General features: G+C 40.4%; 1 protein-coding gene across 4 annotated transcripts; it reads left to right on the forward strand.

The window, feature by feature from the left end:
- The first annotated feature begins 27970 nt into the window (after window positions 1-27970).
- On the forward strand, window positions 27971-111054 carry dab2.L (Dab, mitogen-responsive phosphoprotein, homolog 2 L homeolog). Of its 4 annotated transcripts, none has more exons than XM_041574273.1 (15): window positions 27971-28334; window positions 64588-64784; window positions 72311-72450; window positions 73180-73278; window positions 81131-81262; window positions 81799-81882; window positions 85819-85845; window positions 87826-87879; window positions 97690-97752; window positions 99336-100019; window positions 101688-101847; window positions 104563-105210; window positions 107194-107306; window positions 107505-107580; window positions 110064-110842. In XM_041574273.1, exons 2-14 carry the CDS (start codon window positions 64691-64693, stop codon window positions 107559-107561), a joined length of 2355 nt encoding a protein of 784 aa, XP_041430207.1. In that variant the 5' UTR covers window positions 27971-28334; window positions 64588-64690; the 3' UTR covers window positions 107562-107580; window positions 110064-110842.
- The last annotated feature ends 11722 nt before the right edge of the window (window positions 111055-122776 follow it).

Consider the following 122776-nt stretch of genomic DNA (forward strand, 5'->3'; position numbering starts at 1 on the left):
GCATCAACATGAGCACCTTGCACCTTCTTATATTTGCACTTGATACTGCTGCCTACCTTCTGTTTCTTGTTCTAAATCCTGTACAGCTGAATCTACTGAGGCAGGGGGACCCTGAAGCCAAATTGGAACCAGGCAGTAGCCCTGCATCAATCGCCATGGTGTTGTTGCACCTAATGAATAGGGTGCACATTGGCAGAAATGCATCCGATTCACATTAAAGTATAGGTGCAACTGCATCAGTCAACCTCCCACTGGCAGCCCCAATGACATCGGAATTATGAGCAAAAAGCATGTCAATTGCTCCTGAAATTGCAACTTGCGCCCAATTATCCTCTTTGCCCACTACACTTCTGCTCAGAAATAAGCCCTAAAGTGGTTCAAAAAGTTATCCATCAAAATGCACTGGAACTAGAAATGTTATATACATCGAAGCTAAAAACAATAAAGAATTTTGTACCTATTTTTTTTTTAAGTTTCAAATGTACAAATAGTGTCTTTATTCCTAATCACCAAAAAACGAATAAATAAGCTCTATTCCCACCTAGACATTTATTGCCATTTGTGTATAATACTTCTGAAGACAGGCTGCCGTACGCACATTTATTTTTATTACATTTCTTATAAACAGATTTATTGAAATGTTTCCCCAATCAGGCTTGTTCGACTTTGCACAGATGCACTCATTTATCCAGAGTTGCCTTGTGGCAAAATGAAAATGTTTAACCTTTACTGGTAGCAGATTAATCTCGGCTGAGCTGGATTTTGTTCTACCAGAGACACAACCTTCTGGGATGGCTATTTATCCTATAAATGAGTTACATTCAGTGCAAGTCTGGCTACACGGAGTCATTGGTGTATTAATGCTGTGGTCAGCTGACCCGTCATGGTACAAAATATTTGGAATCATCAACATCTTCTAATGATTAGCATGCTGTCATTCGTTAACAGTTTGCATGAATGTTGCAAGTTGGTTAGTTGGATTATTATTTAACGAATATTCAGAGATGGGGGGAAAGCTTAGCTGCAAGCACAAAAGATTAGAGCTGGGTCACTTCAAGGTGAATGTGTCTCTGGTAACTCATTTGTCACTGATGGGTCTGACCTATCAGCATAATAAAACAGAGAAGGCCTCTAAGGCTAGTGACACATGCTAAGATTTAGGGAGATTAGTCGACAAATCGTCTCATCTTCGGGCGACTAATCTCCCCGAAAAGGCAGCGTGAGGCAACTTCGGAAAACAAGCACTCTGAGTGCCATCCCGCCGTCTAGAATCTAAAAGGCAGTTCGGGGAGATTAGTCATCCGAAGAAGAGGAGCTTTGTCGCTGGGTGACTAATCTCCCCGAATCATCGCTTGTTTCTTGGTGTGTCAAGACCATGGACATATTCACCTACCCACCCTTCCATTAAAGTGGACCTGTCACCCAGATGTAAAAAGCTGTATAAGAAAAGTGTGCACCTTGCTCTTCCCTATAGTTTAACTTGACACTGTTGCCTTCCTTCTGCCTCCTGTTCCAATTTTCATCATAGAAAGATGTAGCTAGATATATTAAATCTATTATCTGGAAAGTTTAGGGCCTAAAAGTTTCTAGTAGAATTAAGAATGACAAGACAAGCAAGGAAAGGTTTATTTAATCACTCCTAGATAATAAAACTATTGCCTATGATTAAGTGCTTTTGGAGCAGGAAGCAAATACAGTTTCAGACATCTTGTCTTGAGAAAATCATTTTTTTCTTTATTACTTTTGTGCAGCCTTTGAGGATCCTTAGAGTGATCACCATCTTTTTGTGCTTTACGGATTTCCACTTCCCAGACTGAAGGTCTTGAGTTGACCACATGAACTGCCTCTTCCATTTGGTGAGTTTCTACCTCCGGTAAGTGTTTCTGTGGCCTATGTTTGGAATGATTTAATAAAATTATCGGGCTCATTTATGGACACAAGTGCATCCAAACTAAAAAGGATGCAAGGTTATTCATGTCTTGATATTATTAATTAAAAGTATGTGCGTTCAGACATGTTCCTTGCAACTCCGTGTAGTTGAGTACCCATTTGTTCATTCAGCCTGGGGTCTGGTCTAGGGTTGGTCCACCTTTGTTCCATTTGTTCATTCAACCTGGTGTCTGGTCTGGGGTTGGTCCACCTGGACTACCTCTTCTCTTTGGTGAGTTTCTACCTCTGGGAAATGTTTCTTCGACCTATTTTTGGCATGATTCATTTATGGACCCAAGTGCACCCAAGCTAAAATAGCTGCAAGGTTGTTGTGTCTTGACATTATTTATTAAAGGTACTTCCACCAAAACATTTTCCTTGCAACTCCTCATAGTTGAGCACCCATTTGTTCGTTCAACCTCTTACAAAGAATCATGCATATACAGTATTGGTGCTGGTGAACCCGGAAGGTACCACCACCATGGACATGGTGGTATCTACAGGGTCCCCTTAAAGGATTGTGTGAATAGGTGCAAAGATCCTGCAATGTGGGAAGAATTATGAGATTGGCACTTAAATGAATGGCATGACATCGCTGTTGATTGTCCTTTCAAGTCTCTTAGACTTTCCTCTCATCAAAAATAATTTATTTTGGTTATGTATTTTGAGTTTTGGTTGTAGAACTGTTTCCTGATGCACTTCAGAATTCATAAGGAAACTTTTATGAGGATGATGATGATGATGAGAGGTGAATCTACCATTTGCAACTAGATTCTTGGGCTTGGTTTCCACTGCTGATTGATAAAGTAGCCATGTTCAAGTCTGAAAGTTGACAATAAAGAACTACATTATAAACATGATAGATAGCTAAATTGGTCACATAAAGAGGTTGAATCCTGCTTGTCGTTATTTCATTGTTCAGGTACCAGAAATCAAGATTCCATTCATGGCATTGATAGGTCACTCGACCCTTTATAGCATAATAGCTATAACAATAGATGGTTTCCAAGCATCCACAGTCATTACATGCTGCACTATGAAGGCCATCGGACAGATCTTTTTTCTCCTTTAACGGTGCTGAAAGTAAAAGAGCTTGATAATGAAAACCCAAAACTAAAAGAGTTCAAATTTAATTTAGAAATTGAAAATCTCTTTATAAACCCATATTCTTGCTATGATTCAACTTGGCTGTAAGATGCTGCTAGTGAATCTCTCTTATGCTGTTTTCTTTTATCTGCCAGGCTCTGGCTAAGGTAAGGAGCTTAATAAGAAATAGAGACCTATAAATAAGAAGGAACCAAGAGCCTCTTTTGTCTTTTCCTCATTATCATTGAAAGCCACGCTTTACTCTCATCGGCATTTCTTTTATTCTGTTTTAGAGAAACACATGAATTATTTTGGCAGGTCTGTCAGAAATGATTAAGTACGGAGACTGCTTTCAACTTACTGTACCTGGGAATACAATTGAAACGTAAAGGGGGTCATGCAAAGGGGGATCTTTCTTAAAATGGGGGGTTGCTTGTTTGTATAGGTGCTGGTGAGTCTATAGTCCTTTCTGTGGTCTCTAGTATCCAGGTTTGAATGCAGATGCCTCTTATCTAGACCTTTTGTGACTTGAATATGATGAGAATGGATTAGGATTATGACATAAATATTAGGGATGCAGCAAATCCAGGATTCGGTTCGGGATTCGGCCTTTTTCAGCAGGAATCCTTCTGCCCGGCCGAATCCGAATCTTAATTTGCATATGCAAATTGGGGGCAGGGAGGGAAATTGAGTGACTTTTGTCACAAAACAACATTTTCCCTTTCCCACCGCTAATTTTCATATGCAAATTAGGATTCTGCGGTTAGGTATTCGGCAGAATTTCGGCCAAATCCAAAATAGTGGATTCAGTGCATTCCTAATAAATATTACCCAACTGTTTTCTTGACGACAAGGAGAAGGAAGATAAAACATTATTCTTGGTTGGGGCCCTCCAACCTTTTTTTACCCGTGAGCCACATTAAGATTTAAAAATAGTTGGGGAGCAACACAAGCATGAAAAATGTTCCTGGGTGGTGAAATATATGAGCTGTGATTGGCCCTCTGTGTGGGCTGTCAACCTAAACGAAACTCTGTTTGGCAGTAAACCTGGTTTTTATACAACCAAAACTTGCCTCCAAGCCTGGAATTGAAAAATAAGCCCCTGCTTTGAGGCCACTGGGAGCAACATCCAAGGGGTTGGTGAGTAACATGTTACTCCTGAGCCACTGGTTGGGGATCACTGCTCTTGGTGGTTCTATCACATGATATCAGTACTACATAGTCTTTCTTTTTGTTGTTTATTTTACTTTTTAGCCTGTGGCACTGATGACCTGAATGTATCATCCCTACTAAAGCAACCTGATTGGCCAGGTTGCTTGTTAATCAGTTACTTGACCAATCAAGTAGCTTTCAGGCTGACACAAGAATCCAACTGTTTTTTTGAGAGTTTGAGCACAGGAAAAAAGGAGAAAAAGGTGACAATGTCAATAATTTGCTGAATGTAAGAAGTGGCCCAGGTGCACCAGCCCCAGACCATCAGCTTCAGGGCACGGCAATCTGAAACAAAGCAAACAAAACAAGTAGGGCTATCCGGCACTCAAAGGAATCCACACAGCCAAAACAGTAAAACTATATTTATTTGTAGAAATTTAAATTTACACATCTCCATGGGCCCAGGCCCGTACTGGCAATCTGTGGGTTCTGGCAAATGCCAGAGGGGCTGCTGTATGGTTCCATAGAAAGTTAGCTGGTAGGAGGCTGTTTGGGCTGGTAGGGGGCTGCTTGGGCCTCTGTGTACTTGGAATGGCAGGGCCTATTTTGACTCCCAGTCCAGGCCTGCATGGGCCCTACGCGTTTCGGACCCTACAGACCCTTAGTCATGGGCTAAAACCACAACTCAGGAAATTTTAATTTAAATAAAATTACAGCCAATCGTGTTCAATGCATACCTATAAAGTTCACTATATACAAGAAATTAAAAACAATTAACAAAAAATCACACATGACAAATTATAATGAATAAATGCACAGAAAAATAAGGAATATACAAATTTACATTTTCATAATTAATCAATAATAACATGAGACATCAAAAGACGAGTTCATACCCAGGGGTATGAGCACAGTCCAGAAAGTGTCATAGTCATGCCAATTGTTTAACAAACTGAAAGATTTATTGATATATTTTGGCCAAGGGTCTCAAAGGAATAGGGTCTTTTTGCCCTGTCCTAAGACTTTCATATCATCACCAAATACGTTATGATATCATTATTCCACAAGCTCAGGCTATTCAACAAATCCAGTAATAAGTTGGAAATAGGCATATTTATTAAATGGAAGGCACACATCTGCATTTGCATGTAAACCCAAGTGCCTGCTAGTGCTTACATTTATACAGGTATGGGATCCGTTGTCCGGAAACCTGTTCTCCAGAAAGCTCAGAATTACAGAAAGCCCGTCTCCAATAGACTCCATTTTATGCAAATAATCAGAATTTTTAAAAAATATTTCCTTTTTCTCTCTAATAATAAAACAGCAGCTTGTACTTGATCCCAACTAAGATATAATTAATCCTTATTGGAAGCAAAAACAACCTATTGGGTTTATTTAATGTTTACAAAATTGTCTATGATTAAGGTATGGAGATCCTAATTACAGATACACCCATTATCCAGAACACCCCATGTCCCGAGCTACTGCTACATAGACATGCTTGTCTGGATTTGATTAGGTCCAAGAGAGTCAGCACCATCGCATTTAGACTCCACAGCACTAAAAAGGTTAACGCTGCATTCATCTGCATAAACAACCTCAATGAACCGTCAAATGAAAGAAAGAAAATTAGGAGTTTAAGGAAAGTAAATGTCACTGGTCCTATTCATGTTCCACTGAAACAAGATTTACATAATTCCCTTTATTTTATTCACCAAGGTGACTTGGAGGTTTAATACTAATCATATTTTGGATTTTCAAGTGAAAGGGTATCTCAACTTAGATTTTATTGTTTTGCCTCATATTTTTTACAGTTGCATTATGAATGTATCTTTGCATAGAGCACCCACATGCACACTACTTTCACATATGACAAGTAAACCTACTCAAAAACCAGGGGAGCTGCATCAAAGAGGAGTGTTTAGGAATAGTGATGGGCGAATTTGTCCCGTTTCGCAAATTTCTCATGAAATTTGCAAAACTGGGGGAAAATTTGTGGAACGTTGATTTATACGCCGGCGACAATTTGCCGGCATCAAAATGGGCTCTGGCGATAAAATTGACGCCAGCGCCCATTAAAGTCAATGGGCATCCATTTGTTGTTGTGGGAACCGTTGCCGGCATCAAAAAAAATTAGAATTTTCACCAGCGAATTTATTCGCCAACAGCGAAACGGCCAAATTTGCCGCAAATTCGTCCATCACTATTGAGGAACTCAGCATCCCCACTAGTTACCAGGGGCAGCAAAACACCACTTGAAGTACTTTTAAAAGCCAAATTTCAGCTGTGCTTGTGCAGAGAATACAACTGCGCTCTATGCACTAGCATTGCTGACCCATCCTGGACCCCCTTCAGTGCCAAAAAGGTGAGCGTGATGGAAGAGGGGGTGGCAGAAGGAAAGTCGACTCAGAATGGCAGAAGGGTCGGAATCGCCCCTTCCAAAAACAATTAACATAATCTACAGTAACATAACATTACCCTACTTTAACCAAAACCCATTCGCGAGACTTGCCCACCACCAACCTACATGGACACCTTGTGAGACTTTGACACTTTGTGCCATAAGCTGTGACATGCCATCTCACCAATTCCTTATCTAGGGCAGATGGGGGACAATGCCAGGTCCTTTACTTTCCCAAGGGTAAAAGGAATTTGTACAGTACTTTCTTTGCCTGTTATTTAAAGCCTTTCGCTTCCTATTCTTCCCCCATAACAACAGATCTCACTGGTAAACTTTATGTCCTTTTTTGTCCCTTAGTCATTCCCCTTCTGCTATGTCTGTCCCAGGTTTCTATAGTACAATTCTGATTACGTATCTGTCTGCATAGACCACAATCCACCAAAGCCACCACTGTTTTAGACAGGGCACCTCCTCTTCCATCAGTGGTACAAGAAACCCAATCCCTATTCTTTCACTTGTTGTGGGCCCTGTTGTGTATGGCACATAAATATTCCCCTGGCTTCATTTGATACCGTCCAGTGTTCATGTTGTGGAGTGTTGTTCAAGAAGATATCTGGATTCTCTCTTTGCATGGTAGAAGGTCTTCTGCTACAGTCAGATCTCAAGAATAACTGTCTGTCACAAAAAGGAATGTGATGTCATTAACAATCTAGTGAGGGCATAAGAAGGTTATCCGGTGGGGTAAAGTTTAACATGCCTCCTTGCGATGGTTTTGATTCACAGAAACTCAGTTCTTACATTTAATTGCATTCATGAGCCAGTAGGGACAGTTTGCTTCTATAAAATGCCCCCTGGTTTCACAATGTAAGGTCTGCACTCACCCCTAGTGGGGGGTAGAGCTACTGGTTTTCACAGATTCACCAGATTTAAAGGAGAAGGAAAGGCTAAAATTAAGTAAGCTTTATCAGAAAGGTCTATATAAATACACCAGGAAACCCTCAAAGTAATACTGCTCTGAGTCCTCTGTCAAAAGAAACACCACATTTCTTTCCTTCTATTGTGTACTCATGGGCTTCTGTATCAGACTTCCTGTTTTCAGCTTAAACCTCCTTGCCCCGGGCGTGAGCATGCTCAGTTTGCTCCTCTCTCTCTCTCTCTCTCTCTCTCTCTCTCTCTCTCTCTCTCTCTCTCTCTCTCTCTCTCCTCTCTCTCTCTCTCTCTCTCTCTCCCTTTTCCCCCTCCCTGCTGTAATCTAGCTATACGTGCGCAGGGAGAGACTCAGGAAGGAAGAGATGTCACACCAAGCTAATTGTAAGGGCCCGAAGGCTCCGTTAAGGCTTGCGGACCAAGGAGGAAACATCAGTCCAACACAGTTCAAGGTATCCAATAAGGGTGAAGAAGAAGAGTAGTCAAGTCCAGGCAAATGGGTTACTGCAGGCAGAAAGTTTCAAAGTCGAATAACAGGCCGAGGTCAAAACACAGGAATCAGTGATTTCAATAAAGTAGAACCTATTATTGGGCAAGGTCTGCAATGTTCTGCCGTCTTTTATAGGCCTAGTTGGTGCCAAACTGGCATGATGACGTTGTGATGCCAGTGTCATGACGCTGCGTCCGTTCCGAAGCACTGGAGTTGAAAAGTTGCGCACGTTTGACGCATTGGTTTCAATGCAAGTCTATGGCTGCAAAGAGGATCATCAATAATAATAAAAAGGGCAATGGGTCCTATGTTGTCGTGCCAGAGGATACAATTAGATTTCATAGCAGTGGGACCAGAAACTTTACCAAGAGAGAAAAAAAGAAGAAAACAAAGAATTTGTTTGAAGGAGTTGAAATAAATTTCTCATTTGCCCGAATGCTGAAACTTTAATTGAACCCAGAATGACAGTGAGGCAAAAGTTATTAGAGATGATTGGCATTTAATTGCCTGCGGAGACTGTTCGGCACTGAGTTGCTTGCTGGAGATATTGTTATATTTTTGCTTAATCACCAGAGCTTTATTATATTGTGCACAGCCTAACGAAGGCCGTTATCCAAATTCCTTTTCCTGTGTTCCTTTTAAGCCTTGGATTCTTCAACGAGACATGTTTTTTAAGGATCCCTGCCAACGAGCCACTTCTAGGAGGAATACAAATGAATTCTAGGGACACATTCACCAAGCGATGACATACTGTTTCCCTGCACTCAGTCAATTGATAAAAAAAAAAATGGATTGTGAGTAATTACAGGCCGCGCTGGTTTATTGCTTCCTGGAAGGCACCAGCAGTGTTTTTGCTTATGTCACCCCTGGCCTGGTCGGAAATCTGATTTGAATGAAAGGACCGAAACGTATCAATCAATGACCAGTTACATTTTTTTTATAAGAAATGTTCTTAAATTATTAAGCTGAGGTTAAATGAGAAATATTTTATTGAAGGCGCTGTACTTGTCAGTCTTGTATGGAAATGAGGGTCCCTGTCAGGGAAGCTGGGAATGGATGTGACTAAGGAAGGCAGGAAGGATAATTTATGACCACAAGTGCAAATTGCAATTTTAGAGGAATTTCACCATGTTTTTTATTCCCACGATGCAATTTTCCCCATAATGCCAGCATATTTGCCATTTTCAATGTCGGGACTAGGTGATAATGAAATTAGCACGTGATCATTTAGGTGCAAGTGCATTGCGCTTATTTAAGGCAGCCCACCATGGGAACCCTGGAGCACGTGCCACTAGTTCTCCTGCATCATCAGGGTTCCCCTGTATTAATAGGAGTCCAGGTGAAGTGCTTCACTTTCTTTGATACCATTGCTGGGGGGACTCCATCATGAATGCATGCTAGAACTTGTTGTCCACGAGTTTATTGGAGAACAACGGACTTTGAGGGACCTTGGGTTTTCTCGATAATGGATCTTTCTGTAATTTGTATACCTTAAGTCTACTAGAAAATCGTGTAAACATTAAATAAACCCAATAGCTAGTTTTGCTTCCAATAGGGATTAATTATATCTTAGTTGGGATCAAGTACAAGCTACTGTTTTATGAACATAGAGAAAAGGAAATACGTTTAACATTTTTGAATTATTTAATTAAAATCGAGTCTTTGGGCCTTTCTGTAATTCCGAGCATTCTGGATAACAGGTTTCCAGATAACAGATCCCATAACTTAACTATCAAGTGATTACCTTTTATGCATATAGGAAGAACTGTATCTGCCTTTTACCTTTTATTTACTTGTTTTCTAAAAACTATCCATCTACCATTAGTAATAGGTGATAACCTTATATCAAAAATATAAAACAGTTGGTAGCTTTTTCAACTGCACTTCACTGCTTCCTCAGGAGGCTAAGTTGGCCTCCATTAGAGCCTTCTCTTCTTTTTTTTTTTTGAAAAACTTTAAAATGTTTTGGTTGAAACATCAACCAGATTTTGTAAATCTTCTTTGAAAATGCCTGTTTTGTTTCATAAACCTTCAGTCGTGGTCAGGATAAGATGATAATCCTTGCTGTACTCAATAGATATTGTTTAATATTGTATAGTGGTTGTGACTCTTCATTAATTAGGTAGGTAAATTGAAAACAGAGTAACCCTGCTCATAAATAATCCCACCTCTCTGTTTTTTTTGCCTCCACCTTGACTCTTCTATTCCATCACTACAAACCATTGTATTCCACCAGCACCTTCTTCTTCTGTCTACTTTAACTTCTAATGTACAAGGGCAGTTCATTGATGACGAGCAATGAGGCAAAAGATTCTTTTTGTCAGTTTCCTAAACAATTTCATAGAATCCTGGTGAATATCTTTTTTTGTACGCATATTTGTAAAATGTTTCATGGTCAGCGAACCATCAAAACTGGTAATAGTTTAAAGCTTATCTATGTTAGGGTGAAGAGGAGCCATGCATGTTTGTTTGGAGGCATACAGGAGCAAATACAGGGTTTTCTAGGTCAGCTTTTTGCCATTCTTCAGAAGTCTCATCAGAAATGATCTTTACATCTTATATAAACCACACATACAGAACACATGTTCTATATACACCATTTTTGGCATATCATTGTGGATTGGAAGGCAAGGACAACTTGCTCCACCTGCACATGCGGAAGTTCAGTTTTAGACTGGCAAAAGGTATTTAATTATTAAATGCTTGTACCTGAAGGCTCTGGATCTGGGAAACCCAACTTAATGTAGATGACAATAGCTTCCCTAAACTAAGATCACTATAATGTTGAGGCAGTAGATGTTCTTGCCAACCTTCAAGGCTGCATAATCAATACCTCACTTACATTGCGACAGCAAACTACTTGCTCTTCATTGGCAGATATTTATTTGATCATGGATGACCACTGAAGGATTTAATGGTGACCCTGTGCCTATTTTTAACTTTTGTATGGCACATCGACGATGAATGTCATTTGGAGATTGATAATCATTCTGTGCAGCTTTCTAAATCTGCTGGAAGGTTAAGCATGGATTATCATAGATTTCCTTTTTTAGATGTCAAGGTTACATGGACTAGTGACGGGCTCATTACTACAATTTTTTCAGGGCTCTTTGACAGAAATCAGATTTTACACTATTATTTTTTGAGATGAGCCAAGTAGGTTTTGAATCTTTACAATCAATTAATTTGCTCATTTACTGCAGACACTGGGGAAGCGGGTGCCTCTTTATCTCTTATACGGCTAATGCTGAGACCTTAAGTTCATTAGGTTTTCCGAATGATTATTTTGCTCTTTGTTGAAATATTAAAAATTAGCAAATGCATTGAAGCCAATGGATGCCACAAAAATATTTTTTTTCGTCAAAGTCATGAAAGTCAATGGGCATTTTTTTTTTAAAGCAACTTTTTTGTCCAAATGCATTAAAGTCAATGCAAATTTCGCCACAAATCCATAGCTGGTCAAAAAATGTGCCCATCAATAATTATAAATGGTCCCACCATCTTTCATGCATTTATTATACAATCCTAACATATTGGGGCATTTGTTACATGTTATACTGTCCTTTGTGATATACAGGTATGGGACTTGTTATCCAAAATGCTCGAGACCTGGGGTTTTCTGTTTTTCATAATTTGGATCTTCATACCTTAAAGGGGAAGTAAAGTCTAAAATAGAATAAGGCTAGAAATGCTGTATAATGTATACTAAACATAAAAATAAACTTACTGCACCAGAAGCCCAATGAAACAAATGATTTATGCTTTTAAATTTGGCCACAGGGGGTCACCATCTTGTAACTTTGTTATACACCTTAGCAAGACCAAGACCATGCACATGCTCAGTGTGGTTTGGGCTTCAGTTGGGAGGTTAAGCTTAGGGATCGTCATAAATTATCAAAACAGCACAAGTTAAATAATATCTGCCATAGAAGCCGATACAACAAGACCGATTAATAATCAGAATAACAGACTCCACTGGGTCTGTGGATACAAATCTCTACACGGTCGCCGGCTGCTTTACAGGGAAACAAACAAAGCTGCTTGAGTTCTGGGAAGTAAGGTGAGGGCTCCCCCTGCCGTTTGACAGTATGATCATGTCCCTGCAGAGCAGTTAGGGACGGTCTGAATTTTCCTATCCTCAGCTGTCAGAGCAGGTAAAACAAAGTGGGAATTTCACTGCATACAGTCAGGTTTCTTATAAAAATGGTAGACATTTCTTATTTTTTTGCCTTTACATTCTCTTTAACTCTTCTAGAAAACCGTGTATACATTAAATATACCCAATAGGCTGGTTTTGCTTCCAATAAGAATTAATTATATCTTAGTACATGGTACTGTTTTATTACTATTACATAGTAAACGGAAATTGTTTTTAAAAATTTGGATTTTTTTTTGATTAAATAGAGTCTATGGGAGAAAGCCTTCCTGTAATTTTCCCGTAGTTTTCTGGACAACGGGTTTCAGGATAACACTTCAGTATACCTGTATATTGCTGTAATGTATGTGTGCTTTTTCCTACAGCATTAAAACCATCTAGAGAACATGTGACCAGATATCCCAGTATAGGATAACCAGGGAGGTTACAAGGGTAAACTAGATCCAGTTTATTGAGTGAGAAGGGAACCCACAAATTTTAAACTACATATTTTTCAACAAACTATATTTTCTTCCAGATATGCTGTTTTTCATTGAATTCATTGAGATGCTTCCCTAGTTTCTATCACAGTTATGTACACACATATAAATATATAAAACACAACTTTCCCCTTAGGCTAGTTAGAAGGTAGGATAACTAGGGAACCCTCTGTAGTCCCTTCTATCGTACAAAATGTTAAAGAAATATTCATAAACTTGTGTATACTGTGAGTACGAAGTTTATTCAATATCATCTGGAATCTACTTATTGATTTATGTGCCGTGATACAATAGGCACTGAAGAAATGTATATAAACATGAAATATTTACTAGAGAGAATGTATCTGACTCTGTGGTTAATACATTAAACTCTATATGGATATTAAACTCCCTCTGTATGATTTATAATGAAATATTTGTTCTTTGAATAACGTTTCGCTGGTCGGCAGGCGCATAACTCACGCATATAAGTGCTGAAATGGGAATATATTTCACTTGACAAGACAATAGTCCCGGAGAAAAACCATTAAACCGGTACTGTATGAATATTTATTGCTAACGATTATTATTATTTTTCGCCCAACGTTTAAGCTAAAAATAAACAGGGCATTATCATTGTAAAAACATTGTTGTGTAGATAAAAATTGGTCTTTTTTGAAATATGTTTGCTTTGCTATTGCAATAACTTGCCAGGACCTCATGGATATTTTGCGGCCTTGGAATAGCTAGGTAAAGCTCACTATAGACGCGACGATTCTTCTTGCTGAACTACCGATTTTAGGGAAGCCCGACCAATCCTTCGAAATTATCGTGCGGTTAGTGGGATTCGAACGATCGTACATCTTACAATTTTTCGGCCGACATCTGTCAGGAAATTGATCGGCCAGGTCAAAAAATCTTTGTCGGTCCCAGTGCAATCTATCTATGTTTGCAGAGCCAAGCAGGCAGCTCCCCTTTGTTTTCCTGGCAAATTGGTCTTTTTAGTTGATGGTCAATTCGTACGATCGTTCTGAGATGATCATGGTCTCACGATCAGGATCTGATCTTTTAAAAATCTCAACATCTATGGCCAGCTTTAGAGAGACAACTCCCATCCCAAGCCCATTGATATTCTAGTGCACGTCTTACAGAGTTCCCTAATGCACTTGCTAACCAAAATCCGTCCGAATGACAGCACTCCAATATCATAAAACACCTTTATAGCCTTTATCAGAGCACAAAGAAGTGATGTTTTGAGCATGCAAGGCTCATTATCAAGCTTGAGGAGCACCTTCTTAACTTATTAAAACACCTACCTTGGTGAAAGCTGGATGGAATCTTGTATAACCAAGCTGGCATTCTGTACTGTCCACATCATCGTTCCAACCCACTTTGGGGAGGTCAAACTTGACAACTTTCTAATTGCATATACATATTGAGTCATCTCATAAACTAAAGTCTAAAACTCATAACTTGACCTTCAACAAAGCACACGAGTTAGTTCCTGCTGCCGTTATTAAAAGATTTTTAAAATTTTATAGTTTAAAATAGTACAACACTTACTTGCCAGCAAATAAGTAGACTTACACTCCCCACAAGTCCTTGGTAGGAGAAGAAAGGGTTTGAAGGTTGCATTGAAAGATCCATTGGTTTATTGAGTCCTAACATTAATTTCCAACCAGAGTTAGTCACTCTCCCAGTGTATGACCTGGACCACTTTAGGGGGACTTCACATTATCCCTACTCCGAAGATCTGTATTGTGCTGATAACACAAGCTCAACACACATATCTTTTCATCTCAGGCTACTGTTGTACCTACAATATATCTGTAGCATTCTCTATGTGACCTTTCACTCAAGATCAACTCGCTTGGCAGTCTTTCTCTTCTCTACCATGCGACCAGTCCTAAACCCCTGGTGGAACTATAACAAACCTAAAATTTCTACCCAGTCTTTAAATAGCTTTCTTCCCCAAAATATATTAAGGAATTTACTAAAGGAGCGGTTACCTCTCATTGTAGGGATGCCCCAATCCATGTCTCCTGTGCCCTCAGCTGGGCTTTTGAGTCCTTTTGTTACGTCCCCGGCATTCATTAATTTCCTCTTCTCTATCTCCAGACATGAAAATGCTGTTACCCTTTCAAAATGGTACAATGTCAGCTAATTTTACCTAGATCCCGATTTAACAAGGAATGTATAGTCTGCCTCAGTTTCCCTTTCTTGCACTCCAAATAAGTGTAATATGCAGACACAAAGATGCTTATCTACTTGAGCATTAACTGAAGAGTATTTTATTAGAATTCAGATCTCATTGGTGCCACCATAGTTCATTTCGAGTGCACTGCGAGGGACTTATTCAAAGACCAAACCTTATTATTAGTGCAATTAGAGGGTTTAAATGCTAAAATAATGATTCTGACTACAGCAAATGCCAGCAGACAATTATAAGACTGCCAGCATATTAAATGTACCAATACCACTCAGAGAATATACTTCTACATTTAGCTTGAGGCTCTCGAAAATTAATTCTGTTGTGATGAAAAGTCCTTAAATGCAATGAAGCATTAATTATCATAAACAGCATTAAGATGAATTAAGTGTAGTGTGCTACAGAGTAGCCCGAACCATAATTCTCAGTGGGGGGAGTGGGACTGCACAGGGATATATTTTCGATGATAAATGAAGCAGTCCAGTTTATTAAATTCAAGTGCAGTCTAGACAGGATTTCTAATTCAGAGAATAAGCTAAAGAAAGCCCTAGACTTATGGATATTAATCAAAACTCCTGGAATCCCCTTTCTAAATCTGGGACTGCTTGAAGTCTTTCCAGGATAGCAATCCCTCCTGGACCTGCTTTTATTCACAAGGTCTTATTTACAAACTCAGAGCTCTGTGTGAAAAGGACAACGTTCAGACACAAATTGCCATTTTTTCACCCACAATCTAGCATTTTCCCCAGAATTATAGCCTCATCAAGGGCACAGTTGTTAGTGATTGTTTACTATTTGCAGATATGAAAGAACATTAGCTCCCACTTTAATAAATCTGTTTGTGAATGGTGTCAATTCCAGAGCATGCCACCAATAACAGCCTTAATAACGGCCAACATCAATGAATACAGCTCTGCCTATATTCAGCAGCTACTTATTCATAATGGGCAGCAAGTAGGTGCCCCATCTCCCACACCCTCCCGGTCCAATAACTTGTGTTTAATTCAGACATTCAGGTTAGGCAGCGACAGGGGGTGCAGGGTGCAAAGGAGAGATGGACTTACTGCTTGCCCTAAGAAGGGGGCTTCTTTGCACCTCATGCTGTATTTTTAATCTGACCTTAGATACACGATTTTGCACTCTTTAGTGCTCTTGCTCTTGTATCCAGGGCATTAGTAAATGGCCCCAATATTCTTGAGGTTGAATATCAATCCAGGTCAAGGATTTCATTACTCTGGTGCAGCACAATACATATTTCTCAGCCTGCCGTGAGGTTCTGTATCTTCTGTAAGCAATTTTATTAGGGTCAGAGTTGGGTGAATATATAACAGGTCCAACACAAATGAGAGCACCCAGACTGAAGTTACTGAATATGGGAAGCTGAGATTCCATTATTAGGAGCCCACCTAAATATGTAAGGCCAGGCTTGGAAACGATATCATGTAACTGTATGCTTGAGTATTGACATATATGTGTTTAAGTATATATGGGTCTGGTGTAGTGATGGACGAACTTGTCCCGTTCCGCTTCGCCACGAATTTTGCGCATTTCACACGAAATTCACGAAACGGGCGAAAAATGTACGAGCCTGCAGATTTTGACGCCCGCGACAATTCCCCGACGTAAAAATGGGCGTCAACAGGGAAGCCATCAGGGGGGGACAGGGGGGGAGAGTTGAGCTGCTGACTTCGGGAAGGCATGGACGTTTAAGGGGCCCTGGCCACCAATTTTCTCATAATGTGGGGGGGGCTGGCCACCAATTTTGGCTACCAATTTTTTTTTCTCATGTGGGGTCCTAACCACCAATATTTTTTAATGGAGGGGCCTGGCCACAAATGTTTTTTTATGGGGGGCCCTGACCACCAATATCTTTTTATTTTTTATTAACATGTGGGAACCCTGGCCACCAATATTTTTTTTGTTTTTTTACTGTGTGGTGGGGGGCGGACCTGTGGGGTGGGGAAGGCGGACCTGTAGTTGGGGCTTGCGGTGGGTGCAGCCCAGTTGGGCCAGGAAATTTTGTCGTATGTGGCCCTACGATTTCTGATGGTGGTCCTGGGCGTCAAAGTTTACACCGGCACCCATTAAAGTTAGTGGGCATCCATTAATCATCGCCGGCGAAACGCAGAAATTTGCCGCAAATTTGCTCCTGGCAAATAAATTCGTCCATCACTAGTCTGGTGCCTTTGATAAGGTGTGTACATGTAAAAGCATTGTGCTTCACTGAATGTCCCAGTGAGACAGTTTACCACTTGATTACAAGGTTACCATTGATTACAATGATAATCATTTCTGTGATAAGAGGACCATTGTATTTTTTGGACCATACCAATTATGAGCTGAAGGTGTGTGAAGCCCGTTATCTAGTCTGGTTGTGTCCCATAACCTTTCCGATCTGTATCTGGGCTGAACTGCCTCCCAGCATCCAAGTCAGAGTGTAGTAGTGTGACAAGCAGAGGTCAGAATTAACTGTATTTAGGTGAAGTTTAGCGATGGCAATGAATACAAAGCTTTCCTACAGACAAGCTCTTCTCTACACCTGTCTGCCTATTCTCAGCACCGCAGAATAAAGAGCCGGCCTCATAAATAAAACATAGTGATTTTCCAGGGACACAGGGGTGACCAAAGGCCAACCAGCAAGCTGAGCTTCTCTCCCGGTCACATATTCTTTAAAAGAAAATGAAATTCACTCATCGTTTAAAGTACCAGTCATAGGAAAAAATTCAAGTGATTAGTTTGGATGGATATACTTTTAATTTCTACCCTATGTATGTAAAGATATTTTCTTTGAAGTTGCTGGAGTGTTTACATATGCCTATATTGCTGGAATAATTATACAGGCATGTCTGGGGTTAATGTGCTCATTATCCATTTTCTGTCGTTATTATACTGTTACTCTGGGGTATGTTTTGGTAAAATGGGTGTGGTGTTTAGGGGTGTTACTACAAAATGGGTGTGGTCAGAACATTGCCACACTTTTCTAAGCACCCCAGCAAAAATATTTTTAGAGTCCATAAAACACTAGTGATGGTTGAATGTATTCACCAGGTGAAAATTCGCAGTGAATTTGCGCAATATCGCCGCCGGCGAATACATTTGCATAATTGCCACAAAAATTCTACAGCGTCAAATTCCAACGGCGCTGTCATTTAAATGGACACACATTGACTTTTATGTGCATCAAATGTTGCTGGTGTCAATTTTAACTCCCGCCAATTTACGCCAGCAGCAAAGTCGCATTTCACAAATGTTTCGTGCGTTTCACAAATTTCCTGGGAAATTCGCGACTTTCGTGGTGAAGCGAAGCGGGAAAAATTCACCCATCACTATACAACACCCATGATAACCAGAATCTTCAGCTTCCTCCACTGCTCCCCAACGCCCAGTGACTAATCTTCCCCAAATGCCTTTCCGTCGGGAAGAATGTGAATCGCCGGCAGGATGGCACTTGGATTGCTATGGTCTTCCGAAGTCAACTGAAGTTTCCTCAAGAGGCAACTTTGGGCAACTTCGGAAAACAAGTGATCCAAGTGCCATCCCGCCGGTGATTTACATTCGGAAGAGGAGATTTGTCAATGGACGACAAACCCTAAAACATTAGAGAAGATCTTGCCACCTGCTGTGGGCCCCCCTCCTTCAGGTCTCCTGTGTGTCGGTTCTGCTGTATGGTAGTGATGCCAATGCCTGTGCTCCTTCTTTTGCTGTTGAAGTACAACTCCCAGAAACCTCTGACAAATGCTGATCTCTTAATTGTGTGACAAACCAACAACTGCAACATTATTGTGGCTCATGTGGATGAGGCCACTGGCACCCGCATCTATTGGTTGTCCAGGAAGCCTAAGGGACCTGACTGATGCACAAGGGTTGTTGGAATCTGCCAAACCTAGATAGTTGGACATTTTTTGGGTTCTGGGCTACTAGCTGTAGAATAAATCATTGAAAGAAAATGCTAATCACAGGTGATGCCCTGGTTCCAACCCTATGTCATAATCAGTTACTTTCATGACCTTCACAATGAAATTGCCCAGTTTAGGGTTTTTTATGATGTTCCCACACACGTACAGTATTAATAGCTGAAGAAACATTGTTGGACCCACAGTGTCCCCAATCACGTTGTCCCAATATGTATGATCAGAAAGCCATCCCAAAACCAGTATCCCCCACAAGATTTTTTCATTTCATAATCATCAAGGTTTCAGGGTGGCATAAGAATATTATCTTTGGGCTGGTGGTCTTTTTGTAACAGCAAATAATAATGCAATGGATAGAGATGTCGCGAACTGTTCGCCGGCGAACTTGTTCGCGCGAACATCGGGTGTTCGCGCTCGCCGGAAGTTCGCGAACGTCGCGCGACGTTCGCCATTTTGGGTTCGCCATTGTTGGCGCTTTTTTTGCCCTCTCACCCCAGACCAGCAGGTACATGGCAGCCAATCAGGAAGCTCTCCCCTGGACCACTCCCCTTCCCTATAAAAACCGAAGCCCTGCAGCGTTTTTTCACTCTGCCTGTGTGTGCTGAAGAGATAGTGTAGGGAGAGAGCTGCTGCCTGTTAGTGATTTCAGGGACAGTTGAAAGTTTGCTGGCTAGTAATCGTTTTGATACTGCTCTGTTATTGGAGGGACAGAAGTCTGCAGGGGTTTGAGGGACATTTAAGCTTAGGTAGCTTTGCTGGCTAGTAATCTACCTTCTACTGCAGTGCTCTGTATGTAGCTGCAGTGGGCAGCTGTCCTGCTTCTGATCTCATCTGCTGACTGCTGCAATAACAGTAGTCCTTGTAAGGACTGCTTTTATTTATTTTTTTGTTGTTTTACTACTACTACTACTACTACTACTATAAGAGCCCAGTGCTATTAGTCTAGCAGTGTTGGGGAGTGGGACTGGTGTGCTAATCTGCTGCTCCTAGTAGTTCAGCAGCACCAACTTTAATTTTTTTTTTTAATATTCATTTTTTTTTTATTTTACTTTTTTTTATTTTACTACCGCTGTAGTAGTGTATAAGTTGACCTTTTAGGCATTATTTGCCCTGTAGGCATTATTTGCACACTGTTTTCTTCAACCCGCCATCGAGCTGTGTGACCTTGTTCCCATTCTGTCTAAATATCCATAATATTACCGTCTCCAGAAAAAACACCGGAGTCACTTTTTTCAAGCAGCATTCATATATTTTACGTAATCCGTATCCACCGCTGTAGTAGTGTATACGTTGGCCTTGTAGGCATTATTTGCACACTGTTTTCTTCAACCCGCCATCGAGCTGTGTGACCTTGTTCCCATTCTGTCTAAATATCCATAATATTACCGTCTCCAGAAAAAACACCGGAGTCACTTTTTTCAAGCAGCATTCATATATTTTACGTAATCCGTATCCACCGCTGTAGTAGTGTATACGTTGGCCTTGTAGGCATTATTTGCACACTGTTTTCTTCAACCCGCCATCGAGCTGTGTGACCTTGTTCCCATTCTGTCTAAATATCCATAATATTACCGTCTCCAGAAAAAACACCGGAGTCACTTTTTTCAAGCAGCATTCATATATTTTACGTAATCCGTATCCACCGCTGTAGTAGTGTATACGTTGGCCTTGTAGGCATTATTTGCACACTGTTTTCTTCAACCCGCCATCGAGCTGTGTGACCTTGTTCCCATTCTGTCTAAATATCCATAATATTACCGTCTCCAGAAAAAACACCGGAGTCACTTTTTTTCAAGCAGCATTCATATATTTTACGTAATCCGTATCCACCGCTGTAGTAGTGTATACGTTGGCCTTGTAGGCATTATTTGCACACTGTTTTCTTCAACCCGCCATCGAGCTGTGTGACCTTGTTCCCATTCTGTCTAAATATCCATAATATTACCGTCTCCAGAAAAAACACCGGAGTCACTTTTTTCAAGCAGCATTCATATATTTTACGTAATCCGTATCCACCGCTGTAGTAGTGTATACGTTGGCCTTGTAGGCATTATTTGCACACTGTTTTCTTCAACCCGCCATCGAGCTGTGTGAGCTTGTTCACATTTTGTCTAAATATTGATAATATTATCGTCTCTAGAAAAACCACTTGAGTTACTTTTTTTCAAGCAGCATTCATATATTTTACGTAATCCGTATCCACCGCTGTAGTAGTGTATACGTTGACCTTGTAGGCATTATTTGCACACTGTTTTCTTCAACCCGCCATCGAGCTGTGTGAGCTTGTTCACATTTTGTCTAAATATTGATAATATTATCGTCTCTAGAAAAACCACTTGAGTTACTTTTTTTCAAGCAGCATTCATATATTTTACGTAATCCGTATCCACCGCTGTAGTAGTGTATACGTTGACCTTGTAGGCATTATTTGCACACTGTTTTCTTCAACCCGCCATCGAGCTGTGTGAGCTTGTTCACATTTTGTCTAAATATTGATAATATTATCGTCTCTAGAAAAACCACTTGAGTTACTTTTTTTCAAGCAGCATTCATATATTTTACGTAATCCGTATCCACCGCTGTAGTAGTGTATACGTTGACCTTGTAGGCATTATTTGCACACTGTTTTCTTCAACCCGCCATCGAGCTGTGTGAGCTTGTTCACATTTTGTCTAAATATTGATAATATTATCGTCTCTAGAAAAACCACTTGAGTTACTTTTTTCAAGCAGCATTCATATATTTTACGTAATCCGTATCCACCGCTGTAGTAGTGTATACGTTGACCTTGTAGGCATTATTTGCACAGTGTTTTCTTCAACCCGCCATCGAGCTGTGTGAGCTTGTTCACATTTTGTCTAAATATTGATAATATTATCGTCTCTAGAAAAACCACTTGAGTTACTTTTTTTCAAGCAGCATTCATATATTTTACGTAATCCGTATCCACCGCTGTAGTAGTGTATACGTTGACTTTGTAGGCATTATTTGCACAGTGTTTTCTTCAACCCGCCATCTAGCTGTGTGTATTATCGTTTCCAGAAAAACCAACTGAGTTTTTGTTGTTGTTGTTGTTTTTTTAAAAATAATGCCAGGCAAAGGCAGGCCGCCACGCAGAGGCCGTGCTAGGGGCCGTGCTGCTATGCAATCCTGTGGCCCTAGCAAATTTCCCAGTTTTAAAAAGCCAATGACCCTGAACTCCCAAAATGCTGAAGAGGTAGTTGACTGGCTTACACAGCACACCCCATCCTCTACCGTTTCTAACTTTACCACAACATCCTCCTCATCCTCCACTGCTATGGCCACCCCACGTAACACTTCCTCCACCACCGGTGCCCCTTCTTCACTGGGGTCAGAGGAGTTATTTTCCAATGAGTTTCTTGAACTGAGTAATGCGCAACCATTATTGCCAGAAGAAGATGAAGGAGATGAGGACCTTACACCAGATTTAATTCTGGCAGAGAACACGATAGAGATGGACATAATGAGTGATGAGGAGGAGGTCCCCGCTGCTGCTTCCTTCTGTGATGTGTCAGAAGAAATTGATGCATCTGAGGAGAATGATGATGAGGAGATTGATGTTTTGTGGGTGCCTAGTAGAAGAGAGCAAGAGGAGGGTAGTTCAGATGGAGAGACGGAGAGTCAGAGAGGCAGTAGGAGAATAAGACTTAGAAGAAGCAGGGAGGACAGCCCGCAGGGATCAGCAGGGCAACAACATGTATCGGCACCTGTGTTCAGCCGGCCAACGCACCCGCCATTGCCGCCAATACCGCCAACTCCGCCAACTTCTACTGTTACCGCCAGATCGCACACTTCCAAAAAGTCAGCAGTGTGGGATTTTTTTAATGTGTGTGCCTCTGACAAAAGCATTGTAATTTGCAATGAGTGCAGTCAGAAACTGAGCCTTGGTAAGCCCAACAGCCACATAGGTACAACTTCTATGCGAAGGCACATGAGCGGCAAGCACAAAGCACTTTGGGAGCAACACCTCAAAGGCAACAGGCAAACTAAAAGCCACACTCCTTCTGGTCCAGCATCTTACTGCTCTACCTCTGCTCTCCTTGACCCGTCTGAACCACCCTCCACTCCGCCTTCCACCTTGACCACCTGTTCCCATTCCCAGTCATCTGCCACCAGCCAAGTTTCTGTGAAGGCCATGTTTGAGCGTAAGAAGCCAATGTCTGACTGTCACCCCCTTGCCCGGCGTCTGACAGCTGGCTTGTCTGCACTCTTAGCCCGCCAGCTTTTACCATACCAGCTGGTGGACTCTGAGGCCTTCCGCAAATTTGTAGCAATTGGGACACCGCAGTGGAAGGTACCCAGCCGCAATTTTTTTTCTAAAAAGGGAATACCACACCTGTACCAACATGTGCAGAGCCAAGTTACCGCATCTCTGTCACTTAGTGTTGGGCCAAAGGTCCATATGACTACTGACGCATGGTCCTCCAAGCATGGTCAGGGCAGGTATGTCACCTACACTGCCCACTGGGTGAACTTGGTAATGGCTGGGAAGCAGGGAATGGGTAGCTCAACAACAACAGTGGAGTTGGTGTCACCGCCACGGATTGCACGCGGTTCTGCCACCACCTCTACTCCTCCATCGCTCTCTACCTCGTCTTCTTCTTCTTCTTACTCTGCTGCTGGGTCCTCCTTCTCCTCCTCCACACCTGTGCACCCCCAGCTCCCCCTAGGCTATTCGACGTGCCAGGTACGCCGTTGTCACGCTGTCTTGGGGATGACGTGCCTGGAAAGCAAAAAACCATACCGGATCTGTACTCCTGTCATCTCTGCAGTCACAGGCCGATCGGTGGCTGACCCCACACCAACTGCAGATCGGAAAAGTGGTGTGTGACAATGGAAGCAATCTGTTGGCAGCGTTGAGACTAGGCAATTTAACACATGTGCCCTGCATGGCACATGTGTTAAATTTAATAGTCCAACGTTTTGTCTCCAAGTACCCAGGATTCCAGGACGTTCTCACCCAGTCCAGAAAGGTGTCGGCCCATTTCAGACGTTCCTACACAGCCATGGCACGCCTTGCTGACATTCAGCAGCGCTACAACATGCCAGTCAGGCGTTTGATTTCTGACAGCCAGACTCGCTGGAATTCAACGCTCCTTATGTTGGAACGTCTGCTGCAACAACAAAGGGCCGTCAACGAGTACCTTTTTGAACTGGGTGGTAGGACTGGATCTGCACAGCTGGGGATTTTTTTCCCCCGTTACTGGGTGCTTATGCGCGATGCCTGCAGGCTCATGCGACCTTTTGAAGAGGTGACAAATATGGTCAGTCGCACCGAAGGCACCATCAGCGACCTAATACCCTTCGCTTTCTTCCTGGAGCGTGCCGTGCGACGAGTGACAGATGAGGCTGTAGACCAGCGTGACGAGGAGCTGGAAGCGCACGATTTCTGGTCGGAATCACCAGAACGAACCCAGGCACCTGCTGCAACGCAGGGAGAGGTGCCAGAAGTGGAGTCAGAGGAGGAAGGTGGCTTTGTGGAGGAGGAGGAGGAGGACCAACAGGAGCAGGCTTCCCAGGGGGCTAGTGGTGACCTTTTGGGGACCCCTGGTCTTGTACGTGGCTGGGGGGAGGAGACCGTGGATGATGCAGTCCTTGATAATGAGGAAGCGGAGATGGATAGCTCTGCATCCAACCTTGTGAGAATGGGGTCTTTCATGCTGTCATGCCTGTTGAAGGACCCCCGTATCAAGAGGCTTAAGGAGAAGGACCTGTACTGGGTCGCAACGCTACTAGACCCTCGGTACAAGCATAAAGTGTCAGAAATGTTACCAACATACCACAAGTCCGAAAAGATGCGGCATTTACAAACCAGCCTGCAAAACATGTTGTACAATGCTTTTAAGGGTGATGTCACTTCAGGAACTCATCAACATTCCAGGGGCAGAGGTGCCAGTAATCCTGCCACGAGCACACCTGCAAGGACAAAGCCCTTTGGCCAGTCTGTAACGTCAGACATGCAAATGTTTTTCTGTCCAAGGCAGCGCCACAACCCTTCTGGATCCACCCTCAAAGAACGCCTCGACCGGCAGGTAGCGGACTACCTGGCATTAACTGCAGATATCGACACTCTGAGGAGCGATGAACCCCTGGACTACTGGGTGCGCAGGCTTGATCTGTGGCCAGAGCTGTCACAATTTGCCATGAACCTCTTGTCTTGCCCAGCCTCAAGTGTGCTCTCAGAAAGGACCTTCAGTGCAGCAGGAGGGATTGTAACTGAGAAGAGAACTCGCCTAGGTCACAAAGTGTCGATTACCTGACCTTTATTAAAATGAATGAGGGGTGGATCTCGGAGGGTTACTGCACGCCGGAAGACTTGTTCTGACTTCTATGCAGCTGTCCTTCTCTTCAAGCCTCATGACTCCACACACAGCTGTCCTTTAGCGTCCTCCTCCTCCCTCCGCCACCGTTACAAACTAGGGTGCAAACCCTACTGGTTTAATTTTTTCTGGCCTCTGTGCTTCAGTGGCTGCAACCAAAAAAACTGGGCAAACAATGTCTACAAGGTCAACGTATGGCAAAAAATGACTATTTTCAGCATTTATATGGCATATTTTTTCTGGCAACTGTGCTTCAGTGGCTGCGTCCAAAAAAATGCATATTTTCTGCATTTATATGGCATAATTTTTCTGGCCTCTGTGCTTCAGTGGCTGCAACCAAAAAAATTTATATTTTCAGCATTTATATGGCATAATTTTTCTGGCAACTGTGCTTCAGTGGCTGCGTCCAAAAAAACTGGGCAAACAATGTCTACAAGGTCAACGTATGGCGAAAAATTACTATTTTCAGCATTTATATGGCATATTTTTTCTGGCAACTGTGCTTCAGTGGCTGCGTCCAAAAAAACTGGGCAAACAATGCCTACAAGGTCAACGTATGGCAGTTGTTTAAAGAGAACAGTAGATTACTAGCCAGCAAAGCTACCTAAGCTAAAATGTCCCTCAAATCCCTGCAGACTTCTGTCCCTCCAATACAGAGCAGTATCAAGCAGATTACTAGCCAGCAAGCTTACTATCATCTGTCCCTGAAATCACTAACAGCTCTCCCCCTACACTATCTCTTCCAAGCACACACAGGCAGATTTTTCAGATACATTTTTGCCCTTGATCCCCCTCTGGCATGCCACTGTCCAGGTCGTTGCACCCTTTAAACAACTTTAAAATCATTTTTCTGGCCAGAAATGTCTTTTCTAGATGTTAAAGTTCGCCTTCCCATTGAAGTCTATGGGGTTCGCGAACCGTTCGCGAACCGCTCGCATTTTTGCGCAAGTTCGCGAATATGTTCGCGAACTTTTTTTCCGACGTTCGCTACATCCCTAGCAATGGATTTAATTCTAGTGGCAACTGCACTGCTGCACTATTCATCGGCCCTATTTCTGTACAGAGCTGCAGAATATGTCAACAATACAGGCATAGGATCTGTTATCTAGAAATCCTTCATACAGAAAGCTCAAATTACAGAAAGACTCCAAAAGTCCCAAAGACTCCACTTTTAATCAAATAATTCAATATTTTTACATGATTTCCTTTTTCTCTGTAATAATAAAACAGTAGCTTGTACTTGATCCAAACTAAGGTATAATTAATCCAAAGCAAAACAATCCAATGGGTTTATTTAGTGATTTTTTTTTTAGTAGATTTAAGGTATGGTGATCCAAATTAAGGAAAGATCTGTTATCCAGAAACCCCCAGGCCCTGAGCATTCTGGATAATAGCCAAGGGCGCAGCGCTGGCTTTAATCTGAGGGCGCCTGCATCTCGATGTCCTCCATTGCCCACTAGCCGGCCCGGAGAATCATACGCATGCTCATCCTTTATCTCTACCTGAATCAAGGAAATTACTTGTGTGGCTGGGCAGCATGTCACCCCTTAATTTATACCACCCTAGTGGCTAGGGTTGCCACCTTTTCTGGAAAAAAATACTGACCTTCCTATATATTTATCTTTTTTCCCTATTAATAACATTGGGATCAACCATCATTTTCACCAGCCAGGTGACAACCCTACTACTAATACTACTACTACTTGTGGCCTTGCTGCAAATTCGGGCCTGTAACTAGAGAGGAAGCAGAGGGTAGGGGCCTAGTAAGGCTCTATAAAAAAATAAGCAATTTCAATAAATCTTCTTAGAACAGGTTGACTTACCAATGTTTTGGGGACATAAATTGAATTTTCTGTGTGGCCCAGTAACATCTAGTAAGGCCACTGATAACAGCTCCTATCCTGTATATAGGGTTGCCACCGGCTTAGCCGGTAAAACACCTGCCAAGGCCGGGGCCAGTATTACAAATTTACCAGCAATGTAGCTGCTGGTAAATTTGTAATACTCCTAAAAAAGCCCTTGGCCCGCCCCCAATCTGCTCAAAATGTATCTTTTTTGCTGCTTTCTGGCCAATCGCGTGTTCAAGTCCGCTCCTTTGTTCCCCACCCCACTACCGGCCAGTAAAAATTTTATTAAAGGGTGGCAACCCTATTTGCCACCTGGCCTGTATTTTACCGGCCTGACCGGTAAAATGATGGTTGGTCCCAATGTTATTAATAGGGGAAAAAAGATAAATATATAGGAATGCTGGTATTTCTTTCCAGAAAAGGTGGCAATCAGCCAATCAGACTGGCAATCTGTGGGTTCAAGCAAATGCCAGAGGGGCTGATATAAGGTGCCATAGAAAGTCAGTATTTAGTGGGCTGGTGTGGGCTGATTGGGCCTCTGTGTACCTGAAAGGGCAGGGCCTATTTTAATTCTTAGTCCGGACTAGGGCTGCCACCTGGCTGGTAAAAATGATGAAAGGTGGCAACCCTAGTCTGGACCTGGGCTGGTGGCAACTAGGGTTGCCACCTTTTCTGGAAAAATATACCGGTCTTCCTATATATTTAACTTGTTTCCCTATTAATAAAATTGGGATCAACCATAATTTTTACCGGCCAGGTGGCAACCCTACCTGTATATAAATAAAATCCAATTCTACACTGTAACAAGAAAGGATAAACACACAGGGTTGTTACAATCACTGATTGAGAGCTGGACATGGGCTTTAATGTCCCTTTCATTCTTGGGAACAGGCCTGACAGTTGTACAAGTATCTCAGCAGCATCAGGGCAATGCCTCCCAGCCGCCTCCACCGGCCATTTCTCAATAGGTGCCACAAGGGGCAAGTAAAAATTTTATTTTTCCCCCTCCCCTTAAATAGCAGCCAGCAGCACCTTTTCCCTTCCAGGCAGAAGTAGAAGGATGGAGCAATGGGCTTCCTGGGGTGCAAACAGGCAGTGAGATCAGATGACAGTTGCTGCTGCTGCGACTGAATGGTTAAAAAGCGCAGGAGAGTTGACGTGGGGGAGAAGCCACTAGGCGAAGGCATCAGTAACATCCAAGCACATTCCTGGGCTCACTGTGCTGCTGCTGCTGCTGCCAACATCTGATTAGAAGCCTACACGATCCACGGGGCTGTGAGGGGCTGAGCTAAGCTAAGGCCAGAGGAGGAGGAGGAGGAGGGGTAGAGGCAACACAGCAGGGGGAGTAGGAGGCAGCGACAGCGAGAAACTGACAGTCGCACATCACAGCAGCGACGGGCGATTAGCAACATCCCAGCCGCAAACTCGTGAGTAATTATCTCTCTTCTTCCTCTACATTCGGCACTGCTGCAAGCCTGGGGACAGATCTGCTTTACTGCACTTGCACACAGGCACAGGGGCTTGGACTGGCAGACAGAAGGTTTCATTACAAGGAGACAGAAAATGAATTAAGGGGAGGTTTAGATAGAATGAGATTTCTTAGAGACAGAGATAAAGAGATGGGTATTAAGATGACAGACATAAATAGAGAGAGACTGAGACAGAGACAGACTAAGGTGGGGATTCCACCACTCCCAAGGGGGTGACACTGTTTCCATTGAATTAAAGGGACCCAGTATAGAATGTGTCATTTGTGCTGGTGATGGGGAGGAATTATATAGAAAAGGTGAGGGGAGTTGAAGCTTTTTGGGAACAGGGATGGGGGATCAGATTCATCTTCATAGAGAAATTGTAACTGGCATCCTGGCAAGTCATCAAAGTGGGGGGCCCATGGTCTCCTGGATCCCTGTAAAATAACATTTGACCCTGAGTGGGAGGGGTGCTTACAACTCCCAGCATCCAGCGGGCAGCCAAAAGCTGAGAGTTGTAGTCCAACCACAGCTGAAAGGCCACAGGTCAGACATCCCTGTACTTGTATGAGGAGCAACTAGAAGGTTCAAGTGTAGATCAACAAGAGTGGAAGCCCATTCCCCTTCATTCAATGAGACTTCTCCTTATCCAGACACCTCTCTCTCTCTTTCTGTCCCTCTCTTTCTCTTTGTCTCTGCCTCTCTGTCTCTTTCTCACTCGGTGCCGCAGTTGTTTGGTTACCATGACTCACTGGCAGGTTTAACATTGCTTCCAAAATAATCCCTTCTCCCATGATTTCACACAAAGCTCCCTTTCCCTTCTCTCCTATACTAATCCGATCCCCTCCTGCATTCTTCTATAGCTCCGATCTAAAAATATATGGGCAGAGTGGAAGCTGTTATATAAGCGGAGGAGAGTCCGACCTCAGCCCATACCATGCAGAATGGGGGGCACCGGGCACAGATCTCTGCCCTGTCTGGCCTGCGCAACTCATTTCCCTTTGTTTCAATAGAGCAGGGAAAGGAAATCCCTTAGTCTCACTCTGCAGTCAGAGAAGGGTCATTTACTGGGAGGGGGAATATACTTTTTGAAAACCTTATGAGCAGTGCATTCCTATTAAAGAGTCTCTAATGATTTTATTATTAAAAAGACATTGTAGCCATCCACTGGTTGGGATATGCTTGCCTTACGATTGCCCAATTTATATGGATAAACCCTTAATTAAAGGGGAACTGTACTCTGTTTTTACAACACTGATCCATTCTTGTTATATACTTTATTTATTGTGCCCATGGAATGTCCAGTCTTGGCATGTTTGCTGTTGTACCTATCAGAGCAGCTGCTTTCCTAATGGTAAGGCATGACCTACGTGCAGCCACTAGGGGTGCTGTTGCTATTGATGCCAATAGAGCTCTTAGAAAGGCCATATAACTTATTTAAAAAGCCATGTATTTTTAGAAGGAATGATCTGTACACTTAGGAAGCTGCCAAGCTTTATTTAGGGGGTGAAATAGAGGTGATTTCCCAGGGCCCCACACATAATGGGATCATTCAGAGAGATGGACAAAGTTGAGTAACAGCATGAAACTTTATATCAATGGCAAGCTGTGCCTTCATACTTTTCTATGAATAGCAGTAGTAAAAAGTTATATAGAGTAAGTGGATACAATGTATTTCCCTTCCTAAAACAAATTCTCATAAATTGAAAGGGCAAATGGAAAGAGCTGGGGGATGGATATATATATATATATATATATATATATATATATATATATATATATATATATATATATATAAATATATATATATATATATATATATATCCATCCGACATATATATATATATATATATATAATTCATATATATTAATTCATATATACTAATTCATATATATATAAATATATATATATATATATATATATATATATATATATATATATATATATATATATATATATATATATATAAATAGAATGCTGTCTCCTGTGCATATTATGGGCTCAACTTTGCTGCGTGGAATCCAAATGTAAATAGTCATTATCTCCCCTTACAAATGGGAAACAGACCCGGCTGCTTTGTTATTGCAGCTGAATACTCAGGGCAGTGTGTGCCTGTGTGTAAATTGTGAGCTTCTGTGGCAGGGGATTTCTAATGGGACTTTCTGGGGTTTGTGGCATTTGTTCTGATGGCAAATTGGCTTGTACTGGGTACTGTCCATACATGTGATTTTGTGCCTGGTGCATAAAGGATGGGGAGAGACGATACTCAGCTCCAGACCAGCACAAAGAATCCTTCTTAATCCACCTTCTTTTGTGCTTCTTTATTTTGTCACCTGCTGGTAAAATCTCTCCCCAGTGGGTTCCTGGACCTTCAGCTCTTGTTGGCACTGCCCAGTCGTCTTTGGCAGGAAGGTTGTAAAGTCTATAGAGTGGAAGCCAGATGGTGGCTGTGATCTTGCATTTTGAGTGAAAGCTCTTCTGCCCTAGTGTTTTGGGAGAGAAAGGTCATCTCGAATGTGTTTGAAACCATGACTTCTCCTTTCAAGGCGATACTTTGAATACTTTCCCTTTAATGTACAAAAGGGCTCATCTCTAATGTTCCTGGACCCTCGTATATACTTTAAATCCTGTCCACCCTGCCGTGCGACTGTGATATTCGAATCTCAGACACTTCAAGGTGAAGCTGTAGCTATTCATTTATCCACCCCAACATGATAGTACAGGTATAGGATTTGTTATCCGTAAATACGTTATCCATAAAGCTCCGAATTGAGGGACGGCCATCCTCCCATAGATTCAATTTTAACTAAATAATTCAAAAATGTTGAACTTGTTTCCTTTTTCACTGTAATAATAAAACAGTATCTTGTACTTGATCCCGACTAAGATATAATTAATCCTTATTGGAAGCAATCCTATTGGGTTTATTTAATGTTTAAATGATTTTTAGCAGATTTAAAGCCAAATAACAGAAAGATCCCTAATCCAGAAAACCACAGGTCCAGAGCATTGTGAATAACAGGTCCCATCTGTATTCGCCAGATCATAGTCAAAATGGACACGGCCTCCCCACTTTTCATATAAAATCAATCAAATCTTGAGTTCCTCCGCTATTGCCTAGCTTTCTTTTCTACGTTACCCCTCAACTAATTCTACAGACTTCAGTGGTATAAACAATAGAAAGCCTGAAGCAGCACTTCACTTTCATGTACATATGAAAAGTATGTACTTATGTACAGGTATGGGACCTGATATCCAGAATACTCGGGACCTGGGGTTTTCTGAATAAGGGGTCTTTCCAAAATTTGGATCTTCATACCTTACGTTTACTAAAACATCACTTAAATATTAAATAAACCCAATAGGCTGGTTTTGCTTCCAATAAGAATTAATTATATCTTAGTTGGGATCAAGTACAAGGTACTGTTTTATTATTACAGAGAAAAAGGAAACCATTGTAATCATTTCATTAAAATGGAGTTTATGGGCGATCACATTCCTGTAACTCGTAGCTTTCTGGATAACTGGTTTCCGGATAACGGATCCCATACCTGTACAAAGATGGACATTTTATTCTGATGATTAAGACCTCTGTTCTAATAAAACCCAGAATACGGCTGTTGTGCTTAAGTTCATGCTAAAAATAGTTGCCTGTTATATAAATGATGCTCCGTAGGAGAGAAGGCATGCAAGAAATTACATGAAAATAACATAATCGCCGGCTCATGTGAATGAAAAGCCTTTTTTAAGTTAGTAACATAAAGCTGCACATTGTGCCCTCCTGGAATCTCAGGGCTTTCGGCTTAATGTGGAAGCCTTCAATCTGGGTTTTATATCAGGATAACCTTTAAAAGGCCTGAAATAAATGGCTTTCTGTTTCATAGCCAAGCCAAATGGCGTAAAACGCTAGTAAAATATCACTGTAAATAAAGGTTGTAAGTCAAGTTGCTGCTCGCACCCTGCTAAGCAAATACTCACTTTAATAAGAATCAGATTCAGGGCAGCGCAGAATTCTGTTATGTTTAGCCCCGTGATACAGTTACCTGGCTGCAGTTGCTATAGGGAAGGCAACCCAAAGGGACACTGACTGTTAGTTTTGTTTTAAATTTAGGGAAAATGGCTTATTATTGGGACCAGCCAATGGTAGTAGTTGTCCCAATAAATAAATGCACTAACCCCCATATGCACACCTCCCAACATTTTGGAAATAAAAAGAGGGACAAAAAAGTTGATTTATTTGACCACGCCCATTTTTCTGACCACACCCCCTAATTACCATGTTCATTTTACAAGATTTGGCAGGTTATGAAAGTTTGAACATATTTCTGTTTTTTTTTTCAGTCATTACAGTTTTGCTAATGAAGGTGAATTGCCCTTTAAGCTGTGAGTCTAACTTCTCCCAAGGGACCTGTTATCTTATGTTGTTAAAATTAACAATATTGTCCTGATTTTGACAGCTTAGCCTGCAGTCCCGGAATTGTTAGTGAAATGTCTTGAGTTTCTCTTTGATCTCCTGCACTGAACAGCCAGAAAAAGATACAAAGTTTCTGAGCTTTTGGCAGAGAGCTCAGAATACTCAGCACATGCATTTAGATACTTTTGTAACTATTTAAGATAAGCAGGTCTCTTGGGAGAACTAAGATACACAGCTTAAAGGGCAATTCGAAATCTCGAAATTGTTACAAAAGTATCTTATCTGCAGCTGTGGCTGTTCTGGGTTCTATGCCAAAAGCCAATTAAGTTAGAAACTTTGTTTCTTTTTCTGGCTGTTCAATGCAGAGAAAAACGGGACTTTTCAGTACAAACGAGGGACTGCGGGTTGAGCTGTCAAAATCGGGACTGTCCCTCTGAAAACGGGACAGTTGGGAGGTATGCCATATGTAATAAAAGGCACCCCATTAGGGCTCAGGAACAATAACCAACAACAACCAATAAGATATTTGCTTTTAAACAGGTAACCAGTAAATTCTTCCTGCTAATTGGTTGCTAGGGGTTATTGCTCCTGAGCAAACTTATCTAAAAAAAATTACATATAAAGCAGGGGTGAAAAACTGGACGTATCATTTAGTACTATAGGGGAGGCATTAAGTCAGGGCTCCATTGTGACCTGCCGGTGTTTCCTAACTGAATACTGCGCTAGTAAAGGGAATAAATCGGCTCAAATATGTGCCTAAACCACTCCCACCCATGAATACAGGGCTGACACTCTGTTTTGGGCACTGCCACCTGTGTAAGATGTATATAGTATAGTGTAACTATCTATGCGTACGGTATATCTATAACATACCTCCCAACCGTCCTCCCAACCAACCTCCCGCTTTTCATGGGTCAGTCCTGATTTTGACAGCTTAGCCTGCAGTCCCGGAATTGTTCATGAAATGTCTTGAGTTTCTCTTTGATCTCCTGCACTGAACAGCCAGAAAAAGATACAAAGTTTCTGAGGCTTTTGGCAGAGAGCTCAGAATACTCAGCACATGCATTTAGATACATTTGTAACTATTTAAGATAAGGAGGTCTCTTGGGAGAACTAAGATACACAGCTTAAAGGGCAATTCACCTTCATTTGCAAAACTGTAAATCACATGAAAAATTGTCCTAAAACTCTCAGAAATGTGTTCAAACTTTCCATAACCTGCCAAATTATGTAAAATGGATGCGGTATTTAGGGGACGTGGCCACAAAATGGCAGATCTTTTTGTCGCTCTTTCTATTTTTCAAATGGTGAGAGGTATGATATAACTGCAAATATGAGGAAAGAGTCTGTATCTCTGCAAGCTTTTTGTCTGATTTAGAGTGTTTCATATTCTTGTTTTTGCAATGTTTTTCTTCATTTTATGTGTTTTATTACAAAACCACCCTCAGATCCAGGGGTGCTCGGCCAATGAGGCGAGTTGAGGCTGTCGCCTCAGGCGGCAGTGCCCCACTAGGTACCAGGGGCAGCAAAAATGCTGCTCCTGGTACTTTAAGAGCAAATTTTCGGGGGAGGGGGGGCAGCAGCAACTGCTGCTGCCTCAGGCACTGGAGGGACCAGGATCGCCCCTGCTCAGATCTGGCTGGTGCCATGCAATCAATCTGCTCTGTAGCCTATACAAGAGAAGGAAAGCTACCAAAGACGTTTATTGCCAACAGATTAACCACAATAGTGCAAGATATACCACTATATTTATTATGCAGAATGCTTTACCATACCTGAGTAAACAGCTCTAGAAGCTCTCTGTTTGTTTAGGATAGGAGCTGCCATATTAGCTTAGTGTGACATCACTTCCTGCCTGAGTCTCTCCCTGCTCACTCATAGCTCTGGGCTCAGATTACAGCAGGGAGGGGAGGAAGGAGGGGGGAAAAGGGAGAGAGGAGCAAACTGAGCATGCTCAAGCCCTAGCCCTGGAGGTTTATGCTGAAAACAGTAAGTCTGATACAGAAGCTTTTTGTATAAGAAATCTTTTTATGCGCTGTGTATTACAGGGAAGAAGTGGCACCTAGGGAAGACTATTAGGCTAATGGCCTTGACGGGTGTTTTAACAGGAAGTCATGCACTAGATCTGTCCAATCACTGGATCACATGGGGAGTAGAAGCAAACCTGTAAACTGCAGACCGTATCTATGCACTGTTGTGATCCTTGGCCGTCCAATTTCATCATATACTGTAAGAGTTAACACATCAGCTGCTTTTTCTTAGGTTTTATCAAATAACAATGCTACAGAAGTCAGAATGTAGAATATTTAATTCAGTAGCACAGTGAATATCCCAAATTTATTTGTGACCCCTGTTAAATTTCACCTTGACTCTCCTGGGGGTTTTCAAGCCACAGGCTGACAGATGAACGCTGATGTGACAGTTTCTGTTCTCGTTAGCAGTCGGCTAATGTTTGACTCATCAATGAAGGACATCAACTGTTCTGAACAGACCTCGGCCCATCTGTGCGTGTTTCTTTCAGCTTTTACTACTTCGTACAACGTTGGCTCTTCCTCCCTTGTTGGCTAATTCCGTAAAATTCAGAGAGAAAAAAAATGTAAGGTTTAGATGTACGTGAATCTGATGTCATGTTACATAGATCAACAGAAAAATGTGTATTCAGCTGCTCTGGAACAGCACAAGACTGAGCCGGGGAACATTTATGTCTGTTCTGCATTAAATTTGGGGGGTCTGACCACTTCACCTCCATCCACCGAAGTGTGCCAGGTCTTTGGTTTTCTGAGACCTGACTCACTCCTGGCTGTCATATTACAGTGAGAAGTGCTCAATGGCTGGAATGTGCATGTGATCTAGTGATTCTTCCATGAATCTGCATTTTATTTAGGGAAAGTAAAGTACTGACTGATACCGATATATTTTATGAAAGATAGGAAGTGTTCTGATGTTTTTTTTTATACATAAACCCTCCATTCTCTTCCTTATATCCTTGCAATATGTTTGTGTTCCAGCCCTTAGCATGACGGGCCAGAAATGGTTGCCAAGCCCAAGCCCTGTATTGGATGCATTTATGCTCCAGCTTATTATGCCCATTGCCCACAGCAACTGCAACTAGACAGAAGCCTAAAGAAAAAGCTACCGGCTTATCAGAGAATCTCCTTAAAGGAGAAGGAAAGTCGTTCACACTTACCTGAAACCCCGGGCTTGTGCTCCTATCAGCAGAAAACTGTACCAGCCTGGGGTTATTCCAAAAGCACCACGGAGCGAACCTTTTCCAGTTCTTCTTTCTTCAAATTTCCCAGGGCAGACGCAAGCACAGTAGAATGAAATAGGCAACTTTTTAGTTAAAAAGTTTAGTATGCGCAGGTGCAAGAAGAAGACGGAAGAGGATTGCTCCGTGGTGCTCGTTGGAATAACCCCGGGCCGGTGCAGTTTTCTGCTGATAGGAGCACCAGCCTGGGGTTTCAGGTAAGTCAATACAATCACTTGGGTGTGCCTAAAATTTGCCACCCCTAAGTGCACCAAGCCTTCCTTCTCCTTTAAGAAACCAGGCCCAAATGGGCCTCAGATCAATTACCATGAGCCCTTTTATTTACATCATAACCTTTACTGGCCGGGGAAGTTTTACTCCGCCATACATCCCCAGCAGTGTCGGACTGGGATGCCAGGGGCCCACCAGAAAACCTTAGGCTGAGGGCCACCTTTCCAATCAACTATACCTCCTTTCCTCACTCAACCTCTTTATTCTCCTAGTTTCTTTTCTCTACATACTATACTCTATTCTTTCATTATTATTCTCATAAAGAAATAGGGAATGACCATGTAACAGGCCAAATGGTTAGAAGCAAGAGACCCCTGGGCCCACCGGGAGCCAGTCCAACACTGATCCCCAGCACCACCCTGGGCAAATGCATGCACAGTACAGGTATGCACCCATTTCTGCACTGTACATGCGTCCAGCTTTAAAGGAACAGTAACATCAAAAAGTAAAAATTGTTTTTAAGTAATGAATTAATAATGTAGTGTTGCCCTGCACAGGTAAAACTGGTGTGTTTGCTTCAGAAACATTATTATATTTTATATAAACAAGCGGCTGTGTAGCCATGGGGGGCAGCCATACAAGCACAAGACAAATATTAGTTAACAGATAAATTATGTAGAATTGCTTGTATACTTCAGAGCTTATCTGTTATTGGCTGTGTAACCTGTGCCTTTTCTCCTTTTACAGCTTTGAATGGCTGCCCCATGGCTACACAACAGCTGGTTTATATAAACTATAGTAGTGATTCTGAAGCAAACACACCCGTTTTACCAGTTCAGCACAACAGTACATTATATTTGCATTACTTTAAAACACTTCCTCTGGATCAACTGGCAGTTAGTTTAAAGGTTGAACTTGATGGACGTGTGTCTTTTTTCAACCTAACTATGTTACTTTGATTTGTTGGTGTTACTGTTCCTTTAATAGGGGCAGGGGATGCGGGCTACACTGCATAAATTCACGGCAAGGTTCTCACATGTAAGTCCCCTGAGCCAATGAATTTGTTGAAAAAGAGGAACCTGGCCCAGGTAGGAGGTAAGCTACTAGACTCACTGGAGGAGGGGGATACCTAACAACTTGGACCTGTGGATTTTGGGCCGACCCACACATCCCTAATGCATACACATAAACATATCTAGCAGTAGCCTCCTGTTTCTAGTTTTTTTATTACGTGTCTCATCTTTATCTCATCTTTCAGGCTCCCAAATTAAGGTGGCCATAGACGTAACAGTTACGATCTTTCTTGGTAGAGCTGAAGCACCAGATATACAGATAGAAACAATAGATTTCTACCTGTATCTGACGAGTCCAGCCCGATCGACGAGCCGACCGATATCCAAGTCTTCTGCCGGCTCTTTTCCCACCATACATGCACTGAATATCGTATGAAAATTTGTTTCGTACGATATGATCTGTGCGTCTATGGCCACCTTTACCCATCCGTTTGGGTGTTGCTAAGGGACCTGGCCGGGGTCAACGGAGAAACCAGCACCACCAACGCAGTGAGAGGAAAGGCGAGTGTGCGGTAGGAACATATATTACAGCACCTTTACCCATCTACCAGACTCCCATTGCCATGATCAACCTCTAGACATTTTAGGGGCCTGAAAAACAATTTGATGTTAGGCCCAGTAATGTCTATTTATGCCACTGGCCAATTCCATGTATAATATCTTTGGCCTGTGTGCGGTAGGAAATTCATTGGTGTTTCTGTTCCTTTAAGCGTGAATGAATATTCTCCTTGCAGTGCATTTTTCAGTATGCTCATGGAAAAAAGGGCAAACCAGGTTGTTTTTTGTTTTTAGATGAAGGTTTATAAATCTTTTTGCCACTTGACGTTGTGGGTGACAGCACTTCCTGTAACTGCTTACACAGCTGCAAACTGTCTGCACAGCTCAGTACTAAATGCCAGTTACAGGAGGGCCCGTGGTCTAACTGCCAAACCATCACGAGCCTGGCACCTAATTACCTATTTACTGCTCTGAACCATTTGTAACATACATATATTTCTTACAGTAAGAGGAACCATTGATCTCGGTGTCATAGGCGTTGAATGTAGTAAATATATGCCTTGTGGTTAACAAAAGCGTGAAAGGGCCATTGCATCAGCACTAGTGAAGGGTGAATCTGTCCCGTTTCCCTGAAAAAATTGCGAAACGGAGTAAAAATTAGCGAAATGGCGAAAAATTTGCTAAATGCATGAGTGTGAGGGATTTTTATACACGCGTCTATTATGTCCAAATGAATTAAAGTCAATGGGCGTCCGAATAATTTTGATGTGCGTCAATTTTTTTGCGTGCAACAATTTTGTGGGCGGCGAAACTCGGAAATTCGACGCGAAACCGGGCCTGCCGAATAAATTCGCCCATCACTAATCAGTAGAATTAGTTCAGATGCAAATAGCGTCTCCGTGGTTCCCTCAGTGGAATTGGAAAAAGCTTATTTCTATGAGCTGACAACCATGGCAGTGGGTCGCTGTCTACAGATAACACTTTAAAGCCGAAACATTCTATTGTTTTAGTTCAGTTGTAGAGTCTTAAAGGAGAACTAAACCCCACAAAGAAATATGGCTACAAATGTCATATTTTATATACTGAACTTATTGCACGAGGCTAAAGTTTCAGCTTGTCAATAGCAGCAATGATCCAGGACTTCAAACTTGTCACAGGGGGTCACCATCTTGGAAAGTGTCTGTGACACTCACATGCTCAGTGGGCTCTGAGCAGCTGTTGAGAAGCTAAGCTTAGGGCTCGTCACTAATTATCCAGCAGAAAATGAGGTTGGTCTGTAATATAAGCTGATGCTACAGGGCTGATTATTAAATTCTGATGCTAATTGCACTGGTTTCTGTGCTGCCATGTAGTAATTATCTGTATTAATTACTAATCAGCCTTATATTGTGACATTTCTATTCTATGTGTACTGTATATTGTGAGTGGGTCCCTAAGCTCAGTAAGTGACAGCAGCACAGAGCATGTGCAGTGAATCAGCAGAAAAGAAGATGGGGAGCTACTGGGGCATCTTTGGAGACACAGATCTTTACTACTAAAGGGCTGTGGTTGCCTTGGGCTGGTACAGAAGCACAAAACATAATGTAAAACATTTCTAGCTACTTCTTTAGTTAAGCTTTAAGATCAGCTCATTCATGCTTTGACTCCTATCCTTCCCAAATAGCTAGTAAATTGGTTTATTGAATTTATGTGTTGATTTCCTGTTGTGGGGCTCTTGAATTTAAGGGGAAGTTCATCTTTCAATTACACTTATAGTATAATGTTAACAGGGATATTCTCTGATGTTTTTCAATGTCTTTATGATGTTTTTTGAATTATTTAGCTTTTTGCTGAGCAGCTATGTAATTTGGCATTTTATCTGCTATCTGGTGGTTTACGATAGCAACCAGGTATTGGTTTAAGAGAGAATTTAAGATGAATTGGAGAGGGCCTGAATAGAAAGATAAGTACAGGTATGGGATTTATTATGCGGAAACCAGAAAACTCAGAATTATGGAACTATTGTCTCCCATAGACTCCATTTTATCCAAATAATCCAAATTTTGAAAAATGATTTCCTTTTTTCCCTGTAATAAACAAACAGTAGCTTGTACTTGACCCAACTAAGATATAATTAATCCTTATTGGAAGCAAAACCAGCCGATTGGGTTTATTTAATATTTACATGTTTTTCTAGTAGACTTAAGGTACGAAGATCCAAATTACAGAAAGATACATTTTCTGAAAAAAACCCAGGTCCCGAGTATTCTGGATAACAGGTCCCATACCGGTAATAGAAAGTAATAATAAGAATACAATTGTGGTCTCAAAGGGGAACAGGTGTTTGGTTTTGGGAGGGTCAATGACCCCCTAACAACCATAAAGCATTTTAAATTGCAGGCTGGAAAAAGGCAAAAATAATTCAGAAACAATAAAAAAAAAAAAAGTATTAATAACTAAGATACCATATTATTCCTGGGACTGGTTTCTCGATACAATTTAGCATTTTATAGTACAATTTCAATAGCATGCTTTTTGCCTTTTTAACTGATAATGCCAGATGGAAATGTGTTAAATGTTCTCCACGTTCTTTCTCACAAGTTTGCAGCAAAGAGAGAGTTCTTACAGCCTCCAGATATGTGACTGCGCCTGGAGCCTGGTGGGCAGGGTTGGTGTTCCATCTTTAAAGGACAAGTAAACCTTAAAAATAAGTGAATGTAAAATTGCTGAAAATTGATGATTTTGCAATGTACATTCATTATTTTTTTTTTCTTTTAATTCCAAGATATTAAAGGATACATGTACTGTTAACATGAATGAATTTTGTTACAACAGCGCCACCTGCTGGTCATTTTCCCACCAGTCTGACCACCAAGTAGTCAAGGAAGTTGTCAGGAGAAAGAAAGAGGCTGCTCTGATGTTCTTCTGCTTAGGAAAGATTTGAGAGGTTTTTTTTTAATAAGCAGAAGAACATCAGAGCAGCGTTTTGATTTCTCCTAAAAACTTTCTTGACTGGTGGTCAGACTGGTGGGAAAATGACCAGCAGGTGGCGCTGTTGAAACAAAATCCATTCATATCAACAGTACATGTATCCTTTAATATCTTGGAATTAAAAAAATAAATAAAGAATGTACATTGCAAAAGTGCTTAGAATAGCGCCCTCATTCATTTTGAATTCATTTATTTTTAAGGTTTACTTATCCTTTAAGGAAATCACATGGGCATTGCTGCTGGCTGTTTAGTTCATGCACAATGCACCACCCTCACCAAAAGGGCCAGAATTGACTTCACTGCATCGTTTCTCTCAAGAGTCATAAAAGCAAAGAAGGCCTGGACTGCCAGAGGCAAGTCAACCACCCTTGTCATCACTGTTGAGCGCAAATCCCACTGTTCTCTCATCCAGGTGCTTCAGCTGCAGCTACAGAAAGCTGAATTAGGGGAAGTCAGGCAGAAGGGATATGTGATTAACTCCCCTCAACCGTTGCCATAGGCATGTGACTCATCTACCTACCCCTAGTTCTAGACCTGTTCCCCCCCAATTTAACCTCCCATAATCTGGTCACCTGTAGTTACAATGCCCTCACCCAATGTGAGAATCCTGTGTCCTGTGCTTAGAAGCAGCCGAAAGACGGAGCACAATCTGGGTGATTCAGTGACGTGGCCAGATGGATCCAGGTTGGGGTCTCTATATGCAAATAGTGTTGGATGTGTGAAGTATGAATCATATAGTGAGGCTGTTCCTGCTGAAGTTGGCTTGTTTAAAACAGCAGATTTGACTATTCTGGTGCTCTGATTGGTTGTTGTTGTTGTGGAATAACTAGAGGAAGCAGACTCTGCAGTAATGGGGGGGGCGTCTGGGAACAGAGGGGCTGCGGGGTCTGCTTGTTCTAATAATTCCCCTCTACCCAAACCATGCTCTTACCAAATCTTGTGACAATGGCCTGTGAGTCGGCAGTTGCGAGTTAGTGGGCAAGTGGCAGGAGGACTGGCGGAGTGGCTGCCAGTGTCAGACTCAGAAGCCCATACAGAAGTAGGTATTGACCATGAAACAGGCCAAATAGTTAGAAGCAGGAGAGCCCCACTGACACTTGGGCCCACTGGGAGTTTTCGTGGTATGCCGGTGGGCCAGTCTGACACTGGTGGCTGCTGTGTGTCCGAGCCCCTTTAAAGATTGTTTTACAGGGGCCCGTTGTACAGTTGTTTTGCCGCTGGCTGTTGCTTTAACCCTTCGGACATTGTTGTCCACTGACAATTTTGGAATTGAATTTGCACACACACACACAAATTTAGCTATTGTTGGCAGGTAAGTGATACGTTCTCAAAAGGAATCTGACAGTTCTTTAGTTCATTAAAACAGGTTTGGTTTTACAAAGAGTACAACATGGTTTTATTTTTTATCACTTTATCCCACTTCCCCTCACTCTCCTGAGTTCCAAAAATAATACATTTACTTCTAGCTGGATGGTATTTGCTCTGCCTACAGCTATTGGCTTTAAGTAGTTTTCTTAACCTTGTTCTTAGCTAAATAGTGAGGAAACCATACTTTACAAGAAGTTATCTCCCAGCTGAACCCTTTTCCATAAGTGACTCATGTTTCTAACCCCAAAAAAAAGACTAACCATAAAGAGGATGGGCTAAAGGGGCATTGTCTTGTGTACTGAGCATATACTGAGCACATGGCCAAAAATATCGACAACAGTGGGATATTGAGCCATCAAAGGGAAGTGTGGCCAGTTAGTTTCAATCAAACGGTCCAATACAGTGGTGTAACCTTAGAGTTATGGACTCTGGTGCACAATTAGCACCAGGGCTCCATCTTTGCACCAGGTTTACCCATGAAAGAAACGTAGAGTTGAATGTCATTCCATCAGTGATTTGGGCTTTTCCACAAGCCCCAAAAGGCTCTCCTGGTTGTTACTCCACTGGTCTCATGAGATGTGACCCATATATTTTAAGCTATAGAGAAAATATATAGGGCCCATTATAATGAAGCCACAAGCTTGTTCTGTGGCTTGTTCTGTGGAGGCCCTTGAGGTGGTATCCTCAGTGGGACTTATACACCCCAGTCCAATGCTGAGGGTAAGCAGGAGCGATCCTGGCCCCTCTGCTGTCCCTCCTCTGAACGCTCACCTTTTTGAACAGGAATGGGTCGAGGGGGTCCATTATGTCGACAGAGGGTCCCAGGAGGGTCCAGGATGCTAACATCTGAAAAACAAAAATGCTGCTCTTAAAGTTACCAGGATCAGCCTGAGGCTCAGGATACGGTGGTAATTCCTCCCACTACAAGTTGCATCAATAGTCACCACGGACTTACAAACAAACTGCACTCTGCATTTGTGGATGTAAATGACCCTTTATATCTGGAAATGAAAGAGTCTCTCCTAGATAGGTTTTAGTTTACCTTTTAAAATATAAACATCAACAGCATTTATAAAATAAACAGCATTTCCGAGAGTGTCGAATTTGATTAAGCGCCGCACGGCGAGATTATTATGCCCTCCCTTTCCAGAACCTTCCAAATGCAACATCAGGTTTGTTTCCAAGTATCAAGCCTGCCAAGAACAAAGACTGATTTAATGGTCAGTGCAGTTAACACACCCAAGGAAGGTTATAAACACAATCTTGTATGTTGGAAGCAACTCAAAATAGAAAAATTTGGGCAAAGAATTTCCTCTGGAATTTAATGCAAAGAGAACTTTTATCTGAAAAATTGCACTATTTATTCAGACCAAGCTTGGGGGAAAAGTTTGTTATAATTAAATGAGGCCTCTGTTGTTCCAGGTATTAATTATTGCAGTTTTCTGGCCTTGCATGACCTTATGGACTACCTTTATTTAAGCGCAATGAAAACCCAAGACAAACGTCTTGGAAAAAGTAATCGTTTCTAAGACAAGATGGCTACATGTCAGTAATTTAGTCTGCTTTCATCCAAGCATTCTACTTATTTTAGGGAAACCAGCTTTTTTATGATGTTGGAAGTAACATTTAGGAAAAGGGGCGGGGAATGGTCCAGAAGATATCTTTTTTGGTGCCTTGCTTTAAAACTAGTTGGAGGAAGAGTTGGGGAACATCTGTTAGGAGATCCATAAAATGAGAAGATAATAGAAGAACCTGCTTTTTTCAACAAATGAAAAGAATTCCAGTCTGCCCCTTGCAGATAAAAAGTTGATGTTTTTGTCTTTGCCTTTGATCTCCCATGACCTTAAGACCATTTTCAGTGTCAAAAACAACTTATGATAATTGTGCTTTCTATGGAAAATGATAGAGGATATTAAGATTCTTGTGTAAGGTCCATGACCATGCCAACAACACAATTGCCTCCTTGGTGACGTCTAATATTCTTACTAAGGTTTGCAGCATTTCTTAGCTTTACTAATTAAACATAAAGCTGGATCTAGGATATTTTAGGCATGAGTCTGTGGTGAGGCAATGTTACAGTGTAGGTTGAGGTTGAGATTAGTGAATTACAAAGGTCTAGTTGACATGGGAATCAAAATTGAGTTTCAACAAAAATAGAAGAACGTGTCACAATTCGGCTGTCTTCCCAATACTCCTTGCTTTGAGCACAGATAAATCTAGTACCAGTTGTGATTTACAGGGCTGCCATGCTCTGATACAGGGGTCCCCAACCTTTTTTACCCATGAGCCACATTCAAAAATAAAAAGAGTTTGGGAGCAACACAGGCTAGCAAAAGGTTCCTGGGGTGCAAAATAAGGGCTGTGATTGGCTATTTGGTGGCCCCTATGTGGACTGGCAGCCTACAAGAGACTCTATATAGCAGTATACCTGGTTTTTATGCAACCAAAACTTGCCTCCAAGCCAGGAATTCCAAACTAGGCACCTGGTTTGTGGCCAAAATAGACTTGTAGACTTGTAGAATAAGGGTGGTGTTTGTGATCAACCCCAGTTAGATGTTCTGAATATTTCTGGATCTGTAGACAATCTATAACAGCGGGACAATTACTTCAAATGTTCTTTTTTTTGTAGTCTTGTGATGAGCAAAGAGGGTCCCCAAATATCTAGTGGACTCCAAAGAGGAACATTAAAAAAAAAGTCTGTTGAGTTTGTGTGATCTTGTAGTTTCAGAACTATGTAAAGAATGTTTAAAGCTCAGACTATTTAATTTTTTTCATTGTCGCTGCATCCCTGTAAGTTTGTCAGAAAAATATCAGCACGACTACCGGTATAATGTTCCCTGAAATATTCTAAAAATGTAAACATGCCTTTCAGAAAGGGGATAAATCAATGGCGTCATTACTTCTCCCAGTAAGGGTTTACGTTATGAAATGCGTTCCACGGATTCTGTGCATGATGTATAGGGCAGGAGCCACATGTGTAAGAATGTCTCCTTTGTACAAGTGAATCCAACATCCAAGAACTCCAGTGTCCGGCTCTGTGCATTGGTTGACCTATAGCGGAAAAGGCAGAATATGTTACCACTTTGGGGTTATTTGCTCAATTCTTTATTATGACTTTAGAAATTAGATTCTGCACTGTTTGGAGTGAAAAGGCCAGTGTTTTGTCTCTGCTAGCCAACACTGGCTCTCTTTTTTAAAATATAAGAGCAAGGGAAGGTTGTTAGTTCTATAGGTCTTTATATCTGATTGTAATAAAGGTTGTGTCCCTTTATACTTCCTGAAAGAGATGATGTGTTGGGGGGGGGGGATATCTGCTTTGGATGAAGGTACCATAGAAAGACATTCATGTTCATCTGTGGTTTTTATTAACATTTGCCTGTCGACGTTGGATAAATGGGAAGCAAAGGCTTCTCATGAAGTTTTGGACTCCATAAAGTAAGCCACTTGGCAATAGATATGTATTGCAGGAATGGGATCCGTTATCCGGAAAACCGTTATCCAGAAATTTCCGAATTACAGGGTGGCTATCTCCCATAAACTGCATTTTATCCATATAATCGAGATTTTTTAAATCAATTTCCTTTTTCTTTGTTATAATAAAACAGTAGCTTGTACTTGATCCCAACTAAGATATAATTAATCCTTATTGGAAGCAAAACCAGCCTATTGGGTTTATTTAATGTTTACATGATTTTCTAGTAGACTTAAAGGAGAAACAAAGCACTTACTCCCCTACCCCCACATAGAACCCCCTCCCTCCTCCCCCTTGCCTAGATGCCCCCCTGGACAAACGCCCCTAACTTTACTTACTCCTCGTGCAGATTCAGGGATCGGAGTTCTCGGCAGCCATTTTCTGGGCCTTCGGTAATCTGAGAATGAGACCGGCGGAGCAGCGCATGCAAAGTTGGAGCAATTTCCCAGTTCGCGACAACTGCGCATGCGCCGAAATTGATGGAAATTGCCGAAAGAAGACATGAAGAACCGGAAGATGGCTGCCGTGAACTCTGATCCCTGAATCTGCATCGAGGGGTAAGTAAAAAGTTAGGGGCATTTGCCTGGGGTAGCAGCTAGGCTGGGGGGAGGGGGGTCTATGTGGGGTAGGGTTTTTTTAATAAGGGGTTTGTTTCTCCTTTAAGGCGTGAAGATCCAAATAACAGAAACATCCATTATCCGGGAAACCCCACCTCCTGAGCATTCTGGATAACAGGTCCCATACCTGTATTTCTTTTCCACTGTATATTATCCTATTCACCAATCCTCATGAAATCAGTATGGTCAGCGGCCCCACTTTCTAGTGTTTACAGTGGGAACCAATCAGAAATGAGTACACTTGGCACCTAAGGGTGATATCACTGCTAGGTGCCATGTTCATTTTTCAGATTGGCTCCTACTGGAAAGAGTAAAGAACACAACCTTCAACTGTGCTAATTTCAAGAGAATTGGAGCCGAGGGAACAAGCTTTTATCTACTAAACAGTAAAGAAATAACAAGGTATGGGATGTGTGACCCTTTATCCAGAGATCTCCAAATTAGGGGAAGCCCATCTCCCATGGACTCAATTGTAATCAAATAATTCAGTTTTTTAAAAACATATCTCTCTTTTCTCTGTGATAATAAAACAATTCCATGTACTTGATCCCAACTAAGATGTAATTAATTCTTATTGGAGGCAAAACAATCCTATTGGGTTTTTTTTAATGTTTAAATTATTTAGTAGACTTAAAGGGATACTGTCATGGGGAAAAAAACATTTTTTCAAAATGAATCAGTTAATAGTGCTGCTCCAGCAGAATTCTGCAGGGAAATCCATTTCTCAAAAGAGCAAACAGATTTTTTTATATTCCATTTTGAAATCTGACATGGGGCTAGACATTTTGTCAGTTTCCCAGCTGCCCCTGGTCATGTGACTTGTGCCTGCACTTTAGGAGAGAAATACTTTCTGGCAGGCTGCTGTTTTTCCTTCTCAATGTAACTGAATGTGTCTCAGTGAGACATGGGTTTTTACTATTGAGTGTTGTTCTTAGATCTACCAGGCAGCTGTTATCTTGTGTTAGGGAGCTGTTATCTGGTTACCTTCACATTGTTCTTTTGTTTGGCTGCTGGGGGGGGGAAGGGAGGGGGTGATATCACTCCAACTTGCAGTACAGTAAAGAGTGATTGAAGTTTATCAGAGCACAAGTCACATGACTTGGGGCAGCTGGGAAACTGACAATATGTCTAGCCCCATGTCAGAATTCAAAATTGAATATAAAAAAATCTGTTTGCTCTTTTGAGAAATGGATTTCCGTGCAGAATTCTGCTGGAGCAGCACTATTAACTGATTCATTTTGAAAAAAAAAATTTTCCCCATGACAGTATCCCTTTAAGGTATGGGGACTCAAATTAGAGAAAGATCCATTATCCAAAAAACCACAGGCCCCGGGCATTTGGAATGTACAAGTACAGTGTTCTGCATCCACAAGATATAAGAAATGTAAACCCTAGTGTAGATTTTTTAACTGTGGGCTTTTAGAAGACCCAAGGACCACTGGATTATCTAAATACAATGCAGCTGAGCTTGCTGTCTATATTGGCCACCACACACCCCCTATGTCTCATGAGCATCCTAGGCCACTTCAATGGTTCTCCCTGGTCATACCAAATTCCTGTCACATCTCAGTCCGTGGTTAGTTAAGCTTCATCTGCTTCATGGTCCACAACTTCCAATTCCCCCACCTTGGAAGAGTCGGAGAGAAGGTAAAACTTTCATGAAACAGTAATAAATGTCTTGTCTTGTAATGAGTAATACATTTTTTAGGAGGCCAAGCAAGTCTGGACAGGGCAATCTGGACCCAAGCCATGTAATGATTCTGTAGTGTAGGCATATAGTCATGGAAAAACTTGTGGCAAATGAAAGAATATATACAAAATCCAAAAATGACTCTATGGTCATGCTGTATAAAAGGTATATTTATTGAAACATCTTTAAAAAAAACAATTAAATTACCCCACAAATGCGAGAATATGTCAAATAAATACATACTTTATACAAAGCCTAAATTCGTACATATATAGGGTAAAAAAATGCATTATATGTAAGAAGTGGACATAGATTTCCTATACCAGCAGTGTAAGATCTTTTCATTTTAGTCGATGATCAGGTATTTTTCTGCCATGGTAAAAACTCAATGGGGTCGATTTACTAACATTCAAATTTCTGTCTAGTTTTTTTCACAAATTGAATTTTTTTCTCTAAAGCTTTGTGGGGTTTTTTTTATCTCTAAAAATGGGAAATTTATAAAGTATAAAATCCATGAAAAACTCAAATATAAAACTTTGGCAAGTAAAAGCAGCCGTGGTCCTATAGAAGTCAATGGGAGCTGCACCAGTCCTATTGGACCTTTTTGTAGCCATTCAAACTTTTAGAGGTTTTCTTATTTTTTTTCTCTAGTAATTGTCCAAAAACCTTGAATTTTTAGAGGTTTTTCAAGGTTTTCATATTTTTTTAATATTTGGCTTTTTTTAATAAATGACATGGCATTTGTGGTTTTGGAGAACATGAGTTTATTCGTGGTTTCAAAAACCTTTTAAACCACTAAAATGAGGCTGTTAATAAATGGGCCTCTATGTGTGCCATAAGCCTAAGCGGGAAACTGGTTCCTGATCAGCCTCAGAACTCAGTGGGTGAGCTTAGCTTACATAGTGCTCTATGAGAATGGAAGATGGAAAAAATTCTTCTCTCCCTTCCCTGAATTCCTACTATTCCTGCTGCTGCTATGATCCAGGGCTCACTTATGGGGTCTGCCTAACATTTAGGGGATTATTTATTAAAGTCTAAATTCTAAAAAATGTGAGGGTTTTTTTTACTATAAAATCCAAATTTTTTGTGAAAAAATAAAATAAAATCATACCTCCCAACTGTCCCGTTTTTAGAGGGACAGTCCCTCTTTTGACAGCTCAACCTGCAGTCCCTCATTTGTACTGGAAAGTCCTGCTTTTCTCTGCACTGAACAGGCAGAAAAAGAAAGAACGTTTCTAACTTAATCGGCTTTTGGCAGAGAGCCCAGAACAGCCACAACAGAAGATAAGATACATTTGTAACAATTCAAATGTATCTAGATAAGCAAGTAATTGTAACAATATAAGATAACAGGTCCCTTGGGAAAAGTTAGACTCACAGCTTAAAGGGCAATTCACCTTCATTAGCAAAACTGTAATAATGGAAAAAAAAACACAGAAACATCTTCAAACTTTCATAACCTGCCAAATTTTGTAAAATGAACATGGTAATTAGGGGGTGTGGCCACAAAAATGGGCATGGTCAAAAAAAAATTGCCATGCTACGCGGCAACTTTTTTGTCCCTCTTATTATACCCTGTGGATGCAAAAAGTCTGAATTCGAAAATCCGCCATCTCAGACCTGCCGAGGTTGTATATAATCAATGGCAGAGGTCCCTATCCTATTTTAAAGTATCTTTTCGGGAAAAACCTTTAGAAAAAAATGGTACTATTTGGGTTTTCGCTCGATTTTATTGAGTTTTCCTCCAATCTGATTAAATAGTGCTTTTTTTAATAATAATTAAGGTCAAATACTGGATTCTAGTTTGGACTGACTTTTTTTATTTTAAAAAATCGAAAAAAATCGTATTTTGTTAAATAACCCCCTAATTCTCTTCATATGTTCTTATATAATTCAGGAGGCATGCTCATGTTGTACACCACATGTCATTAAAGCACCAATAGGTAATAGAAATGCATAAAAACTAAACTTAATTAAATGTAAATATCAATTTCTAAAAATACATGTATGGGATCCGTTATCCAGAAACCTGTTATCCAGAAAGATCCAATTTACAGAAAGGCTCCCATAGACTCCATTTTACCAAAATAATCAAAATTTTTAAAAAGTATTTCCTTTTTGTCTGTAATAATAAAACAGTCGCTTGTACTTGATCCCAACTAAGATATAATTAATCCTTATTGGAAGCAAAACCAGCCTATTGGGTTTATTTAATGTTAAAAAGATTTTCTAGTAGTATGAAGATCCAAATTATGGAAAGATCCATTATTCTGAAAACCCCAGGTCCAGGGCATTCTGGATAACAGGTCCCATACTTACAGGTAGAGGCCTATTTATCAACATTCTCATTTTAGCGGCTTTGGAGGTTTTTGAAACCACAAATAAACTCACTTTCTCTAAAACCACCAATGTCATGAAATGTACTCAAAGATCTGAAATTAAAAAGTACAAACTAAAAAAAAAAAAAAAAACACTGAACGATGCACTAAAAAATCGAAAATCCTCAAAAACATCTAAAAAGTTAAGTTTTTCTGAAAATTCCTAGAGACAAAAAAAAATCAGAAAACTCGACAACTTTTACCTGGTGAATTTCTAGATTATCATTTCTCGTGGTTTTTACACTTGCGTTTTTAGCGTTTTTAGTAAATATAGAAAAACCATATATTTTTTAGAGATTTGTGAAAAAAAAAATAGAAAATTGACTGTTAGTAAATAGGCCCCATTGTCAGCACATGAGAGATGAGCAAGATTTAAGGTTTCTGTATGTATGTTTCTGCCCATTTAGGCACTGCAGTGTGAATGACAGAATTTGCTTGTGTGACTGACATATTTCAGCATTGTGTTTTTAAAACAGGATCTGTTGTGTCCCGTTTATATGGCCATCTTTCCTCGCTGTCTGCCAGCTTTATTATCTTTATTTGGAGCACTTAGTGGAATAAATAAATAAATACCGCAGTGGCTTAAAGAACTAAATATCCCGTGGGCGACTGCAGTGGGTGCCATTGTTTTACTGTTTGCTTAAAAGGAAAATATTTGTACAGCATTCCTTTTTATTACCCTATAAATAGCCAGTAAAATATATTTACACAGGGGGTTCTATAGACAGAGCTTTATTTATGCGGGAAGTGTTGCAAGGATATTAGAATCCACAGAGGACTTTCATACCTATAAAAAAGGCTTAAGGCCACATTCCGTTATACATTTCAGGGAATGCTGAGTGACTACCACTCACCGGCTACAGAGCAAGGGATAATGTACCCCCTACTATAAATTATTAGGATATTAGAAGTAAATGATAAGGATATTAGAAGTCACTGAGGGGTTGTTCTGTGACCATATAAAGGCACAAGGCTGCAGGCTGAGTTATACAGGGAACTCTGAGTATCACTCATGTATTATAAGGGATAATATACCCCCTACTGTAAATAATAAGGATATTAGAGTCACTGAGGGGTTGTTCTGTGACCATATAAAGGCACAAGGCTGCAGGCTGAGTTATACAGGGAACTCTGAGTATCACTCATGTATTATAAGGGATAATAAACCCCAGACTGTAAATGATAAGGATATTAGAAGTCACTGAGGGGTTCTGTGACCATATAAAGGCACAAGGCTGCAGGCTGTTATACAGGGAACTCTGAGTATCACTCATGTATTATAAGGGATAATGTACCCCCTACTGTAAATGATAAGGATATTAGAAGTCACTGAGGGGTTCTGTGACCATATAAAGGCACAAGGCTGCAGGCTGAGTTATACAGGGAACTCTGAGTATCACTCATGTATTATAAGTGATAATGTACCCCCTACTGTAAATGATAAGGATATTAGAAGTCACTGAGGGGTTCTGTGACCATATAAAGGCACAAGGCTGCAGGCTGAGTTATACAGGGAACTCTGAGTATCACTCATGTATTATAAGTGATAATGTATCCCCTACTGTAAATGATAAGGATATTAGAAGTCACTGAGGAGTTCTGTGACCATATAAAGGCACAAGGCTGCAGGTTGAGTTATACAGGGGACTCTGAGTATCACTCATTTATTATAAGGGATAATGTACCCCCTACTGTAAATGATAAGGATATTAGAAGTCACTGAGGGGTTCTGTGACCATATAAAGGCACAAGGCTGCAGGCTGAGTTATACAGGGAACTCTAAGTATCACTCATGTATTATAAGTGATAATGTACCCCCTACTGTAAATGATAAGGATATTAGAAGTCACTGAGGGGTTCTGTGACCATATAAAGGCACAAGGCTGCAGGTTGAGTTGTACAGGGAACTGTGAGTATCACTCATGTATTAAAAGGGATTTTGGTGATGTCAGGAAACGAGCGGATCTCTCCCTGAAATGCCCTCATTGAGGTGGACTATATCGGGCTGTTCCGATCGTGGGCCCTAGGGCCCAATAATCGGATCAGAATGGAGCCTATACTGGCGGTCGGATCGCAGGACCGCATCAACGAACAGTTGTGATCGGGAACGCCCGTCGGATGGCCCCACACACGGGCCAATAAGTGGCAGCTGCTATAATAATCAATGCTGTTATAGATGACACAATTTTGGGGAAATTGCCGTGTTGTAGAGAAAAAAAAATGTTGATATATGTCAGATTTTTGCAATGTGCACATTGTACTGAGTTCACCCATGAACTGTTTCTGCTATCCGACACCTTTCTGGGAATGGAATCTATTCATTCATCTGCAATGGTTTTTCATTAAACAGCTGTTATTTCTGTACAAACTAACATATTAACTAACTTGCCTGTAACCTTTACCCACGTAAATACCTTTGCTCAGTCAGAGATGCGTCTGTTGCTGAGGGTCGGCATATACTGCGAGGCTTCCACTAAGGTAAAGCATCTGAAATCAGAGGAAATGTTATATTAATATATTAGACCTTATGGCACTTTGCACTGTTTGTATATTAGAGATGTTGCTGCAGCTCACCGTTGTATTGGATTTAAAGGGGTTGTTCACCTTTGAGTTAACTTTCAGTATGATGTAGAGAGGGATATTCTGAGACAATTTGCAACTGGTTTTCATTTTTTATTATTTGTGTATTTTGAGTTATTTCGCTTTTTATTCCGCGGCTCTCCAAAGGTGGCCAAAGACGTAGAGATCTGCTTGTTTGGCGATGCCGTCCAATGAGCAGATCTCTCTCTGATATGCCTACTTTGAAGTGGGTGATATCGAGTTGATCCGATCGTGGTCCCTAGGGCCCAACGATCGGATCATAATGGATACAATACGGGCTGTCGGATCACAGGACCACATAGACACAGAGATGCGGCCGCAATCTATTTTTTAACCTGCCCGATCCTGATCTGCCCGACTTTTGACCAGATATCGATCGGGGAAGCCCGTCGGATGGCCCCACATATGGACCAATATCGGACCGTGTATGGGGGCCTTATGTTAGCAATTTTTTGCTAGGATCCAAATTTCCATAGCAACCATGCATTGGTTTGAATAAAAGACTGCAATGTGAATAGGAGAGGCCTGAATAGAAAGATGAGTAATAAAAAGTAGCAATAACAATAGATTTGTAGCCTTACAGAGCGTTTGTTTTTAGATGGGGTCAGTGACCCCCATTTGAAAGTTGGAAATAGTCTAATGAAGAAGGAAAATAATTCAAAAACTATAAAAAAAGAAAAAAATGAAGGTCAGTTGAAAAGTTGCTTATAATTAGCCATTCTGTGACATACAGTTGTGATGGCTGATTCAGTTAATGACTATAAGAGGGGCTTGGATGATTTCTTGGACAGACATAATATCAAAGGCTATTGTGATACTAAGCTCTATAGTAAGTATAGATATGGGTATATAGAATTTAATTAAAAGTAGGGAGGGGTGTGTGTATGGATGCTGGGTTTTCATTTGGAGGGGTTGAACTTGATGGACTTTGTCTTTTTTCAACCCGATTAAACTATGTAACTATGTAACTATACTAAAAGTTAATTGAAAGGTGAACCATCCTTTAAAAAATGAAGACCAACTGAAAAGTTGCTTAGAATTGTCCATTCTAGAACATTGATTTTGATTCCTGCTACAACACTCCCTTAGCTCTACAGGCCTTTTAGTACTAACATTCCCATTACACAGCAGGGGGAGGATCAAATTTAAAGTCCAAATCAAGGCTGAGCAACATTTTACAGGTAGCAGGAGGACAATTTGTCATGCCATGTGCTAGAGGGCTGATATATATTAAAATTATTATGTCACACATAGAGTATGTCCACAAAAATATAATATAGAATGTGTAATTACTAGATTTTATTTCTTCCTTTGTATCCCCCCCTTTCATTCGTAGCCCACTAAACTGTTACTAAAACACATACAGTAAATAGAGAATACATATAAAACAAATCTATGGAGTCCTTGAGCAGACTGAGAGCCATAAAAGGAGGTCTCCGTTGGGCAGCCCTTGTCTAGCACAATGTTAGTATTTCAATGATGTTCCTACTAACAAGAAGTTTGATGGTCACATTATGTCATTGATGAAGACAATGTTGTACAGACAAGTTGTAGTGTTGGCAGGCTGATGTTATGTTGGCTGATTGAACATATTTCTGTGTTTTTTTCAGTTATTACAGTTATGCTAATGAAGGTGAATTGCCCTTTAAGATGTGAGTCTAACTTCTCCCAAGAGACCTGTTATCTTATATTGTTACAATTATTTATTTGCTTATCTCAAAATTGTTACAAAAGTATCTTATCTGCAGCTGTGGCTGTTCTGGGCTCTCTGCCAAAAGCCAATTAAGTTAGAAACGTTGTTTCTTTTTCTGGCTGTTCAGTGCAGAGAAAATCGGGACTTTCCAGTACAAACAAGGGACTGAGGGTTGAGCTGTCAAAAGAGGGACTGTCCCTCTAAAAACGGGACAGTTGGGAGGTATGTTAAAGGGCCACTTTATTAAACTGCAACTTTTTCAGGTTTGATAGCAAAAATCCATATAAAAGACAATGGCAGATGTCACTTTTACAACTGGAAGATCTTTCTTTTTAGAGGTTTTAGAGGTTTTCAGGTGTTTTTTCCTCTGGCTTTTGTCCGACAATACAAAAACGTCACAGTTGAGTTTTTGTGATTTTTCTGAGACTCTCCCCGTTTCCTGCTTTTTCTGTTCGGATCTTTTAATACATTTCATGACATTCATGGTTTGAGAGAAAGTGAGTTTAGTCGTTGTTTCAAAAACCTCTGTTAAATTGGCCTCTTAGTTTTCTGTGTGTGTGTGTGTGTGTGTGTGTGTGTGTGTACACAAGAACCATGAATATCCTGTAAATTATATCCTTATAAATGGTGCTTAGTGATGTTATTGGTTTTCAACTCAAAGTAACTATGTATTAACTGACAACATAAAAATGACTTGGGGTGCTAAATAATGTCCTCTACAGCCTGACTTTATTATATAAAGTATTTGTGTTTTTTATGGATCAGTTGTAAAAAGAAAACTATATATATAATGTACTGTAACTGTATAACTGTAACCTATTATATATCAAACTGTTTGGCCAGTCTAATATGCAGGACTTGCTAGTAGATCTGCTGAGGCATAATAATAATAATAATAATAATAATAATAATAATAATTCTGTGTAGTTCTGCATGAGACAAATGCCAAAAAGCTGTGCAGCCCAATTGTTTTTGCTATGACCTCTATGAAGAAAGCTATGTTGTAGTGTAGCCAGCAGTAGGGATAATTGTTATATTAGTGCTGATGTTTCACTTGTGGGAGGCCTGGTTGTTAAAAATGATATGCATGCGAGGCCTTGGTGAAATACGATTGGGAGGGTGATGGAACTGTGCAGCGTTGACTGGGGGTCTGGGCCCACTGGGCCACACCAGGGCTCCCCCCAAGAGCCCCCCGTCCCAGCTGAAAATCCCCTACGGATTTTGCAACCACTGCAAATCCCCAAGAGCCGTCCTAAACACAATTCTCCCTCTATTCCCACTACCTGCACAGGAGATGCTGGCAGTGGGGATCGGGGCTGGGCTAGTGGTCCACAAGGGCTGGGGCCCAACAGGTTTTCCCCCGGTGTCCCGCTGGCCCAGTCCAACCCTGGAACTGTGTGTTAATTAACAGAAATGCTTTATTATCTGTGTTTTTAAAGTAAGTACAATGAAATCACCATTTCCTCTCTTTCTTAGCTATTCTTTCATCAAATTCTAGACAGATGGCACATGAAGTGATTTACACTTTGCCACATTGATATCGTATGACTTGTACACAAAATGTAAACAGTACTATAGACTTAAGTATTTTGAATATAGCTTTAACCTGCTGTACTGGGGCTCTTGAAACCATATACTCCGGCAGTTGGGCTCCTAATAGCTGGTGCTTTTGCTTTTATAAACTACATTAGTAGTACAGGTATGGTACCTGTTATCCAGAATGCTTGGGACCTGGGGTTTTCCGGATAACGGATCTTTCTGTAATTTGGGTCTTCATGCCTTAAGTCTACTAGAAATTCATTTAAACATTAAATAAACCCAATAGGCTGGTTTTGCTTCCAATAAGGATTAATTATATCTTAGCTGGGATCAAGTACAAGCTACTGTTTAATTATTACAGAGAAAAGGAAATCATTTTTAAAAATTTGGATTGTTTGGATAAAATGGAGTCTATGGGCCATTCCTTAATTCGGAGCTTTCTGGATATTGGGTTTCCGGATAAGGGATCCTATACCTGTAGTAGTATAACACATCCAGGAAAAGGATATTCATTGGTTGTGTAATGTGACACGACACCGTTTTATGGCTTGTCATTGTTATTGATTTTCAGGTATTTAGAGGTAACAATTCACACGAAGAAACCCAATTTCATGGCACTGCTTGAACAGGGAGAAGGTTTTCTGTGTACTGTAATTTAATAGTATGTAGGAAAGCGGTTCTGTTTTCAGGCTTTGCTAGTGCTGTGTGGCTCCTGGGCACAGCCCAACGGATGGATCAGTCAGCAGCCGAACTTGGGAAGGTCTTAGCAGATCTATGGGCCTCAGGTAGCAAAACTAAAGCCGCCCATACGTGGACAGATTTAAGCTGCCAAGGCCAAATGGCTAGATTGGCAAGATATCTTTCAGGAAGTTTTTAAAAATCCCACCAGGCAAGAACCATATCAATGCAATGTGGCCATATATGGGTGGCCAAATATATGGGTGAACCAGCATTTGAAGATACTTTGTACAATGTACGTCACTCTGGTGGAGCCTGTGAAGCTTTGCATTAACTGGCTGAGCTATTAGAATGTATGAAAGGCACCATCAGGTGATCGTTTTGGAGAAATGAGAATGTTTGGGTGCATTATGGTCATGTCTGAAAGTGATGGGTGATGACAAGGCCTTGGCAATACAAGGCACCACAATAATGACTATAAACATGGACACCAAACATACTGGAAGTAAACACACTGAGATACCACAGTTGTGCCTGTGTATCCAGCACAATTTAAACTGACAGAATAACAGTCTCTAGACTGAATCTGGCTTTTATTATTCTTCATTTACCTGTGCATCCAAGCTCACTGCCCAAACACGCTCCAATAACTCACATCACAAATTGTATCCATTGTTTTTACTTTGCAAACTGCAGGGTGTTTGCATCTGTGGGCAGCAAAACCTTGGTTTGGCTTTATGTGTGGCATGCTTATGTGTGGTTTTGTTGACCACTGAATTCCAAATCCAATGTCTAAAGTGACAGCCATGTTGCCCCATAATCTTCTAGTGGTTGTAAGGTCCTTCTGTATCTCCTTCTTGAGCTCAGTGGTTGGCCGATCGGATCTGGCTTTGCTACTCAGCAACCTCAAGAAGGAGTATAAAAATGAAGTGATGGGGGAAAGTACAGGCTAACTGAAGAGATGATCTTTTTCAAGGTATTGGCCAATCACAACTCGTTTTTGGGGTTTTACCGCTTTCATGCACTGAGGCATCCGATGCAAACAGTAGCCATTCATCCCAATATAGAGTATAGGTCTGAATGTGTGGGAGTTAAGTGTGGATGTGCATCTATATACAGTAAAGACTAACTAAAATATCAATATTGAAAGGGTTTTTATTTGACCAGTTCGGGTCAAGATGAGATGGAACCATTTATAGAATTGAAATATTGCCAGTTCTGTAGAATGCAAGTAAGTATGTAGGTGAAGTATTTTGGGGGGTCAAGGTTGGTGTTGTAGTGCTGTGACATTAAAGAGATAGTTCACCTTCAAGTTAACTTTTAGTAGAAAAATGTGCAGCTTATCAACTGCCCTTCAATGTATGTCTTTTTAAATTAATTCATCTGCCTCTTTCCAGCTTTCAAATGGTGGTCACTGACCCCGGCATCCAAAAACTATTGCTATGCTAGGCTCTATTTTTATTCTTATCGTTACATTGGGGAAAAATTGCTAAAGGGCGAATTTTCGTCTGCGAAGGCTTCCCCACAATTCGTGCCACTTCCTCAGGCGCAAATTCGCTACCACTACGCTAATTCGCTTAAATACAAAGTTGTGTCTCTGCTGCCGAATGCTGGCGAAGTTTCACTGGCGTTAGTTCGTGAGGGCATGCATTTCCTAGTGAACTTTCTCTATCATTCATTTCTGCCTATCGAAACTTCGTTAGTACACTTACTCTTAGGTCAATTTGAATAGGGCGGGTGCATATAGGTCGTATGGACGTCTTTATTAGAGATGTTGGTGCAAATGCTTGAAGTGGCCACTTGTTATTAAAAATATCCAATAAAGCAAAATAATGACAAACGAGATGCTCTTATGCCCTAGACATGAGCCCACCCTAAAATAAATGTGGCATGCCCCTCAAATGGTTAAAAAAAATGTTCACACACACATTTTTAATAGTTACAACTTTTAAAGACAATCCCACCTTAAAATATGAAAAATGGAAAATTCGCACTTGGCGATAAGGCGTGAAACTTCATTAGCAATGTACTCTTTCGCTAGCAAATTTTCGCTAGAGACGGCCATAAATCTGTCCTATTGTATAACTAATGTGCTAACTGACTGGGAATGACTGCACACGTGGTTATAAGCAAAGCATACAATCAGCGCTGATTCTGGGGCTGCTGCCGCCTGAGGCAGCAGCCCAGATGCCGCCCCCCTCCTCTCCCGCTCTGCGCTTAAAAATTAGCGTCGGAGCGGGTTTCAGGGGGCAGTATCGCTAGTGCATTGAGCGCAATAGCGCTCTTTGCACTAGCGGAGCCGAATTTCCGGATTAAAACCCGGAAGTTCGGCTCTTAAAGTTACAAGAGGCGGCTTTTTGCCGCCCCTTGTAACTGGCTGCTCGCTGCCGCCTGAGGCAAGGGTTTCACCTTGCCTCATGGCAGAAGCGGCCCTGCATACAATGCGCCCAAGCAGATTTGCACAGGGTGGTCTCAGTATAGTGTTGTCGGTGGATGTTTGCCTTCACTATGTTAAAGGGATCCTGTCATCGGAAAACATGTTTTTTTCCAAAACGCATCAGTTAATAGTGCTACTCCATCAGAATTCTGCACTGAAATCCATTTCTCAAAAGAGCAAACAGATTTTTTTATATTCAATTTTGAAATCTGACATGGGGCTAGACATTTTGTCAATTTCCCAGCTGCCCCTGGTCATGTGACTTGTGCCTGCACTTTAAGAGAGACATGCTTTCTGGCAGGCTGCTGTTTTTCCTTCTCAATGTAACTGAATGTGTCTCAGTGGGACATGGGTTTTTACTATTGAGTGTTGTTCTTAGATCTACCAGGCAGCTGTTATCTTGTGTTAGGGAGCTGCTATCTGGTTACCTTCCCATTGTTCTTTTGTTTGGCTGCTGGGGGGAAAAAGGGAGGGGGGTGATATCACTCCAACTTGCAGTACAGCAATAAATAGTAATTGAAGTTTATCAGAGCACAAGTCACATGACTTGGGGCAGCTGGGAAATTGACAATATTTCTAGCCCCATGTCAGATTTCAAAATTGAATATAAAAAAATCTGTTTGCTCCTTTGAGAAATGGATTTCAGTGCAGAATTCCTTTAAGGTTTAGGGTTGTCCCTGTAACTTGCTCTGGAGTCTTCCCAATATGAGAATATAACATAAAGCACAATATTTATCTAATTTTTTAAATAATTGTCTTGACGGAGCTGGTGATGCTTCTCATTCACCAAATCGCCTGTGCCACCGAGCCTTGTGACTTGTTACAAGTGTTAGTTGTTATTTAACCATTCCCCAGCTTGTCTCATACGTGGCAGTAAACTCCTAGAAGAGATCAGCAATTGCCAAACTAATTTCTAGGGAATCTGAAGCCACAATGAAGTGTGTGTGTGTGTGTCTCTGTGTCTGTGTGTGTGTCTGTGTGTGTGTGTGTGTGTGTGTGTGTGTGTGCTTCTGAATGTTGCAAAATGTTTCTTGCATCATATTGGCAGCTGAGATCCACTTTCAGCCCTCGGTTCCTGTAAGCGCAATTACAGGGTAAGGAACATGTGGTTTTCCAGACGCACTGGATAATAATTACTGGAATGTATTAAACCTATTTTTATGATGTGGCAATAAAAGCAATAATCGAGAATGCTGCATAATATTGTCCCAAAATAATAAATGCTAAAAAGATGTTTTGGTGCTTCTCTGCTTCTTAGCAGTAACACCAAAGTATTTTAATTTGCTGTTGGGGATGTAGAAAATTGACAACAAATGTCATTAGCCCTGCACAGAGCAACATAAAAGTCTCTTCACAAGGCAGGATCCATATTTAGTAGAATGCAGTGAGCAATTTGCTGTCTGATTATCAGTAGAGTAGGACTTGCTTACAATATTGAAAAATGTGTCTCCTGCTAAGAATCAGTGGTGGACACTTGGGGGCAGATTCACTAACGGCGAATTTTCGCCATCGTCAGCTTATCACCAGCCATGCGCTACGAATACACTAATTCACTAAGATGCAAAGTTTCGTCCCTGGCGTCAAACGCTGGCGATTTTTCGCTAGCGTTACTTCGGCTGTGCGATTGAGGAAGATCTAGCGGCTTTATAGCGCTTAGCCTGGTCTGAGGCAACTCTGGCGAAAGAGGTAACGCCAGGGGCACATTTACTAAGGGTCGAATTTCGAAGTGGTAAAACTTCGAAATCCGATCATCGAATTGTAGAAATTCGATAGTCAAAGTTTTTTTTTTGAGTGATTTTAGCCTTTTTCGATCAAATTCAAATCGAATTCAAACCGATTCGCACGATTTAAGCGATCGATCGAACGATTTTCAAAAAAAAAGCTTTGACTTCTAAAAGCTTAGCCAAATACTGGCTATAGGTTCTAGGAGGTCCCCATAGGCTCACATAGCAATTCGGCCATTTTAAGGTGGCGAAGTGTCGAAGTCGAAGTTCGATTTTCGAATGGTCGAATATTCTACGTTTTTTCCATTCGAATCGAATTTTGGCCTATTCGATGGTCGAAGTACCCAAAAATTACTTCGAAATTCAAAGTTTTTGAATTCGAAAATTCACTTCGAATTCACTTCGACCCTTAGTAAATGGGCCCCAAATTAAAATCCGCATTTTAGTGAATTTGCGGAGTAACAAAAAGTTGCCTGGTGGTAGAGTAGGAATGACCACTAGCGACGGTCTGTTTCGCTAGAGAATTGGCGATATCCCTGCGGGTGCTCACGCTAGCGAATTGTCGCTAGCGTTAGCCACTTTGCTCCTCAGTAAATCTGCCCCTCGGCCTCTTGGGCCTGAAGCTAAGAAATAATGATGGGCCTATTAGTTGTCTTCTAAACAAAATGTTAGGCCTATTATGAATGTTAATAATATATTTTTTACAGTGTATTATAAGTATATGGAGAAAAACCATACCTGCCCTCTTCATTTATTCATCTGCATGTGAAAAAAGAAAGAGAAAAATGGTTCCTCGTTATGGGCTGTAAAGCTGCCAGTATAACAGTGATACAAAATCCAAATGACAGGGAAAAGATAGAAAGGGCTGCAGAGGTAGCAGAGACTTCAGCCTTAGGGAGAAGAGATCTCCGGTCTACCAAGGTGAATGTGAGTGAAGGGCTTTGAAGGACAGAAAAAGAATGATGAACTGAATGCAGAATAGAATAAAAAGCTAGCAGAGAGCCGGGAAGCAGAGTGAGGGGACACCGCAGTGAATTTAGCAAGACTATTTTTAAAGAAAAATAGATATTTGAGAGTTAGGAAATGTGAGGTGGGGCATACTGAGATAAATGGCATGTAAAGTAAGCAACGACTGAATTGCTTAGCTCTTGTACATCACTTCTTGGATTTATAGAGTACAGTTCCCCTGTCACAGTAAGGGGCCGATGCATCAAGGGTCGAATATCGAGGGTTAATTAACCCTCGATATTCGACTGCCGAATTAAAATCCTTCGACTTCCAATATCGAAGTCAAAGGATTTTGCACAAAAAGTTCGATTGAAGGAATAATCGATCGAACGATTAAATCCTTCGAATCGAATGATTTTAATCCAACGATCGAAGGATTATCCTTCGACCAAAAAAACTTAGCCAAGCCTATGGGGACCTTCCCCATAGGCTAACATTGGGTTCGGTAGCTTTTAGGTGGCGAACTAGAGGGTCGAAGTTTTTTCTTAAAGAGACAGTACTTCGACTATCGAATGGTCGAATAGTTGAACGATTTTAAGTTCGAATCCTTCGTTTCGAAGTCGTAGTCGAAGGTCGAAGTAGCCCATTCGATGGTCGAAGTAGCCCAAAAAACACTTCGAAATTCGAAGTTTACTTCGAATCCTTCACTTGAGCTTGGTGAATTGGCCCCTAAATGTATTAACAAATAAAAACAAAAATGAATCTCAAACCCAGTTTGCCCCCAGTTCAACGATCTGAAAGGCTCTCTCCTACCTCCAACAAACAATTTCCAATGAGGATCACTGTACATGTCAAAAACAAACAGTTGTTATGGGGGGGGGGGGAACAGAAAATAATATAATGTAGTATTTCAGATTATACTGGCACCCATAGTGTTCAAAAGTGCTTAGGTCAGTGTTCACCAACTGATATAGTTACTATAAAAGAGTGAATGTTGAAATGGGGTATTACATCAAACCGGTGCAGTGATTAGGTGTAAAATGTGAGGGACTTGGGTACGGCAGATTCACTTCGCAGCACTTCGCTCGGAGAAAATTGAGCCCACCCTAAAATGAATGCTCCATGCCCCTCAAATGTCTGGGGAAAAATGTTAACCCAAAAAAGTTTAATAGTTAGGACTTTTGCAGACAATCGCGCTTGAGAAAAGGAAAAGTCGCCATTGTTTTTTTAACTCTAATGCATTTCCGGCAGACAGGACATGATGTAAGTGACAGAAGATTAAGGAAGATCTAGTTTCATTTTAGAAGTTTGCCTGGTCTGAGATGGCGAAGTCAACTCTGGTGAAAGTGGTAACGTTCAGTAAAATTCGCAGTTTACTGTATTTGCGGAGTAATAACCGTTTGCAAGAGCGAAAAGTCGCCTGACGATAGAGTGCGAATGAACGCGGATTGTCGCCTACACCTGTTAGTATGGGATGGGATTTCTGCGTTAGCCACTTCGCACTTTAGTAAATCTGCCCCTAGGAATCACGGTGGTTCTGGTAGTCAATTATACTCACAAAACACAAGTGGGAAAAGGCATTGATTAAACTACAAGCATTCAGTCGCTACTTGCGATCTTCTAATATCCTTTTCTGGGTAATAAAAGTGACAGGTGCAGAAGCGTTTTCCAAACTTTAATAAATAATTAAAATTGCACTCATCATCATTTATTTATATAGCGCTGTCAAGATACGCAGTGCACTCACAAAACGTTTTCCATAAAACCGCGTTTAAAATCAAAAGGCAGTCCCCGTAGTATTTCTATAAGTCTCTTAGCGTCTTTTAGGGTCCACTGCGCTTGTCTCCGCTTCTTAGTCCTCTACCTCCTTAGTCACTGCTGACACGTTTCGCCGCTAGGCTTCTTCCAAGAGCTCAAAAAGGATATTAGAAGATCGCAAGCGGCGACTGAATGCTTGTAGTTTAATCAATGCCTTTTCCCACTTCTGTTTTGTGAGTATAATTGACTACCAGAACCACCGGGATTCCTAGTGTGGGTGTTAACTTTACCCAAATCCCTCTCATTTTACACCTAATCATTGCACGTTTGATGTAATACTTTCACTCTTTTATAGTTACTATATCTGTTGGTGTGCACTGACCTAAGCACTTTTGAACACTATGGGAGTCAGTATTATTTGAAATACTACATGATTACATTACATTATAACTGTTTGTTTTTGATGCGTACAGCGATCCTCATTGGAAACAGTAAATGTATTGCCAATACGATCCTGTCCTTGAAGATTCCTAGGAGAGAAAGACTGACCCCTAGTGTAACCTAAGTTACTTGTACCAAACAGGTTGGATGCTCCCTGTAGAACAGTGTTTTGCTTTCCAAAGTGTTAGCCCTGTTGCCCACTATGCAACTTGTTTTTCATGCTAAATGAAGTGCATGTGAGAAGAATGTGTATAGATATTGTAAATTATAATATACTCATTTTTCTCATATGCTAATCATTATAATTTATCATGACTAAGGGGAAACAAATGTCAGTGAGTAAGAGATGAGATACATTTATCCTCCTCCTGTTTCCTGTTCTTGGATACAAAGTGCCTGTTCAGAGTGTTATCCTTCCTTTCTTGTTTTGTAGGTATGAACATGAACTTCTGCTGAGCGTTGGGGTGTTCCTCTGTCATCTCTTATTATCTGACTCTTATTTAATGATTGTGACGTTGTGAGGCAGGCCTCCAGTCATGTCTACTGATGTAGAAACCAGCAGCAACACTGCCACCGAAGTACCACCACCACCACCAGCAAAGCCGCCTTCCAAGAAGGAAAAGAAAAAAGGTACCAAAAAAAGGCACCCAAATATATTATTCCTACTTTTAGAAGGTAAAGAGAGCCATGCTTAGAGTTTGCAGTCTTAAAGGAAACGTTGATATGAAATAACAAGGTAAGGAATAGGCAAGATCAGGAGTCGGAAGTTGGCATTGTGCATTGTCCTTAGCGGGTGGCAGTGATATATAGTGTATGATGTATAGCAATATGACTATGAGGATTTTCATTCATCCAGGTCATGGTATATCTAGTATAGATAAATCTAACAATGCTAGGCTAAATAGGGATATAACTCTCTAAAGAAGTGTGATTTAAGATACTGTTTAAAGGCAAAAGAATTGGAACATTGAATGGAACCTTGGGCAGCAGGGTCAGACTGGGCCAGTGGGACAACGGCTAAAAGCCCAGTGTGCCCCAAGTGCCCTAAGCTTCATGGGCCTTGCAGACCCAAACCCACACCCATCAACAGCCTGCCCCATGACCTGATTGTGGCTGTGACTACAGGACAGGTACCCGGGGGGCCCAGAGGGAAGGGGGTTTGAGGCTGAGGGGGGATGCGACAGGGGCCCCTGAGGTGGGAGCCTCGGTAGGCCTTCAACCCTCCAGTCCAACGGTGTTAGAGGGAATTGCAGAGAGAAGAGGTAATAATGAAAACATGATGAGAAAAGTGAAACAGATTTTTGGTGGCAACTTGAATGACAGATGGTTTTAATTTGGAAATTTTCCTTAGAAGAAAGAGAAATAGTTTCAGGCAATCATTGATATTCCCATCACAATATGAAATTGCAGATGGGAATGGGTTGGAAAAGGAAGAAAAAACTCAGGGTAATATTTAGATATAGGCACTTGAGGGCAGCTTTTGGGCGGTGAACCATGGTGATCAGAGTTGTTAATCCCTCCCCCATATTTTCTTTGTAGTTATCACATTTTGGGCTCCATCCCCCTGGCTCTCGTCACTCTTAAGCATTTACCCGATTTCTGATGATTTTACACAATTTCGGCTATTTTGCGGTGAAAATCTGATTTGTGCATGAGCAGCACATTTCAGTGACGTCAGCGATGTGTGCTTGCGCAACACAGAGGGGGTTATTTATTACATTTCGAATTTATCTGGACAGACGTTTTGGGGCAAAACTAAATTTTTTCGGGTTTCTTTAGAAAATATTTTTTTTTTGAGATTTATTAAAGGAGAAGGAAACCCTGTAGAAAAAAACCCCATACCCCCCATCCCACGTAGACCCCCTCCCTCATTTCCACAGGCTAACTGCCCCCCCCGGGAAATGCCCCATACTTTATACTTACCCACTCGTTGCAGATTCTGGCAGCAGACTTCCATCTTCTGGGTCCTCAGTAAACTGACTGGGAGATTGGCAATCTCAGTCAATTTCAGCACATGCTCAGTTGTCGAAAACCGACAAATTGCTCCAACTGCGCATGCACCGACATACCAATCTCCCGGTCATCTTACAGAGGACTCAGAAGATGGATGCCGTGAAGTCCACTGCCAGAATCTGCGACGAGGGGTAAGTATAAAGTATGGGGCATTTCACTGGGGGGGGCAATTAGCCTGGGGGGAGGAGGGAGGGGGGTCTACGTGGGGTGGGGGTACAGGGTTTTTTTCTACAGGGTTTCCTTCTCTTTAAAGCCCGATGCTGCAAAAACCATAATCCATCTAAGACCTGCTGAGGTTGTGTATAAGTCAATGGCAGAGGTTCTTATCCTAATTGGAAACTATCATGGTCTGCGCTGGGTTTAGCCCAAAAATCTGATCATTTCAGGCTTTTCGGGCAAAAACCCCAAAAAAACGTATGATTCGGGGGAAAAGCCCCAAAAAATGATACGGTAAGATTTTACATATGGTTTTTTCGGGTTATTTCCCCAAACTGATTAATTTGAGCTGTTTGAATAATAAATAAGGTCAAATCGGGTATGGGAGTTTGATCAAGGTTTTTTATATAAATAATGAGATCAATTTAATTTTAGTAAATAACCCTCCGTATCTTTGGCTTCAGGAAAGGTCCGCGTATGCGCGTGATGTCACTTCTGTCTACGACACTGCCGGGTAGGGAAGTGGCGCCGTGTTGCCCATACGAGCACTGAAGGTTGACAGCTCTGCTATGTAATTAAATAAATTTAAAGATGGGTACAGGGCCAATTAAGGTGGAAACCTGAAGTTACATTTTGTGGCTGTGACGTCACATCTAGTGATGGGTGAATTCCCGCCGGCGAATAAATTCGTGAAACCGCCGTGAAAATTCGCCATTTCGTGGGAAATTCTGCGAAACGGCCCAAATCCGCCCATCACTAGTCACGTCATGTCAAGTCCGAATTTATCTCAATATTTTCCGCTACAAACTCAGCTTGGGTTTTTTTTATGCTTATTTATTATTCCATTTTCCCGAAAATTTACTTTGCGGGAAAAAAATCAGTTTTTCACCATTTTTTCAGATTTTTCACCCGAAAACTCAGATTTTTGCCTGAAAACCCAGCGCACATCAAAAAATCATTGAGACTTCTCACATTGAATTATATGCAACCTCGACAGGTCTGAGTTGCCGGATTTTCTGATTCAAACTTTTCCGTCCTTGAGGTTTAATAAATTCCGAAAAATTCGTGATTTTTTTAAAAGTCTGATTTTATAAAAAAAAAATCACACATTTTTCGTGATTTTTGCATTCGGAGTTTAGTAAATAACCTCCACTTTTGATTTTTGCCTTGATGTTACTTCTGTTCGTTGGGGGTGTTGTTAGGTCCAATGCATAAAATGGCACAGGACATAAATACCCAATACAAACCTTCTTGTATCTCCTGGAAAGGTCTCTAATGAATAGACAGCACTGAAATCAATTTAAACATAACCAGCCTTTGTTTTTAACTGAGATCTTCCAAACACCTACTATTTCAGAGTGGGGGAATGACTTTTATATAAAGCTATTTCTGTTATAGATTTTGTGTTCTTCAGAAATATTTCTAGCCAGCCGGCAACCTTTCTGTTTATGTTATTCAGAGGAGCTTGTGTATTAAATTGTCTCAGCGTCAAAACAGTATGGAAATTTGAATATCCAGCCTTTGTGCGTTCATCATCGGTTGTCTGGTATGAAAATGAGTTATTGGAATACGTGCACAATATCAAAGCTGTAAATTCAGCAAAGTGTAATCATTTCACATTTCGTGCTTGATAAGGGCTTATTTGCCTGAAACACGGATTTCCAAGGGATTATCATTCACAGAGAGACGGATATAGTGCGCATATCTCTATGTCTTGTCATGTTATTCTTATGCCTACCTGTTCTTGCATACTTCTGAGTTTGTTATTCTGTAATGAGTTCTGAGCACGGGGCTTATTTGTATTTGGGGTACGTTCTGGTGAGCCGTAATCAGATTTAGTTTGTCAGAAAAGGAATCACAATAAGTTGTTTTGTCTTTTTGTCATAACAAAGACAAACATTGTTCTAATCCCAGCTGTGTGCATTTAGAAAGAGATATTGTTTTGTAATTCCAAACAGCTGCTGCTGATGTTATTTTCATTCTTAAAAGCATATCATCTGCATTCATTCTATAGTTACCCCAGTTAATAAAAGAATGGATAATAACCTTAACATATTGGGCAGATTTACTAAAGTGGCCGTCGCTAATGAAAATTTGCCAAAAAGACAACCCGCAGGGACATTGGCAATTTAATAAAAGGCTTAGAGGACAATTCGCTAGCGTTAGAGTTCAGTTTTGCAAATTCATCAAAGTGCGAATTACTCTTTTTCGCCAGAGTCTGATTCGTCAGGTTATACCTGGGGAATTGATAAGATGAAGCTACATCCTTATCAATCTTATGTCAGTGACATCATATCCTGTATGCCGAAAAGTCATAAAAAAAAGTCATATTTCAAAGTGGGACTATGTTTACACATTGCAACAGTTAAATATATTTTTTTAATTTTTTTTAACCATTTGAAGATCAGGCCACATTTATTTTAGGGTGGGTTCATGTCTAGGAAACATCAAAAAAGGCTGGCACAAGCCAAACCACACCTGGTAGAAAAGCATTTTATTTTCCATAATTAAAAACAAAGGCCTGCCGCGTTTCGTGTCTGCTAGGGACACTTAGGGGCAGATTTATCAAGGGCCGAATTTCGAGGGGTTAATAGAATCGAATAGGGAATTCGGGCGAATTTACGCTAGGTAACAGCTTACAGCACACAGACACAGGCTCGGTGCTTGATCTCTGCTTACAGGGATAAGTGCAAGGGTTTTGCACTAATTCCCTACAGTAACATGGCAGTAGCTTCATTATATTGCCCTATATATGCACAGAAACATGCCATTGCTCAATCTGTTTGTCTTTTTAAAATCACATACTGTACCTCTGCCTTATTTGCTGAATGACTGTAAGTACCCAGGGAGGCCACGGAAATGTGAGAGTAAAACATACTTTAGAAAGATTTACTGTCTCTTGTCATGGTTAATAGCCTAGGCATTAGAATATCCCATTGCATGTAATGCAGACAGTCCTTATTTATTTTAAGCTCTGCAACATATCCATTTTTTACAAACAAATGAAATAAATGATTGAACTTTAAATTTTGTATTTACAAATATAATACAAGACTGATATATTCTTTTTTTTAACAACTCAAAATTTTTAGGTTTTTGGTAAAAAAAAACCCCCTCAAACTTTTCAAGATTTATTATACCCTTAAGCTGTAAATAGCTCAAATCCAAAAATTCTCCAACTAAAACCTGTTGAGGTCATGTAGGAGTCGGTGGCAGAGGTCCTTTGAACCTTTTGAAGATGTTAATAGCCTTCATGGGATTTGCTGGGATTCGCTCAAAAACTCAATTAATTCAAGCAATTCGATTTTTTTCCCATGGAAAACTCTATTAATTAGAATTTTTGAGTAAGGTTGATTCAAAGTTTTACTTAAATCTGAAAATATTCAAGTGGTGAGTGAGGTATAAAAAAATCTCACAAAGCTTTAAAAGTTGACCATTGAAAAACTCTATTGTAGCTAAACCCGATCACAGGCAGATTCAATTAATTGAGAAAAAGGTTTATCAGGTGAAAACTCATAGACAAGATTCAATTTGAGATGTAATTCAATTTTGGAAAATTATCTCGCAGTTTATCACGTGAAAACTCTATTGAAGTCTATGGGGAAAAAACTGTTACTGTATTAAAGAAGTTTTTTTTATCCTTGAGTTGAATCTTGTCCATGAGTTTTCATGTGATAAATCATGAGATAACCTTTTCTCACTAAATCGAATCTGGCCCCAAGTTTATCCCATTATCACCAGGATTTTTTTTAAAGATCACTAATGTATTAATGAAAACCTCTGAAACAAAACTTGATCACATTCCATCGTACTGTTTATTTGTAAAACTCCTGACTGTTTAAAAAAACTCAAAAAAAAAATAGCTTTAATGCTGAAAATATATTTTCCCATTGACTTACATAGAAGCTCGCCTCCTTTTAGTTGCCAGATTGGTAAATCTAGGAAATTTGATTTTGGAAACTGAAATTTGAATATATTCACTAATGTAGTTTTTATTTGCCGGGCTTTTCTTCAAGCATGGAATGATTTTTTTAATTTATTTTAAAAAAAGATGCTTTCAATTTGCTCAGTATCAATATTTATCAAATATAATTGACAAAAAAATGAACATTGCCCATTACCTTTTATGAGATTCCACATACCAGACATGATGCTATTTTAGCTGGTTTGGGATAGTGATTCCGGAATGCTTTGTTAGTGATAAATGCAGATATTGATTTTTATCAATGGATAAGCCATTAAAAGTGATTTCTCTCTTATGGAATACAGTAACTGAATCTAATTTGTTAAATCAGCCACTTAATATTGGTTTCATAAAGGCACATTGCTCCAAAAAAAATCCATTACAATTTTTTAGCTTACTATACTGTATCTCATCCTAATCATCCATTATTTCTTGTTTCACAACAAGAAATAATGATGTACACTAGGGGGCAGATTTATCAAGGGTCGAAGTGAATTCGAGGGAATTTTCGAAGTAAAAAAATTCGAAATTCAAAGTAATTTTTTGGATACTTCGACCATTGAATAGGATACTACGACTTCAAATTTACTTCGACTTCGATTCGAAGTAAAAATCGTTCGAATATTTGTCCATTTGATAATCGACAAATGAAACCTGCCGAAGTGCTATGTTAGCCTATGGGGACCTTCTACAACCATTTTCTAAGTCTTTACACATCGAAGTAAAATCATTCAATCGTACGCTAAAATCGTTCGAACGATTTTACTTGGATCGTTCGATGGCTAAATTCGGTGAAAAATACTTTGACATTCGAAGTCGAAGTATTTTAATTCAATGGTCGAATTTCGAAGTATTTTTTATTTCGAAATTCGACCCTTGAAAAATCTGCCCCTAACAATGAGCTCTTATTGGATTGTTTTAGGGGCACATTTACTTAGCTCGAGTGAAGGAATAGAATAAAAAATACTTGAATTTCGAAGTATTTTTTGGCTACTTCGACCATCGAATTGGCTACTTCGACCTTCGACTTCGATTCGAACTAAAAATCGTTCGACTATTCGACCATTCAATAGTCAAAGTACTGTCTCTTTAAAAAAAACTTCGACCATCTACTTCGCCACCTAAAACCTAACGAGCATCAATGTTAGCCTATGGGGAAGGTCCCCATAGGCTTTCTAGCCAATTTCTGATCGAAGGAAAATAGATCGATCAATGGATTAAAATCCTTCGAATCGTTCGATTCGAAGGATTTAATCGTTCGTGCGAACTAAGGAAATGCGGTAAATCCTTCGACTTCGATATTCGAAATCGAAGGATTTTACTTCGACGGTCGAATAACGAGGGTTAATTAACCCTCTATATTCAACCCTAAGTAAATGTGCCCCTTAATGTCAGGTAATGCATTGTAATTCCAGATTTGGAAAATTTCTTACAATTTTGGACATTTTAGAATTTCAGTACAGGTAATCCATTATCCAGAAAACTCTGAGTTACGGAAAGGCTGTCTCCCATAGACTCCATTTTATCCAAATAATCCAAATTTTTAAAACTGATTTCCTTTTTCTCTGTAATAATAAAACTAATACCTGTATATAATTAATCCTTATTGGAAACAAAACCAGCACCATTGGGTTTATTTAATATTTACATGAGTTTCTAGTAGAGTTAAGGTATGGAGATCCAAATTACAGCAAGAGCCATTATCCGGAAAACCCAAGGTCCCGAGCATTCTGCATAACCGGTCCCATACCTGTATAACCAAGAAATACAAAAGTATTTTCTATTTATGACTCAAATGGCCGATGCTTCTCTTTTAGTCTATGGCTGAGTCTGAGCTTTGTTTAGGCAGGGAATCTGGCATCTTTCACTCTTTCATCCAAGTTCACAGAAAATAATTGTTCCCTTGAATGTAAGACTTTTGATTTATAAAAAAAAAAGCAAAATGAATAGAAGGCGAAAGAGATACAATTTTCCCTTTCAAGTGTTCTGTTTTGAACTTTTTCTTCCTTACAATTTTTTTCAGGACCAGAAAAAACAGATGAATTCCTTTTGGCCAGATTCAAGGGAGATGGGGTGAGATATAAAGCCAAATTAATTGGCATTGATGATGTCCCTGAAGCCAGAGGAGATAAAATGAGCCAAGACTCCATGATGAAGCTTAAGGTAAACTCTCTAGTAAACAAAGTGCCGCTCACTGAGCATTTTCCATTCGTTGCCAAGTAAAATTCTCCTTTGTAATCAACTTTCATAAAGACTTTTCTAGTCTGCGTGTGGTCTCTTTGATTAAATGTCTTCTTCAAAGTGTCTAATCCTTGAGGTTGAGCTCTTTTCCCTGTATCTCTCGGAGTAATTAACATACTTTGAAAATAATTTAGTATACACCTCCAGCCCCAATTGCACATTTACCAGCTGGATCTTTGTGAGTAGGTGATAATGATGAGCTAAGAAGTACGTGTTCCTGCAGTTTCACCAGTAAAAACTTTAACTACAGTTTCACTTCAGTCTTTTTTATTGGTCTACGGAGAGCAAAATGTAGCGATGCGTCATACATGTTCATACGCATCTAATTGCAAGTTTGACTCCTGTTCCATTGTGCTTGAAACTTTTCTTTATCTTATTCAAAATGTTTGCATGTTTTTTCTGCTGACGGGAAATATTCAGCTTCAGTTTGTTTTTTTTCTTAAACATCGTCAGAAGATTATATAAAAATATTCAATATATATATATATATATATATATATATATATATATATATATATATATACACACAAAATGTATCTTTCTTAGGCAGATTTGTTACATTAAAAGCATTATTTTTAGAGTTTGTGATACGGCATGTTTCATTCCAAATGCGATTTGAATTTTATCTTTTATTTTTTTTTTCCCTGCTAGGGGATGGCTGTGGCGGCTCGTTCTCAGGGACAACATAAACAGAGAATTTGGGTCAACATTTCGCTTTCTGGAATAAAAATCATAGATGAGAAAACTGGAGTAAGTATTCCAATGTAATGTAAGTGTTTTGCATAATCTATCAGTTTTATGCAGAGCCTGGGTAGCGAAAAGAGAAAATGTTTTATGCTTTTCTTGTCCTTAGGTAAAATAGCTTCCTAAATAGTCCTAATAAGATGCTTTAGTGATCTGCTGTACTAATTGCATATGTATGCGGAGGGTGTTCAGCAGTGCTGGCTTCAGCACATTTATTTTTGGGCTCAGAGGAAGCAGGAGAATTTCTTTGCAGAACTCTGGCTTAAAGGAGATGGAAAGGTTAAAGGAACAGTAACACCAAAAAATTGTTTTAAAGTAATGAAAATATCATGTAGTGTTGCCCTGCACTGGTAAAACTGATCTGTTTGCTTTAGAAACACTACTATAGTTCATATAAACAAGCTGCTGTGGAGCAATGGCGGAAATTGAAAAACGGCACAGGTTAACTAATGGATAACAGATACCACCATTAGACAGACAGAGCTTATTTGCTATCTGCTGTATAACCTGAGCCTTTTCTCCTTTGAATGGCTGCCCCCATGGCTACACAGCAGCTTATTTATATAAACAATAGTAGTGTTTCTTAAGCAAACACATCAGTTTTACCAGTGCAGGGCAACACTGCATTATATTTTGATTACTTTAAAGGGATTCTGTCATCGGAAAGCATGTTTTTTTCAAAACACATCAGTTAATAGTGCTGCTCCAGCAGAATTTTGCACTGAAATCCATTTCTCAAAAGAGCAAACAGATTTTTTTATATTCAATTTTGAAATCTGACATGGGGCTACACATTTTGTCAATTTCCCAGCAGCCCCTGGTCATGTGACTTTAGGAGAGAAATGCTTTCTGGCAGGCTGCTGTTTTTCCTTCTCAATGTAACTGAATGTGTCTCAGTGGGACATGGGTTTTTACTATTGAGTGTTGTTCTTAGATCTACCAGGCAGCTGTTATCTTGTGTTAAGGTCCCCATAGACGCGACGATTCTTCTTGCCAAACGACCGATTTTAGGGAAGTCCGACCAATCCTTCGAAATTATCGTGCGGTTAGTGGTATTTGAACGATCGTACATCTTACGATTTTTCGGCCGACATCTGTCGGGAAATTGATCGGCCAGGTCAAAAAATCTTTGTCGGCCCCAGTGCAATCTCTCTATGTTTGCAGGGCCAAGCAGGCAGCTCCCCTTTGTTTTCCTGCCAAATTGGTCTTTTTAGTTGATGGTAAATTCGTACAATCGTACGATCGTTCTGAGAAGATATTGGTCTCACGATCAGGATCTGATCTTTTAAAAATCTCAACATCTATGGCCAGCTTTAGGGAGCTGCTATCTGGTTACCTTCCCATTGTTCTTTTGTTTGGCTGCTGGGGGGGAAAAGGGAGGGGGGTGATATCACTCCAATTTGCAGTACAGCAGTAAAGAGTGATTGAAGTTTATCAGAGCACAAGTCACATGACTTGGGGCAGCTGGGAAATTGACAATATGTCTAGCCCCATGTCAGATTTCAAAACTGAATATAAAAAATCTGTTTGCTCTTTTGAGAAATGGATTTCAGTGTAGAATTCTGCTGGAGCAGCACTATTAACTGATGTGTTTTGAAAAAAAATAATTTTCCCATGACAGTATCCCTTTAAAACACTTTTATTTTTTGACGTTACTGTTCCTTTAAAACTAAGTAAGCATTATCAGAAATGTCTATAGAAATACACCAGTAAACCCTCAAAGTAAAGCTGTTCTGACAAACAAAACAGCATTTCTTTACTTCTATTGTGTACTCATGGGCTTCTGTATCAGACTTCCTGTTTTCAGCATAAAACTCCAGGGCTAGGGCTTGAGCATGCTCAGTTTGCTCCTCTCCCCTCTCCCTTTCCCCCCTCCCTGCTGTAATCTGAGCCCAGAGCTATGAGTGAGCAGAGAGAGACTCAGGCAGGAAATGATGTCACAGCAAGCTAATATGGCAGCTGATATTCTAAACAAACTGAGACAGTGTCTAGAGCTGTTTATTCAGTTATAGAAAAAAATTCTAAAGAATAAAAATGGCGTTCTAGCTTGCACTGTTGTGGCTATTGGCAATATACTGCCTTTCCTTCTCCTTTAACTATAAAGAAAACATTAATTATTCAGTTGACTTCATCTTCCATTTATTTAGCATGTAAGGCATAAATGTATTTATATATAAATTGTATTAATGTATGCATATATTATCTTGATGCACAGGACAATTCCTTTCTGCAGTTGCATTTACACTAGAGGTTAATAGAATGTGCTGTTTCCCTTGGCAGCAGTAAGCATGAGATCTCCTAGGCTTCAATAGCACTGCCGTTAGTACTCTGAAATAGATGGTATCATTGTGGGCAGGGTTTTAGATTTGGCTTTACACAGTCAGTTCACTTGTTTGGCTCAAGGATGGTTTCAATGTGTGGATCTTGCATTTGGCCACCTAGATAAGTTAGACAAAATCTTAAGTTACTGCTGGTATTTTAATTTTAAATGATGTGGTTCAGTGGCATAACTAGATGCTACCGGGCCCCATAGCAAATTTAACTTAGGCCCCCAAAACTTTGGTAAATTGACATATTCTACCGAGAAATAGTGCAATTGTTAATTAATTAAGACCTTAATGGCCGGATAGAACTTTGGGTCACCCTTCAACCACAGGGGCTGCTTCCTCCACACCAGATGTGGTCTATTTATTTTCGGAATCACATTTTTGCAGAGATCCCTGTAAATTGCGGGGGGGGGATTGCAATTGCAGAATTTTTTGGCTGTTGTGGGTATTTTTTGTTGTGCAAAAAATACAAATCTGTGCAGGTTTTGGGTGATGATTTACAGCAAAATGCTATCTCAAAAATGAAAAAATCAGCCTCTAATGGCCATAGATAATATCATACAAAACGAATTTTCGTACGATATTTGGTGCCTTTATGGTGGGAAACGAGCCAACCGATATCAGGTGCGTTTGAAGGCACCCAAACATCGCCAATTGTCTGGGGCGATCCTAGGCATTTTGCTGCCTAAGGCGGCCTTCCTTTTGCCGCCCCCCATCCCTCTCCACGGCACTCACCTTTTCAGCGCTGGAGGGGGTCGGGGCAGGTCCACGTCGTGCCGGGGGGGGGGTTGGGGAAGGTCCACGCCACTTGCGGCAATTGCGCTCTCTGCACTAGAAGAGCCGAATTTCTGGGTTGAAAAACAGAAATTCGGCTCTTAGTTACCTGGAGCAACATTTTTGCCACCCCTGGCAACCAAGGGGGTGTCTCAACTCGCCTCATTGGTGGAGCGCCCCTGGCCATTGTTAGTGCTGAATCGTTAGATACAGTTAGAATGTTATTGTTTCTACCTGTATATCTGATGATTCAGCTCTACACATGTGTATTGAAACAAACGATCTTTCTTGGAAACATCTTTTCCAGTAAAGATCGTAATTGTTGCGTCTATGGCCACCTAAAGTGTTATTCCATAACTTTTTTCTTAAAGTTGTGAAAGTTTCCCTAGTTTTAATGAATTCATTGGTTTCAGTGGGTGAGATTTTTGTTTGACAATTGTTGTTCCCAAGACAAAATCCAAAATTTGTTCTTAGTAGGGTCAATGCAGTACATGAAGTTTGCGCCACAGAAAAACTCAATGACATAGAAATAGAGAGAGAGTGAATTCATCAGTTCACAAAACAGCTGGAAACAAATAACGTAACATTTGGCAAGTTCTCTGGCCACCTGGAACGTGGTGTTCCAGAAAGGGAAACATAGTTCTCTATTATGACTGGACACTTTTGCCGTGAAATGTTTACAATTTTTTTGGAAGATTCACATCTGTTTAAATATTGTGTTGAGCAACAGAGAGAATTCGTGGGAGATTCTCATTTACAGGCATGCAAAACAAGTTTTATGTTTCTTCAGCTTTGTCTTAAGGGTAACAAGAAAAGAGAAACATATTCCTCATTACAAGAAAGTGTGCGGGTTCTTTTGTTTAGGTAATGTAAAATTGTTAGATCTGTTTCTGTACAATGTGTTCTATTGTAATTTATATAATTTAAAATGATGGCACTGAGCACTTTTAGACTGCCACCCATAACATTTAACCACTTTAGGCCCAGTCCTTTGTGGCCTTCCCAAAATTCCAGGCCTGGTACTAGCTGTGTTAGGTGTTCACAGTCAATCAGAAGTGGAAAAGTTTCAGGTACATGTTGAGTCATTAAGCTCTGTCGGGCCTGAACATGTGACTCACTGCCATCTCACAATGGCTTCAGCCAGGCAACACATGGTTAAATTTACTAAACTGGCTATGTTTACCTATTAAAATACTGGATAATTTTTGTTTCAGCAGTTTTATGCCAAACTGTCATTGCCAAATCGACTGATAGGAATGATCGGATTATCCACTGGGGCCTAGAGAGACCTGTAAGACCACATTAACATGCTGATGTGATCCTGCTGTCAACCCTGATTATCAGCCAGATACATAGGCCAATAAGTTGCCAACTAAGTCTGGAGGGACAGAGTCAACAGATTTGTTAGCCATGCAAGGCCAGAACTAAGGATATATAGAAGAGGTGCATGCCTAGGTGTAGCAGTGGTAGGGTGCGCTAGGTTCATACTTCTTCTGCTTGTCTGTTTACTTCTAGTTTGGACAATGGTTGACTTACAGAACTGACTGGTACTGGAGAGAGCACTTGCTCACACTGACAATTATGAGCATGAAATGTTCGTGCGACATTCCCCCACCACCCTTGTAGGCCATTCTAACTTGGCTCATCACTGGGGCCATGTATTCTCATCACTGGGGCCATGTATTCTCACCTTTATGCTACATGGGTCTGTTCAATTGCTCTCTTCAGAAGAAACAACTTAACCTTTTTATGTGCAGAGTGTCAACAGTCAATGTATGTCCCATGATAGTTTACTGATATTTAAAGGGGAATGCAATTAAAAGTTGCAAGCATTATTTAAAATGGCATATTTGCGAATTATTAGCACTGCTCTCAATGTAAAATCATTCGCTGGAGAATATTACTTTGCGCATTATCGTTAAGCAATGGTTTAGCATTAATACCTGCTCTGGAGTTTCATTAAATATTTTGTTGCGAAAAACTCTTTGCTTTTGAGAAATTTTATTACATATACTGCAAATGTTTGAAAAAGCCATTTGCTCGCAAACTTTCCAATGAAGTTGTTAAGGTCTATAATCCGTCAAAAAGGACGCAAACATGGTCGCTAACATTCGCAAGCGTAATTGCACAGGTCTTTTCCTCAAGCGAAACATATATTCCCCCATCAGTGCACTAAATCAGTTGTTCTGCTGAAGGCAGGCTGACATGAGTCTAAGCTGAGTTATAGAGCCTGCCTAAATGTGGAACTACTTTGCATCCCTTATGTAGGAAGCCTCCCAACTACACATAAATGCCATGGAGGCACTCCTTTGTAATATACAGGTTCTATATAAATAACAATTACATTTTTTCTTTATCTATGTATGCAGATTAGGGATGCACCGAATCCAGGATTCGGTTTGGGATTCGGCCAGGATTCAGCCTTTTTCAGCAGGATTCGGCCGAATCCTTCTGCCCGCCCGAACCGAATCTGAATTCTAATTTGCATATGCAAATTAGGGGTGGGGAGGGAAATTGTGTAACTCTTTGTCACAAAACCTAATGCAGATTAATATTTGAACAACAGGAACATGGAATAATTATTTATTTAAAAAACAGATGTCTATCAAGGCATTTGAATTGTATCTGTTTCTATTACTCAAGAACAGCCCAAATCCTTATGGGCGTCTTTTTTTGCAGTTGACTTTGGCCCTAGATTACCATTCTTGCATCAAATAAATATTCTTTCATGATGTGCCTTGCTAAACTGACACCCAAACGTTTTCGGAATCTAACCAACACGCTGATTCTGCAGAGACCTCCTCCACTAGTGAAGAATTCCACATATGTTCCTCTGACTGTGGCAAAGCCTTTACAGAGTTAGGGATGACAGTGCCCTCCTTCTATTGCACATGATTTTCTTGTGTCCTGTGTTGGTGATGAAAGGATCTGTAGAGAGGTTATTGTACTGACCCTCCCTGGAGCCTGTAAGGAAGTTTCTTTTCTCAGCAGAGGCAACCTAGTGATTTTAATGAGAATTTTGTTTTGCTTTCTGATGGAGAGGGAATTTGGGAATGTGTTGGACTTGATGAACTGGTAACTTTATTTTATCATCATGAGAAGATACTTCTTTGCCCCAGAAGTTAAGGATACTCAGAAGTAAAACACATTTTGCTACGGGCAGTTGTTTATTCTCCAAGGCTACTGTTACAGAAACAATATATAAATAGTGGAAACAGACTTGAATTCCATGTCTATATCTTCTATTTAAAAATAATCCTAACTGTCTATATTGATATCAAAAATTATAGACAGCATCATTTTGGTAAAAGTAGATTTTGAATTTTGAGGACTTTGACATAGCTGTAAATTTTCAATTAGATCTGTGTTTTTTTATTGTGTATTATTTATTTCCACACAACATAAGAATAAATATGAAGAAGAATCGTCAAATAGGCTAATATGAATTTCTCCTTTAAAAGACTTGTAGATGCCCAAGCAGTGACTTCATTGAGAGGATAGAGTGCTACCAACAGGGCAGCACCATCAAAAATAGATGACTTATTCCATCAAAGCATAAGCGGGGCTGTAAAATAAAGACAATGAATACAAAAGGTTCTTTGAGCACCAATATCAGACAGGTCAACAAGAATCTGAAGGCCATTAGACCAGTCATAGCAGTCATTGTTCCTTAATGGCACCCACACAAGAATTGCAGTGTTCAAAATATCTCCAAAAAATCGAGGTATTTATTGTGCCATTCACATGTCAGAATTTATGAAATTGAATCTTTTTTTGAAACAGGTGAAATATAAATTGGAATTGGGTCCCTCAAACATTTACTTGTGCTTCAAAACAATGAATTTAGCATCAATATATCTAACTTTAGGCAGAGGGTAATTTTTGTGTTGGGGAGGCAAGTTATAGACATTCTCTAATAGTGTCCCAGGGCCAATTCATGTATAACACCACATAACACAATATAAAACATATAAAATACCCCAGAACACATAGCAGGATAAATACAGTGCCAATTTTATATAAAATACCCCAGAACACATTGCAGGATAAATACAGTGCCAATTCTATATAAAATACCCCAGAACACATGGCAGGATAAATACAGTGCCAGTTCTATATAAAATACCCCAGAACACATAGCAGGATAAATACAGTGCCAATTCTATATAAAATACCCCAGAACACATAGCAGGATAAATACAGTGCCAGTTCTATATAAAATACCCCAGAACACATGGCAGGATAAACACAGTGCCAGTTCTATATAAAATACCCCAGAACACATGGCAGGATAAACACAGTGCCAGTTCTATATAAAATACCCCAGAACACATGGCAGGATCAATACAGTGCCAATTCTATATAAAATACCCCAGAACACATGGCAGGATAAACACAGTGTATAATCATCTGCCTACCCCAAGTTTGGTTGGGGGAGCAACTGCTTCAATTTCTCATGCTCCACCTGTCCAGCTCCTTTCATCCTCCTTTAATGGGGCACCATAAAATGGGTGGGGGCCTTGGGCGTTCCAGATACTGTAGAGCAGTGCCGTTGTACTAGTTATACAACAAGTGCATTTACAGGCATAAGGCATTTACAAATAAGTGTTGCTTGCTATTGTTTTTTTTTTTAAGTTACAAAAATGCTGATTACTTTCCAATGGAAACAATTACATATGCACTGTTAAGCATGATTATATTAAAAAAAAGAAATGAATTGTGTTTGCACTTTTATTTAATTAAATTTCTTGTCCTAGGTAATAGAGCATGAACATCCCGTTAATAAAATTTCATTCATTGCTCGGGACGTGACGGATAACCGCGCATTCGGATATGTTTGTGGAGCAGAAGGGCAGCACCAGTTTTTTGCAATAAAGACGGCCCAGCAGGTATGTTGTGAGAGACCCTGGCTGACTCTAGTGCTTATCCGTTTATTCTTACTGACCAATCAACTCATCCTCTCTAGTGAATTCTAGGTGGCTGCAGGGTACTACAGGTATGGGAGCCATTATTCGGACAGCAGAAAGCTCCGAACTATGGGAGGGCCATCTCATAATTCTTATTTTTAAAAACGATTTACTTTGTACCTGATCCAAAATAAGATATAATTCATCCTTATTGGTGGCAAACCAATCCTATTGGGTTTAATTTATTTAAGTGATTTTTAATCCAAATTACAGAAAACCCTCAGGTCCTACGCATTCTGGATAACAGGTTCCACACCTGTTTTACACATGTAATGCCACAAGGGGGCACCACAGTACCTACTCCGGATTCTGCCTTACAAGGGAGGTGCTGGTACATTAAATAAGCTCAAGAGATGTCACCACTGACAGTTTAGAAGCCTCATGCAACAGGCCACCATAGATAGTTGGATATATTGAATAAAATAAGCAAATAAATGACAGAGTCTCCTTTCCCTCAGGCTGAACCTTTGGTTGTCGACCTAAAAGATCTTTTCCAAGTCATCTATAACATAAAGAAAAGAGAGGATGAAGACAAAAAGAGGGTGAGTGTTGCACAGAGACAGGAAGTTTGGATTCACCTATTTGTCATGATCTAGTTTACTGGAGCCTCCAGGGCCGGATTTACATAGTGGGCGCCCCTGGGCCCACTACCGTTCGTCATCCCTGTCCCCTCCAGGGGATTCGCGCATGTGAAATTTTAAAAATTGAATGTATCTCCAGCGCATTCCCAGTGTTTTTGAACCAATGTGGGTGTGGTTAGGCAGCATGCCGCCCCCCTAAAATCCTGCCGCCCTAGGCCCGGGCCTTTGTGGCCTTTCCACAAATCCAGGCCTGGGAGCTTCCCGTTAGCTACCTTTTATACAAAGAAGCTTCCGGCACAGGTAACCTGCAGAAGAAGAATGTGTTTCCTAGCAGGGATTGTGCTGTATTTTTTCAAGTGGACCATTTGTTTCTAAAATTATTATTTAGCTCTGATATGATGTGAGCTGGAACCTGTCTTTAAGGGTACAAATAAACCAAGCAACAAACTACAACGCTATGGAGCGATGGTGTGGAACAGCGTGCATAATATATTCTATTGCACAATATTAATTCCTCCCAATCACGCTGGTATATAATTGCCCTTTAATTCAGAGGAACATATAATAATATAAAAGAGTGTTGCCTCTATCAGCGTCTCCCAGAGAGAGCTATGGGTAAATTTGCTAGACAATCTGTCATGTTTTTTGCACTTTGCCCCCTGCACTAGGAGAGAAATTGTTGCTGGTGTCTGGGCTCAAAACCAGTGTAAAGAGACTTGCGGTCACTGTGAATACAGCACTGCCTGCATTTGGTAATGCTGTATTCAGGCAGAGGCATATAGACACCCCCTCCCACCCCTAACTTGCATGTCATTAAAGGAGAACTAAACCATAAAAATGAATATGGCTAAAAATGCCATATTTTATATACTGAGCTTATTGCACCAGCCTAAAGTTTCAGCTTGTCAATAGCAGCAATGATCCAGGACTTCAAACTTGTCACAGGGGGTCACCATCTTGGAAAGTGTCTGTGACACTCACATGCTCAGTGGGCTCTGAGCAGCTGTTGAGAAGCTAAGCTTAGGGCTCGTCACTAATTATCCAGCAGAAAATGAGGTTGGTCTGTAATATAAGCTGATGCTACAGGGCTGATTATTAAATTCTGATGCTAATTGCACTCGTTTCTGTGCTGCCATGTAGTAATTATCTGTATTAATTACTAATCAGCCTTTTATTGTGACATTTCTATTCTATGTGTACTGTATATTATGAGTGGGTCCCTAAGCTCAGTAAGTGACAGCAGCACAGAGCATGTGCAGTGAATCAGCAGAAAAGAAGATGGGGAGCTACTGGGGCATCTTTGGAGACACAGATCTTTACTGCTAAAGGGCTGTGGTTGCCTTGGACTGGTACAGAAGCCCAAAACATAATGTACAACATTTCTAGCTACTTCTTTAGTTAAGCTTTAGTTCTCCTTTAAGAAGGGCAAGTTAAGGATCACATGTGAGACACAGCTGCCTTGCAACTGCTGGAGCTTCATTCATAAGACCCTAGAGCACATTCTGTATAAAATTAGCATTTAGGGGTGCAGTTTTTAGGGATGCAATTTTGGGCCCCAGTAGTAACCAGCTGCCATCTGTCAATTTGTGAACAAGACAGTCTGATTTTCACATGGGATCTCCAGTTGCCAATTATTATGTCTCAGTTCTTCATTATGAAAAATCCAAGGTGTTTGTTATTTCTTGAGCTGGACAGGTCACCAGGAGTCCATTATGCAGGAGGAATATCCGTGCTCTGGAAATGAATGACTTAGCTTGCAAGGACCAAATGTAGAAGCTTCAATTTCCCTGAATTAGTTAAAAAAAAATAACAGATCAGAATTTTCACGATTAAAACAAGAGACAAAGTATGTTTAGCGCGAGTCTGTTCACTGCACTCACATTGAACTAGGGAGTGTCCTGCCCCTTTATTATACTGCACATTGGATTGTTTTATAGCACGATTTGTTTTTAATAACACGTTTATTTTATACCCAGCAGCTACGGATAAAGGCAGTACCAGTTAAATTCTGCAGGATTATGGAGGAAATGATGATGGCTTATCATAAATGACAGAGCAAACATGCAAATCCTCCAGCGCTGCAATGGGAATAGCAAGAAGTTTGAGTGTTCCCAGTGGTCTAGATTTTCTCCCTTATGCCTGACATTCTTGTATCAGATATGGGGAAGAATAGTTAAGCAAAATACAATATAATATTCCTTTGTCTAAATTTTTCTTTTAGCAGTAACCCTTTAAGCAAATGTTCTGAGTGCCCCCTAGTGGACACATTAATATTAACCAGAAGGAATTTGTAGGGATGTGTAGTGTAAGGTCTACATGTCTACGTGGGTAATATATTAAATGGTCTTACGTTTTTAACTTGTCTAATAACCCATAGCAACCAATCAATTTAATAGTCAGCTGTTTGAAAACAAACATGTAATTGGTTGTTATGGGTGAGTGAATGTGGGCAAACATAAGACTTTTTATACATCACCCCCAAATTACCGTAAAATACTTGGCAACCTATAGAACATACAATGTGTCGGTGAGAGCCAATTAATTTTATGCAGATAAATAGTACTTGTTTTTGTAAATGCATATTTAGCTCTGTTAACCTTTTGATGGCTACCACAAAGTCTGCACTAGGTCTAGTAACCCATAGCAACCAAACAGCAAGCAGTATTTACTGGTCACCTGTTTAATAGCAAACTGTTTGCAAGGGGCCACTAAGCCTGGTTTAAATTTAGCAGCTTTTATTTCATCAACTTTTTATATCTATGAGAAAATATGAATTAATGAGATAGGCCCTGGGATAGAGTTCTACAGCGGGTCGGTTACCCGCAAAAACCTGCGGTACCCTGCGGGTTGGGGTTAGAAGTTCCAGATGAGGGTATAGACGCGGATCGGCAGTTCTGCGGGTCGCGGGTCTTCTCAATAGCGATTTTTACTCCTTTTTCCGCATCATGTCTACTTCCGATGATGTCACTTCCAGTTTACAATGACAGCACTTCCTGATTCTTGATGGTCAGTGGGTCGCGGGTCCGGATTGTGGATAAGGTCATTGCGGGTCGGGTCAGGCAGCGGGTCCAAGCGGGTGAGAATGCAGGTTGCTAGTCCGGTTTGCGGATTGCCAGTTGCGGGTATGGGTCGGGTACAGGTTCCAAAAAAATGGACCTGCGCAGGAGCTCTTCTACGCATCTTTATCATAAAAACGGTATGGAATATATTTCATAAACTCACAGTAACATATAAGCATCGTTTGTAAAGCTTTCTACTTGCTGTGGACACCACCCCTATATCTATGGAACAACCCCGGTGCCAACACCTTACAGTCCTATAGTCCCTTTGTTAGGCTACACCTATACCATAAATATATGTGTTGAACCATCTATCCAGTGTTCATGTTGGGATCAATATCCAGTTCACTGATTAAACAGGCTTACACATCTTAATATATAGTGGATAATGTACCCCCTACTGTAATTTATAAACATATTATATCACCGAGGAGTTATGTGACCATATAAAGGCCGAAGGCAGAGTGCTTTTATACAGGTCAGATAACCCCGAGGTGACTTCTAATATTTTTAAAAATTTCAGTAGGGGGTACATTATGCATTATAATCTACATTTTGTGTGAAATGTCGGGAGGGGAGGGGAGGGGGTTGGCGTCCAATTCTGGTCGCCGGCGTCCAATTTGGGCCGCCAGCGTCCAATTTGGGGGCACCAGCATTCAATTTGTTATAAACAACGCGTTCTGATGTCAGAACTCACCGTTTATAAGGATACATTTACAGTCTGGTCCCATAGGGAAATGAACAGACTGTAGATTATATATATATATTTATATTCTAAATGTATTCATCTATACTTGTTTTATCAGCAATTGTAATATGTATTTTCTTTTTTATGTAGAGCGATGAAAGCAGTCAGCCTTTAGAGGTAAGATTATTATCCATTATTAAGGCCTGAACTACACAAGCACTTTTGTAGGATAGTGTTGGATAGACAAAACGCATCCTACAAGTCTGATGTTGTCGTGTGGGTTAAAATACAATGGGACTGATACAAAAATCGGATGTGTAAACTACATGTAAAATTTTCCATCCAACATGACACGACTGTCGCATGTGAATGCTGCATGCTGCGTCTTCATCCGACAAGATAAAAACGGATGGTGTCGGAAAAGACTGTTTTTTCCTCATTGAAATCTATTGACTGTCGGATGTAAACGCATGAACTAAAGACTCCATCCGACTTATCTGATCCAACTTTACATTCTAGTCTAAGAGCATCAGATTTTGTAGCATCCTACAAAAAGCTTGTGCTGTTGCATGTTGTTGCGCGGCATAGTGTGGTGTTGCATCGAGGATCAGATAATATCGCACCCACAAAATCTGATAGTTCTTCCATTTTACATTGCTTTGTGGGAGATGTTAACTACTCTGACATATTCAAACCAGGGTCATTGTGACCTGGATCCAATAAATCAGCATATTTTGAATAAAATTTGGCCTACGTCTCTGCCAGCTTTAAAGATCTGGCTTCAAACTTCTAATTTAGCAGTGCCCTCCTGCCGGGGGTTCCCAATTATCAGTAAATGGTCACCTGGCCCCCCTAGGTGGTGGGTGCTCCCAACAAGTAAAATGGGGTCCCACAATTTTATTTATTTGATTAGACCTGTAGCTATATCATTAAAAAACCCAGTAATGGTATCAGTTGGAAGGCAAACGTTTTTCCTTGGTCTATTATGTAATGGAATGAATTTATAATTCGATTACTCAGACCATTCATTCTTTTGGGGTCTGAGATGTGTTTGAGTGTGGTTAAAGGGCATGTAAAGGCAAAAAAATAAAATTCCATTTTTACTTTCTTTAGTGAAAAAGAAACCTATCTCCAATACACTTTAATTAAAGTACTGTTTTTATAAGAAACCTGACTGTATGCAATGAAATTCCCCCTTCATTTACTGCTGTGGATAGGAATTGTCAGACGGTCCCTAACTGCTCTGCAGGGAAACAATCATACTTATGAACAGCAGGGGGAGCCCCCACCTTACTTCCCAGCCAGAACTCAAGCAGCTTTGTTTGTAGAGCAGTCGTGGACTGTATAGAGATTTGTATTGGATATTATTTTTGCCTTTACATCCCCTTTACTGTTTCCAACTCCAGCTGCAGGGACAAAGATCATGGAGCCAGATTTAAACAGATAAACTGGGAATCTATTTGAGGGATTGTTTTGCTGCAGCCACTGGTTCTGCAGAGTTGCAGAAAGTTTATATTAAACAATACAAAAACTATAAAATCCACATTAGATTACATGACAACACAGGACCCAGTGCAGTCTGTATATGCTGATTATTAATCAGTCTTGCTGTATCGGCTTCTGGCAGATATTATTTGACTTGTGCTGTTTTGATAATTTATGACGATCCCTAAGCAGCCCAGACCACACTGAGCATGTGCACAGTCTTGGTCTTGCAAAGATGTTTAACAAAGTTACAAAATGGTGACCCCCTGTGGCCAACTTTGAATGCATAAATCATTTGTTTTATTAGGTGTGTGGTACAGTAACTTAATGTTTATGTTTAGTATACAAAATACAGCATTTCTAGCCTTATTCTAACTTAGACTTTACTTCCCCTTTAATGATCCTTATCAAGGTGTGCCATTTCAATCAGTAGCTCCTGTTTGATACAGTGCTGTGTTGCACTTCATTGATTGGCACTACCCACGGGCAAATGGCCTACAGATTCTTTTCCATTACCTTTCCTAATCTGTATATAAATGAGCTTCACTTTCCCTTCGGTCTTCTTATTTATAGTAGGAACCTTTAGCTCAGAGGTTTTCCGCATTGTAAAGCTCAATATACAAAGTAAAGTTTACCCAAATGAGCAGTTAACGAATATTTTCTGCTTTTTAGAACGGCAGCGATGCCCTGCTCAACATTAATGAGGAAGCTGACAAACTAAGACTGGTAAGTGAATTCATTGTTTCTTGCTGATGAGCCTCCGTGTTTGCACCTCCAGCCGATAAGAGCCGCAGACTGAGCCATGAATGATCACGGCATGATCACCGAAGCGGCACAAGGACTAGAAATTAGAGCAAGAGCCGAGAAACGTGTAGCAATTATTTACACCGCACTGAACGAGATGGGAGTGTAATTGTAACATCTATCCTGACAAATGCATCGGGATCAGTGCAGTCTCTGTCTGATTGAAGGACAATTTGCTCTGCAGGTTTAAAGAGAAATAGTTATTTGATTCAATGGATTGGGGGAGCCAAGCTTTAAACCCCCCCCCCTCCCCTGGGGTCTGATTTCGAAAAATGCCTTGTGGTGATTGCCAAACAACTGGCTTAATTTGCATCCATAAACATTTAGCATTAAACTTATTGCACTATCATTCCTAAGCCATAAGAGCAAACATTAAAAGGGTGGTTCACCTTTAAGTTAACTTTTAATTTTTTTATAGAATGGCCGATTCTAAGCAACTTTCCAATTGGTCTTCATTATTTATTATTTTTTATAATTTTTTAATTATTTGCATTGTTCTTCTGACTCTTGACTCTTTCAACTGACAGTCACTGACCCCATCTAAAAAACAAATGCTCTATAAGGTTTTGAATGTGTTATCATTGCTACTATTTATTACTCATTTCTTTCTATACTCATACTTTCTATTTAGTCCTTTCCCCTATTCATATTCCAGTCTCTTATTAGTGCATGGTTGCTAGGGGAATTTGAACCCTAGCAATCAGGTTGCTGAAACTGCAAACTGGAGAGCTGCTGAATAAAAAGCTAAATAACTCACCACAAATAATAAAACATGAAAACCAATTACAAATTGTCTCAGAATGTCACTCTCTACATCGTAGTAAAAGTGAACTCAAAGGTGAACAGTTCATATTAAAGGAAATATAAACCCTAAAAAGCATATTGGCACCACCCAGTGCATGGAGGCTTCCGTGTCATTTAAGGAAAAAGCTCACTAAGTAGATACAGGTGCAAAATGTGAGCTCAATCACTCATTTTTAGCCCAATCATTAAAATCAGTTGGGTACAGAACACCTCGTGTGCATCCACGACTGCGTTGGTAAGATACATGCACGTTACATTTGCATTTTGATTGCATCAGTGTAGGTGCCAGAAATGGCATCAGAATGTGATTCATTAGGTGCAAGTTGGTTGCATCACACAAAGGAACACCTGGTAGTAATAAATCCTCAAGGTACAGTAGCTGTTAATTCCAGGGCACCCAAATAGTGCCCAAATGGAAGTCATAAATGCCTGTGGCAAACACACAGTATTTTTATCATTGATGGTTATGTCATTTGTTCACAGTTTACAGCAGTATGCAAATTTGCACAAATATAATTATTTTCTTTCCCATCTTCATCTTGTTGCTCGTTTATTTTCCCTCTACCTGTTATGGACTCTGTCATGCTAGGGAGCCAGGCCCTCTCTATGCCCTACCATAAAGCTGGCTCTGTAGACAGCATCAGACAGGGCAAACCTGGGCTGTGGCATTGGAACCCACACGCACACTACTGGCCCTCCAGTAGGGTTGCCACCTCACCCCTTTAAAACCAAACATATATAGAATACACAGCCTGCATGGCTAATTAGCAATTCATTTAGATGCATGCTGCAGACTGAATTGATTTATGGGCAGCCATAAGTGATGTGCGGGTTGGGCTTTTCCCGACCCGCACCCATCCACCCTCCCACCACCTGTGCCCGCCCGAGCCCGACTTCCTGGTTCCATTTATATACCTGCCTCGCCCCACCAATGATGTCATATAAAACCTCAACCCTAAAGTCAGAAGCCGGCATTTGGAAGGTCGCGGCGTGGGGAGAGCAGTCAGAAGAGCTCACACCGAAACCTGGAAATAAGTGTGCGAGGTCGGCCCACTGGGTTTAAACCTGGTGTGCCGCCGGCCAAGTCCAACCCTGTCTGTATATTGAACTGTGGCCCTTGTCCATGAACGTTCCAGATTTTTTTTACTCCTATTAGGGACAGGGACTATTTTCTTTGTACATGTATATCATCCATTTTCCAGAAACCCATTATCAAGTAAGCTCTGAATTATGGAAGGGTGATCTCCCATAGACCGATTATGATCAAATATTTGAATCCTATTTTTTTGACAGATTTCCTTTTATTCTGTAATAATAAAACAGTATATGTATGGGATCCATATCTGGAAGCCCCTTATCCAGAAAGCTCCAAATTACAACAAGGACATCTCCCATAGACTCATCCAAATAATTTACATTTTTAAAAATGATTTCCTTTTTCTCTGTAACAATAATGGTACCTTGTACTTGATCCCAACTTAGATATAATAAACCCTTATTGGAAGCAAAACCAGCTTATTGGGTTTATTTAATGTTTAAATTATTTTTTAGTTCATTTACTTTGCCTTTAGCTTTACATGCACCAATTGTGAACAAAGGTAGCACAAAGGTTTAGAAATGGCCTGTATTTTGTACATGGAGCTGGTACAGGTATGGGACCTGTTATCCAGAATGCTCGGGACCTGGGGTTTTCCGGATAACGGATCTTTCCGTAATTTGGGTCTTCATGCCTTATGTCTACTAGAAATGCATTTAAACATTAAATAAACCCAATAGGCTGGTTTTGCTTCCAATAAGGATTAATTATATCTTAGTTGGGATCAAGTACAAGCTACTGTTTTATTATTACAGAGAAAGAGAAAAAATCATTTTTAAAAATTTGGAATATTTGGATAAAATGGGGTCTATGGGAGACAGCCATTCCGTAATTTGGAGCTTTCTGGATATCGGGTTTCCGGATAAGGGATCCTATACCTGTACATTGATAAACAGGCAGAGAAGCATTGCTAGCATGATGTGGTAGAGTAGAGGAAGCTGATATACTACATTTTCTTGTGCATCACATAGGTAAGGTTTTTCTGCCACACCACAGAGATATCACAAGTTTAGGATTATTTATGACTTGTTGTATCTGCAATGAACTAATATTAACATCCCCTTCTTCTGTTCTTGGTCATGTTTTCCTTTAACTCTCCTCTCCCTTAATCTTTACTAAATCCAAATCTTTCCTTCCCTTGCTAGACCCAAAACAAAGCTTGTTAAGGCTGCAAATATGTGTCGGTAAGTCTAATAGTAGTGTAGTGCAATGGTGACTTAATTCTGAACCTGACTCATATCATCTGATGTTGTACTTACGGGATGTGCAAGCTTCATAGTAACACGTGTCCAGATTGATATTTCATTCATAAACCCTCTGCAAACACAATTTTCCATTGTAAATGCGGAGTAGTGCTGTGACATCAGACATGGTCCTTAAAGATTATATTATTATTAGTTACAAGGGTGGGTGGAACAGGACCAGTAGGGGCCTCTGCTCCTAAATCAGGGTGCACATAAGAAGTAGGGTTGCTGCAGGGACGTCCAGCTTATATTATTTCTGTTCGGCTAAGCCCAGGCAGAGGTTTATTAGCACTATATTATATGTGCAATCCATTATATAGTTATTGTTTTATTATGGCACTCCAGAGCTTACTGTACTACAGCTATCAGGAGGATCATTTAAAGGGTATAGCTTGATTTCATAAATATCTAAAGCAAAGTACACTGCCATATTTAGGCAATAATCATATAAATACATGATAGTACTGTGTAGGCCCCCATTGATTGTCCAAGACCCACCTCCCTCTACAGCTGTTACACTCTCGCAGTATCTTCAAAGTCTTGACTGCCCTCCACCAGCAAGTGCAGGTTCACAGTTACTGCTTCGTATGGTTCATGTCACTATTGCACTAAGCACCCTAATGATACAAGGCTCAGGATGCCTTGTATTTTGTTCCATCATTTTTAGTAATGCGCTTTATGCTGGGTAATGCCCAAATCATTGTGGTGGCTGCTCCCTGAAACCTGCAAGTAGACTGCTTGCTGTCAGAAAATTTCTCATACAGATGTATTTTGCTGGCAGTAGCAAAACCTGCTTGCACTAAAGTGTCTTTTTTTACTGTGACTCATCCTCCTCAAAGGCATCTCATCACCAAGACATTCTTTGGCTTTTTAACTTGCAAAGCATTTATCCATCATCCCCTTACCTTCTTTTTCTGACCTAGCTCAGAACTTATTATCTTTTTTTTTTTCAGGGGACCCAAATTTAATTTGAAAGTGAGCTTCACAAACCCAAAAGAATTCCTTTAAAATTAATTATGAAACTTAATGAATTATTATAGCAGAGGGGATCATGGACACCCAACTGGTTGGGCCATAACCAATCAGTTAAGCATCATTTTTCTAGCTGATGTGATACTTGAAGCCCATGGCGAGATGATGCACAATGGCGATTCTGGGACTGCTGCCGCCTGAGATGCTGCCCCCCTCCGTGCTTGGAATTTTAGCATTAGTGCTCTACACTAGCTGAAAAAACAAATGTGGGTCTTAAAGAAGAACTGGGCTTCTGTACCAGTCCAAGGCAACCACAGTGCCACGATTGGCACCCCAAATCCAGAACCAATGCTAGGCTCCCTGGTCTCGGCTATTGCTTCTGCCTTTAACAGCTGCCTATCACCTCGGGAGGAGCCCTCAGCTAATTGGATGCCGCCAGGTCTTACTAAGAGAGGAGCAAAGCTAAAGGTTCTGGATGAGCAAAGAGGCACGATTGTTTCACCAAGGATACCGGATGGAAGACAACACGGTTTGGAAGACAGGCCAGATAATATAATGTGGACATGCAGGCCGGGCCAACACAAGTAGAGTAGAGAATAGTCAGACAGGCCGGGTCGGTGCAGGCAGAGTTCAAGGAATGGTCAGACAGGCTAGTATCAGAATTGGAGAGCATTGAATAGTCAGTAGACAGGCAAAGGTCAGGTTGGAGAGTTCAAAATAATCAGACAGGCTAGGGTCAGGATACAGAATTCAGAATAGTCAGACAAACAGGCAAGGATCAAATAACAGAATATCAAGCAGGATTCACGTAGAATTAACACCCAGGAACTAACAAATAGAACCTAACAATGGGCAATGAGTTTTCATTCAAAGCCCCTTTCAATTCTTTGAATTTCGTGCCATTGCGTGATGACATCATCACTCCAGCGCATAAACCCGGAAGCGCGCAGCCACGCGCCATAGGAGAATAGGACGCATGTGGCGTATATAGATAGATAGATTAGATAGATGATAGATAGCTGATAGATAGATAGATGATAGATAAATTAGATAGATGATAGATAGATAGATAGATAGATAGATAGATAGATAGATAGATAGATGATAGATAGATAGATAGATAGATAGATAGATAGATAGATAGATAGATAGATAGATAGATAGATAGATAGATAGATGTATTCATACTCATTTTTGGTTGCTGAAGCCGAAAGAATAAGGATGAGCAAACTTTTTTTTTCTGATACAGTATTTTTTGTTACCCTGAAAATAAATATTTGGCAGTATAAGAGTTTTGCCTTGCACTTTATATTTCTAGACAAAAATGCATTTTTTTGTGCTAGTAAAACACCAAGAGCATTATCAGAATTTCTTGATTTGTTGTTTTTGGGCCTGTACAAAAATCCAGGAAAAAACATTTATTGACTTCAATGCATGGGATTCCGCAGATTTTTCTGCAGTCTCACGAATCAGCAAAGCAAAATGGGGCTGTTTTGTTCATCACTAAGAAGGACGAAAAGGGGTTCTAAATAACAATCCAGTAATTCCCATTGCATTTCCAATTGAAACAGACCTTCTCACTTGGGGACGGCTACTGTAAATATTTCACACGCTCCCAGCACATGATCCAGGCATCGTATGTCTTTTTCTTAAGTAAAGCCAAAAAATCTCTTTGTGATGGTTTCCATGTTATTAGCCTTAATTTAAATAGCTGGTTCACCTTTATGTTAATTTTTAGTACAATTGGCTTTTATTTTTTCTATGATATAGTTTTTTTTTAATTATTTGCCTTCTTCTACTGACTCTTTCCAGCTTTCAAATTGGGGGCCCCTGAACCCATCTAAAAACAAATGCTCTGTAAGGCTACACATTTTTTATTGTTGCTACTGTTTAGTACTTGCCTCTCTATTCAGGCCTCTCCTATTCCAGTCTTCAAATTGATGCATAGTTGCTAGTGTAATTTGGACCCTAGCAACCAGATTGCTTAAATTGCAAACTGGAGAGCTGCTGAATAAAAAGCTAATTAAAAAAGCTCTAAAAAAAACCACAAAAACCACAAATAATGAAAAATGAAAGCCATTTGCAAATTGTCTCAGAATATCATTCTCTACATCAGGGGTGCCCAATAGGTAGATCGGGATCTATTTGTTAATTTAAGGTGACATAAGAAATAGTTGTTAAATATAGCAATATAAATTCTCTCATAAATCAATATAATATTTAATTTTCAGTGAAACAGAATGCTAACAATGTTTTTATGGATGTAGATCATCCTGGAAGAACATCACTAAAAGTAGACCCCTCATTAGTAAAGTATGGGCACCCCTGCTCTACATCATACTAAAAGTTAATTTAAAGGTGAACAGCCTCTTTAAAAAGACAGCTTTTTTTACTTATTCATCATTTTTTTAACGTCATTTTTGGCATTTTAATTACTTCATGCATGTTTTTACAATTATCACATATGCCCCAGTGCCAAGAACAATAATTTTTTTTGTATTTATTGATCAATGTGTCGCTGTGGTTTCTTTCTTTCTCGCTCACCTTTTATCTTTGACTTATTCTTGCTCTCTTTTCTGTTTTGGAAATCGAGTCAGATTTGTAACATGTAAATGTTCTGTTACCAGTATAATGGGGTTTTGGAAATCGAGTCAGATTTGTAACGAGTATAATGGAGTGTCATTTACACCTAGAGGCACATTAATCAAAGGTTGAATTTCGAATTCATGTGCGTTTTTTTTTAAACTCCCTTAAATTGGAATATACTTGAAATTCGACTGGGGGGTTATTTAAGAAAAAGATATGAATATTTAAAACGCTGACAAATTTTACTGACCTGACAATTTGAATCAAATGTGATCAAACTTGATTGGAGTTTTTTCTCTGAAAAAAACTCGGATGGCAAGAAGGCTACAAACATCTCCAAATTGGTCACTGGACCTCTCCCATTGAGGTATACATGAATTCGGCAGGTTTTAGGTGGCGAATAGTCAAATTCTAATTCTTAAAGTTCCAGAGTTTGATAAATCTCGAAAATCGAATTCAATTTTAAAAAAAAAAACTCGAATCAAGTTTGGATGATTCCCTAGTCGAATTTGACAGTTTTGCCCATAAAAAAATTGGAAAATTCGAATTTTCAATTCGACCCTTAATAAATCTGCCCCAAATTGTTGAACTTGTGGGAATGGAATCCAGAGTGGGAATATTTTGAATACCTCCAATGGCACCAGCTAATCTAGTAATGGAGGTTGCAATTTCTAATTTCAGTGTTTTCTTGTTTGTGGATTAAGGAAAAGAGTAAGGGATTATAACAAGTCAATATTTTACCAAGGTTCCCCTGTATTGGCCCTCTATCCAACCCCAGCAAAAAGAAGCCGCCCAGGACGACCCTGCTTTCCATTTTGATCTTGAAAATATGAAATTACACAGCGGTGTTGGCAGCCTCCAAGACAAACTTCTTGTGCTCCTGTCCTCTGCCCTCTGACAGTGATCATCATGCAAACTTGAATGTGGTATTTGTTTAAAGCATGCTTTCTGCTGGTCATTGATCACTGCAAGAGAGCAGAGAATCATTAGAAAAGCCACCAGACAATGAGGCCACCAACCCAGCTGCGCATTTTCGATATGGGGTACAGAGTCCTGGTTTCTTTCTGGTATTGTAGAGAGGGGGGGCCAGTGCAAAATCTTTCTCAAAGCTTTCTTATAGAAGAAGGAAAGGCAAAACAGAAATAGCCTTCTAAAGAAAGTCTTGTGTACATAGAAATCACTGATAGTTTTTAAAGATTTCTCTGTGGTCTCATGTTGAAGCAGCTATGTTTTCTCAGCACTGCAGCGTGTGACTCGGGTGAGGCAGCTTTGAGACGCTTTGGGTACAATTCAGTTGTTATGCGCATGTACTGGGGAGCTGATGATGATGACGCGCATGCAAATCAGTATGTGCGTCTGTCATCATTGACCATTATGGCCATGCCCTCCAGCCAATCAGAATCGAAGCTTCTGGGAGCTGGGGGGAAGTATTTTTTAATTATAGTTGGGACAGCTAATAGTCAGCATCAAGCGCTTGAGGTGCGCAGCGATTGGAGAATAAATGTATATACGGCAGGCTAAGGAGAATAAATGTATATATGGCAGGCTAAGGTGAGGCACAGATGCCATGATTATTACATTGCGCTCCAAAGGTCAACAATGTTTTTTTTTCGTGTATGCGCAGTAAGAAGAAAAAAGAATAGGAAGCCTATGCTACCTTACTAACATGGCGCCTGCGTGTCTGATTATGTGAGCAGAAGAAGCAGATGGATTCTACGCAATAGGATTAACATATGTGAGTTACAAACATAGCGATTTAGTAGGTCTTGGGGAGTAGATCACAGGGAAATATGTATTAATTTTTGCCTTTCCTTCTTAAGGTGGCCATACACGTAGAGATCGCCCCGATATGCCCACATTGCGGTGGGTGATATCAGGCTGATCCGATCGCGGGCCCTAGGGCCCAACGGTCAGATCATAATGTAGTCAACATGGGCAGTTGGATCGCGGGAACGTATCAACGAATAGATGCGGCCACGATCTGAGAGGATTTTTAATCCTGCCTGATCGGCATCTGGACGATTTTCAGCCACATATCGGTCGCTAAGCAATCAGCAGTTGGAACTCCTGACCTGCTGCAGTTTGAAATCTGATTGGTTGCTGTGGATTACTGGAATTGCACAAAGCATACATCTCGCTGATTAAAGTGTTTTCATTTTGTTGATGGATTTCAGCTCCCTCTCGAGCATAATCCTCTCCGGTGACAAGCAGGTTTGCTGTGAGGATGCTTATTAGAGCAGAGAACTGGAATGTATAAGAAAAACATGTATAAATAATGATGCACCAGAGTAAAGGGCGAAGTAGCTGTCGCTAGCGAAAATTTGACAGCAATCCAATCAGCAGGGGCATCACCAATTTACTAACAGGCATAGAGGGCAATTCTCTAGTAAAAAAATACATCACTAATGAAGTTTTGTGCCTTTTCGCAAGGCGAATTTTCGCTCATTACTCCACTAATTCACTAAAGTGCAAATTTTTCCATAACGTTACCCCTTTCACCAGAGCTTCCTTCGCCAGCATAGACCTGGCAAACTGATAAGATGAAGCTACATCCTCCTCAATCTTTTGTCAGTGACATCATATCCTGTATGCGGTAACAAATTTAAAAACTAAAAACTCTGGCGTGTAATGAAGTGGCACGAAGTGTGACAAAGCCTTCGCAGGCGAAAATTTGTACTTAAGTGAATTTTCCCCATTGTGCTTTAGACACTATAAGGCTAAATTATCCAATTAGCACTGGAGTCATGGCAGAGACTGGGAAAGCCCAAATTTCCCTACCAACCAAAGAAGAGTTAGTGTCACCCTTGCTGCTTCATGACAGAAGTTTTCTGGACAGATAAAGTTGGTTGGTTTCATGTGTCCTATCAGATAGGGCCATATGCTTTGTAAGCTTTACTTGTCCTTTACCATTCCATGCAATCGCCATCCTGAATAGACAAACCCATCTCAGTAAGTGTTTGCCATTCAATTCATGCGTATTTTATGTTGTACAGCTAAAGGCCCCTTGCTAAAATATTCCTTTTTTTTAAGGGTGTTGACCAGATGAATTTATTTGGTGATATGTCCACACCCCCTGACCTCCACAGTCCCACAGTAAGTTCATTCTCTTTCAAAGATATATACCTTATTTACTGTATATAGAAGGATATATGCATCTATACATGGTGTTTTTTTTTATTGTGATCTGGTTTGCCCTGGGATTTTAATGAACCATCCGTGAATCAATAGAAACCTGTCCGCAGATATTTTTAAGGAAGAATCTCAGAGTTTTCAAGAAACAATTACACTCACCCAAAATTATTGATTCGTTCATTATTCTCTGTATTCTGTATGTGGCAGGGCTTGTTTGCGAATGATCCATCAGACCTTTGTTTCTGGTCCAAAATATTAGGATGGGTATGGATAATTTTATCTTTCAAAAAGTATAATGGGGAACCATTATCTCATTTCTACTCCTCTTTCTGCCTTTGGTTTTTTTATCTTTTTCATATAGGTATATTTTGGGGAAAAAAAACAGCTGGAAAAAATGTAAAAAAAATTAAAAAATTTAAAAAAAGGGGAACATTAAGCAGACAACATACAACATACAGGTTCATTTGTACAGATACATTTTAACCAGAGATAACAATATAACAATCACACGTTATATACTAGGGGTTACTGGTAAGCTTGGGTGAATTTGACCCGTTTTGCTCCGCCAAAACTTCGACGCCAGCGAAATGTCGCCAACGCCTATTAAAGTCTATTAAAGTCTATATCACAATGCAGAATTTATTAATAAATATGAATATGTATAAGTAAGACCGCAGTGGAAGTCTAAGCAAATTACTGCTCATAGTGTCCACTGGCTGTCTATGCCTTCACAGATGGCACCTGAGCTAGGTAAGTGGGGATGGCAAAACTAAAGGCACCATCTCTTATATTCAGGGGGCTAAATAACAGTTTCAGTCCAGGTCTTGTACCCAATCAGAACTTTTCCTTTAAACAGCAGACCTGCTGATTGGTTGCTGTGAACTACTAATACTCATGAACATTTATTTTGATATTACCTTAAACCCATAAGAATTTGAATCCTTTCAGAAATTTATGAGTGGATTAAAGGAGAACAAAAGCCTTCTAAAAACTCCACCCTGTCTCCCCTCCAGTGTCTCCAGTGCTGCCCCTTTGCTACACCTGTTAATAAAATGCAGAATAGCTCAACAGGGTTGGTGGGCGCCATATTGCTTTTACCAGAATACACAGTCGTAGCCATACTTTGCTGGGAAAAGGACATAACCGCCACAAGGTGTCCCATGACAACTCCACTAACAGGTATGGCAAACAGCGTGGCATTGATGGGCTTGTGTGGTCCAATTCAGATGGTGAGAAGAAGGCCTCTAGAAGGGAGGGTTCTTTTGGTCTCCTTTAAGCCCATTCATTAAATCAACCACAGACTCCAATTGATTCAATCATGTTTGTTTTTCATATCTTTCTCAAATAATATCTGTCAAATAATATCGAATTAAATGTCAACTGTAGGCAGCCCTCCAAATGTAGTTCAGCTGCAACTCAGCCAACAGGGATTCTGGGAGTTGTAGTTAAGCTGCATGTGGGGGTGTAGCCAGTGTTTTGCACATTCTTACCTGACAACAGCTCTGATCACTAATGACGTGTCTTATTTCTTTCTATACAAATAGGAAAGTAATGAAATCCTGTTAGTGGATCTAAACACTGAAATCGACACCAATCAAAATTGTGTTAAAGGAAATCCCTTCCTATCAAATGGCTTCATCAGTGCATGTTCTCCTCTTCCTCATCCACAACCACAGTCACCTTTCTCACCTGAGAAACCATTTTCTTCCAATCTCAGCTTCTTTCCTACTCCCAATCCAGATCCTTTTTGTGACGATCCTTTCACTGCCACTGATCAATCACCCTATTCTCCTCCACTTGATTCTTCAAAATTCGTAAATCACCTAAAAGAGAACTTAAGTAACTTAGAGAATGGTTCAGAAAAGAATGGCGTTCTGACAAATGATATTGAGTTTGGGCAGAAGTTTGACCAAATTTCTAACCATTCTAGTAAACAGGACGCAAAGTCAGATCATTGGCCTTTTAAGGCTAACCAGTCCCTCCCTAGAGCAAGGACTCACAATGGTGGACTGGAGCACAGACTCAATGGTCCCTTGATCAGCCCCCCACCAAATCCATTTGCTGAAGGCACAACTAAGGGAGTCGATCTGCACAATGGAATAAGAAGGAACTCAGAAACCAATGTCAGTCACAAACCAGACCCTGTTAATTCCCTTCCGTGTGATCCTATTGCAATAATCCCACCACCACAAAGTACCAAGCCTGGAAGAGGCAGGAGAAGTGCGAAGGTGATTTTTTTTTCTTCCTTTAATTTACGAATAGTAAAATTAAGGGGGCTATTTATTAAAGTCCGAATAGCAAAATCTGGAAAAATTTGAGTTTTTTTCACTAGAAAACTCAAACTTTTAGAGGAATAAAAGAACTCAGATTTTTCAAAATTTATTTTACCCCGATGCTTCAAAAAGACAGAATCCAAAAATCCACCATCTCAGATCTGTCAAGGTCCTGTATAAGTCAATGGGAGAGGCACCTATCCCAAATGGAAGTTATCGGGGGTCTTCAGTGGGTTTAGCCTGAAAATCGGACTTTTTCTGGATTTTTGAGCAAAAACCTGGAAAAAACTAGTGATTTGGGGAATACGCCCAAAAAATTTGAGCGATTCAGAGCTCGATTTTAGTGAGTTTTTCAGCGATCTGAATTTGAGTTATTTTATTAATGAATAAGGTTAAATAAAATAAGGTCAAATAGAGATGACATAAATTAGAGTTTTAGTAAATAACCCCCAGAAATAGAATGGTATTCCCAGTGTGTTCACATATTATGTATCCATTTTCCAATTAACGTATTTTAATTCTGTTATTTCATGCTGCCCTGTTAATCGGAATAGTGGTAAGTAGTATTATTTGTCATCTGCTTAAGCCCTTTGTTTGGTTCATAATCACTAGGTCCCTGCACAGCCCTGCCTCTACTGTATCAACCTATCTTCCAAAAAGTGCCCTTTTCCCTAATACATGGCAGACAAATATATGCAGTGGGGTTGGCAGCCACGCTGTTCACTAGCGTCACTTCAGTGTTCCACCAAGAAGGAATATGAAACTGGAAGCCAACCTGGACCTGGATTCCAATAGTCTGGCCAGCAATCACCACCTCTAATCACCTAAACAGCCTACAACATATAAGAATTGTCCTTCCAATCTCGTAACTATGTAAAGCAGACTATTGTAATGAGATTTAAATGCCGCATGAGGCAATCACCATTTGTAAAATTAGTCCCCGTGAAAGAGGTGCTTGGATGAGTATAGATGGTGAAAGAAATTCAGCTGAACATACTACACATCTTACAATATTGAATGTTTTGACCATTTTAAATTGCCATGATATTGGTTTGTGTGTGGTCCAAAATTATGCCTACTATTAGAAGGTGTTGTGTTGTGTTTGACTGGTGGAGTCTTATTAAAGCATTTGCACTTTCATTTATCTGCTTGAGCTAATGGACTGTTGGCTAAACCATCCAATATTCCAATTAAAATCCTTATAGCAAGGATCCAGTTTAAAGCAGAATTACTGAGAAACCTGTTTAACCAGTGATTACATGTGCAAAAAGAAGAACAGAATGGGCATAGTGTTATGTGATCTTTCTCTTAAGACTATAAGGGAGGTTTATAAGAGAGCCAAGGATGTTGCTCCCACTGGTGCTAAATATGAATAATTCATTCTTCGGCTTTTTATGATTTGCCATAGCCCAATGAAATTAGATTATATTACCATGGTCCCTGCTGCCCACTTCTAAGGAGAATATATAAAAAGTGATAATGATCGATGTGCCAAGATCAAAAATCTGCTAACTGTAAAAAAAAATTATATTCAACTGTTTATGTTTCCAAATGTAGAGGACCTGTGAAGAGGACCACAGGGGTATAAATATACAAGCATATAACAGTACTTATTCTATATAGGCAACATCTGATGATTTGTTTGGGTCAGACATCTTTCCATCAAATTCAGAGCCAACGTCAGCTGTAGCTCCTACTGCTCAGCCAGCTCCAGCGCCAACCAACCCATTGGATCTGTTTAACACCTCAGGTCTCACTTCAGCAGCTGCCACTGGAAGCCTTGGTGAGTACATAACACCACAAGGATGATACTGTGCTGCTTATACAAACATAAAACAAATAGGTAGTTGTTACCAGAGCCGGGCCAAGGTAGTTTGGCACCCTAGGCAAGGACTTCAATCAGCGCCCCCCCCCCCCCCCATTCTGTAGGACCATTTACCACCTAATCACTTACATTTTTTTTTAATAAAGAAACCTTACAACACATTAATGAATTAAACTTTTCTTTTATATAAATATGTAATGTTAACAAATAAAAATAAAGTACACTAAAAAAATATCATAAAAACCAAAACAGTAGGATAATTTTATCCTGTTAAACAAAGTGCAAATACTAGAATATCCACAACATTTTACTTTTAACACAACTACTAAGAGAAAGTGCAATCCATCAATTATCCATGCAAGCAGCAGCCAAGATATTCTGCCTTTGCCAACAGCACACAAAATCTGTACCTGTGCCAGCCAGCAGCACCTAAAATATTGCCCCCAATATGTACCTGTGCCAGCCAGCAGCACCTAAAATATTGCCCCCAATATGTACCTGTGCCAGCCAGCAGCACCCAAAATATTGCCCCCAATCTGTACCTGTGCCAGCCAGCAGCACCCAAAATATTGCCCCCAATCTGTACATGTGCCAGCCAGCAGCACCCAAAATATTGCCCCCAATCTGTACATGTGCCAGCCAGCAGCACCCAAAATATTGCCCCCAATCTGTACATGTGCCAGCCAGCAGCACCCAAAATATTGCCCCCAATATGTACCTGTGCGAGCCAGCAGCACCCAAAATATTGCCCCCAATCTGTACATGTGCCAGCCAGCAGCACCAAAAATATTGCCCCCAATCTGTACATGTGCCTGTGCCAGCAGCACCCAAAATATTACCCCCAATCTGTACATGTGCCAGCCAGCAGCACCCAAAATATTGCCCCCAATCTGTAGATGTGCCAGCCAGCAGCACCCAAAATATTGCCCCTAATCTGTACATGTGCCAGCCAGCAGCACCCAAAATATTGCCCCCAATCTGTACATGTGCCAGCCAGCAGCACCCAAAATATTGCCCCCAATATGTACCTGTGCCAGCCAGCAGCACCCAAAATATTGCCCCCAATATGTACCTGTGCCAGCCAGCAGCACCCAAAATATTGCCCCCAATATGTACCTGTGCCAGCCAGCTGCAACCAAAATATTGCCCCCAATATGTACCTGTGCCAGCCAGCAGCACCCAAAATATTGCCCCCAATATGTACCTGTGCCAGCCAGCAGCACTGAAAATATTGCCCCCAATATGTACCTGTGCCAGCCAGCAGCACCCAAAATATTGCCCCCAATATGTACCTGTGCCAGCCAGCAGCACCCAAAATATTCCCCCCCCCCAAATCTGCACCTGTTGTGACAAAAAAATTCATTGCCCCCAGCCCCCCCCCAAATCTGTACCTGTTGTGCCAAAAAAATTCATTGCCCCCAGCCCCCCAAATCTGTACCTGTTGTGCCAAAAAAATTCATTGCCCCCAGCCCCCCCAAATCTGTACCTGTTGTGCCAAAAAAAATCATTGCCCCCCAGCCCCCCCAAATCTGTACCTGTTGTGCCAAAGAAATTCATTGCCCCCCCCAAATCTGTACCTGTTTTGCCAAAAAAATTCATTGCCGCCCCCAAATCTGTACCTGTTGCGCCAAAAAAAAATTCATTGCCCCCAGCCCCCCCCAAATCTGTACCTGTTTTGCCAAAAAAATTCATTGCCCCCAGCCCCCCCCAAATCTGTACCTGTTGTGCCAAAAAAATTCATTGCCCCCCCCAAATCTGTACCTGTTGCTCCAAAAAATTCATTTCCCCCCAGCCCCCCCAAATCTGTACCTGTTGTGCCAAAAAAATCCATTGCCCCCAGCCCCCCCAAATCTGTACCAGTTGTGACAAAAAAATACATTTCCACCCCCCCAGCCCCCCCCTCAAGTCTGTACCTGTTGTTGTGTGTCCAATATCAGCAGCAGTTCAGTCGCCACTCACCAGGCACAGGCAGCCACCCACAGTTTTTCAGGAGCCAGGAGGAGACTTATTGTCAGACGAGTCAGAGGCGCCTCATGCAAGAACGCCGGCCGCACCCATACGACGCGCCAGGGCCCAGGCCACACTACACAGGCGCACAGGTCCCTACTGACGTCACCGCGCACGCCAGCGCGGCGGCGCGCCTCTCTTTATGCCGGCGCATCATTGGATGGATGCGCAAGTCGCTGGGCTGGTTTGCTGCTGCCCTGCTACCTGTAGACGGATCCAGCCTGCAGGACAAGTAGAGACTGCCTGGCTGGGTCTCGGAAGTCGGAAGCAGAGCGGAATTCTGCAGGAGGCCTGGGGCAGCCGCACAAAGTTTAAAATTTAAAGAAAAATAAAAAAAAAAATTTTAAAAAATTTTCCTTTTGTATATTGCGCCCCCCTATGACTGCGCCCTAGGCGGGCGCCTACTCTGCCTACCCCTAGTTCCTGCCCTGGTTGTTACTCACCAAGCAATGGGTTTATATCAAAAGGCTAAAAGACAGATTGAAAAAGAGGTTTTATGTAACAAGATGTGTGTTGAGTATGGCTTGTCAATCAATGCATTTTAACAGTTTCCACCTAACTGTTACCCTGTGTATGGCAATAATAGACTGAATGCTAAGCAAGTCCTGCTAGGAAGTTTATTGTCGAACCTTGAGATCCAGGCTGGCTGATTTTTTTGTTTTTCAGGCACCTTGACAGTAAACTCATCTCACGCACAACAATGGAATCCCCAGTCTTTAGTTTTTAACCAGCCTTCTTCAACACTTCACACTCCTGTAGTGGGTTTACAGTCTGGTTTTACTCAGCAAAATGTTCTTGGATCAGCATCAATGGCGTCATGGAATCAGCCACCGGGTTTAGTAGCACCCCCACCTATGCAGAATCCCACCTTGTGGAATCAGCCTGTATCAATTCAGCCAAATGTTTGGCCGCAACAAGGAGGCTTAAATAACCCTTTCCAGGTCAATATGTTTGCACCAAGACCACCTGTTTTACCATTAGCATTAACATCCTCAGGTCCTGCTCTCACAAGTCCTCCTCAGCCACCACCAAGGCCAGCACCTCAAAAGGAGTCACCTAAGAAAGAAAGTGATGCCTTCACTGCTCTAGATCCACTCGGGGAGAAAGAGAAGAAGAGTGTCAAAGACATGTTCAAAGACTATCAGTTGACAAAGCCACCTGCTGTTCCTGCAAGGCGAGGAGAACATCAGCAAAACAACAATTCCAATTCTTCTGGAGCTTTTAACAACTATTTTGCTAGCAAAGTAGGAATTTCCCAAGAAAGTGCCGACCATGATGATTTTGACATTAATCAACTTTCATCTAGGATTAATGGTAAGGAGCATCCTGAACGGTTAGGAATTATCTATAATCTCTAGTGATATTAGGAAATTCTAGTTTAATAGTATCTCAAGGACAACGGGATGTCCAACATTATCATACAATGTATGAAGCAGCAGGTGCAGTAGAACAAAAATGCATGCTGTAGCCAAACATGTTTTTAAGTACAGGTATGGGACCTGGGGTTTTTCTGATGAGATCTTTTTGTAATTTGGATCTCCATATATTGAGGGGGTAATTTACTAAATCTTGAATTTACCTCATCTTTTTATTAAACCAAGCTCAACCAAACTTCAATCCACAATTTTATCTTATTTATCAATAAAATAACTCGAAAAAGTTGGGTGGGGAAAAAACTCTATAAAATCAAGAGGAAACTCGGAATCAATCGATTTTTTGGGTTATCACCAGAAAACCCCAGATCAAGGTTTAATAAATAACCTCCTAAGTCTACTTAAAGGAGAAGGAACGTCCTTTAACACTTGGAGGTGCCAAAAGTTAGGCACCCCCAAGGGATTGAATTTACTTACCTGAAACTCCAGGCCAGTACATCTATCAGGAAAAAACTGCACCGGCCCAAGATTCTTCCAGTGAGCACCACAGAACGATTGTCTTCCTGCTTCCTCTTTCTTCTTGCTGCTGCGCATGTGCAGTAGCGATAAAAGCTGAACTTTAACGAAAAAACGTCTTTCATTCTACTGCGCATACGTTTGCCCTGGGGATTTTGAAGAAAGTAGAAGCAGAAAGACAATCGATCAGTGCTCGCTGGAATAACCCCAGGCCGGTGCAGTTATCTCCTGACAGGCGTACTGGCCCAGGGTGTCAGGTAAGTAATTTAAACCCAATAGGCTGGTTTTGCCTCTCAAAAGGATGAATTATATCTTAGTTTGGATGACGCACAAAGCACTGTTTTATTATTACAGAGAAAAAGAAAATCAATTTTAAAAAATCTGAATTTGATTAAAATGGAGTCTATGGGAGATGGCCTTCCCTTAATTCAGAGCTTTCTGGATAATGGATTTCCAGATAATGGATCCCATACCTGTTGTCACAACTCATATTTTAGTATCTTTTAAACAAAGTATCTCAAAGGTATGATAGACACTAATCATCTGGAAACCTTTTCATGAAAAGGTTGTACAACCCTTTGCAATTCCATTTTTTAATGTTTGTAATGCTTAAAGGACAAGGAAAGTTAAACTAAAGAATTAGGCTAGAAATGTTGTATGCTATGTTTTGTGCTTCTGTACCAGCCCAAGGCAACCGCAGCCCTTTAGTAGTAAAGATCTGTGTCTCCAAAGATGCCCCAGTAGCTCCCCATCTTCTTTTCTGCTGATTCACTGCACATGCTCTGTGCTGCTGTCACTTACTGAGCTTAGGGACCCACTCACAATATACAGTACACATAGAATAGAAATGTCACAATATAAGGCTGAATTAATACAGATAATTACTACATGGCAGCACAGAAACCAGTGCAATTAGCATCAGAATTTAATAATCAGTCCTGTAGCATCAGCTTATATTACAGGGGAAGCTCATTTTCTGCTGGATAATTAGTGACGAGCCCTAAGCTTAGCTTCTCAACAGCTGCTCAGAGCCCACTGAGCATGTGAGTGTCACAGACACTTTCCAAGATGGTGACCCCCTGTGACAAGTTTGAAGTCCTGGATCATTGCTGCTATTGACAAGCTGAAACTTTGGGCTGGTGCAATAATTACGTATATAAAACATGGCATTTTTAGCCCTATTTATTTTTAGGGTTTAGTTCTCCTTTAACAAATAATGGTGTGATTATAATGAGAAAATATTTTTCTAAATTCATATTCAACTTGTGATTAGATATTCACTTAAATAGTTTGATAACATTTCCAGTAAACGGTACATTTTCAAATGTATATGGTCCTTGGGGCCAGTTTTAGGAAATGTTGTTATATAACTGATAATAGTTTTGTATTTGATTTTCTTCCCTCTCAGATGCACCAAAGCCTGCCCCACGAGCACATACACTACCAGTGTCAAAGCCCACTGAGGGGTTATTTGAAAATCCCTTTGGTTCAGATTCTTTCACTTCTTCATTACAAAACTCTGTAAGTCATACAGGTTTTTTTTTGCATGATGTCACATTTACATTATTGCATAAAAATCGCAATATTATTGTATATATATTATAATGGAAGAGAAATATCTGTGATGTTGTAGCTAGTGATGGGCGCATTTGTCCCGTATTGCTTCGCCGGAAAATTTTCGAAATTCGTGAAAGTCGATGTCTCATTTGCTCTTTGCAGAAAGCCACAGCACATCTGTTGACATCTTCTGATCCATTCGGGGATCCATTTGCTTAAGAAAGTTTCTACTGCATTTGTAAGTTACTGTCTGGTGTTTCTGTGATTACAATATTATCTATAATTTGTGTAAAGATCCCACCCATAAGGCATGTTTCACTTTGTTGAGTTTAAGGCAAACATAAAGGTGCTCCTAAATCTACTATATTTATAGATAGATATAATCATGGATTTTCTCTTTTTATGATTGCTACTTGTTTCACTTGGGGCACATAAAAGGGTAGTTCATCTTTAAGTTAACTTTTAGGGGCCTATCTAATAAACTTCGATTTTTTTTCTGGTCGAGTTTTTAAAGGAAAAAAAATAAAAAAAATTTAGATTTAGATTTAGTGGGGTATTTACTAAAACTCGCATTTATCTATTTTTTTTATAAAAACAAAGTATCTAAGGTTTGAGATGGAGTATTTTCACATTTGGGTATTTTCACTTTGTTGAGTTTAAGGCAAACATAAAGGTGCTCCTAAATCTACTATATTTATAGATACCGTATATACCCGAGTATAAGCCGAGTTTTTCAGCCCCCAAAATATGCTGAAAAACTCTACCTCGACTTATACTTGGGTCAAGCGCAAAAACAGTCGCCGGCGTCTAAGAATAGTTGCTGGCGCCTAAGAATAGTCGCCGGCGTCCAAGAATAGTCTCCAAGAATATTTGCCAGCGTCCAAGAATGGTCGCCGGCATCCAAAAACGAGATGCAAGCACCTCCAATGGGAGCAAGAACCCTCAATTTTTTGATTGAAACTTACCAGAAGCTGCTGCATTTCTCACCCTAGGCTTATACTCGAGTCAATAAGCTTTCCCAGTTTTTGGAGGTAAAATTAGGTACCTCGGCTTATACTCGGGACGGCTTATAATCGAGTATATACGGTAGATATAATCATGGATTTTCTCTTTTTATGATTGCTACTTGATTCACTTGGGGCACATAAAAGGGTAGTTCATCTTTAAGTTAACTTTTAGGGGCCTATCTAATAAACTTCGCTTTTTTTTTCTGGTCGAGTTTTTAAAGGAAAAAAAAAAAAATAATTAGATTTAGATTTAGTGGGGTATTTACTAAAACTCGCATTTATCTATTTTTTTTATTAAAACAAAGTATCTAAGGTTTGAGATGGAGTATTTTCACATTTGGATTTTTAGCAGCGTTGGGGTATAATAAATCTGTAAAATTATTATTTTAAGTTTTCTTCTTCTTAAATTTCGAGTTTTCCCCCTTTAAAACCCCATAAAAATACGAGGTTTAATAAATAGGTCACCTTATTATATCTCAAAGCTGCTAAAAATCCAAATCTGAAAATACTCCAGCTAAAACCTGTTGAGGTTATGCAGAAGTCAATGGCAGATGTCCCTGAAGACGTTTCTTGACATTGTGATCGGCTCTGGTTTTCACCCGATAATACGATAAATTCTATTTGTTGCAGTGACAATCCGATAAAGTTGAGTTTTCAGAGCATCAATTAGAAAAAGTCTTACAATTCAAATTGACACATGATTTTGTTGCAACGATTTTTTCACACTGACTTTTTCAAGAAGAATTTTTGGAAAATATGGGGATTTGGGTTTGGTCTTTTTTTAGAGTGAGAAAAAGTTGTGTTTTAGTAAATACCCCTATTAGTGTGTTGTAGAATGGCTACTTCTAATCAACTTTTCAATTGGCTTTCATGTTTTCTTTTTTATAGTTTTTGAATTATTTCTCTTCTTCTTCTGACTCTTTCCAGCTTTCAAATGGGGGGGGGCACTGACCCCATCTAAGAAACAAATGCTCTGCAAAAAAAGCTTAACTCAAAAACACAAGTAATTAAAATTGAAAAACAATTATCTCTCCACATCATACTAAAAGTATCTTCTCTACATCATACTAAAAGTTAATTTAAAGGTAAACAACCCCTTTAAAAGGTGACAAGTAAAAGCTGGTATAAAGAACAAAAAAAACCAAAGAGCCATACATGGGTCAAACAGGTTTGAATGTTTCACCTGAAACACTGTACGTACATTCAGCCTATGGGTGATCAGATTGACCTAATTATATACTGAATAATGGTAAGAGCTGTCCAGAAACATCTGGCGACCTAAGTTTAAGAAACCGGGCCTTACAGTCACCTGCTTTAATATAAATAATATCAACAAAATGAATGTATCCAAGAAGCTATGGTATATGCTACTTCCAAATAACCCCTTAGAGATCTGTTTTACAACTGCAATTTGGAGAGAACCAGCTCCATAAGTAGTCATTGTAGCTATGGGTTTGAATGAGTTTCCCTTGTGTGTGTGCCATTTTAAAACTCAAATCACAAAACTCTACATTCTACGGACTTTATCAAATTCAAGGTTTCTTGTCTCAGTCTCATAAAATTCTGTAGTTCAGTTACTGTACTGTGGCCAAGGACGATTTCTACTACAGCCTTAAGCAGAGAGTTATGACTGGTAAATGGAATAATCTTGTTTGGTAATACTTTTACTTGGATATGTTTATTATTTGTATAAATGATGTCTTTTCTATTACAGCCATGGACAAAGCATCAAGCAAAAATATACAGAAGATACTTGCCAGCCTCACTAAGACATCTCATCGTTTTCCAGTTTATTTATTGCCAAATAATTTCCAAAGAATTCCCACCAGATTGCATCAAATTAGGGTGGACCACAATTTCATAAATCCAAGTCCCCAAGACAGTTAGTTTGTGTTAGCATCCATGAAATTACCATTTTATTTAGTTAAGCGCATTCACATTTCCACTTGCAAGCGTTCGTGCTGAATGGTAAAAAAGTTTGGAAAATGCTTGTGGTATTTTAGTGAGTAGACAGACCTGCAGACAAATAGTATCAGCAAATATCTGGAAGCAGGGATATTCAATGCAACCCCAAGACTGCCTTAATGAAAGCAGACTGAGAAATTTAACCAAAGCTACACGAGGCACCTTGTAGGAGGAGCAGGACCTGGAATCGATAATAGTCAATAACAGTAACATTCCCTCTTTTCTGGCCATGTGTCCGATCAGGAAATAATCTCATATAATAAATACTTTAGATGTTCATATATCCTGAGCATAAAACATAAAGCTCAAGAACAAATTATCCCCTGCTAAATTCTGGATCATGCATCAATTTCCCATTTAATGATTGGCATAATGCATGGTACAGTTTTTATCCGATCTGCTTTTTCATTGTTCAGCTATGTTTGATCTTTTGGGACATGTTCACACCAATGATATATTTAAAAAAAAAATATCTTGATATCAAAGGGTGTGTCTGTTATATTGCATTAAAGAATGCTTTTTCTATGACATCACACTATAACATCAACATATTGCATTAAAGATTGCTTTTTCTATGACATCACACCAAGTGAGCACAACTCTACACACCCAACAAATTGTCATGTCTATTTATGAAGCCTCGATTTTTTTCTGGTCCTGTTTTTTAGTAGGAAAAACAACTCAAATTTTTTCAAAATGTATTATGCTCTAAAGTTGTTAAAAAATCCAAATCCAAAAAAGCTCCAGCTAAAAAACTATCGAAGTCATGTAAAAAGTCAATGCAGAAGTCCCTTTTACTATTTGAAGATGTTTCTTGCCTTCATGATCTTCAAGGTTTTCAGGCTGGTTTTTGTTTGATAATCCAAAAAAGTAGACTTTTCTGGGCATCAAATCGATAAAAACTAACGATTTGCCACGTGATTTTGTTGAGACTTTTTCCTGCACCGATTTTTTCGATCTGATTTTTGGAAAAAAATAGGTACATTTGTGGATGAGAGTTAGGTCAACTTTGTTTTAATAAAAAAAAAAAAGGGTAAATACTAAGGATGCACCACTATTTTGGATTCGGCCGAACCCCTGAATCTTTCGTAAAAGATTCGGCCGAATACCGAACCAAATACTAATTTGCATATGCAAATTAGGGGTGGGAAGGGGAAAACATTTTTTACTTCCTTGTTTTTGCATATGCAAATTAGGATTCGGATTGGCCAGGCAGAAGGGTTTGGACTGAATCCGAATCCTGCTGAAAAAGGCAGAATCCCGAATTTGGTGCATCCCTAGTAAATACCCCCCTAAGAGTCTTGAAACTGAGTGCTAGTGTAATTTAATCATTACAGTTTACCAAGTGAGAGCAGACAACGAGACGTGCCATCTTAGTGATGTTGGATTTAGAATAACTGGGGTCCAGGCAGCACTTTGCCTTAAGCTCAACAGCAAATTGCTAATACCAAGTTTAGGGAAAATGCTACAGATCTGTCAAAAGTCCCATACATCTCATTAACACTATTAATACAGTAAGGCATTTGATTAAACACATGCTACCAAACATAGCCCCAAACATGATTGAGTAAATTCCCACCTATAGCCAACTGTACCCTGGCTGGCCAACCCAACCATCTATTTAATCTGAAGAAGAAGACGGATTTACTGGTGTGCATTTGGCATGTTCTTATGACCTGGAACATAACTGGACTGAAACTGGAGATCACTTTGTGGTTTCATCTGACAGGAAGAATGCATAAATACATTTAATATATTATTATAAATTTTCAATGATTTAGGAGCAAAAGTCCCAAATGTGATTGAGTAAATTCCCACCTATAGCCAACTTCACCCTTGGACCCTGGCTGGTCATCCCAACCATCTAGTTAATCTGATTAAGAAGAAGACGGATTTACTGGTGTGCAGGTGGCTTGTTCTTATGACCTGGAACATAATTGGACTGTCTCTGAAACTGGAGATCACTTTGCGGTTCCATCTGACAGGAAGAATGCATAAATACATTTAATATGTTGTCAATTTTCAATCATTTAGGAAACAAAATATTTAATTTCCACAATAAATTGTGATCCATGTGGTGTTATATACCTCAACTGGGATTACTGGAACTGGAAAAGAACAGCAACGTATGTTTTTAGCCAGGGTTATAACATCTTCCATGAACAAAAAGTTCTGTCCAAAGCATCTTATTGGCAGTGGTGTCACCAATAAAGAATTTGCTCACCACCCGACAGCCATTTTGGTGGATCTGAAACTTTTTTCAAATATACCTCCAGAACATTAGGTACCATTATATCGTACTTGAGCAGTCTGATGGACTTTACATTGAACAGGGACTGCAAATATGTCTGGATATTACCGTCATTGGAGAACTCATCCAAAACTCTATGGCCACATGTTGGTTTTCAAGATAGATCAGTTCAGCCATGACTGTTGAAAACAAAAACTTCCTTCTAGCCCGTTTTTTATTTTTTTTAAGTTGATCTGGTATCAGCTACGAAATATAGGAACGAGATTCCCATGACACTACAATTAGTCGTGCCTCAATTCTTTTCATTATGAACTCAAACAAGTGATCAGCTAGAGACGAATCATACACTATTTACACTTGATATAAACTGAAAACTCTAATTTTGAAAGTGATTTTTTTCCTCATCAGGTGGAAACCTGTATACTTATGCTATCAATGCACTTTTTTTACTTTGTAAAACCAACCAATCTATGAGGTTTTTAATGTGTATTTTTTTTTTTCTTCTTCTGGATCTATGAAGGACCGTATAAACATACATTATGCTTCTTGATGTCTGTATAAGCTCAGATCTGTTCCTGTGATGTATTCAATACATTTCAATATGCTACAGAATACACTATTAAAGTTCCATCGCCGTTATTTTGCTTTATGATGATAATGCAGCTGCTTTGTACATTCATGGTTTCTGTATTTAGGAAATGTTTGTAGTTCAGTGACAACATTTGGGAGAGGAACTTTCATCAGAATATGCTGCAAAGGCATAGATGTAGGCAAATGAAAGGGTTTGAGGCTTTGAAAGCAACATTATTTGCGCAGAGGAGACCATTGTTGCCCAATTATTTTATTATTAGCGTTATTTGAAAACGGCTTTAGAATTTACTGGTTCCAAGGATCTATGTGCCCAGCTTTTTACTTTTCTCCATTAGGGCAATGGCTACTTTGGCTGCTTTAGGAGCCATGTTTTTAGCACAGCTATGGGAGCTATTATCCAAAAAGCTCTGTAATAATTCTTCATTATTAAGCCATTTCATTTTCCGCTCTGTAATAATACGACAGCAGGGGTTATTTATGACCACAAATGCATTTGGCCATAGAACTATTTATTGATATTGATCACAAGACGGTTCTCTTGTTTGCTTTCATTTTTAAATGTGGTGTTTCACATTAGGAAAGGATTGCCTTTTTAGGAAACACAGAGTCCCAGGCATTCCAGATAATATGAATCCAAAAAAATAATAAGTTGTTACTATAACCGGATCACAGTATATGATACAGCATAAAAGGATTAGAATACCATCATATAAAAATTCCTGATGCGTTTCATGCCTAAATAGGGCAATCAGTCATAGTGCCAGTCTGTAATATTTCTGGATTCTTATTACCTACACGTTATGCTGAAGGTCTGAGTCATGTGTACCTGGACCATCTACTTCTATGGTTTTTCTTCTATGGATGATAGATCCATATATAATAGATCCCATATCTGTTGCCTAAAAAATTAGCACCCGAAGCAGCTAACCAATGGCCTTGAATGCATATTTTGTCTGACAAGCACTAAAGGCAAAACAATAAAATCCCATTTTTACTTTCTTTAATGAAAAGGAAACCTATCTCCAATATACTTTAATTAAAAAATGTGTACTGTTATCATAAGAAACCTGACTGTATGCAGTGAAATTCCCCTTCATTTACTTGCTCTGACAGCTGCAGTTAGGAAACTTCAGACGGTCCCTAACTGCTGTGCAGGGAAACAATTATACTTTCAAACGACAGGAGGAGCACCTCCCCCACCTTACTTCCCAGAACTCGAGCAGCTTTGTTTGTTTCCCTGTAACAACTGTATAGATTTGTATCCACAGACCCAGTGCAGTCTGTATATTCTGATTATTAATCAGTCTTGCTGTATCGGCTTCTATGGCAGATATTATTTGACCTGTGCTGTTTTGATAATTTATGACGATCCCTAAGCTTAACCTCCCAACTGAAGCCCAGACCACACTGAGCATGTGCGTAGTCTTGGTCTTGCAAAGATGTTTAACAAAATTACAAGATGACAGCCCCCTGAGGCCAACTTTAAAAGCATAAATAATTTGTTCAATTAGGCTTCTGGTGCAGTAAGTTCATCTTTATATTTAGTATACAAAATACAGCATTTGTAACATTATTCTATTTTAGACTTTAGTTACCCTTTAATGTGTCCGCAGGAGTCCTGTGTGTTACTACCCTTAGCCCCTGTATTTATATGGCTCCAGTGTTGTCTTTTCTTGTATGATCTTGGCATGATCAAGTACTAATCCATTTTAAAGACCTTAAAGGTGTTTATTTATTTTTTTTGGTAGTTGAATGCCTAATACAGGTATGGGACCTGTTATCCAGAATCCTCGGGACCTGGGGTTTTCCGGATAACGGATCTTTCCGTAATTTGGGTCTTCATGCCTTATGTCTACTAGAAATTCATTTAAACATTAAATAAACCCAATAGGCTGGTTTTGCCTCCATTAAGGATTAATTATATATTAGTTGGGATCAAGTACAAGCTACTGTTTTATTATTACAGAGAAAAAGGAAATCATTTTTAAGTTTGGATTATTTGGATAAAATGGAGTCTATGGGAGACAGCCATTCCGTAATTCGGAGCTTTCTGGATATCGGGTTTCCGGATAAGGGATCCTATACCTGTATTACTTAATTCATCTACTACTTTAGACCAGCTGTGACCAATGGAAATCAATGGGATACATTTCGGCTGTTAAAAAAATTAACACTCCTCCAGAGGATGAAAAAAAAATCTAAAGACATCTCAGATTTGCCTCAAGGAGAAACAATTGCTTCATGACTTCAAAGGGGCAATACAGTTAGTCTATGGGGCAAATTCACTAAAGTTCAAATTTTCACCTGTGAAGGCTTTGCCACACTTCACCAGGTGCAAATTCGCTACTACTACACTAATTCACGAAAATGAAAAGTTGCGTCTCTGCAGCCAAACACTGGTGAAGTTTCGCTAGTGTAAATTTTTCAGCGCAAGCCTTTCATAGCAAATTTTTGCTTATGTTTGTTTCTGCCTAATGAAACTTTGTTACTACACTTACAGTTAGGTCAGTTTGAATAGGACGGGTAGGTATAGGTCTTATATGTCTTTATAAAGGTGGCCATACACGGGCCGAAAAAAGCTGGCGACAAACCAAGTCGGCAGCTTATTGGCCTGTGTATGGGGCCCTTCGATGGGCTTCCCCAATCAATGTATGGCCGGGTAGATGTCGATGGAACAGGACTAAAAATAGCGTTGGATCGCGGCCTCATCTGTTCTTTGATGTGGTCCTGCGATCCGACTGCCTGTTACCCTTTGTTATGATCTGATCGTTGGGCCATAGGCCTCAAGGTGGGCGACATCGCCAAACGACATTGTGTATGGCCACCTTAAAGGAGGTCATAGACGTAGAGATCCACTCAAAATGAGCAGATCGCTCCCAGATATGACCACATTGAAGTGGGCGATATCGGGCTGATCCTTCTGCAACACAGAAGATTGTCCATTGTGGTTATATAAAGTCAAGAAATTGCAGAAATCCTCAAATTCAATGCATTCACCAGGGTCCATTTCATAAATTTTTCTTTAAAAAAAGGATTTAAATTCACGTTATTTTTGGCCAATTTATTTAGTGGCCAATTCCTCTTATCATAGTTAACAAACCTGTGCAAATATGTTTGTTTGACTTAAGGGTCAAATTCTTAATCCACAGTTCATTTTGCAATGGAATAGCAAACATATCACGGCAGAAGATACTCTTAAGAGCAGAAAAATACTCTCGCAATATCAGCAACTTATTCACAGCAATTAGCCACATTCAATATTGCTTTTATTATAATATAAAACAATTTCTGGGGGGAGGCATGGTACATGGGAACTGTCTCCATCTAGGCTGTGGGAGGAGATTCATACAATTCTGCACTGTTTGAACTCTATATAATAAACTCTAGTCTTCCCCATGTGCTGCAAGTACCCTCAGCCAATGGAAATATTATTAGTTATAAATGAAAAAAAACAATTAACTGGGGAAAAAATCTAGTAGGAAGCCACATTGTTCCCCTGCCTGTGGGGAAGGGATTCAGAATTTAATGTTGCTTTGGGCCCAGGCAAATCACATTACCCTTCCTTTGGCTTTATTAAATTGTGATTTCCTATATGGGCAATATCCTACCTCCCAACATTTTGGAAGTAAAAATGGAAGCAATTTTTGACCACACCCCTTTCTGTGGCCACACCCCCTAATTACCATGTTTGTTTTACAAAATTTGGCAGGTTATGAAAGTTTGAAAATATTTCTCCTTATCTAAACTGTGTTTTTGTGTCTCAAAATTGTTACAAAGTATCTTATTTGCACCAGTTAGCTGTTCTGGGTTCTCTGCTAAAAACCAATTAAGTGAGAAACTTTGTTTCTTTTTCTGGCTGTTCAGTGCAGAGAAAAGAGGGACTTTCCAGTACAAATGAGGGACTGCGGGTTGAGCTGTCAAAAGAGGGACTGTCCCTCTGAAAAAGGGACAGTTGGGAGGTATGCAATATTATATTGGCTGGTAAGTTCAAGACATTTGTATTATATATGTTCTGTCCTCCCTACGTATTACCCTGGGCCAGTTTGTTGGTGCAACTTTGAGTTTATTTGCTTACCAGCGATGCTACTGTGAGGAGGAGATGAAACTGTGCTTCTTCCAAAGCATGGACTGTAAAATGGAGTCTTAGCTCCCACAAGGCACTGTGCTGGGTCACATGGTAAACTACGGTAGCCGGATAATTCCAAATGCAGTTCTGCCATTAACCATGTGGAGGTGCTGAATAAATACAGGAGTTGGCCTTGCGCAATTACAGCAAGCATCCAGTGGAGGGAGTTTGTTAAAGGAGCAATGAAATATAACGGCATGATAACAGCTTATGCTGGAGACATGACACTCCCTGTCTGGTATCTATAGATGCCACCACTTTATTCCTCAGGTGATAAGTAAAGTCAGTTCAGAAACTGGTCTGAGGAATCATTTTGTTTCTCCTTGTTTGGAGGTTTTGACCTCAACCTTGAGGACTCTTCCATCCTCACTTGGAAATGTTTTGGTGACCTAAGGGCTATTCATTTCTCTGTGATTGTGATGTGATTGTCTTTCACAAGAACAACATCACCAGATTTGAGGTTTGGTTTTGCAGTTTGCCATTTGCAAAGTGGCTGCAAAGTGGAGATGTATTGCTTTCTCCATCTGTCCCAGAAGGTGTTTGCAAGGCGGCCTCCTACTTTCAATAGGCCAGTTTGGTCAAGGAATGAGTGAAGCTTCCTTAGGGACAGGTTTGTTTCTTATGATGCACAAGAATGCTTGTCCTGTGAGCCAAAATGTGTCTTTAAACTTACTTGCAGCAACAGCTCTGGTTGCATGGTCTGCAGGGTTGTAGTCAGTGGGTACATAGTGCCACTGTTCTGAACATGTGGATCAGTTGATTTTGATTTACTGATGTAAACATAGAACCACCTGGTTTCGTGATAGATGTAGCCCAAGACTACCTTGCTGTCTGTATAGAATACAGTCTCTATGAGCTCTTTACCTGTCTCAGTTGTGATAATCTCAGCTAGTTCCATAGCTAGAACCAGTGTCGGACTGGGACACCAGGGGCCCACCCAAAAACCTTTAGACCAGGGGCCCACTCTAAGTATTATTTTCTTCCTCTCCTGACTCAACCTCTATTCTCCTATTCTCTTTTCTTTACATATTATAACCTGTTATTCCATCTATTTAGCCTCTTTATTGTCATAGAAATAGGCAATGACCATGAAATTGGCCAAATGTTTAGAAGCAGGAGGGCCCACTGACACCTGGGCCCACCGGGAGTTTTCCTGGTATCCCGGTGGGCCAGTCCTACACTGGCTAGAACCACAGCACAGAGTTCTAGTCTGGGTATAGTGTGTTCAGGAATTGGTGCCAGTTTTGCCTTACCCATAACAAACCCATTGTGACACTGTCCATAGATGTCCACAGTCGTGAGGTATGCAACAACAGCTATGGCTTTGACAGAAGCATCAGAGAACACACAAAGTTTATGGCTTTGTACCTCTGTAGAAGGTACCGGAGCATAAGGGCGTGTAACACAAAGGTTGGAAAGAGTTGTTTGAGAAATTCTCCATTCTGCCCACAAATTCTTTTTGTCAGGAGCCAGTGGGGTGTCCCAATCAGATGTTTCAAGGGTTAAGTCTCTTAAAAGTGCTTTACCTTGTATGGTGACAGGAGCAGCGAATCCTAAAGGATCATACAGGCTATTTATTGTGGACAGAACACCTCTGCGGTGAAGGCTTTTTCTTCCCTGTTTACTTGGAAGGCAAAGGTATCAGACTTTAAGTCCCACAGAAGCCAGGGTAGGCATACCTTTCCTTCTATGGACTCTACTCTGTAGCCGGATGCCCTTCTCCCTGCTGTCTCAATAACGCCTGCACATGTTTTTAGATAGTAAGGAGTGGTTGGGCCCTTGACATTAAATGCATCAAAGAATGCTGGGCAGGCTAATGATCTGTTGCTCTGATCATCCAGGATTACATAGAGCTTAATGCCTTTATGTGTTTGGCCTGTCAGGTACACTCTGGCTAAGCAAATTTTGGAGCCTGATCTGCCATCAGTGGTTCCTTTGCAGACTTCTGTACAAGTGATCTCTAGTGTGTTTGTGGCAGTGTTATCTTCCTCTCCACCATGCCTTGGTGTAAGGTACAGTCCATGGGGCTGGCCCAGGTTGTAAAGCTGTGTTGTGATGTGTGCTGTCACATGCTATGCATTTTACACTGACCTTACAGTCCTTGGCAAGATGGGGTGTAGATGAGCAGCACTTGTAGCAGATGTTGCCTTCCTTTAGGTAGGCTTTGCGGTCCTCTATGGACTTCTCTCTGCAGGCTCTGCATATCAGAAGAGGGTGAGGCTTTTGGTGTAAAGGACACTGCTTACCAGGGTCTTTGTTCCTTGTCTCCTTGTGAAAAGGTTCTGCAGATCTGTGAACAGAATTTTAAAGAGGAAGCATTAGTTTTGTGTACTGTTACTGCTGCTTTGTGAGTATTAGGTACTGAAGGGATGGCATGTGGCAAAGTGAAATCAAAACTGGGGTAATTTCTCATCTTGGCTTGTTGATATACAAAGTCCATGAATTCAGTGAAGGGAGGAAATGGGACATTGTGCACTTCTTTGAATTTTGACCCATGTGCCGTCCACTGCTTTTGTAAGTTGTAGGGCAATTTTTGCACCTCTGGCTGTGTCAAGGAATGCAAGCCCCAGTAAGTCCCCTTTGGCTTTGGCTACCTGTAGTTCCCTAAATTTTTGGTAGCCTTTATTAGATATTTTAGGGAAACAATTCTTTTGAAAAGTGTTATTTTCTACTACCTCTGCTGAGTAGGGATGGGTGCATTTTTTTTTGCCTTGTTTCACCGCCAAAATGACGCCCATAGACTTGTATGGCGTTGTGTGTCAAAAAAATGTTGGCGCATGTCAAAAATTTTTGACGGCCATTTCGCCCACGGCAAATTTTTTGCCATAGCACTCATTAAGTCTGTGCCAGTTCATTCTTAGACCAGTCTCTGGGTGGTTTATGTTGATCACCCTGATCCTTTTGGCATGCTCTGCAGACTCAGTACCTAGGTATTTGATTAGGAGGTCTATTTCTTCGCTGTAAGATAGTTCTAAATTAGTGATAGGTGAATAAATTTGTCTGGCATGAATATGCGGCGTCAATTTCCGGTTTTCATGATTTTTCTGTGAAAACGTTCTAATTACTCGATTTTTTGGTAAAAATGTTCGAATTGCTAATTTTTTTTGTGAAAACGTTCTAATTGCTAGATTTTTTTAGTGAAAACATTCAAATGACTATTTTTTCGTGAAAACGTTCGAATTTCACGATTTTTTCGTGAACTTTCCGATTTCGCGCATTTCTCGCCGTTTCGCAAATTTTTCAGCAAAGTGAAATGTGAGAGATTCGCCCATGTGTGTTTTGAATGGAGGATCGCCAGGCTCTGAAGCCTTCTGGGCAGTCATTAAACTTTTCAAGTCCTTTCGTGACTAGCTCGCAGCGTGCAAAGAACTTGGCAAAGTCCATTGTGACCTGGTTAGTACCAGGGCAAGTGAGTGGATGAGTGTAATATTGAGAAGGTGTAGCGTAATCATACCTGTCTGGAGGTTCTCTTTTAGGCTGGTCTGTGACATACCACTTTAACATAGCACAGAAAGCTGGTGTTGGGTTAACCCTAGGCTTGGGTACCTGAATGAAATGGGTGCTGTAAGCGGGATTGCTTTGCTCAGCGTGGTCTCTTTGATGCAATTGCAGCTTGCTGAAGGCTTTTGGAGGTGTATGGCATCCTTGGTCTGGCTCAGGGGCAGCATCTTGGCCTGGTTGTTGTGCTGAAAGAGAATCGCTGTCCTGCTCAGAGTGCTGGTAGACGTGCTCTCTAGTGCATTGTGGGTTGTGAGATTCAGTCTCAAGATCAGGCACCTTACTGTGTCTTTCACTGTACACAATCATCTCTAGAGCTTCTGCTATGGCTGCTGTAGCTTCACTTTCTATGGCCCGTTTTTCTAAGGAGGCTTCTAAGCGAACACTTTCCGCTTTTACCTCTACTGCTAGCTGTGCATTCTCTGCTTCCCTTTCTGATTCTAGGAGTGCTTTCTTTTCTTTTGCCTCCATTTCCCTCTCTGCAATGGTGTCATGGGTCTTTGCTGCTTTTGCGTGGGCAATGGCAGCTGCATTAGTAACAGATGAGCGTTGAGAGGAGCCTGAAACCTGGGATCTGGTTATTAGTGAAGATGTATTTTTCTGTGACATTATGTGACACTGGATAAGCCTTTGCCTGCTTTAGCTGCCGTGGCTTGCTGTGCTGCAATGACTTGATAGCAGTTGCTGTATCTGAATCACTATAATATTATGTTGTCTTGCTTGCGGTGTAATCCCTTGTGTGGCAGCTGCTGTTTTACTGTGCATGCAGTGAGTTATAGTTCAGTCTACCAGCTTGGTAGCCACTGTGTCACTGCTTGCAGTGAATAACAGTTCATCTACCTGCTTGGCAGCCACTGTTTCGCTGATTGCAGTGAGTTATAGTTTGATTTACCTGCATGGTAGTCGCTGTGTCACTGCTTGCAGTAAGTTATAGTTTATCCTGCCGATAAGGCAGCGCTGTTTCACTGTTCTGTCCTCCCTACATACTACCCTGGGGCAGTGTGTAGTTCAACATGCAGCTAAACCTCCCCACACTCCAATAAAGAGACTGAGAACTGAAGTCTCTAGATTTTACTGGAAGGCAAGGGGAGTAGGTAATAGAAATAAAAAGAGGGACAAAAAAGTTGCCGCTCATTTTTGTGGATTCACTCTCTAATTACCATGTTCATTTTACAAAATTCCGCAGGTTATAAAAGTTTAAACGTATTTCTCTGTTTTTTTTCAGTTATTACAGTTTTGCTAATGAAGGCAAATTGCCCTTTAAGCTGTGCGTCTAACTTTTCCAAAGGGACCTGTTATTTTATATTGTTACAATTACCGTATATACTCGAGTATAAGCCGAGTTTTTCAGAATCCAAAATGTGCTGAAAAAGTCTACCTCGGCTTATACTCGGGTCAGCGGGCCGAGTAGCTGAGATTGCAGTCACTTTTAATCATTCCTATACCAACAGTTCACTTGGGGAGAGACTGCAATATCCCACAATGCCCTCTGTTGGTTTTATGAAAGAATAACAGTGCGCCCTCTGTTGGTTATATCAAAGAATAACAGTGACTGCAATATCACACAGCGCCCTTTGTTGGTTATATCAAAGAATAACAGTTACTGCAATATCACACAGCGCCATCTGTTGGTTGTATCAAAGAATAACAGTTACTGCAATATCACACAGCGCCATCTGTTGGTTATATCAAAGAATAACAGTGACTGCAATATCACACAGCGCCATCTGTTGGTTGTATCAAAGAATAACAGTAACTGCAATATCACACAGCGCCATCTGTTGGTTGAATAAAGGATTAACAGTGATGGCAATATCACACAGCGCCATCTGTTGGTTATACGAAAGATCAGTGATGGTTTTATGACACACAGCACTCTCTGCACAATTCTCTGTCACAATCAACTTTGCAAAGAAGTCCGGTCGATCGCTGGGGGAGTCTCTTTGGCGGAAGGTGCGCTGCTGGGAGACAGGGCTGTAGTTGTGTCTAGGCTTAT

Source organism: Xenopus laevis, chromosome 1L (assembly GCF_017654675.1).
Source record: "Xenopus laevis strain J_2021 chromosome 1L, Xenopus_laevis_v10.1, whole genome shotgun sequence".
Lineage (NCBI taxonomy): Eukaryota > Metazoa > Chordata > Amphibia > Anura > Pipidae > Xenopus > Xenopus laevis.

Bases quoted from the DNA above. Each gene is read 5' to 3' on its own strand.
- dab2.L (XM_041574273.1), top strand. From the start codon at position 64,691: ATGTCTACTGATGTAGAAACCAGCAGCAACACTGCCACCGAAGTACCA. The intron at 97,753-99,335 runs GTAAGTTCATTC...CTATACAAATAG, and splicing joins CTGACCTCCACAGTCCCACA to GAAAGTAATGAAATCCTGTT. The intron at 107,307-107,504 runs GTAAGTCATACA...TGCTCTTTGCAG, and splicing joins CTTCTTCATTACAAAACTCT to AAAGCCACAGCACATCTGTT.